This window comes from Amborella trichopoda, chromosome 8, assembly GCF_054954075.1.
Source record: "Amborella trichopoda isolate Santa Cruz 75 chromosome 8, AtrichopodaSantaCruz75HAP2 v2.0, whole genome shotgun sequence".
In the NCBI taxonomy this organism is placed as follows: domain Eukaryota; kingdom Viridiplantae; phylum Streptophyta; class Magnoliopsida; order Amborellales; family Amborellaceae; genus Amborella; species Amborella trichopoda.
The window spans coordinates 4,138,688-4,282,866 of record NC_142343.1 but is presented as its reverse complement, the minus strand read 5'-3'; the positions used below and the strand labels follow the sequence as shown (position 1 = coordinate 4,282,866).

General features: G+C 34.7%; 1 pseudogene; it reads right to left on the bottom strand.

The window, feature by feature from the left end:
- Positions 1-28,602: 28,602 nt before the first annotated feature.
- Positions 28,603-29,082, bottom strand: LOC148780720 (mannose-specific lectin pseudogene; annotated as a pseudogene).
- Between the last annotated feature and the right edge of the window lie 115,097 nt (positions 29,083-144,179).

Genomic DNA, 144,179 nt, shown 5'->3' with positions numbered 1-144,179 from the left:
TACGATTCTATTTCAACAAATTGAACATCTCTAGAAATATGTATTTTTCTAGTTGTTGGATTACAACATTTGTATCCCTTTTGAGTAAAGGAGAATCCAAGAAAGATACATCCACTAAGATGTTTATCCTGGTTGTGCCTAGCCGAGATATTAGTATTTTAATATAAAAAATTACAAAAATCACTTTTCCCCTCGTTTCTTCACTTAAAAGCCACAAGATGGGTATAATGTTTTTTTATAAAAGTATTACATCAAATTTAGTCTCAATAGACACTCAAACAAGAAACATCATCTCAATTTTCAAGAATGTTGGCAAATTAATAAAAGTACATAATGCATTGGCCCAACTTTTTTTGGAAACTCAATTTTTTTTTTTCAAAGATTCTTTCTTATTGATTGTTATAAATTTTATAAGGCCAGATCCCACCGATCCAGCCGATTCCCTGATCCAAACTGCTGATCCACCGATCCAACTTGGTTTTTTGGATAGATGATCCGGGTCACCAATCTATTTTTTAAAACTTCTACAATAAAAGCAAGGCACACCTCAAAAATCCACTGAGTAAAAACTCACTGGAAAGGGAAAGATTTGTTTGAAGTTGGAAAACTTCTTATTGATCATTTAGCCCTAGAAACATATTGATTTTAAAAAAAAAGAAGGAATTTTGAGTCTCAAAAACAGTACATCATATAACATATTATCTAAACAATCTAATTTCAAGATTTTCGATTTTTAGTCTATTATATTGGTACTTGAATGTCAAAAAAACAAAGTAATTGTTGTTGTTCTTTTAAGAACTCATTTAATAAGAAGAGAAATCTCATTATAAGATCCATATTAAAAAGAAACAAAATTCATCATTTAACATTTACACAGAGGTTGAATATATTTTTTTGCCATTTTCTTTTTTTTTTCCCCACATTTTGCTGGATCAAACATCAAGTGTTCATACCAAAGTTTTTTTCTTGTTTTTTATTTTTTTTTTGGGTACTGGGACATATGTTTAGATATTGGGTGTGTGAACCCACTTGTTTTTCATCCTTTTTGTAGGTGGAGATGAGTTTAGATATTGAGTTGCTGGAACTCTTTTTTCTTTTCTTTTCTTTTTTTGTTTTTGTTTTTTTTTTTGTTTTTGTTTTTTTTTTTTTTTTGTTTAAATTCATTTGGAAGTGGGAAGAGAGATATTGGCACGGACATTGGGTTTCCAAGCTTGCTTCCCTTTTTCTATTTGGAACGTGGGCTCTAAATACGATGTTGGGTGTCCAAATCCATTCTTGTTTTTTCTTTGTATTAGTAAGAGAGAGGCATGTGTGGCATAATAAACATCGTCCGCATCTATCCATTACTCTCTTTCTCTCTATCTCTTTCTCTCTCACCCATGCAGACACATACGAATACGCTCACACACACACACACATGCACTGGGCTCTTTTTATTATGGGTAGAATCAATGTTTTAAAATGCGGTTGCATCAGGCGGTATGCGGTGGGCATACCGCATCGAAAAAGACCGCATATGCGGTTTGGAGGTATGCGGGCGCATATGCGCCGCATCAGAGCGCATCTGGTTCCACGATGTTATTTTCTATTGTGCCTCTCGAGGATGGGCAAAATGGCCTTTTGACCATAAAAAATTGGGGAAAATAGTTTGGGGGATATTAAACCCCCTAAATGAGCATTTACAGCCACTTTAGTGGCTTTTTAGGGGGTCAAATCGAGCAAAAAAGAAAGGCGAAAATTGTTTTCATTGAGATTTTGGATTTGGGGATTGTTTGATTATTGGATCTTGATTTGAACGTTTTGGTTGTTGATTTGGGGAAAGTTAGGTGAATTTGTGACAAGAAAATCAAGAGTTTCAAAGGCCGTGAAGCTATCGAGCACTGCTTCAAGAACTGGTAACTTTTTATTCCTTGTACAGTAATACTTATTTTTGGGGCAATGTCTTCTTCCCAATCTTCTAGTAATAAGGATCCGACTTGGAAATATACCAAACTAAATCCGAAAGATAGAAATTGTGTGATTTGCATGCTCAGTGGAAATACTTATATGGGTGGTATTTTTCGACAAAAAAAAACACTTCGCCGGAATTTCTGAGAATGTAAGAGCGTGCCCACAAGCTATCGATGAAATAAATAAGGAGATTAGAGAATACATGGATAGATTGAAAAAAAATAAAGAGAAGAAAAAAATGAAAAGAAAACAATTACTTGATGATATGGAGTTATTTGATGATGATGATGATGATTATGATGATGATGATGATGATATATTTGAAGTTGCAATGAGGCAAAGGGGTACTCGAACTCCAATATCAAGAGAGAGGGTTATAAATATTGGTGGTAGTGTTAAAAATAGAACACCTCTGTCTAGGGGGCCAATGGATGTTTGTTTCGCCCCTAGCCCCGAAATTGTGGTTTAGGAGACGAAAAAAAAAAAAACAAACTACAATTGAAAATAGATACAAGAAAGAACGGAGGAAGTCGGTGTGTAAGTGGATTGCAAAGTGGATTTACATGACCGATATTCCTTTTAATACTATAACTCTCGATAGCTTTGCATGTATGGTCCAGACAATTAGGCAATATGGCCCAGGACTTGTTCCTCCTTCACTACATGAGGTTAGGGAGCCCTTGTTGAAAGATGTTGTATTTGATGTCAAGAAAATTTTGATTTCTCAAAGAGATGGGTGGGAGAAATATGGGGCCACTATTTTGTGTGATGGTTGGTCTGATGGGAAGTCGAGGGCATTCATTAATTTTTTGGTTAATTATCCAAAAAGTACTTTTTTTGTTAAGTCTGTTGATGCATTAGACAAGTCACATAATGCTACATACTTGTGTGGCTTGATGGATGAGATTGTAGAGTTTGTTGCAGAGAAAAATGTGGTACAAATTGTTACTGACAATGGTACCAATTATGTTGCAGTTGGGCATTTCTTGACTTTGAAAAGGACGCATATGTTTTGGACTCCTTATGCAGCTCATTGTGTTAATATTATGCTTAAAGAAATGGGTACTTCTTTATTTAGTGGGGTGATTTCAAGAGCTTTGTTTGTTGTTGGATTTATTTACAATCACACCATAGTCCTAAGCATGATGAGATTTTTTACAAAAAAGAGAGAATTAGTGAGACCGGGTATTACTGGATTTGTCACGTCATTTCTCACTCTTCGAAGCCTAGCCAAGCAAAAAAGTGCCTTGAGGACCATGTTTACTTCATAATGATGGAGTCAAAGTAAATGGTCAAAGCAGGGAGAAACGCTGAAAAAATTATTTTGAATACGTTTTTTTGGAGTCAAATAATTCTTGCATTGGAGGTGGCTCGCCTTTTAGTGAGAGTGCTTCGACTGGTTGATGGTGATGCGAAGCCCGCCATGGGTTACATACTTGACGCAATGACTAAGGCAAGAGCAGAGATAAAAAATGTTTTAAAGGATGAAGAAAATATGCACAAGGCTATACTTGAAATTATTGATAGGAGTTGGGATACCCAGCTTCATAGGCACCTCCATTCTCCTGGTTACTTTGTAAACCCATCTCTTCACTACAAGCACCCATCCATTGAGTCAAATCTTGTAATAAATGTTGGGTTCTTAGATATGCTTGAGAGGATGGTGCCTGACAAAGATATCCAGGATGAGATCCAAAGCCATGAATTGATTAAAGTTCAAGTTAGCTTTGGGAAACTTTGGGAGAGATATTGCTTATGGTTGTTGATTGTTGAATTTTTTGTGAAGCTAGTTTCAAGTTTCTAGTTTCTATCAGGGGATAGTGGATATAGAATTTCCAACAACTAATATTTTTTGAGTTAATCATAAAACTAAAATACATACTATCACATATATCATCTCCATATTTTTTTCTATGCATTAACCTATATTTTTAGATATTTTAGAATTTTTTTATATTTATTGACCGCATCGTCGCGATGCACCCACATTCGGACCACATGGAGCCACATCACCCCCCCCCCCCCATCGCTTTTGGCCGCATCCTGCATTTTAAAATATTGGATAGAATGGGAATCATGGATGCTAGTGTCAAACGAAGACCAGGAAAGGAGTGCCTTTGAACTCTCTCAGCACAGCTCACTGGAGGTTTTGCCGTGATGGAGGGTGCCTTTGAACTCTTTCAGCACAGCTCACTGGAGGTTTTGCCATGATGGAGGGTGCCTTTGTGTCCCATAAGCCTGTTATTGAGAGTGTCTTCCTTTGAATGGAGCAGGGGAAGCATGCTATGTGTATATGTCCTTTTATTGTGATAGTTGTGATGCTTGTTTGTGAAAATGAAGCTTTGTTAGTATGGGTAATTAGATTTTTTTTCCATGATGGGAAGCACTTAGCCTTGTTAATATGGGTAAGTAAAATCTGTTTCACGAGAGAACACTTAGCGTCACCGTTGAGTGTTGTACTTCGAAGTTTGAAAGAAACGTTGAGCTTGAGTTGTGGTTCCAAGGATCAGTTGGATTTTTTGGAGAATTCAGTTAATTGCAAATACGCCTGGGACTTTGCCAAGAGAAGTGCCCTATTGAGTTTTTTGCTACATCAATATAAGTACTGCATAATGCCATGTCAGAGTTGCAAAGTTGGATTTGAACTTGAAAAATAAAATTGCAGATGTGAACACCTTAACTGGGAATCCTATGAGTGACAAACGTCCATGCAGTCCAAGAAAACCTAGTCAGTCCTAAGTGTTTCCTGTTTCCCTTTTTTGTTTTTGATCGAGTCAAGCTTTCCAAATATTCAATAATAACTACAATGTTGCTTTCTTTGTGCCTCGATTTGAGGCTTGTGGGCTTGTGGGCCACGATTACATCATTTAGACCATAGTTGCCGGGATCCTCCTGCGAAGATGTCGATTCTGCTCTGATATCCTGATCCTGAGCTCCTGAGAAGGGAACCTCACACCTCTGCAATTCTTAAATTTTTGAATCTCGACCCTTCTTAGTAGGGATTGACATCCTGCATTACATAGGATTCAGATTCCCTAGCATAGCTGTACAACATGGTATAGCAATGTGGCATGATAATGTAGTCTAGCAGTGTGATAAAGTATAGTAGTATGTGTTATGTAGAATGATATATATTATATAGTTGTATGCAGTAGATTTAAATATCATCATCATCATCGGAGTTTTTTTCCAACTATTTGGCATCGGTTACATGAATCCTGGTTTGTCATTCTGCCCTATCAAGAGCCATATCTGTATTTAGGCCATAAGTCCCCATATCTTTTCTCACTAGTAGATTTAAATATAATAGGACATAATATACTATTGTTGAATATAATATATAACATAATATAACAGTGTAGTATTGTATAACAGTGCGGGATATTTTATGATATCTCAACGATTTTTTGACATTTCCTGTATTCTGGCTAGGGCTTCTTGCTCTAAATATTGAAATCTTGAATCTGTTGGGTACCAAAATATTTCTTCCAATTTCTTGTTATCTTTACTTGTGTTTGTGTGTTTGCATAATCTGATGCCTTTCTTCACTGCTCTCTTATCATGCTGTTGGTATAGATAACCATAGTTGAATATCATTTGTTCTCTCTCTCTCATGCTACTTTCATTCTATGCTGCATGTAGTTGACCATTGAAGGATGAAGATGAAACCTTGCAGGTGAAGTCCATACGAAATTTTTAGAGAGCTAAGCATGCTTATGTGCATGTTACACCAGGCAGGGTCTCAAAGCTCCAATAAGGTCGCTCCGAGAGGTAGCGGAGCATGTACGTGTGATAATTTTTGGGATTAATCTTAAAGAAAGTTGGTTTCCTTGGGTTCCCAAACTCCTGTAAGCTTCTTTTATCGGAGCGTTTGAATGGTTGTTTGCTGGGGAATTCCTTGTGCCTCCCTTTTAAAGGATTGATTACTTTTTTCAACGAATTGATTGTTTTCTCACCATTCATTATCTCTTGCGTCACGAGAGAGGAATGCTTTTTTGTTTTGTTGGTGGGGAAGACGAGAGCGGGTGGGGGGGGGGGGGGGGGGGGGGCATTAATGAGAGGAAGTCAAATCAAAAGTCGCCTAATTTGTTGATTATGATTTGTTTTGAATATAAAGAACATTGCATTAGTGAGAATTATTTTTCTCTTCTTTCTAGTTTCCAAAAAGAAATTCACAACAAAACAAGTTTCTTGGTTATTAAGATTTTATTAGACTAGAAGTCAGGCTTGGGTTGTGGTTGCTATATCTCAAGTTCGATTCCCACCATTGAATTAACAGAAAAAAAAAAAAGAAAAAGAGAAAAGTGACTGCCCCCAAAGAATAAGGATAACACTTGGGAATGGTGGATCAGGGAAACCCTAATTTCCTAGCCCGTGCTTTGAGCCGCATTGTTTTGTTTGAGGGTATTCTAGAGGTGCTTCCCAGTTCAATGAATTATGTAAAATCCAAGTGCGTCATCGGTTCGGTGATCGGTTGTACGGTATGTCAAGACTTAAAGGGGTAACCCTAGGCAAAGGTTCAGTAAGTCATTCTGGGCTTTTGTTTATCAATTTATCTTAGTTCTTGATTCATATTTGATTTAGAAAGCCTAATTATATTAGAACTTCTATTTGGATTAAGATTTCTACTTGGAAAATGACTCATATTTTCATATTGTAAGTTTGAATTCAATTTTCAATAAAGTTTTATTTTGGCAGTAAGAATTAAAGATGCTATATTAAGAATTAAGGATGCTATATTGTAATAGGTTTATTTTCTATGTCTACATTGTATTGTGGCAATTGTAAGTCGAAATTCCAACTCTTAATAAGAAAAGAGAAAAAAATTTGAATTTATGCTTTGGAATTCTACATAGCCCCACCTTTCCTATTACCCCCTCCTTACTTTTTTTTATTGTCCAAATGACAATATTTCTTCTTTTTTGTAATGACCTCATCATCCAAACCAAGGAAAAGCTCTACCCCCTCTCTCCATTACCTGTGAACCCTGTGAACCCTTTCTTCTCTACTTCCCTTGAATATATCTCTCTCTCTCTCTCTCATCTCACAAGTAGGTTAAGTGCAGCATCCCAAAGTCCATTTGAATGATGGGGTCATTACAAAAAAGAAAAGAATAAATATTGTAATTTGGAAAACTAAGAAGGAATTAAACATCTTTTTTCTTTTAATTTGGAACAAGAGTTTATTTAGAATTATAATTATTGAGAGGGAGTATTAATCCTTCTCCCTAAAACGTTTGACAATCTTGCAGATCAGATCTTATAAAATCATCAAAAATTGCCACACAAGAAAACAAATGCGGAAGTTGTTTATGAAGCTCTACCAACTAATATGCGTCTCCCTTTGAACTTTTTGTGCATTTAGTGTGCTTATCGCATGTGAAGGAGAATGTTCGATGGATCATTGGGGATGGATGGATTGTGGGTGTTTGGGTGGATATTTGGTTGTCAGGAAAAAAAAAACGCATGCCTTGGACCTCCACCTCTCACTCTCTCTTTATTCACTCTAACATCGTGCGTTGCAGACAACAGGTTCGGTTCTTCTTTGTGCCATGAGTTTGTGTAAGGGTTATGGAAACTGTTCCCTAATTCGTCGATCGAGCAATTCATTTATGCAGCAAATTTATTAAACTGGTGTACTGATCAACAAAAAATGAAATAAAAAATATATTAAAGTGGTGTGATTCGGATGATTTCGTGTTGCTCTAGAAACCATCGCTAACTCTCCCTTATCCAAATGGTTCCATGTCGAACTAGATATTATGGTTCAATAAACCGATTCATAACTGTGTTTTGCATGGTCCAGCAGGTGCTCTCGCACCTAGTAAACTCTGGTTAGGGATGGCAACGGACTTGGGATCCGACCGGACACAAATTGGGTCCAGGTATAGGTTCAAAAATTTGACTAGGCTAGTAGGGCCCGGGTCTGGTTTTATGTGGACTCAACCCTGACCCAGTGTGACTCGATCCAAATAGTGTTATTATTAAATTTATACTCAATATATAATATTTTAATAAATGGCCAGTGATTTCATGCAACGGTTGTATAGTAATAAAATGCAACAATCTTCAAAAACTATGTTAGTTCCATTTGTTTGATCCATATCTTAAAATATACACCTTTTCATTCTAATGAACAATCACAAAAAAAGAAAATTTGAAAATACAACTTTAAAAGTAGTTTTTTAGCCCAATTAATATAGGTCATCCATTTTGATAAGATGCTTAGATCTAGGTCTTAGAAGGGTTTTTTCTTTTCCATTTTTTTTAGATGGCTTTATTATCATTAGATGAACAATGTTCAAAACGGAAAAAATGGTTTTGAGTTTGTAAAGTCTAAAATGTTGAAATTCACCAAATGAATAGTCTACCTTCATTGTTGGAGGGGATTCATTTTAACTATAGGGTTCAAAACAAAGTTTATTTTTTTTTTTTTTTGAGGAATTGATTATTGAGATGAAGAGTATGTGTGTGCAATATTTTGGGTCATATAAATACAAAGAAAAGGGTTTCTTAGAAGTGTGGTTGCATTATACTATAATACATCCGCTGCATTAGATCACTGCCCTATTTAAATAAGGGTGCGGTTTCTATAACGTTGCAGCCTTAAACTATCGAATTAAGGCGCGCCTTAAAATTTTATCATAACATGTAATTTTGTAATAAAAAATTATTAATATTATCTTAAAATCTATTTTTATACCTAATTAGAAAATTTTAAAATCCAAAAATGGTTAAAATCAAGTAGATCTATAAATATATGAAAATCTTAAAATATGTTGCAAGATGCACTATTCTCGGGACTCAAACTTTTTTTTTTTTCATATTCATACTTCACAATGTTGAGACGATCGATTAGAGCGTATGTGATTCTACATATTTTAGATAGATTTTTTAGGTGCATTTGTAATTCTACTAAGGTTTTAAAAATCGTCGAGTCGAATGGATTCGCTCGAGTCGACACGGGAATCAGTCACCCTGTGTTGATTCTTCTGTAAAATTGAAGAATCAGTGCAATCTTAGAAGAGAATCAACAATTTTGAATCACGAATAGTTTCGATTACATCATAAAACGTGATTCCAGATGCTGATTCTAGAAGAGAAATGGCAGATCTGTGTTGCAGCCCTGCTCTGGAACTCTGGAGGGAACGCACCTCATAACCTTCGAAAGCCGCACCCGTGATTTTCCCTCTTTCTTATTGAGGATTCAGCTATTCATTATGAATTGGCCTACAGACCCTCAAAGCTATTCCTAAGGAAATTTTCTTTTCTCACTTCACACAAATCTATTGATGTTCCCAGACGATCTTCCTTATGCTCCGTGTGGAAGCCTCCTCGAACGATTGGATCAAAGTCAATTTTGATGGGAGTGTCAAGGGATAGGTGGCTGGGTATGGGGGAATTCTCCATGATCACCATGGGGCAACGATCTGGACTGTCTCAGGCAGAATACATCCTTGCGAGATTAATGAGGCGGAGTTATGGGCCCTGATGAAAGGAGTTCTAAACCTAGATCTCTTCTACGTGAGAGTCCAAATTGAAGGAGACTCGGCTAACGTCATCGGTTGGTATTTGTTCTCGGATTCTGCCCTTTGGTACCTTCATAACCTCATGGACGAAATTTTAATTCATTTGAGAGATTTTCGAGTCTCATTTTCACTTGCTGCTCGAGGGTACAATTCGGAAGCTGACGGATTGGATAACTTGGCTACTTCCTAAGCCATGCCTTCCGTGCATCCTCCATCCTTTACCCTTTTCTCCTTCTCCCCCCCTCTCGGCCCTTTTTAGGGCTGCTCTTGCTCTTTTTCTTTATTTTATTTATTTATTTTTAATTTAAATTTAAATTTAAATTTTATTATAAATTATAAATTTTATTTTTTATTCCTTTCTTTCTTTGTATCTTGTACCTTTCATTATCTTAATGAAACTCACACTTACTTAAAAAAAAAAATGTAAGGTCCTTCTGACTTTTAAAACCCTCTAGTTGAGGCATGGCCGAGCCTCGCACGAATCCCGTTAAGGGCCTGTCAAGGCTCTATTGCTATGGGTGCGGTCTGGCCCATTAAGAAATGTATTTTTTTTAAAATGTACCTTTTTTGTTTGTTTATCTCACTCTTTAAACTTTTCTTGGTAGTAAGCCAAGAAAAAAAAACGTATGCTAATATTTTTTAGAGAGAAAATGAGAGATTGGGTTTCTAGAGAGAGAATGGGTTTTAGGGAGAAAGAGATTCAATTTTTAGAGAGAGAAAAAGTGGTTGGGGCTCTTTGATAAAGAATGGGTTTTTAGGGAGAGAGATATTAGAGTTTTTTTTGAGAGAATGACATATTGGGTTTCTAGAGAGAGAATAAGTTTGAGAGAGAAAGAATTTCTAGAGAGAGAATGGGTTTTAGAGATAGTAAAAGAGATTGACTTTTTAGAAAGAGATGTTGAAATTTTTGAAATTCCGAAGGATAAGGTTATGATATCATTGTTAGTTTTTATGGATGTTATGATAATTGAAAGCACGCAAGGTTCCGCACTACCTATTGATAATTGAAAGAACGCACTTATAAAGAGAAAACAAGTACACTAGGAGAGAGAAACAGTTGCATTACACTAGTTTCCTCCACAGGTTGCACATATCTCATTCATAGAGCCAATATATATAATTTATAAAGCCAATATATATAGGCTTGTACAATGAAACTGCAAAACTACCCATTACCTAAAAAACATTTTCATTTTTTCTATGCCGGCATAACCATGAATTTCCCACGAGGACTACTTATGCCCCTTTTCGAAATTTTTGGTTTTTTTTTTTTTTTTTAAATCTCATTTTTTGAAAACTTTTTACAAAAATACGACAGCAAGAATTCTCTAATTTTGTTTCCCATTTTAAAATCTACATCTTCTACTTCTAAGAAGATCTCATCTAAGAGTTTTTTTTCTTTTTCCAAAATCATTTTTCCTATGCCTACGCCAGGCATGGATTTCCCTTCATGCCTTTCCATGGCGACATACCAAGACTACGGAGTCCTGTTTTTCTTTTCTTTTCCAAAAATCATTTTCATTTTTCCTATGCCTACGCCAGGCATAGATTTCCCATCTTGCCTATCCATGGCACAAAACTCCAGGACTGCGATGTGGTGTTTTTCTTTTCTTTTTTGAAAAACATTTTCATTTTTCCTATGCCTACATAAGCATGGATTTTTCATGAGGACTACTCATGTCCCCCATTCAGAAATTTTTTCTTTTTAAAATCTTATTTTTTGATATCCCATGAGGACTACTAATGCCCCCTTTTCAGAATTTATTTATTTTTCTAAATCTCATTTTCTAAAAACTTTTTGCAAAAATACGACATCAAGAGCTCTCTAATTTTGTTTCCCGTTTTAAAATCTCAATCTTCTACTTCTAAGAAAATCTCATTTAAGAAGATCTTCAATAAGAGATTGGATTTTTAAATAGAGAAGAAGAGAATGAGTTTTTAGATAGAGAAAGAGAGATTGGATTTCTAGAGAGAAAGTGAGTTTTTAATGAGAGAAAGAGAGAACGGATTTCTAGAAAAAGTTAAGAGGTTTGAAGAATGAAGGTTGCAGGTTGCAGATTCAGGGTTGCAGAGGTTGAAGGTTGAAGGTTGAAGGTTGCAGGTTGAAGGTTGCAGAGGTTGAAGGTTGAAGGTTGAAGGTTGCAGGTTGAAGGTTGAAGAGGTTGAAGGTTGAAGAGGTTGAAGGTTGAAGGTTGAAGGTCTAAGGTTGAAGGAGAGCTAGAAGAGAATGAGAGAGGAGCGGGAGACCCTGCCTTGAATGAAGCGAGTTAGCTCCTTTTATAGAGGGAGCTTACTTCGGAGGTAAGAAAAGAATAAAGGAGCTCGAGGGAGACGACAAAGGAGCTCGAGGGAGAAGACAAAGATGAGAAGACATAAAGAAGATTCGCCACAGGGGTAAAATAATAAAACAAAATAAAAAAGAAAGAAAAGGACACTTTTGGCATCTTTGTATAGTGTTGCTTTTGTCCTTATTGCAATATTGCTACAGTAGGGCATCTGGAACAGTGTTTTTTGTCGGTGATGTGGGTACTGTTCTTTGTCGTTGTCGGTGACGTGGCCACTATTGTTTGTCGTATGTGTCGGTGCTTGGAATCTGGGAACAGTATTTTGGCGTTTATTGATAATTTCTTCTGTCGTTTATGTGCCAGCTTAGATGGGGACTTTATGGTCTTTGGCTAAATTCTTCTGGATCGTCTTCCTCTGGATCTGTTTCCTCTAGATCAGTCTCTTCTGGATCGGCCTGACTTAATTGGAGATACCTATTGGTGTGGAGTGGAGACGACTGTACGGTTTCCTCTGAAGATGTTGGTTTTCTTCCGGCTTCAGCAAAGATCTCTTTCATTCTCTTCTCTAATTCTTCTTTTGAGCCATTAGGATTGGTTTGCAACATATTTCGGAGGTAGGTTGGAAAGTCAAAAGAGGTGTTTGCAGTATTTGGGTTTTCCTGGTATTTAGGTGTTTTTGGAGGTATTCTTTTTGGTGTGGTCTTGGTGAGATCCATTTGAAAGATATCCCACCATTTAACAGAAATGGTTTTTCCCAAGCGAGGGATGTAGGTATAGTCATTTGTGGTATTGGATGAGATGGTGTAATCCCATTTCATAATCCATGGGATTTGATATAGGGCCATGAAATAAAGGTGAGTGTCAATCATATTATCACTATTATTGTATTGCACAAATTGTTCCTGCAGGTTTTTGAAAGCAGGAGGTAGAACCAAAGAAGTTGAGCCCCACACAAAGAACTAGTTTTGAAACCATGTGGGGAATCTTTCGAAAATAGGCAGCCGGAACTGAAGATACCAGCTGTGTGTATTGTTTGGATTTTGGTAGTAAAAAAATTTGTGTTAGGCTTCTATATACTCGGCATTTCTAAACAAATATTTGCTCGATGGCAGGCTATCTTATCTGCCTTTGATTTTTCCATCGAACACCTTCCCGGGTCTTCTAATTCCTTGCCTGATTTTTTAACCAGTGAATTTTTGCAAGGGGGCTACACTGACGCCAACGACGAATCTCCATTATCCCTTGCTCTCCAATTATTCCAAGAAAACCAAATCAATACTGATATTTTATCCTTATCTGAACACATGGGATCCCGTGGCACTTCTCGCAGGGATACTTAATCTTTTCAGAATCCATAGATCAACATATCAAACATATTCACACATTTATACATGCAGTAAAGAATGCTGGATTAGTTGTTTTAGCTAAAAAGATTACCATTATTCCCATAGACAGATCAATAGAATTTGCTAATAAATTCCCTGATCAAATCCTTGATAAAAAAGAACTTCAAAGATTTTTAGGTTGTTTGAATTATGTTAGTGATTTTTATCCTAACCTTGCATTAGATTCTAAGCCTTTATATGATAAACTCAAAAAGAATCCGCCACCATGGACAAATACCCATACTCGAGCAGTACAGGTAATAAAACGAAAGGTAAAAACCCTAGAATGTCTTTCCCTTCCACATCCAACTGCTTTCAAAATTAACTATTTGTTCCTTGTTTTTTAGTATCTTGGGATATTTGATGTAGGAGCAGATTTTGATTGAGCTGGTGAATAAGTAGGAGTAGAAGCATGTGCTTCTGGATAAGTAATTTGATGTATGGGGGACTGTGAGGGTGAACGGATATTTAGAGGGGAAGGTTCCCCTTCATAAGGTACTATGTTTCTCATGGGTTGTTTAATCAATGTAAGTTAAAAAAGAAAATAGAATCATTAAATCTAGATGAATCAATAAAATGTAAATTTTATATATATATATATAGGTGCAGTTTGCATACGAATGCATTCGTAGTTGTAGACCTAAGGTGCACCTTCAAATTTTATCCTGGTATATACTTTGGATGTAAAATGTTCTTAGGATTATCTCAAAATCTATTTTTATATCTAAACTTTTAAATTTCAAAAATGGTTAAAATGAAATAGATCTATAGATATATAAAAATCTTGAAAATGGACGGTGTGGATAATTTGTTGTAAAATGCACTATTTCTAAGACTTAAAATCTGTTTATTTTTTATAGTCATACATTCTTATATAAACTTTTTCATATATATATATATATAGAGAGGGGGTGAATAGAAGCATGTCACTTAATCCCACATTGATATTGTTGCAAGGAGATGGAATACAAGACAAATTAAAAAAAAGGGCCTCCTTGAGACAGTGAGGTACGCGTCCAGCACGGCAACAGTCGGACCAGTGGTACGAGTACAAGTGAAAAAGTTTGTTAAAAAAATTTGCCAGTTAAAAATATAATAATTAAATTAATTATGTAGAACCAGGTGATGTATCATGTCTCTCTGAAAGAACTGACCGGTTCTGTCATAGATCCGGTCAGAACGAGCAATTCTATCATAGAACCGGTCAGAACGAGGAAAGAAAAAAATTTCAAAAAGGTTTTTAGCGTGGGGTTTCATTTTCAATATCCTTTACTTGCACTCCAAATTTCTAAGAGGAAGAGAGGTCTCAGGTACTACGAAAGGTGCACATACAGATAAATGTAAACAAATAACTCTAAGAGAGAGATACATGCAAGCAAATAACACTTACATAGAGAGACCTTCATGAGTTTTTGTCAGATAAAAAAGAAAGAAAAAAAAGGGAGACCTTCATGAGTCATGGCTACCCCTCAATACACTGCCTTCCACACACTCCAGATCGTGGTTTAGTAGCGGAACGCACAGTAGTCGAAGGAGAGTTAGCCTGCCACTATTCCTGATAATGGATTATTGGCAATAGTGGAACACAGATCAGTACCATCACCAGTACCAGTGGACCATATAGACCTTCCATAAAGAACCAATGCATAGGTACCATTAGAACCAATGCATAGGCACCATTAGGACCCGTATTTGGTTGTACCTATACAGCACCATAGCGATTTAAAACCACCAATGTACCATCACAGACCAAACTGCAATGGCAATTTTCGGCCGCTGGGGAAGATTTTGGGGACTCCCATATAGGGTGTGAGAGGTTGTAGAGGACGAGCTTGCAGTCCTTTCGCATTATCAACGTGTAGTCTTCGCACTCGAGCGATTCATCACAGGGCGATACTCTTCGGAATAGAGGACATTCTTATTGCAACCTGAGTTTAGGACATTTTCACCAGCAAGAGAAGGAAGGAGGGAGGGAGGGAGAGAGAAAGGGTTGAGAGGAGGAGGAGAAAGGGTAGGGTGAGGCAGGATGGTTGGCATGGTTTGTAGGGTAGAAGGTGGGATAGAGTGCCCTTCAATCTCTGGTGTGTTGTGTATTACGGTTAGAGAACTAAAACCTATTTATAGAAGAAACTCTGAAGACAGATAATTGATAAAGTTTGTATGTACCCTCATATCTAAGCCAGTATTTCGGGCGGGAAATAGGTCGATGGGGAGAACCCTAGGGATATTGGTTGTCACGTAAAGTACCATATGGATTTATAATATTGTGAGATTCTTTTTGTCGGCTTCTTATTTTGTCCCAAACATTTCGGGTACTAAAATTATAGGAAATTATCATAAATATATTTTATTTTGGCCTAATTGGAACAAACGGTCAATTTTCATAAATCTCATCCACACCCTTGTTTTGATATTTTTTGGACTAAAATGGCCTTCGCAGTAATCGTAATATTATGAAGCCCTAGTATTATGGTACTTTCAGTACCGTAATGACTACCCTATTTTATACTACATTTTAAATGCCATGATAACTCAAAGTATTTTAAATTCCAAAACAGAGGAAAAAAGGTGTGGATGAGATTTAAGAAAGTTGAGATTTTTTTTCTAATTTGTCAAAAATTAAAGTAAATTCATGGTAGTTTATCTAAAATTAAGGACCTGGTTTCTATGCGCCAAGCCCATATATGTAGAAATGTGGGCCTCTTAATAAATCTATTTTTGAGATAGATTTTTATGACTTAATTTTTAAGGACATGTAGTCTCTAACATGAAGATCATGAATATGAAAAAATAAATAAATTTTAATAACTAGAAATAACAATTTTATTCAGAAAACATTTGGATCGTTAGTTTCCATCATTTTTAGATGAGACACCTACTTGCATCCATCTTTAAGATGGATGCTTTACACTTTTCTAGACCGCATATGTAGAAATGTTGTCTAGCCCGCATGAAACATTTTTTCTAAAGTTAATACTAGGTGGGGTTTTACCTAAGGGAGTAAATATAGATTATACTTCTACGGGAATAGAATATCTTTGACCGGAAAATTCAATGTACTTTTTATTAGATTTTTTTTTTTTTTTTGGAAAATTTTCTACAAACGGAATAATTGTTTCACTTATTTAATGCTCATTACATTCTAAGCTATCTTGAGTAAAACATGGAGCGGCCATTGAGGTCCTCTTTGTCTCCATGGATGCTTGTGGGTGTACATCTGTTTATGTATGCACGTTTGAGAAAAGGATAGATATGTCAAGAAGAAATCGACTATCTATTAAAGAAAATTAAAATATATATACAGATCGAAAAATACCTACGGTATTACAATGTGGTCCATCTTTTTCTATTAGATCTTACCCTAGGGGCCGTTTGGATACGTGGAAATATATTGTCTGTAAAATATATTATGGGTGTAATACATTACTGCGTAATACATTGTCTGCAAATGGATTGTCACTGTTTGGGTAGTATTTAGATGCAACTTGGGAAATACATTGCTAGCTATATCTAGAAGAACTATGAGAAATGCATTTCCATCCAAATATGAAAAATATAGCTATGTTTGGCTAACTTGATTAAACTTTGGTTTCAACATGATAAGTCATTGAAATAATATGATTGGAATAACATGATTTTATTGTGATAAGCCTCATTTTTATTTATTTTTTATAAAAGTCGTTCAAATATCTCTCTATAAATAATTTCAAATAAGCAATAAATTTATGATACCAAAATTAAAATATTTATGGTACAAGTTAAAAAATAGGAAGAAGTTTGATTAGTACACTAGAATGCTTGGTAATTGTAGTAGAAAATTTTGAAGCATTGGACGAGATTAAAGAGGTATCTTATTTCAATTGAGCTTTTACTAATCTTTTATGAGGATTATATTGTGTGAAATTTTTTATTATGAATGTGTTGTGTAATTTCTCATTGATTACCAATTATTATTTTTAGTATTTTTGTTTTTATACGAGAGCTGATGACGGGCTACAACCCAAATTGGGGATAGAGGGATGTGGAAATTTTTTATTATGATTGCAGTAGAAAATTGTCCTCGTAAATCTGTTCAAATCAATTTAGATTTCCTTTTCATATCCCCTAGGTTCAGGGTATACTTGAGAGAGAGAAATGCTTTTTTAGGCGGACTTGAGAAAGGAAAATGTTTTGTTAAACGGGAATAGGGCAGAGATACACGAGAAAAATTTACAAAGATGACCCATCAACCTCATAATAGATTTTTTACCTCTCACCACGAGTAATGAATTTCATGATTTTTGGGGAAATCTAGGGTAATATGGGTAATGTCTTTCCATTTTCTTATTATTGAAATGTACCCAGTGTAAAAGTCATATTTCCTTGTAATCTATTGTCACGTAATAGATTTCCACGTACCCAAACGGCTCCTTAGGGTCTTTTTTGTTCGTAGTCTTTTTATTATGGTTTGCCCCATATTTTTATTTTGCAACATCAAATAGATCATATTTTTCATATTTCCGAATTGTAGTTCTCTAGGGGTATGAGAATCCTAAAATTGAACCTCCGCATGTCTAGGGTGTTCTACATTTTTTTGGGTGAATCAGTGGGGATATTGGCCCCTACCCGTTTTATTAAAAAAAACAAAAGAGGTTTTACATAAACACGTCTTATACAATCCTTTGCAAGGGAATACTAGCAAAATCACATGAAATGTAAGACATTACAAAATCAGGGGGGGTGAGCACGCTACACAATTGCTTCATTCTTAGAGACCGCTGCCTTGGTTAAAGAATCTGCAGCCATATTTCCTGCCCTGCCCTATAGACATGTTGGGCCTTCCATTATTGATCAGTAAAAAATGCAAGCTTGGACATACTATTAGCCTAAATTATTAGCCAAAATTACATGCAATCTCCAAAGAGGCCTGCAACATCAAACCACTCCCTAATTAGAAATTTTTCTGAAGCACCAAGAAGTTTGATGTTGATAATAAACAAGATTTATTTATGAACAATTATTTCATGGGGATGGACCGTGTTTGTGTAATATGCCGTTCAAAATCATTTGTAACTAATTGTCTAAATGTTTTTTTAATATAATTATTACTTCTAGTTTTTAAGTTTTTTTTTTTTTTTTTGTATTCATGATCTCTATATTAAAAAATATATATTTTCCAAAATTTAGGATCAAATTATATTTATTCCTAAGCCCGCATTTCTACAATATGCGGGCTAACGGCATCCTTTCTTTTTCTGCATCTTCAATGTGGATAAGTAACCCAACAACTTCCCTCTCAAAAAAAAAAAAAAAAACAATCCTCAATGTTTACCCTCAACACATATAAAGACGAAGAACACGATCTCCAAACTCTAATGTGTACGCTTTGGGTATATAAAGACAAAAAGACCCAATCTCCAAGGTTTAACCTTATCAAAACACGGTGACGGGCCACCAAAAATTACATGAGATCAGTGTTTTAAAAAACGGCCAGTCCAATCGGATCCGGTTTCAGCACAAAATTGGGAACCGCCCGGTTTTAGAGTAGAACCGTCGGGGTTCCCATCCGGTTCATTCCGGTTCAGCCCGATTCAACCCGGTTCACACACGTAACGCATGATACGCACGTGTGAGCGTACCCCACGCACACTCACACATGCACACGTGTGTTGCGAGCGTGCCCCACGCACATTCACACGTGCACACGTGTGTCCAAGCGGACGTGCGAGCGTGCCCCACGTACACTCGCACGTGCACACGTGTGTCCAAGCGCACGTGCGAGCGTGCCCCATGCACACTCACGCGTGCACACGTGTATCCAAGCACACGTGTAAAGTTGCCCTAATATTTTTATACATATATTATAATTCATATTACATAAGTATTTATCTACCAAAGTTGAATGCCCATCTTTCGATGTGGGATAATTCTCAAACATCATTGAATGAAAATGAAATGTAAATATATTTTATTAATCAGCAATTTATAATTACATGTAGTTAGATGGCTTGGTGGTTATGAGTATAAATATAAATATTTTTGTTGAGTATATAGTGGTTGGTATAAATAGAAATATTTTTATAAATAATATAAAAGGCATAAAAAATGAAAAAAAATAATAATTTTTTATATAACAGTTAATTTTTGTTGTATATAGTGGTATAATTATTTTTGTAAATAATATGAAAGGTATAAAAAAATAAAAATAAAAATTTTATTCTATTTGAAATCTCTATCTTTCTACTAACAATCTATTTTACTAAATTTATTATAGAAACCTAAAAAAATAAATTTTTGAAAAATTGAAGTGTTACTTCCAAAATTTGTACGTATTTTATTAATTTTTACATTGATAACCAAATATTTTATTTTATTTATGAATTTTTACATTATAAATCATGTAATGTACTATTTTTCTTACAGTTGTCAATAATACATTTTAAATTAGATAATATTATAAAATATTTTTAATTTGTTATTATTTGTCTAATAAAATAATTATAAAATGTAAACTAATAATTATAATTTCAGTATATAATATTATAATTAGTGAGGTTGTAATAATTTTGGATTATAGTTAGTTAGGCTATAATAGTTTGGGTTTTTTTAGCGGATTAGGGTTTTTCGTCAAAACGAGATTTTAATTGCCATTCTTTCATTGATTAGTCTACTCTTTATAATAGTCCATATATAATTATATATTTTATCCATGATAATTCTATGATTTTTTTTTATGTGATGCAAATTTAATAGTTAAAATAAGTTTATACAGGGAAAGAGCATCTCAATATTCACAAATTGATAAAAAAAAATGAAAGTTAATAATGTAGTACCCTCATTTTTTATTGGATTCCTAAAAAACAACATTTATAATGAATTTTAATAATTTTTTCGGATTTTTTTGAAGCTTTAATCTGATCGATGCAGTCGATTCCCCGATTCAAATCGATTTTTGAGGTGTCCGATCCGAGTCGTCGAATCACTTTTTGATATAAACAAAAACAACTTTAGGGCGCCGACTTGCCTAAGTACGAGTGCACTCATCCACTCACGCGAGTCATCGCACACTTGGCATATTATGAAGCAACTTCAACGAATAAAACAATAATTACTGAGTGCAATATGCAATTTTTCAAACATTTTCCACTTTGTAGTTGAAATTGATTGAAAAACATATTCTCGGTGAAAGAAGCGTGAAAAACCGAAGTTCGTAGCAGTCCGAGGGCTCCAATCTGAATTCCTGAGCACCCGTTACGAAGTGAGGGACTAAATGGGACTTTGAGGAGACCATACCACACTGAAAAAGAGAGAGAGAGAGAGATTATAATTTTTATGAAGAAACATTGTTTGACAAGAAAATGGGGGAGAAATGGAAAGAATTTAAAAGAAACTTATAAAAAAAATACATAACATTAGAGAAACTTTGACAATGACAGAGGAATAGTTCAAGATACTCAATATTTTCTTTTTAAAATAAAAAGAATTACATCTCAACATGTTATACACTTTGGGTATTAGAGAGAGAGGGAGAGAGATAAAGTTTTGATAGACAGAGAGATGAGAGAGAGATGATGGGGAGGGTGGGCTCCTTAGAGATAGTTGAAGATAGTTTTTAATTAATTTTAATTTATCTTGTATTTGATGTAGATATCTCTCTTGCTAAAGACTAGATTAGTTAGATATCTATCTTGATAAAGGTTAGATTAGTTAGTCATTATCAATAACTGATTAGCCGTATATTTATACGGGACTTTGTATGTTCTTTACAATTAATCGATACATAGAGATTTCCCTAGAGGGTTCAAAAGTTTGTCATGGTATCAGAGCAAGGTTGCATGCCTCCCCTCAATCGGACCCTCAATCGGAGGACAAGGTGAACGGTCGACTCCTTTTGGATCGGCCAAGGTGCAACCATCCTCAAGCTGCTTGCCAGCAAATGTCAAGCGTTGTTGGTCAGAGGGGATTCCCTCCTTATCTTGGATCTCAGCTGAGGGTCTTTACGAATATCTACATCTTGATGTAGAGAGAGAAACCACATCCAGGTCAATCCATATTCTTTCGAACCTATAAATTTCTTCTTCTTACTGGTCAGTCCATATTCCCTCAAACCTAGAAATTTCTTCTTCAAACCTTTCTTCCTTCCTTCCTCGTCTCCCTTGCCTGATTCACAGCAAGCATACAAACTATTCTCCAAGAACCTATTTTGAGAAGGTATAACCTCTATTTTCAATGGGTCAAGTCCCCACAAAACCGTCAAAATCCCCGATTTCTCAAAACCGCAAACCGCTCACTATTTCTCTCTCATCCCATCTTAAAAAGTTAAAAACCTCTCTCTAAACTCCTAACTGGTTCTCTCAGCCCACCATATGTCCTCTCTCTCTCTAAACCATCTACTGATTCTATGAGCCCACCATTAAACGTTTATCTCTTGTCTTTCTCTCTCTCCTATTTATACCACCAATATAATAGGTCATGCCCCTTACCTCGTGCTTCTACTCCACCTAATCACGGGTACCTCACAAGTATCAATTTTTGGATTTGTTAGTCGGTACTTATCAGTCGATATGTATCAAGTCCAAGTTTTGATATTGAACTGGATTTTTTTTTTAAATCCAAGATATGAACATGGTTTCTGAAAAAGGAAATATATTGGCTATAAAACTTGAAGGAAAAACTATCCCGAATGGCAGTTCCATTTTCAATTTTTTGTTAAGGGAAAAGTTTGTGGAGGTATGTTGATGGCACTAAACCTGAACCGGCTACACCCAATACTAAAGATACCCAACAATGGAAGATCAACAATGCAAAAATTGTTTCATGGATTCTCAGCTCTGTCGACTTGGATATTGGAAGGCCAATGAGATGCTTCCGTATTGCGAACGAAAGATGGGAATATTTAGAAAAAATTTATCAGCCATCAAATCTTGCAAGGCGCTTCTAAATCGTGCATGATATGTTTTCTTATAGTCAATGGGAAAAAACTATTAAGGAATATTATGCTGGTTTCATGAACTTGTGGACAAAATATGAATCTGTAAACTTGAAGGCTATCACTAATGCTTGTTGCATTCAGAGCCTCATGGAGATAAATTGTGACATGAAGGTGATGCAGTTTTTTATGAAGTTGCGACCCGACTATGAGATTGTTCGAGCTAATATTTTAAATCGTGAAATATTAGCAAATATGGATGTCATTCTCGTGAATTACTTCGTGAGAAAACACGAATCACAACCCAAGCCACCATTGAGGGAAAGAAGGATATAGAGTCTGTACCTGTAGCCCAACGGGCTAGAGGACCGCATCACAGAATGGCTCATATTTGCTACAATGTTATGAGTGTAAAGAATATGGTCATATAGCATCTCAGTGTAAGAAGAAAAAATTTTGTACTTATTGTAAACGTACTGAGCATATTATCACAAAATATCGACATCCTTCTTGGCGAGGCAACCGAGCATTTGATACACGAAAACCTTTTTACAGGGCATACTAAGCCGCTAATGATGCTTTCAAAGGAATAAAGGTAGAGACCCCTCCATCCAACACTATTCATGACCCAAATACAACAATGTCCCAGACATCAGATGATATTCAACAGTTAGTACAAAACTCTATATCTACGGCTATCTCTTTTGCTTTCTTTGCTATGGGTTTATCTGATATGAACTCTTACCTATCCCCTAGTATAAATCCCCTTTGGTTTATTGACATAGGTGCCTTTAATCAAATGACTGGAGTGCACACAAGTCCAGCATCTACTGACCCATATCAAGGTAATAGTCAGATTCTTATCGTTAATGGGGAAAACTGAATATTATTGGTACTGATAATCTTTAACTTTCTATATCCCGTGGTACACCTTTTCATTTATGTAATATCCTCTTCGTTTCTAAATTAACTGTTAATCTAATCTTTGTGGGCCAACTAGTTGATGATGGTTACAATGTTCAATTTTCTCATGATGGTTGTCTAATATAGGACCCCGCACTGGGAGAGTGACAGTGAAGGGGCGTAGAAATGATCGTTTGTTTGCCTTGGAGTTTGAAAAACCAAACCATGATTCTTCTTTCTTTTCTCCATTGAATTCTAATTTTTCTGTTTCCAACAACCAATGGCATATGTAGTATCGCAGACTTGGCCATCCGAATGCAAATAAATTAAATACTTTATTTCGTTCTGGTTCATTGCCCAATAAAGCACTTGATTGAATTCTATCAATAAATCTTGTATTGGTTGTTCTTTTAATAAAAGCACCAATTTTCCTTTTTCGACTCTAGTAGACAAAGCAACTGTACCTTTTCATCTCATTCATAGTGATGTGTGAGGTCCTGCTCCAACTTTATCCACAAGGGGATATAAGTATTTTTCTTTGTTCATTGATGATTGTACACGATATACTTAGATATACTTTATGTGCCATAAATCAGAAGTATTCTCCTATTTTAAAGCGTTTTTATTCATGATTGCAACTGAGTTTAATACCAAAGTAAAAATCTTACGATCAGATTCCGGCGGGAAATACTTATCAAATGATTTTCAAGACTTTTTGAAAACACAGGGTATTCAATCACAGAAAACTTGTCCATATACTCCACAACATAATGGTATTGATGAAAGGAAAAACCGTTGTATCTTAGAAGTTGTGAGGACCCATATGCATGACTCTCGTATTCCTCATAGTTTTTGGGTTGAAACTGCATCAACAACGATTTATCTCATAAATAGCCTCCCATCCTTGGTTTTGCATAAACAATCCCCATATTATTCATTATTTCATGTTCGTCCCGATTATTCTCTCTTGCATGTGTTTGGGTGTGTATGTTTTGTTCATCTTCCTCAGCATGAACGGACAAAATTTTCTATTCAAGCAGTCACTCGTGTTTTTGTGGGTTATTGTCCCGACCAAAAGGGGTTTCTATGCTATGATTCAAGAGCTCATCATGTACGCATTTCTGGCAATGTCGTCTTTTTTTAAAGCATATTTTATTACTCTTCAATTACAAAATCATCTGGGTCCTCTGTTTCTTTCTTTTAAGATTTCTCCACTGATAAATCATCACACCTTTTAGCGCCTCAGCAGCAAGGCCAACAACACAAATCCACGCACACTCCATTTCACCAAACAGAGCAAGGTCAAACCTTCGTCCTACCTGTAAGTGCTTCTTTTCTTACTCCTATTAATAGCTCTACTCTCTTATGACGTTATTCACGTGTAACTCACCCACCTGATAGATGTGGCTTCTCCCTTGAGGATTTTGACTTTTCACTATAGCCTAGAGCTTTGTTTACTTCTCTTGATACTATTTTGGTTCTTTCTAAAAACCTAAATCTATGTTAACTCCTTATATCATTATTTGCCTATCTAGATTCAGTGGATATTCCTTCCTCCTACCAGCAAGTCTTGACTATGCTATGTTGGAAAGAGGCAATGGATGCAAAGATCAGTGCCTTGTTGGAAAATGACACTTGGGATCTTGTTCCGTGTCCTCCTAACACATCTATTATTGGCAGTAAATGGATCTTTTCTGTAAAGATTAAATCTGATGGAAGGATTGAGCGATATAAAGTACGATTAATTGTTCAAGGTTACAAATAGGAGTATGGCATAGATTATGATGAAACATTTGTTCATGTTGCTAAAATGACTACTGTACGAACCATAATTGCCCTCTTAACTATTCGTCAGTGGACTATATCTCAAATAGATGTGAAAAATACATTTCTCCATGGACATTTGAAAGAGACAGTATATATGGGATCTCCTCCTGGTTATTGCAATGATAAATCTATGGTATATCATTTGAAGAAATCCTTGTATGGTTTAAAACAAGCTCCAAGAGCTTGGTTTAAACGATTTCGACAGGTCGTTCTGAATGCTGGGTTGAAACAAAATGCTCATAACTATTCGCTCTTTACTCATCATTGTTCTCCAGGAATAACAATTCTTCTCCTCTATATGGATGATATTTTCATCACTGGAGACAACCTTGATAATATCATACACTTGAAAGAGCTTCTCAGTCAATCATTCAAAATGAAAGATTTGGGTCCGTTAACTTATTTTGTTGCGCTGGAGATTTATTATTCCCCTAATGGATACATAGTTAACCAGAAGAAGTACCCCAAAGAATTGATAAAACTGACCCACTTATCTGATGATAAACTAGTGGATACACCAATGGAGGTGAATATAAAATATAGAAAGGATGATGGAGACAAACTTCTGGATCCTACTCTTTATAGACAACTGGTTGGGAATCTACTTTATCTCACTATGACTCATCCAGATACATCTCATGCGGTACAAGTTGTTAGCCAATTTGTGGTTGAACCTCGTCGCATCCACCTCTCGACTGTCCATCTTATCATTCGTTACCTACAGGGTACATATCATAGAGGACTATTATTCTCTTCTAACTCTTCTCTCCAGTCACGAGCCTATATTGATGCGAATTGGGCAGGAAGCCCGATACTAGAGGCTCAACCATAGGTGATGTATTTTTTTTAGAGATTCTCTCATATCATGGAAATGTAAGAAACAACAGAAGCCGAATACCGAGCAATATCCTCAACTTGTAGTAAAATTACTTAGTTAAGAGGCCTTTTACAGGACCTCAATATTCTTCATCGAAATCCTACATCATTGTATGCAGATAATATGAGCGTCATCCGTATTGCATCCAATCCAGTATTACCTGACCGCACCAAGTATATAGAAGTTGATTATCATTTCATTCTTGAAAAATTTCTGGCAGAGAAGTTACACTCCCACATATTACTTCCCAACAAACAACTTGTAGATATCTTTACCAAAGCAATGACTCTTACTCGTCATGACTACCTCGTTGACAAACTGATGATGTTCACCCAACCTCAGTTTGAGGGAGAGTGTAGAGATAGTTGAGGATAGTTTTTAATTAATTTTAATTTATCTTTTATTTGATGTAGATATCTCTCTTGATAAAGACTAGATTAGTTAGATATCTCTCCTGATAAAGACTATATTAGTTAGATATCTCTCTTGATAAAGACTAGATTAGTTAGTCATTATCAATAACTAATTAGCAATCTATTTATATGGGACTTTGTATATTTTTTACAATTAATCAATACAAAGAGATTTCCCAAGAGGGTTCAGAAGTTTGACAGGCTATGCGATTTGGGTATTTGAGAGAGAGAGAGAGAGAGAGCGAGAGAGAGAGAGTTCTGATAGAGAGAGAAATGATGGGGAGGGTGGGCTCTGTGGTTGGGGTATTAGAAAGACAGCATAGGTAAGCAAAACTAGGGGATGTGGAGATATTTACCCTATATAAAATAGCTGAAAGGGGTCGGTTTGCACTTCAAATGGTTGAACCCACCTCTTACTTGCGAAAGCGCTAAAAAATCAATGGGTTCATATGCCAAATTCTTGGAACTATTTCCCACTTAAAAAAACTAAATAAAAGCAAGCCCAATGCCTAAACCTATTTCCCACAACAAGAAAATTCTAAAAAAGAACAAAAACAAAACCACAAAAAAAAACAACACAAAAAAAAATACAAAACAAACAAACCAAAGAAGAGAGAGTGGGTTGGGAACTCAATTTCTTAACAAATCTCCCTAAAAAAAAAACATTTAAAAGTGTCTAATGTCAAAACCCATCTCCCATCTATTAAAAAAAAGAGTGAATTTAGATAGCCAATATCCGAACCTATTTCTCACTTTTCACTTATAAAAAAGAAGTTGAGCGGCTTTGGAACCTTCTATCACTTACAAAAAAAATTATAAAAAATAGTGACTTCGAACACTCAATAACCAAATCCATCTCCACTTACAAGACAAATAAAAGAAAAGTGGGTTGAGACATCCCATGTCAGAACATGGCTCACATTCAAAAGAAAAATGCTTGTTCGTTGACTGAAACCAAAAAAATTGGGGAATATAAAAAAAGGCAAAAAAAAATTTCAACGTTTGTGTAAAATGTTAAATGATGAATTTTTTTTTTAATATGGATCATCTAATGAGATTTCTTGGTAAGTTTCCCTGCTTATTAGAGGGGCTCTTAAAGAACGATACAATGGTAACGTCGATAGTCATGTATTTTCCAAAGGGAGTGAATTATTGATGTAGATCAAAATGGTTGATACAAATTTTTATTTTTATTTTTTTGAAGCCAAAGATATTCGAGTTCCGAAGGACCCTTATCTATGAATCGAATGGCTATGATTGTTCATGCCCCAGCTCGATTTGAATCTAAGAAGGAACCACTTCTTGACCATTCGATTTGAATCGAACGGCTATGATTGTTCATGCCCCAATGTCATGCCAAAGACTATTTAATTTTTTATTTTTGTCTACAAAATATTTTTAGATGAAATTTTGGGTGTCCCATCACAAAACTAGGTTGAACTTGGGAAAAATAAAAAACAAATATTTTCTATAAAAATAAATTACCAAAATGCCCTTACAATTTTTAGGGGTATTCTGGTAATTATTTATCACCGAAAAGTTGTTATTTTTATTTTATCATGTGCGCCCCTGTCATATTTATGCATGTCCTAAATTTTTTTTTATAATGATCTGTAGAATAAAAATTAAAAACAAAAAACTATGAACCATCCGATCAAGATCTGACGGTTAAAAGCTAATTTGTGACAGTGTGTCTCAAGCAATCTACTTAGATTTGATGGCTGAGAATAGGGGTCACATATACTATATTTGTGGGTGGGGTCACATAGAAAGCCTTTCCAAACTAAAAACCTAAAAAAAAAAACCTATCAGTAACTATTAACCTTAAATAAAAAAATGCATATTGACATCTCTAAAAAAATTGAAAAAATAAAATTAAAATTTTGTAGCAATCATACTTTGATATGCACCAACTATATACATCAACTATAAATGCTTAAAGTAAGGTACACCAGTATGCTATACCGAAAGATGGAATTACCGTGCAGGCTAACTATATAATCACCTAATAATCTATGCCCACTACTAATTATAAAATTTAAAGCTTCAATGAAAATTTAAAGCTTCAATGATGCTACAGGTCTGTAGCGTATCTAAGAAACTGAAAATCTTGAAAATAAATATTCTAGATAACATTTTATAAGATGCACTATGTTTAAAATTGGAACTCTTTTTTGTTTTATATCAGGGCATAACGACCAATCCGAACAGGCGTTAAAAAAACATTAGCTATTTCAGTAGATTTTTTTTTTTTTCTTATACCTGATGTAAACAGATTCCTTTTCTAGATCACGCCATGCTTGATTAGAAAGACGAGGAGAGAGAAAAGTTTCATGACGATGCTTTTACTTCACATCAAAATTCAAAAGGAGAGGTCTCAATTTTATTTACTGGCACTACCAAAGGTGCACATAGAGCTACAGTGAGTAGATGAGTTCTCAATTTTATTTACCTGCAGAAGGTGCACATACAGGTACAGTGAGAGAGAGAACTCCATGACTACATTGCCTTCTGCACCAAAAGTTATCACTCCTCATCGTTGGGTAGAACTAAAGTTGAAGGCAAATGAGTCAATACGTGATTAGTACCCATGTACCATATAGCAGAATAAATAGCCCCTTCCCCATCAGGTCGAAGAACAAATACATAGTCACCTTCTCCACGCGATGAACCGCTACGCCATACACGGACACCATTCTCGTTAAAAACCGCCATTTCACCATCGGTTTGCAGTATGCAATAGCAATGCCTGCCTCTGTTGTAAGTCTGCGAAGCCCATATAGGTCGTGACGCGCGGTAGCGGACGAGGTTGCAGTCCCCTTGCATTACAAGGCCGTAGTCTCCTTCATTAAGGGACTCTCCTGTATTGAGACGACATCCAGAGAACAGGGTATTCTTCCCGATAGGATTGGCAAGGCATCCGGCATTGTCACTGTCGGCAAGCGAAGGAAGGAGAAGAGAGAGAAAGAGGGTTAAGAGGAGGAGGAAGCATGGGGTGGTTGCCATTGCTGTTAGGATTGAGAGAGAGAGAGCTGAGATAGAGGGGCCTTCAATTCCAGCGTGTTGTGTGATTGTATGAGGCCTCAAATCAATTTATAGAAAAAACCCGGAAGAGAGAGAATTGAAGGTTTACACACATACCCTTATTATCCATGTAACGTCCATCTCTAAGATGGATGTCAAAAAAATGTTACATCCGGTGGGGGGAAAAAGTTTATGAAGAGCCGAGGCTTCAAACAATTAAATTAAAACCCACTTCAAAAATTTCACTACAAAATGTTGTTTTGATGCTCAAATATTATCAAATTGATCATCTTGACATCAATATGTATGGATATGAGAAAAAGTAGATTTCAAGTTTTAGAAATAGTGCAACTCGTAATGCATTTTTGGACCGTCAATTTTCAAGATTTTTAAGTTTTCATAGATCTGTTTGATCTACATTATTTTTTAAGCTTTAACTTTTGTAATTAAAGATGAAAATATAATTTAAGTCTACTACAAAGATTTACAGTATTGAAACCACATTTCTTGCCACTATTTGAAGGTGTGCTTTACTTTGATTGTTTAGAGCCTCAGCTATGTACAAACTACACTCAAGTTAAAATAGGTAGTGAAAAAAGGAATTCAAAAAGTAATATTTATATTTTAAAAATAAAAATCAAAATTTAAATCATTGTCATGGTTGAGATTATAAAAACCTATAACTTTGGATTAAAAATACATCTCTTGAGATATATATTATGTAGGGAGGTAGCACAACAGTAGTGTGAGTCGGCGAACTCACAAAACGCTTTTTTTTATTATTATTATCATTATTATTTTTATTTTCGACTTTCGATGTATGCAGCTTTGATGACCTGAATGCAAAAAAGCTACGATATGCAGAGCCACCGAATAGTCTTTTGGGATTCGATCCAATGATCATCAATTGGGATGATTATTTTATGACCATCCACATCCTGGCTTGGTTAAATGTGCCTCGAAATGATCACCTTATTTATGGATTCTTATGGAAGAAGATAGAGATGGCAGACACATTGTAATTTATTCAACTTTCGAGCATTGAAAGTTTCTTATCACAAGAAATATGACGAAAAAATTGGACCCTGTAATTGATTTGTGAAGTTTGTATTATATCAAAGGGGGAGAGAGAGAAATTGGGTGGAAAGATGTGTTTGGTATTGCTAATAGAATGATATGCACATGGATCTTTAAATTTTAAGTAAAATACAAACTGTTTTGTTTATAGGCAAAAATTGTTGAAAAAACTTGAAGGAAGAGATGAACTTACTTTTAGGATTAGGGGCAGTGTCTTTAGACTATCGATTACAAAGATCAGGTTTTTATCAGAACTGTAAGAACTCCATAAATTTATATGTCCCTCTTCATGACCATGAAACCCTTCTTAAAGAGGGATAGAGGAGGTCGTTCTTCAACGTTCAGCTTTTTCCTAAAATCTCTGAGAAAACATAGCCCTGTAATCTAAGGAAGTGGGTGGTTACTTTCTAGCAGTTAGATAACTGCACTTTCTCTCTCTAAAAAGCCTCCATTTTTAGTGATAAGCATTAAATTATAAGAGAGAGAAATATTGTACGTTTAAAGGCCACATGGCCATACACACATACCAACATCTCCCACTGGACCATGAGGGCCCGATATATTGAAATATCATAAAGTCTTTACCACTTAATGAATTTAACTTTTATGTGTATATTTTTGTCATGAAGAATCACAACCGGTAGTTCTTACCGTCAAGACGGACAGAGATAATTGTGGTCTCCATGATGTTCATTTACACTACAATCATATGATATATGACTCATAAGAAATAGTATAAGGTTGCAACTGCAACAGATTCACTAGAACTCAAAAGACATACTGGATTTAGTTGAGTATGACATGGGAAACAATGGCATTAATCATGAAACCAGCAAGTATGGGTCGATGGACCACAAAGATTATTTTTAAAGATCAATGATTCTCCATGGACTACCAAATAACCTTTTGAGATTGGATTTCTATGAGGTAAAGATTAGCTAGTGGTTGAACTTTTGAAGATAATAAATAAATAATAAAATCAATTTGTTGAGAAGAACGGCTTAACCAATGGTTCAAAATCTCAACAAAGAGTGGGTCAACACGTGCAAGTGAATAATATGAGAAAAAAGGGAAACTCTTTCAACTCTATTTCACTTAAATTTCTGAGCGCATTGGAAACCCCAGATCCGCCCGAACAACAAGGGCTGTTAATAGACATGGCCGGGCTTCGGCATCCCGGCCGGGCCTCGGCATCCCAGCAGGGCCTGTTAATAGCCTGCTAACAGGCTTTTGGTTGGGCCCTTATGGACAATGCTATTTTGGCTACGTTGGACTTTTAATGGGCCTCCCAATAAAAGCCCGTAATTTCGCCCACAGTAAGGCCAAAAATGCCCTAGCTCGGCCTAATAAATTCCATCCCAGCCCATTTTTATTGAAATCTTTTTTCTTAAAAATTTTCTTATTTTGCAATTCAAGGGACAAAAATAATACATAAACAAGAAAAACAAATTAAAAAAATGGCTGCTCTGGATGGGTAGAGGTAATGCCTTTTTTTTTTTTTTTTCAAGGAAACTCTATATTTCCTCCACCGCCACCCCCATTTTGCAACCCAAATCTCTCTCTTCCTCTCTCTCTCTCCAAAATATACCTTCAGAATAAAAAATATGTAATATGTTTTATAAAAAAGATGCAATATGTTTTAATGAGTTTTTCATAGAGTGGTTAACAAAATTTCCCATTTATTGCATCCAAATTCAATTTTTTTGAAAAGTTGTATATCTTTACTCTATGTATTCCAAACATTGTATCCAAAATACAAATTCAATTTTTTTTAGAAACTTATACATTTTTACTCTGTTTATTTCAAAGAAAATCGTTTAAAAAACTTTTCTGTTTTTGTGCATCCAATTTCAAAATTTAGGACTTCTTGTGTTTCTCCCTTCCATTTTAAATTTCCTTCTATTTTGAATTTTTTTGGATAAAAAACTTTCTAAGAAAATTTCAAATCCAATTTAAATTTTTTCCACTTTCTATCTTTATCATTTGTGCATTCAACTCCAAAATTTTGAAATGTGTCATCTTTTTGCATTCCATTTTGAATTATTTTGGAATAAAATTTTCTAAACCACTTTCAAATCCAGGTCATTTTTTCATTAACTCTCTATTTCATCCCTTCTAAAAAACATATTCTCTAAAAAACATATTCTCAAATCTAAGTGCGTTCTTTCAATTATCAATAGGTAGTGCGGAACCTTGCCTGCTTTCAATTATCATAACATCCATAAAAACTAACTATGGTATCAGAACCTTATCCCTCGGAATTTCAAATATTTCAACATCTCTTTCTAAAAAGTCAACCTCTTTTACTATCTCTAAAACCCATTCTCTCTCTAGAAATTCTTTCTTTCTCAAACTTATTCTCTCTCTCTAAAAACCCAATATGTCATTCTCTCAAAAAAAATCTAATATCTCTCTCTCTAAAAACCCATTCTTTATCAAAGAGCCCCAACCAATTTTTCTCTCTCTAAATATTGAATCTCTCTCTCCCTAAAACCCATTTTCTTTTTGAAAACCCAATCTCTCATTTTCTCTCTAAAAAATATTAGCATACTTTTTTTTTTCTTGGCTTACTACCAAGAAAAGTTTGAAGAGTGAGATAAACAAACAAAAAAGGTACATTTAAAAAAAATACATTTCTTAATGGGCCGGACCGCACCCATAGCAATAGAGCCTTGACAGGCCCTTAACGGGATTCGTGCGAGGCTCGGCCATGCCTCAACTAGAGGGTTTTAAAAGTCACAAGGACCTTACATTTTTTTTTTTAAGTAAGTGTGAGCTTCATTAAGATAATGAAAGGTACAAGATACAAAGAAAGAAAGGAATAAAAAATAAAATTTATAATTTATAATAAAATTTAAATTTAAATTTAAATTAAAAATAAATAAAAAAAATAAAAAAAAAGAGCAAGAGCAGCCCTAAAAAGGGCCAAGAGGGGGGGAGAAGGAGAAAAGGGTAAAGGATGGAGGATGCACGGAAAGCATGGCTTAGGAAGTAGCCAAGTTATCCAATCCGTCAGCTTCTGAATTGTACCCTCCAGCAGCAAGTGAAAATGAGATTCGAAAATCTCTCAAATGAATTAAAATTTCGTCCATAAGGTTATGAAGGTACCAAAGGGCAGGATCCGAGAACAAATACCAACCGATGACGTTAGCCGAGTCTCCTTCAATTTGGACTCTCACCTAGAAGAGATCTAGGTTTAGAACTCCTTTCATCAGGGCCCATAACTCCGCCTCATTAATCTCGCAAGGATGTATTCTGCCTGAGACAGTCCAGATCGTTGCCCCATGGTGATCATGGAGAATTCCCCCATACCCAGCCACCTATCCCTTGACACTCACATCAAAATTGACTTTGATCCAATCGTTCGAGGAGGCTTCCACACAGAGCATAAGGAAGATCGTCTGGGAACATCAATAGATTTGTGTGAAGTGAGAAAAGAAAATTTCCTTAGGAATAGCTTTGAGGGTCTGTAGGCCAATTCATAATGAATAGCTGAATCCTCAATAAGAAAGAGGGAAAATCACGGGTGCGGCTTTCGAAGGTTATGAGGTGCGTTCCCTCCAGAGTTCCAGAGCAGGGCTGCAACACAGATCTGCCATTTCTCTTCTAGAATCAGCATCTGGAATCACGTTTTCTGATGTAATCGAAACTATTCATGATTCAAAATTGTCGATTCTCTTTTAAGATTACGCGATTCTTCAATTTTACAGAAGAATCAACACAGGGTGACTGATTCCCGTGTCGACTCGAGCGAATCCATTTCGACTCGACGATTTTTAAAACCTTAGTAGAATTACAAATGCACCTAAAAAATCTATCTAAAATATGTAGAATCACAGACGCTTTAATTGATTGTCTCAACATTGTGAAGTATGAATATGAAAAAAAAAAAAGTTTGAGTCCCGAGAATAGTGCATCTTGCAACATATTTTAAGATTTTCATATATTTATAGATCTACTTGATTTTAACCATTTTTGGATTTTAAAATTTTCTAATTAGATATAAAAATAGATTTTAAGATAATATTAATAATTTTTTATTACAAAATTACATGTTATGATAAAATTTTAAGGCACGCCTTAATTTGATAGTTTAAGGCTGCAACCTTATAGAAACCGCACCCTTATTTAAATAGGGCAGTGATCTAATGCAACGGGTGTATTATAGTATAATGCAACCACACTTCTAAGAAACCCTATTCTTTGTATTTATATGACCCAAAATATTGCACACACATACTCTTCATCTCAATAATCAATTCCTCGAAAAAAAAAATAAAAAAAACTTTGTTTTGAACCCTATAGTCCAACAATGAAGGTAGACTATTCATTTGGTGAATTTCAACATTTTAGCCTTTACAAACTCAACCATTTTTTTCGTTTTGAACATTGTTCATCTAATGATAATAAAGCCATATAAAAAAAATGGAAAAGAAAAAATCCTTCTAAGACCTAGATCTAAGCATCTTATCAAAATGGACGGCCTATATTAATTGGGCTAAAAAACTACTTTTAAAGTTGTATTTTCAAATTTTCTTTTTTTGTGATTGTTCATTAGAATGAAAAGGTGTATATTTTAAAATATGGATCAAACAAATGGAACTAACATAGTTTTTGAAGATTGTTGCATTTTATTACTATACAAACGTTGCATGAAATCCCTGGCCATTTATTAAAATATTATATATTGAGTATAAATTTAATAATAACACTATTTGGATCGGGTCACACTGGGTCAGGGTTGAGTCCACAAAAAACCAGACCCGGGCCCTACTCGCCTAGTCCAATTTTTGAACCTATACCTGGACCCAATTTGTGTCCGGTCGTCGGATCCCAAGTCCATTGCCATCCCTAACCAGAGTTTACTAGGTGCGAGAGCACCGGCTGGAGCATGCAAAACACAGTTATGAATCGGTTTATCGAACCATAATATCTAGTTCGACATGGAACCATTTGGATAAGGGAGAGTTAGGGATGGTTTCTAGAGCAACACGAAATCATCCGAATCACACCACTTTAATATATTTTTTATTTTATTTTTTGTTGATCAGTACACCAGTTTAATAAATTTGTTGCATAAATGAATTGCTCGATCGACGAATTAGGGAACGGTTTCCAGAACCCTTACACAAACTCATGGCACAAAGAAGAACCGAACCTATTGTCTGCAACGCACGATGTTAGAGTGAATAAAGAGAGAGTGAGAGGTGGAGGTCCAGGGCACATGCGTTTTTTTTTCCTGACAATTAAATATCCACCAAAAAACCCACAATCCATCCATCCCCAATGATCCATCGAACATTCTCCTTCAGATGCGATAAGCACACTAAACGCACGAAAAGTTCAAAGGGAGACGCATATTAGTTGGTAGAGCTTCATAAACAACTTCCGCATTTGTTTTCTTGTGTGGCAATTTTTGATGATTTTATAAGATCTGATCTGCAAGATTGTCAAACGTTTTAGGGAGAAGGATTAATACTCCCTCTCAATAATTATAATTCTAAATAAACCCTTGGGTCCATGGATCCCTTCCAAATTAAAAGAAAAAAGATGTTTAATGCCTTCTTAGTTTTCCAAATTACAATATTTATCATTTTCTTTTTTGTAATGACCCCATCATTCAAATGGACTTTGGGATGCTACACTTAACCTACTTGTGAGATGTGAGAGAGAGAGAGAGATATATTCAAGGGAAGTAGAGAAGAAAGGGTTCACAGGTAATGGAAAGAGGGGGAGGAGCTTTTCCATGGTTTGGATGATGAGGTCATTACAAAAAAGAAGAAGAAATATTGTCATTTGGACAATGAAAAAAAGTAAGGAGGGGGTAATAGGAAAGGTGGGGCTATGTAGAATTCCAAAGCATAAATTCAAATTTTTTTCTCTTTCCTTATTAAGAGTTGGAATTTTGACTTACAATTGCCACAATACAATGTAGAAATAGAAAATAAACCTATTACAATATAGCATCTTTAATTCTTAATATAGCATCTTTAATTCTTACTGCCAAAATAAAACTTTATTGAAAATTGAATTCAAACTTACAATATGAAAATATGAGTCATTTTCCAAGTAGAAATCTTAATCCAAATAGAAGTTCTAATATAATTAGGCTTTCTAAATCAAATATGAATCAAGAACTAAGATAAATTGATAAACAAAAGCCCAGAATGACTTACTGAACCTTTGCCTAGGGTTACCCCTTTAGGTCTTGACATACCCTACAACCGATCACCGAACCGATGACGCACTTGGATCTTATAGAATTCGTTGAACTGGGAAGCACCTCTAGAATACCCTCAAACAAAACAATGCGGCTCAGAGCACAGGCTAGGAAATTAGGGTTTCCCTGATCCTAATACCATTCCCAAGTGTTATCCTTATTCTTTGGGGGCAGTCTCTTTTTTCTTTTTCTTTTTTTTTTCTGTTAAAACTTGAGATATGGCAACCACAACCCAAGCCCGACTTCTAGTCTAATAAAATCTTAATAACCAAGAAACTTGTTTTGTTGGGAATTTCTTTTTGGAAACTAGAAAGAAGAGAAAAATAATTCTCACTAATGCAATGTTCTTTATATTCAAAACAAATCATAATCAACAAATTAGGCGACTTTTGACTTCCTCTCATTAATGGAACCACAAACCCAACCCCCCCCCGCTCTCGTCTTCCCCATCAACAAAACAAAAAAACATTCCTCTCTCGTGACGCAAGAGATAATGAATGGTGAGAAAACACAATCACCTGTCCATGACATCACTGAAAAACAATTCGTTGAAAAAAGTAATCAATCCTTTAAAAGGGAGGCACAAGGAATTCCCCAGCAAACAACCATTCAAACGCTCCGATAAAAGAAGCTTACAGGAGTTTGGGAACCCAAGGAAACCAACTTTCTTTAAGATTAATCCCAAAAATTATCACACGTACATGCTCCGCTACCTCTCGGAGCGACCTTATTGGAGCTTTGAGACCCTGCCTGGTGTAACATGCACATAAGCATGCTTAGCTCTCTAAAAATTTCGTATGGACTTCACCTGCAAGGTTTCATCTTCATCCTTCAATGGTCAACTACATGCAGCATAGAATGAAAATAGCATGAGAGAGAGAGAGAACAAATGATATTCAACTATGGTTATCTATACCAACAGCATGATAAGAGAGCAGTGAAGAAAGGCATCAGATTATGCAAACACACAAACACAAGTAAAGATAACAAGAAATTGGAAGAAATATTTTGGTACCCAAAAGATTCAAGATTTCAATATTTAGAGCAAGAAGCCCTAGCCAGAATACAGGAAATGTCAAAAAATCGTTGAGATATCATAAAATATCCCGCACTGTTATACAATACTACACTGTTATATTATGTTATATATTATATTCAACAATAGTATATTATGTCCTATTATATTTAAATCTACTAGTGAGAAAAGATATGGGGACTTATGGCCTCACTACAGATATGGCCCTTGATAGGGCAGAATGACAAACCAGGATTCATGTAACCGATGCCAAATAGTTGGGAAAAAACTCCGATGATGGTGATGATATTTAAATCTATTGCATACAACTATATAATATATATCATTCTACATAACACATACTACTATACTTTATCACACTGCTAGACTACATTATCATGCCACATTGCTATACCATGTTGTACAGCTATGCTAGGGAATCTGAATCCTATGTAATGCAGGATGTCAATCCCTACTAAGAAGGGTCGAGATTCAAAAATTTAAGAATTGCAGAGGTGTGAGGTTCCCTTCTCAGGAGCTCAGGATCAGGATTTCAGAGCAGAATCGACATCTTCGCAGGAGGATCCCGGCAACTATGGTCTAAATGATGTAATTGTGGCCCACAAGCCCACAAGCCTCAAATCGAGGCACAAAGAAAGCAACATTGTAGTTATTATTGAATATTTGGAAAGTTTGACTCGATCAAAAATAAAAAAGGGAAACAGGAAACACTTAGGACTGACTAGGTTTTCTTGGACTGCATGGAAGTTTGTCACTCATAGGATTCCCAGTTAAGGTGATCACATCTGCAATTTTATTTTTCGAGTTCAAATCCAACTTTGCAACTCTGACATGGCATTATGCAGTACATATATTGATGTAGCAAAAAACTCAATAGGGCACTACTCTTGGCAAAGTCCCAGGCGTATTTGCAATTAACTGAATTCTCCAAAAAATCCGACTGATCCTTGGAACCACAACTCAAGCTCAACGTTTCTTTCAAACTTCGAAGTACAACACTCAACAGTGACGCTAAGTGTTCTCTCGTGAAACAGATTTTACTTACCCATATTAACAAGGCTAAGTGCTTCCCATCATGGAAAAAAAATCTAATTACCCATACTAACAAAGCTTCATTTTCACAAACAAGCATCACAACTATCACAATAAAAGGACATATAAACATAGCATGCTTCCCCTGCTCCATTCAAAGGAAGACACACTCAATAACAGGCTTATGGGACACAAAGGCACCCTCCATCACGGCAAAACCTCCAGTGAGCTGTGCTGAAAGAGTTCAAAGGCACCCTCCATCACGGCAAAACCTCCAGTGAGCTGTGCTGAGAGAGTTCAAAGGCACTCCTTTACTGGTCTTCGTTTGACACTAACATCCATGATTCCCATTCTATCCAGTTTTTTAAAATGCAGGATGCGGCCAAAAGCGGTGGGGGGGGTGATGCGGCTCAATGCGGTCCGAATGTGGGTGCATCGCGACGATGCGGTCAATAAATATAAAAAAATTCTAAAATATCTAAAAATATAGGTTAATGCATAGAAAAAAATATAGAGATGATATATGTGATAGTAGGTATTTTAGTTTAATGATTAACTCCAAAAATATTAGTTGTTGGAAATTCTATATCCACTATCCCCTGATAGAAACTAGAAACTTGAAACTAGCTTCATAAAAAATTCAACAATCAACAACCATAAGCAATATCTCTCCCAAAGTTTCCCAATGCTAACTTGAACTTTAATCAATTCATGGCTCTGGATCTCATCCTGGATATCTTTGTCAGGCACCATCCTCTCAAGCATATCTAGGAACCCAACATTTATTACAAGATCTGACTCAATGGATGGGTGCTTGTAGTGAAGAGATGGGTTTACAAAGTAACCAGGAGAATGGAGGTGCCTATGAAGCTGGGTATCCCAACTCCTATCAATAATTTCAAGTATAGCCTTGTGCATATTTTCTTCATCCTTTAAAACATTTTTTATCTCTGCTCTTCCCCTAGTCATTGCGTCAAGTATGTAACCCATGGCGGGCTTCGCATCACCATCAACCAGTCGAAGCACTCTCACTAAAAGGCGAGCCACCTCCAATGCAAGAATTATTTCGCTTCAAAAAGACGTATTCAAAATAATTTTTTCAGCGTTTCTCCCTGCTTTGACCATTTACTTTGACTCCATCATTATGAAGCAAACATGGTCCTCAAGGCACTTTTTTGCTTGGCTAGGCTTCGAAGAGTGAGAAATGACGTGACAAATCTAGTAATACCCGGTCTCACTAATTCTCTCTTCTTTGTAAAAAATCTCATCATGCTTAGGACTATGGTGTGATTGTAAATAAATCCAAGAACAAACATAGCTCTTGAAATCACCCCACTAAATAAAGAAGTACCCATTTCCTTTAGCATAATATTAACACAATGAGCTGCATAAGGAGTCCAAAACATATGCGTCCTTTTCAAAGTCAAGAAATGCCCAACTGCAACATAATTGGTACCATTGTCAGTGACAATTTGTACCACATTTTTCTCTGCAACAAACTCTACAATCTCATCTATCAAGCCACACAAGTATGTAGCATTATGTGACTTGTCTAATGCATCAACAGACTTAACAAAAAAAGTACTTTTTGGATAATTAACAAAAAAATTAATGAATGCCCTCGACTTCCCATCAGACCAACCATCACACAAAATAGTGGCCCCATATTGCTCCCACCCATCTCTTTGAGAAATCAAAATTTTCTTGACATCAAATACAACATCTTTCAACAAGGGCTCCCTAACCTCATGTAATGAAGGAGGAACAAGTCCTGGGCCATATTGCCTAATTGTCTGCACCATACATGCAAAACTATCGAGAGTTATAGTATTAAAAGGAATGTCGGCCATGTAAATCCACTTTGCAATCCACTTACACACCGACTTCCTCCGTTCTTTCTTGTATCTATTTTCAATTGTAGTTTGTTTTTTTTTTTTGCGTCTCCTAAACCACAATTTCGGCGTTAGGGGCGAAAAAAACATCCATTGGCCCCCTAGAGAGAGGTGTTCTATTTTTAACACTACCACCAATATTTATAACCCTCTCTCTTGATATTGGAGTTCGAGTACCCCTTTGCCTCATTGCAACTTCAGATATATCATCATCATCATCATAATCATCATCATCATCATCATCAAATAACTCCATATCATCAAGTAATTCTTTTCTTTTCATTTTTTTCTTCTCTTTATTGTTTTTCGATCTATCCATGTATTCTCTAATCTCCTTATTTATTTCATCGATAGCTTGCGGGCACGCTCTTACACTCTCAGAAATTCCGGCGAAGTGTTTTTTTTTGTCGAAAAATACCACCCATATAAGTATTTCCACTGAGCATGCAAATCACATAATTTCTATCTTTCGGATTTAGTTTGGCATATTTCCAAGCCGGATTCTTATTACTAGAAGATTGGGAAGAAGACATTGCCCCAAAAATAAGTATTACTGTACAAGGAATAAAAAGTTACCAGTTCTTGAAGCAGTGCTCGATAGCTTCATGGCCTTTGAAACTCTTGATTTTCTTGTCACAAATTCACCTAAACTTTCCCCAAATCAACAACCAAAACGTTCAAATCAAGATCCAAGAATCAAACAATCCCCAAATCCAAGATCTCAATGAAAAACAATTTTCGCCTTTCTTGTTTGCTCGATTTGACCCCCTAAAAAGCCACTAAAGTGGCTGTAAATGCTCATTTAGGGGGTTTAATATCCCCCAATTTTTTATGGTCCAAAAGGCCATTTTGCCCATCCTCGAGAGGCACAATAGAAAATAACATCGTGGAACCAGATGCGCTCTGATGCGGCGCATATGCGCCCGCATACCTCCAAACCGCATATGCGGTCTTTTTCGATGCGGTATGCCCACCGCATATCGCCTGATGCGACCGCATTTTAAAACATTGATTCTACCCATAATAAAAAGAACCCGGTGCATGTGTGTGTATGTGTCTGCATGTGTGAGAGAGAAAGAGATAGAGAGAAAGAGAGTAATGGATAGATGCGGACGATGTTTATTATGCCACACATGCCTCTATACCAATATAAATATTTTTCCCTTTTTTCCCTTTTTGGACACATTGACATGAATATATAATAGGTAGGCGTGGAACCTCGGATGTGACATTGCGACTTCGCCGTCCTAACCACCGAGACCTCGGACCTATTCCTATAAATCAAAGGTTAGAAACTGATGGGTGGATTCCCTTGCAGACCTTGAGAGAGGGTATATTCTCTCAACTATTTTATTTTTAAATTTTATTATTTCAACTACGTTTTCTCCTTACATCAGTTGGTATCAGATTCCTAAAATCTGCACTAATATGGAGAGCCTTGAAATCTTATAAGATGTTCGAAGCAAAGTTTGTGACATGAATCAGCAGTTGCAGCAATTGGATTAAAGATTTAAGAGACTCAAATACGACCTAGTACTGCGCATTAGCAAAGTAGTAGAACAAGTAGTAAAGCGCATTAGCAAAGACTTTAGGACTATTACAACCTCATACCTCTATCCTATGGCAATAAGGCGCAGCACTACTGCTCTGAGGTCCTAAACCTTGTACCGCCTAAACCTTGTCGGTCCTATGTTTTAAACATCGGACTTGCACAAACCCACGAAATATTAAACATAAAATAACTTAAAACCAGTCTGATCTTAGAAACATTAGATAGGAGGCAATATTGCAAAAAAATAAAAATAAAATAAGGATGCGAGTTGACTGACCTTGTGCATAATTTTTTAAAGAAATAACTCTTAATAGTTTTATTGAATCGTAGTATGACACGGTTTCTATGAGTCCATGAAGAAATAAGTCACCTCTTAAAAATCTATTTTTGAGATGGACTTTTGGACCTAATTTTTACGGACATGTAATCTCTAACAACGAGATCATGAATATGAAGAAATCAATAAATTTTGAAAATTAAAAATAATAATTCTATTAAGAAAACATTTGGACTGTTAATTTTAATTATTTTTAGATGGACAATCTATTTACATCAATCTTTAAGATGGATGCTTTATTACCTCGAGGACCGCAAATGTAGAAATACGATCCCAGCCGAATGAAACAATTTTCCATCATAGTAAATGGCAAATTTTAAAGCTGTTTCATACTAAATGTCGCCCAACATCCAAATTCATCTCTCTCTTACTAATGCAAAGAAAAAACAAGAATGGATTTGGACACCCAACATCGTATTTAGAGCCCACGTTCCAAATAGAAAAAGGGAAGCAAGCTTGGAAACCCAATGTCCGTGCCAATATCTCTCTTCCCACTTCCAAATGAATTTAAACAAAAAAAAAAAAAAACAAAAACAAAAAAAAAAACAAAAACAAAAAAAAAAACAAAAACAAAAAAAAGAAAAGAAAAGAAAAAAGAGTTCCAGCAACTCAATATCTAAACTCATCTCCACTTACAAAAAGGATGAAAAACAAGTAGGTTCACACACCCAATATCTAAACATATGTCCCAGTACCCAAAAAAAAAATAAAAAACAAGAAAAAACTTTGGTATGAACACTTGATGTTTGATCCAGCAAAATGTGGGGAAAAAAAGAAAGAAAATGGCAAAAAAAAATATTCAACCTCTGTGTAAATGTTAAATGATGAATTTTGTTTCTTTTTAATATGGATCTTATAATGAGATTTCTCTTCTTATTAAATGAGTTCTTAAAAGAACAACAACAATTACTTTGTTTTTTTGACATTCAAGTACCAATATAATAGACTAAAAATCGAAAATCTTGAAATTAGATTGTCTAGATAATATGTTATATGATGTACTGTTTTTGAGACTCAAAATTCCTTTTTTTTTTTTTAAATCAATATGTTTCTAGGGCTAAATGATCAATAAGAAGTTTTCCAACTTCAAACAAATCTTTCCCTTTCCAGTGAGTTTTTACTTAGTGGGTTTTTGAGGTGTGCCTTGCTTTTATTGTAGAAGTTTTAAAAAATAGACTGGTGACCCGGATCATCTATCCAAAAAACCAAGTTGGATCGGTGGATCAGCAGTTTGGATCAGGGAATCGGCTGGATCGGTGGGATCTGGCCTTATAAAATTTATAACAATCAATAAGAAAGAATCTTTGAAAAAAAAAAATTGAGTTTCCAAAAAAAGTTGGGCCAATGCATTATGTACTTTTATTAATTTGCCAAAATTCTTGAAAATTGAGATGATGTTTCTTGTTTGAGTGTCTATTGATACTAAATTTGATATAATACTTTTATAAAAAACATTATACCCATCTTGTGGCTTTTAAGTGAAGAAACGAGGGGAAAAGTGATTTTTGTAATTTTTTATATTAAGATACTAATATCTCGGCTAGGCACAACCAGGATAAACTGGATAAACATCTTAGTGGATGTATCTTTCTTGGATTCTCCTTTACTCAAAAGGGATACAAATGTTATAATCCAACAACTAGAAAAATACATATTTCTAGAGATGTTCAATTTGTTGAAATAGAATCGTATTTCTATGACACATTGGAGACTAGTTTGAAAAATAATACTCGGGGGAGTGTTCAAGAGGTCGTTTTCCCTTACCTAATATTAGAACCAGTGATGTATCCAACACACTTGGAACAAGTCATGATGATCAAGGCGACGTTGAAAAAAGTCATGATGCAAGCTAAAGTTTAAGATACCTCTAAAACTCATCAAGTTGTTTAGAAGAAAAAAACTCCGTTGTTGCCCCATCTTATCCTCTGTTGTGCAGGTTTTCTCGTATCTCTCAACTTTCCTCTAGACTTCAAGAAATTTATATACTTACCATACAATTTCTTATCCTATTCAAAATCATATTATTTTCTACGAAAATCTCTCTCTTGGCTATTTTGCTTTTTTGAATTCGATCTCTAAACCAACTAATTTTCAAGATGTCATTTCTTAACCTATGTGGAAGAAGGCCATGAAAGAGAACTTTTGGCACTTGACAATAACCATACTTGGGATATTGTCAAGTTAAAGCAATTGGATGTAGATGGGTTTTTCAAATCAAATATAATAGTGATAGATCTGTTGAGAGGCATAAGGTTAGGTTGGTGGCCAAAGGAATTGGCCAAACTTATGGAGTCAAGAGACTTTTGCACGAGTTGCCACGATAATTACGGTTCATGTTCTTTTGTTTATCGCAATTAATTGTGGATGGTCTCTGCATAAGATGGATGTCAAAAATTCCTTCTTACATAGTGACCTTGAAGAAGAAATCTATATGAGTATTCCTCTAGACCATTTTAAAGAAAAGGAGAAATGTCTTGTATGCAAATTAAAGAAAACCCTATATAGACTTAAACAATTACCTTTGGCAAGGTATGTCAAACTCAGCTCAGTTTTGATAAGTGTCGAGTTTCTTAGAAGATTAGCTAATTCTTTGATGTTCATAAAAAAGGGAATAGCAGATACAACAATACACTCATTTATGTTGATGTTATTATCGTTACAGATAATGATAAAGAAAATTATGAATCTTAAAATTTAGCTCCACAAAAACTTCAACATCAAGGACCTTGGTCAACTAAAGTATTTTCTTGGCATTAAAGTGACACATTAAAAAAAGAGGACTCTTCATTTCTCAAAAGAGATATGTCTTAGACCTGTTAAAAGAAACTGAAAAACTGGGAGTCAAAACCATTGACACCCCTATTAATACTAATGCAAACTTAATTTAAGAAATGGAAAACCTCTTAAAGATGTGGGTTGTTTCCATAGACTTGTGGGAAGATTAATTTATTGACTGTGGCACAACCATATATAATGTATGCGGTTAGCCTTGTGAGTCAATTTATGTATACTCCGAGATCATGTCATATGGAGGCCCTCAATATGATTCTCAGATATCTTAAGCCATCACCTGGTAGAGGTGTTTGGAAGAAATAGAATGGTCACACTAATATTATTGGTTATTCTGATGTTGATTGGGCAAGTAGTCCAATTAACAAGAGGTCTACTATTGGTCATTGTACATTGGTCAGAAGAAACTTAGTTATTTGGCAAAGAAAAAAACAAAATGTAATTGCTCGATCCAACGCAGAAGCCGAATACAGAGCTATGGCCTCAACTACAAGTGAATTGATATGGCTAAAATATCTACTTCGAGATACGGGGTTCTCAACGGTCAATCCAATAAAGATATTATGTGATAATCAAACAATTATGCATATAGCCTCAAGTCCAATTTTTCATGAAAGAACATAGCATATAGAAGTTAATTGTCACTTTGTGAGAGAAAAGGTTCAGTAAAAAGTTATTAGTACTCCTTATGTTCGAAGTGAATACCAACTTATAAACATATTTACCAAAGCTATTGTAAAGACAAAGTTCTATCAATTACTGTCCAAATTCGGCTCCTTAAATATCTACGCACCAACTTGAGGGGGAGTGTTGACAGTTATAGCAACCAGATATTGAGTTCTCTATTTTGTCGAATTATAAGTTTATGAGATTTGTTTCCTAAAAGACAATAATTGTAATTCTATAAATCTCTAATAATATAATTTAGAGTAATTCCTATAAATTAAATATTGGTTTACCATTTGTGAACGTAGGCAAATTGCCAAACCACATATATCTTGTGCTGATCTTTCTCTCTTTCTCTCATCACTGTTCCTCTTATGGCAAATTCTACAATAAGGGGCCGCATAATGCATTACCTGCAAATGGATTGTCACTGTTTTGGTATTATTTAGATGCAACTTGGGAAATACATTGCTATTGTTTGGCTATGTATGAAAGAAATATGAGAAATGCGTTACCATCCAAATATGAAAAATATGGCTATGTTTGGTTAACATGATTAGACTTTAGTTTCAACATGATAAGTCATTAGAATAATATGATTGGAATAACATGATTTTATTATGATAGTTTTGAAGCATTGGAGGAGACTAAAGAGGTATCTTATTTCAATTGAGTTTTTACTAATATCTTATGAGGAATATGTTGTGTGAAATTTTTTATTATGATTGTGTTGTGTAATTTCTCATTGATTACCGATTATTATTTTTATTATTTTTGTTTTTATACGAGAGCTGATGGCGGGCTATAACCCAAATTGGGCTAGAGGGATGGAGATTTTTTTTTTTTATGATTGTAATAGAAAATTGTCCCTCATCATGTTCTACAACTGTTCAAATCAATTTAGATATCCCCTTACTTTCACCTACCAATTATTAAAAAATTTTGTTTTTATATGAAAGTTAGATGAGAGCTACAACCAAATTGGGTAGAGAGGAATATAGAAATTTTTTATTAAGATTGTAGTAGAAAATTATCCCCTTTACACTCGTTCAAATCAATTTTGATCCCCTTTTCATATCCCCTACTTTCACTTTCTACTAACCTTAAGAATTATATAATACAACGTATACTTGAGAGAGGGAAATGTTTTCTTATACGGGAATAAGGCAGAGAGACACACGCGAAAGATTTTCAAAGATTACCCGTTAACCTCCTAATAAATTTTTCATCCATCACGGCGAGTATTGGATTTCATGATTTTTGGGGAAATCTCACGTAATATCGCGAAATGTCTTTCCATTTCCTTACTATTAAAGTATACCCAAATATTCCTTACTATTAAAGTGTACCCAAACAATGTAAATGTCATATTTCATTGTACTCTATTGTCACGTAATAGATTTCTACGTACCCAAACGACCCCTAAGTATTTTGGATATATTCTTAACCTCATATAACTTTTAGGGTTTAGGTCTAGGTCCAAACCTTGTGAGAGGAGAGAGATCCAAACCCATAACGAAAATTACGAGGGACACAAGATGTGGCCTCGCTTTATTTGACGTATTAAATGCTCATGACTCGGGGAAAATACTAAGACAAGCGACTACAAGAAGGATATAGCGTGTTTTGTATTATACTTCTTGACTTACTGGGTAATAACTACTATATGATAATTTGAATTTTTGATAAACATGTGTACCAAAGAGAATAATTTCTTATAGAAAACATATATTATTTTCTACCATTAACGCACCCCAAGCTTTAAAATCCCTATCTTGTGATGTAGTATCCTGGCATATCAGTTGGTTTTTAATAACTATTTATTCTACACTTTTTTTAGTATACAAAAACACATTTTCATGCCTATTTTCAGAAAATATGTGAGCCAAGAAAATCAGAGAGTCGTCAACCATCTTCAAATTTGAAGAGAGACAAGGAGGACTCGAAAATCCTTGTACAACCAAGCCAAAATTTGATGAGAGACACAAATGACTCACGATGTAAACACAACCGCAGTCTTGATATAGGCAAGGGCTCGAAGCCTCAGGTGTTTCGGGCCAACTGGCTCGGCCGAGTAACCTTTCCTATCCATTTTCAGTTGTTTTATTTATTTTAAAAAATATTTAAATAGTTTTTCATTGTTTTTCTTTCGTATTTCATGCATAAGATCGATGCTTGCTCTGCCACTAATCTAATAACAGATCTATTCATTTATGGATAGATCTGCCCTTCGATCGAAATTCGATTGACATCACTCTCTATCACTCTTTGAAAACAAGTTTGTAGTGTTCAGATCTAAGGGATCTGCGGTCCAAGATCTCCCTAATTTAAACTTATCTAAGTTGTAAATAATTTTAAATTTATTTAAATTGTATACAATTTCGTCAGAAAGGCATTGAATACCTATTTTAGGATCGGTTTCCAACAAATCTGAAAATTATAATTTTTGTATTTAAAAAAAAATTGAAGCTCCAATAGAATTGCTTTCTCGTTTGTAGATTTTTCTTTTTCTTTTTGGGTCCCAATCTTATCTCCAAGTTTTGCTTCCAGATACTCTGTTTCACGGATTTCTTAAAGTTTCTCTCCCTTAACGTCATATGGATTTTTTTTTTAGTTTTTTTTATTTGTTGTAGAGTTTATTCGTTGTTGCAAAAAAAAAAAAAAAAAATTGCTTTTTTTCAAAGCCATTCTTTCTCCCAAAAAAAAAAAAGAAAAAAGGTATTTAAGGTCATCTTTTTTATTTTAAAAAAATAAAATAAAATAAAATAAATGCATATTTAGCCATTTTCATTTTAAAAAAATCACTTTCCATTTCTTTGCTTGTAATTCAGCATTTGCCACTTCTCTCTCCATTCATTTAAAAAAAAAAAAGGTAAAAAGAAACAAAAAAAATTTCGAAGGTCACCTACACCCTCTCTATAAATGTGCCCTGATCGAGTCACACTCGACTTGGGGCACACTCAACTAGGCATGGATTGTGCTATGTTGCTACTCTTTTGACTACATACATTCTTAGGAGTTACCTATCCCTACACCGCAACTGTGCTATCGATCATTCTTGACCGATTTTTAAAGTTTAATTTTTTGACTTTCTATGTTTTGAGGATGGTCTTCGGTTCATTTCTAACTACCGAATTTTACATTTAGTAGCTAAAATTGATTGTGATCTTCTTATATAAAAAATAAACAACTATAAATTTATACATTTCCTATCATTATTAAGTATGAGGGTAAAAATGCTGTTGAGCAAATCTCGCTCATCATTTTTACTGCAAGTGGTAAGATATGATACTTTTTTCTTGTTGTCTTTTAAATTTTTTTTTTTGTTTTTTTTTTTGAGTGTTGGCAAGAGAGGATACTTCTGTCGATGGGCATTCAAGACCGAGAGACAATGTAGAAAAAAAATAAAAATAAAAACTGTAGGGACTAACCCTATGTGTAATTTTTATCTAAATTAAACTTATTTTATATTTATATAATTTTTATGCATACATAAATGAAGTCTAAAGCTGCAGATAATTTAAGCTGTCCTTATTTCTCCAAAAAAAAAAAATAGCTGCCCTTAGATCCACAAATTTTTTTGTATGGACCGTGTAAAATTATAAAATTTGTCCTTAAATCCATAAGTTTGTTGCAATGATAAGATAATTGGGCAAATCCACTCAAACTCACCCCAGTAACTCACACTCACTCCCCAAATTGGGTATTTAATTTGGGGATCTTCAAAAAGTTAAAAAAAATTATAAAATTTTTTTGACATATTTTTTTGTGTATTCTATCAATTTCACAAAGATTAGAAAGTATTTTGGCTATAAATACTTATGGTCACAATTTTTCATCTTTTTTGGATTATTTAAAAAATACCCCCAGTTACATATTCATTTTTCAAAATCTATTTTTTTATTAATTTTTTTACTTCACTTAGATGTGTTTTTTTTAATCTTACCTTAATATTTTTTTTTTTTTTTTAATTTTGTTAACATATTTTTGCCCCAACTTCATTGTTTCAACCATGAAACCACTTAACTTTTATTTTATTTTTTTGGCATATGTAGGGTGGTTTAATGTCTAAAATACTAAATAACCCCATTAGTAAAGAGGCCATTGGACTACCCTACATTTTTCGCCCATTCTTTATAATCTGGTCCAATGTCACAAACATCACATTATATTTTTCATAGTTATCTAAATTTTAGTGGTCCAAACTATAAGGACCCTCTTCTTAAATAGGACGAGAACGTGAGAAACATGTCAAATATGAAAAAGATAACAATAAATTGCACTATTTAAGGTATGTCCTCAAGCACTCATAGCTACAAATATTGGGGTGGGAAATAGGTAACGGACCACCCCATGGCTAAGGGTTGCGACATGAAGTACCTTGTGGATATGTATCACCAGCAGATTCTTTTTGTCAGCTTTTTATTAGTTTTATATTTCAAAATAAGTTGAGCAAGTAAACTATGCTCTTTGGGAGTATAGATTTAGTTTTGTATTTCAAAATAAGTTGAGCAAGTTTACTATGCGCTTTGGGAGTATAACTTATTTCTATTAAGTTTAAAAGATCTATTTGGAGGAGTTTTTCAATTTGAAATTTTAGGAATTACTGAAAAATCGCTAGATGATTATTCTCAAATGAAATAATTTGAAATTTGAGATTTTTAACATTTACATCTCACCCTTGAAGAATTGAAGGGTTTCTATTCAATTTTGAGACATTACTTTTTGTCCAACTGATGCAATTAGAAACTTTTTTCTATTGAGGTTAATCTATGGGCTGAAGAAATTACGTTCCCAAAATTTGGGGTACTAAGGTTAATGCTAGGTGGGATTTTACCCGAGGGAGTAAATATACATTTCACTCTCATGGAAGTAGAATATCCATGGTAGGAAAATTTTAGAGTTGTTTCATACTAGATGTAATTATTGTTTTTTTGAAAAATTTCAAAAAAAGAAATAATTTTTTTTACATTTCTCCTCATACAAGATCCTATTGTTTATGAAGGTCAGTCATTCCATAGGTATTATTCGGTTTCTTAAAATTTAGAGAGTTTTAGTCAAAAGTGAAAAGAGAAAAAGCGGATTTGGGGTTTTCAACGCGCTAAGAAATTTTAGAGAGAGAGTTGAAAATCTTTCCCTTTTTTGTGATATCTATTCACTTGCGCGTGTTGGCACTCTTTGTTGAGATTTTGAACCCTTGGTTAAGCTGTTCTTCTCAACAAATTGTTTATATTTATTTATTTGTTTGTTTTCTTCAAAAGTTCACCTACTAGCTTATTTTTACCTACTAATCTTTAGATCATAGAAATCCAACCTCAAAAGGTTATTTAGTGGTCCATGGAGAATCATTGATCTCTAAAAATAATTTTTGTGGTCTATGGACCCACACTTGCTGGCTTCAAGATTGATGCCATTGTTTCCCACGTGGTATTCAAGTAAGTCCAGTCTTTCTACTGACATTAACTATTCCCCTCTGACTTACCCAAAAAAATGTATTTCTCTTGAGTTCCATTGATTCTGGTACACCCTTAATACTATATCTTATGAGTCATATATATATCTAATCATTGTGTCGTAGAACATTACGGAGACCGAAAATAATGGAAGGCAGTGTAATATCTGTTTTGATCTATCACAAGTTAAGGGATGCTCTGTATTAGCTATCTTGAACTGCTTCATCCTTTCATGTTTTTTAATAGGATTAAGTATTAGCAATGTTAAACCGCTCCAAACCATGAAAAATCTTTCAAGTATGGGGCGGTTGTATATTAGTAGTGTTGAACTACTCCATACTATGGAATTTCTTTCAATTATGGAGTGGTTATATACCAGAAATATCAAACCGCTCGATACTTTTAAAATTTGTTTTAAGCATGTAGCTTTTCTATTTTAACAACGTCGAACTAGTCGGTCCTTCAAAAAAATGTCTAACAATGGAGTGGTTTGATGTTGCCAATATAGAACACCATAGACATGTAGAGTTTCAATTTTATTATTCTTATACAACCCCAGAGATAACCAAAAGAGGAAATAATGAAAAATTATGACTTGTTCGATGTTGCTAGCATCAAATCTGGGCCAAACCATAATTAAAAGACCACGAAAAAAAAACCCCTAACGTAAGATTAGAAAAAAAAGATGGACCAAGCGATAATACAGCCGATATTTTTCGATCTGTATGCAAATTTTACTTTTCTTTAATGGACTGTCGATTTCTTCTTAACATATCTATCCATTTCGTTTATTGAAAATAGGTTTTGGACTTTGTGCTCAGTGAAAAAAAAAAAAAAGGTTATTGGACCTTTTTACAAATGGCATAGTTTAGTATTTTAGACATTAGATCACCCCACATATGCCCAAAAAAAAAAAAAACCAAAAAGTTTATATATGGTTACAACCTTAAAATGTAAAATTACATATGCACCTCAAAATTCAATTGGAAAACGTTGTTTTAAAGTTGAAAAACACTTTAATTGATCATCTCGACAACGGGATTTTGTCTATAAGTTTCAAAAGACTTAACAATACATTTCCAATGACTGACATGTATGGTAATGTGAGGAAAAATGGAGGGAGAGATGCACCGATCTAGTTATAAAACAATCATTGAGTCACCTCAAAATCGTTGTCTCAGAACTTGATGCAAATAAAAATTAGAGTTTATTTATTTATTTTTATTTTTAATTAGGAATAGGAAAAGAGCTACGATAAGGAAAAACTTAAGTGGCAGGGGGGAGGACTTTTTGATACGCATTGTTAAGTGGGAGTGTTTGATGGAATAGATTAAGAATAATTTTTTAGGAAGGACTTGGGGAAATTAGCAAGTGATAAAGATCACGTGAGAATGAGGGAGTTATTTTGGGTAATTGGTAAGATGAAGAGATAAAATAGGGAAACAACTTGTGTGAGGGAGATAGGAAAGACGTATTGGCACGTGAGTTACAGAGAGACAACGTGAGTTAGAGAGATAAGAGGGTTTATTTTTGTGGGTTGTTTTATTTATTTTTCTTTCCAATGTATTTAAATGGAAGAGTACCTCATGGTAAAACAAAAAAAGATAATTGAGTAAATTGATCTTGTGAAAATATCATTTTTTGGGTAGATTCCCTTGCAAACCTTAAGAGGATGTATATTCTCTCGACTTTTTCTTTTTTATTTTCTCCCTACATCAGTTGGTATAAGAGCCCTAAGATCCGGATTTGGTACCAGAGCCCTAAGATCTTGATCTAGTTATCGAGAGTCTAGGCTTGTGCCCAGCTTAGTCCAGGTCCGAACCAGGTTCAAACCTAGGTCTAAACCTAGGCCCCCTTTTGGTCCGAGCCAAGACTCGTATCTAACCCAACCTTGAACCAGTCCGGGTCAACGCCCGATCTGATATTCAAAACCCTCTAGGTCTAAGCTCAGGCTTGTACCCAACTTAGTCCAGGTCCGAGCCAAGATCACACCCCGGTCGGAACCTAGACCCCCTCTTGGTCCGAGCCAAGACTCATGCACTGTAAGGGCTCTTAAGTAACCAAAGTAGGAGTCGGGTGAGGGAAGCAGTATATGCAGTGTCAAATACTCATTTCCGTAACTCGAACCAAGATAACCCCGAGGCATTACAGTCTTAGGTCTAGGGGATTTGGCCCACGCTGAAGCCACCATAGCACAGCTCATGATAAACTGTATGTCATGCGAAACAGAGGCATCAATTTGAATAGACTCCTAGGTGATTTAGGTGTCCAAGCTGCCATTCAAAGTTTAGTTGACCGAGGGTACACTGTTCACTGTTCATGCCCATAGTAATCTATCCAGTCCAACAGACCATGCAATTTTCGCAGCTTGTGGTGGCACCTATAGGGCAATATGCCCCTCAGGCCCACGTATACCAAACCCCCCCGGTGACTGCGGCTTATCAACCTCAGGTCCATACGGGCCAATACATACCTCAAGCCTTGACTCATCAGTCTACACTTGGGAACCCATCAACCGGTGAGCCTATCGTCATGCCGAATGCTCAATATGAAGGCACCATGAAAGCAATGCAAGACATGCTTGTAAGAATGGGCATTCGCAAAGTTTTACCCGCGCATGCTTATGTTCATGAGAACCTCGGAGGCATGGAGGACCTTCCCTTCGGATTCATCATCCTAGAATTCCAAAACAAATTCAACGAGATGAGCGATCTAGAAGCCCACATTAACGCATACCTCCTCCCCGAAACATCAAAGAAATCTGTGAGCTTCAAGGTCGAATACAAGCCATAAGGCGTTTTATCTCACAACTAGCAGATAAGTGCGCACCCTTCAATAGGCTGCTTAAGAAAGATTCCCCATTCATATGGGACAATGAATGCTACAAGGCGTTTGACCAAATCAAGGACTACCTAACCAAACCCCCCGTCCTTAGTCTTTCTAATCCAAACAAACCCAGGTTCCTATACATAGCTATGAAAGACAAAACCATGGGGCAATGTTAGAGCAATATAATAACCATGTAAAATAACAAATGTAGTACATCAGCAAAAACATGGTTGACTATGAGACGAGATACATGGATGTGGAGAAGCATTGCTTAACGCTTGTGTGAGCTATGCAGAAATTAAGACACTATGTATTATCTCATACAGTCAAACTCATCTCAAAATTACCCACTCAAGTACCTATTGGAGAGACCAGTCCTTAACGAACGTTTGGAAAAATGGAGAATGCTATTGATCGAATTCGAAATCGATTATGTCACTCAAAAATCGGTTGAAGGACAAGTCATTGCTGACCACTTAGCTGAACATGTACTACGAGATAACTCCCGTTAACACGGATCTCTATGATGAGGACTTCTTCACAATTGAGGAATCAACGTGGGAGCTATACTTCTACAGTGCAAGGAACGAATACGGGTCAGGTGTAGGGGTTATACTATGCTCACCCGAAAATATTTTAATGCCAACAACCATCAGACTGAATTTCTCATGTATCTATAACATTGTTGAATACGAAGCTTTAATAGCCAGGTTCGAGAATGCCATGGAACCGAAGATCAAGCAAATACGAGTCATTGGTGACTCCTTGCCTGTCCTAAACCAAGTTCAGGGGATTTGGAAGGTTAAAAAAGAAAAGCTCAAACCCTATCAAGAAAAGGTGGAAAAGATGATAAAATATTTTAAGAAGATCACCTTTCGGTGTGTAACCAGGGAAAACAATCGGTTCATTGACACCCTTGCAACCCTTGATTTGATGGTCAACATCCCTTTAGAACTCACCACGCTGTCATTTTACATCATGCACAAACATGACCATTCCCCACCAAGGATCAAAAAATAAATGGAATAAGAAAGTGAGAATGATGGGGAAGTGTCTTTCGTGGCCTCAGATGCACTAGTCAAGGAAAAACATGGTTCCATGATGTTTTGTCCCAGTTGAAAGATGTGTTATCCCCTTACGGACGTACTATAAAGGATAAGGAAGCCCTCCAAATGTTTCTATGGGTTTCTTAGCAAGAGATGTCCTTCTGTTCAAGAAATCCTTTGATGGCATCATCTTGTGGTGCTTCCATCAGCTAGAACATGATCAGGTATTCACAAAATTACACAATGAATGAGGTCACTCTGGGGCAACTATCTTAGCTCAGAAAATCAAACACCAAGGCTATCATTGGGCTACAATGGCCGAGGATTGTTGGAAATTTGTTAAGAGGTGTCCCAAATATCAGCTTTAAGGAGACCTCATTTATGCACCGTCTGTACAACTTAACTCAACACCGCATGTATGGCTCTTTGCCATGTGGGGTCTTGATATCATTGGAATGATTTCACCAAAAGCCTCGAACGTCCACCGTTATATACTAATGGCAACAGAATACTTCACAAAATTGGTAGAAGCTGCATCATTTTCCAAAATTGAAGGTCGACATGTTTCTCGTTTCATAAATAACAACATTGTATTCAGATTTGGCACTCTTGAGTCAATCATTACTGACAATGGAACCAACTTAAAAAATGAAAGGGTCACTAAGGTGTGTAAATACCCTCAAGGAATGGACAAGCAGAGGCCACAAACAAAGGACTTCTCAAAATTATATAAAGAATGATAAAAGGTGGCAAAGATTGGCACGAAAAGTTAAATGACGCATTATGGGCCTATCGAACAAATGAGAAGACTCCTACTGGGATGACCCAATACTCATTAGTGTATGACATAGAGGTTGTGCTACCTATTGAAGTTGAGATACCGTCTCTCGGAGTGCTCATTCATGATGATTTAGATGAGGAACAAAGAATCGAAGCACGAGTCGCTGCCCTCGATATTTTGGATGAAGACGATTACAAAAAACACATAACATCGTAGCTTACCATCGTAGAATCGAAAGGGCCTACCAAAGGAAATTTGTTCCCCAACAATTTAGAGGAGACATGGTACTCAAAAATATTTTTCAGGCTTCTACAAATCCACAACTATTAGGCAAATTCAAATCTAACTAGGAGGGGTCATTCGTGGTAACCCGAGTAGTGCATGCAGACAATTCTTACAAAATAAAAATCAATAGGGATATAAACTCAACAACCCTATTAATGCGATGTATCTCAAGAAATATTACCCATAACGAACTCAAAAAAAAAAAAAACCTCCAAAAGGGAGCCTTTGATCCAAAACCTAAAATACAAACACGTACTTGCAAATTACAACAACACTGCATAAGCAAGTTCTGAGGATGGAGACTCCTCATAATCCCTAGAGGTTCCCAACATAACCAACTTGGGAAGATATGGGAAGGTGACATGAATTGGAGACCCAAGAAACTTTGACGAACCCCATGAAGAACATCAAGACCTGTCCAAGAAGGAAGCCTGGCAAGAACTCAAAGAACTCCTCATAGTTTTGCGAAACACAAGATGAGAGTTCCAAAGGCCAAGAGAAACTTCAAGACTCTCAGCCCCTCACAATCTCATAAGGAAATCCATTTCATCTTCTTTAAATAAGTGAATAAAGAAATAAAGAAAATGACCAACAAAAGGGTCACAGGTGGCCAAAATTGTAAGGCCCGTCCGTCCCTATTTGAAAACGTTTTTCAAATTGATTGTTAAAATTATCTATTTTCAAAAAAAAAATCCCTTTCTAGAAAGGACTTCCTCCATCACTACAAGAAGTTAAATTGGTAGTCGACCTAGCCTCATTCTCAAAGCCAACTTCCTATGCCTGTTATGAAGGCTTAAAACTAGACAGGCACTCCATGGTGTTATAAGTATAATTGCCAACTGCCACATATCAGAGATAGGTGAACCTTGCCAATAACTACATTGGCTAGTTCGGAAGTATTCTCTCTCTTAGCTAGATCCCTTGAGGCAAAAGGAGGCAAACTCATCCACGTGTGTGTGTATAACGGTCCATTAACTAGAATTTTGGGACAAAAGCCCTATAACTAAGAAAGCTGAGTTTGTCGAAATTCCGACTAAAAAGTGTGTGCAAATAAAATATCCCTCTCTACCACGGGGAACCAATTGCATACAAAATATTAACAAATAAAACACCCCATAACTGGGGCAGTGAGTCCAAAATAATTTCCCCAATACAGGGGCAAAGGCTACAATAGCCCCAAAAAAAAAAAAGATCGTTTTCAGACATTTAATTAATTTTCAAAATTTTCAGATATTCCCTGGTGGCACGAGTTTAAACTGCCGACCAAAATAACAATTCAGAAAGCGTCACACTCGTGCGACATAAAAGAGCTGAGAGAGGAAAACGTCTTACCCCTGACGTTAAAAGTCGGCTGTATTCAAAAAATGTCTAGCCCTGTATAACAAAAAAGGTTGGGTGTATCCGTCTAGCCTCGTATGACATAAAGGATTGGGTGTATCTGTCTATCGTTGTATGACGTTAAACTGCTTAGAGGGCTCTATGGTTGCAGGAGCTAAAACTGCTAACTAAAAATTTGTTTTTCAAAATATCTTTCTCATTTCAAAATTTTCATTACATGTCTGGTGTTTTCAAAAAAAACTTTGATTTCTTTGTTAAAATCATGACCTGTCCAAAGCTCTTGGTTCTATTTCAAAATTCCCCCCTTGTTTTCAAAATTTCTAAAAATACTTTTAAAAATGAAAGAGCTTGGACACCCATATATGATGATTACCGTGTTGCCGCCTCATCTCTCTATTCAGAATTGACCAAGCAAATATTTTCCTCAAATAGAAAAACCAACATAAGACCTTAGGAAACCCTAAGAGAATCAAAGAAAATGTTAGGTTTAAGAATTTGAAATTGTGAAAACCCCTGAAATTTAGTGGCATGGCCAAAAAATCCAACTTGAGTTTCAAGCTTGTGTAACTATTAGAATTTCAAGCCGAAAGCCTTAGAATGAAAATGCCATAGGTAGGTGAACAGGGAGCGTAATGTCTTGGAGGGATAGTTGGTGTGCCCTCTGACCACGAAGCCTCAGGATAAAATTTAAAATGTCTGCATTATCTTTGCCACTCACCTGCCCCTTGAAGGACAGAGAGTGCTAAAGAGTGTCTACTTCTTTTCCACTCACCTGTCCCTCAAAGGAAAGGGAGTGCCAAAGAGGGACAACTGTAGATACCCCATTTTTAAAACTGGCAAATTCTGTGATGGTCTTGAACCTTAGGACCGCACCATCCCAGTAAATCTTCGAACCATAGACCATCAAAGTCCGTGAACACTATCATGTGATCCATAATCCTGTCAAAACCATTGTTTTAGTAATAAATCAAGTAAAAATATCAAAACAACTTACTTTCATCTGATTTTTTGTAGACAATATCACAAAAACGCAACTGTTAATTTTAGTTAGATTTGGGCCCCCTTTGACACCCAAAATGGAAATTTGGCTGGAAAATCTGCTTGAAATTGATATATATCGATTCTAGTATGATTTGAGCCTTTATATAAACACATTTTGTGATCCATTTAGTGTTAGACTTGGTAAACCTGTAGGCTAAGAAACCAGAGAGAGAACAAGAAAGCAACTCTAGATCTAGAGAAGCAACCTTAAGCCCTAGACCCCCCCCCCCCCCCCCCCCCCCCTTAAATTAACATTTAGTCTAGATCAACAAAACTCTAGTTCAATCAAGTCAAGGTTTGGCCAAATTTGAAAAGAGAACAACAAAAGACATACGTACACAGCCATGGTTCTGATACGGGAGAGGCCTCGAAGCCTCGGGCACCGCAAGCCAACTGGTTCGACCAGGTATTTTCCTCATCATCTCTTTTTCTCTTATTTTTCATTTATTTTGTTAGATTTATGGTTTATTATTATTATTATTATTCAATCTTTCATGCTTGTTGGATCGATGTTGGCTCTACCATTGATCTGAGAGCGGATCTGTTCATTTTTTAATAGATCTGGCCTCATATCGAAATTTGATTGTTCCCACTCTATATCATTTTAAAAATCAACTTGTGGTTCGGATCTGGTCGAATCTCATCCAGATATCGTCCCGATCTGCATCGTGAATAATTAGGAATAATCTTTTAAGAAGAATTTGGGAGATTTGGGTAGTGATAAAGACCACGTGAGAATGAAGGAACTATTTTGGGGAAGTTGGTAAGATAAAGAGATAAAATAGGGAGATAGTGTGTGTGGGGGAGATAGGGAAGAGATTTACCGGCACGTGAGTTAGAGAGATGTAAGGGAGAAAATTGCATGTGAGTTAGAGAGATAAGAGGGTTTATTTTTGTGGGTTGTTTTATTTATTTATTTATTTATTTATTTATTTATTTCCTAGTGTATTTAAAAGGAAGAATCCCTCATTGTAGAATAGAGAATGAGAATTGAGTAAATTGATCTTATGAAAATGTCGTTTTTTGGGCTGATTCTCTTGCAAACCTAGAGAGAAGGTACATTCTCTCAACTTTTTTTTTTATTTTTTATTATTCTGGTTTTATTTTCTCCCTGCATCAGAACTGGCAAGCACCGGGATGGTTTTCCCACTGCCCCATTTTTATGTGAAAAGAAAAGGGAAAAGATATTTTATTTTTTCATATTTTATTTTCTTTTTTTAGTGATTTACGTACGGATCCTAAAATTTTAGGTAAAATATGAAATGCTCCACTTACATGCGAAAATTACAAAGAAAGTCGGTCAACCCACTGTTTTTTAATTTCTTCCAAAATTGCCCTTTGGTTAACCTGGATTTAGAATTTTATTTTATTTTATTTTTTCATTAATAGAGCAGTGCTTTAAATTTGGAGCACTGCCCTACTAACAAAAAAGCTAAAAACAATTAAAAAAATCAAATTCTTGTTGACCGAAGGGCTATTTTGAAAAAATAAAAAAAATGGGTTGACCTTCTTTGTAATTTCCGCATATAAGCGAAGCGTATCGTATTTTAACTAAGAGTGCGTATGTAAATTACTCTTTGTTTTGTCAACCAGTAATCAAAATCTAACGCACATCCTCTTTGAGTTATACAAAAGTCAATACCTTTTAAACCTAAAAAATCGTCATGTTGATTAAAATATGTATTTATTCAATATTTTTAATTAAAATTGACCATTTTTCAGCTCTAAAGCCTAGCACAACTTTCGTGGAATCTCTCTCTCATTTCTCAATTAGACCGTCTGCAGTGCATCTGAGTTACCGCTTTGCCATCTAATATGATCAATCACATTTGTAATCACTAAATTGTTATCATATTGCAGTGTGCTATAGCAAAAGACGCCGGAAGTATGTGGGGACCGTATAGGTTCTGACAGGTTGTAGTGGACGAGGTTGCAGTCATCTTACATTGTAAAGGTGTAGGGTCCGCACTTAAGGGACTCTCTATCATGCCTGTGGTTTGCATAAGTTTAAGCTGTCCTTGGATGGTTTTCAACCACTCAAATGAAGCATGCAGTAGCAGTTCAGGCCACGTTAGGGCCAATACATAGCGGAAAGAAGGATTCGTGTGATCTAACCGGAGTATATAGTAATTTTTTTTTTTTTTAATTCTTTTTTTTTTTTCTTCACGGCCTAGATCACTCATAAGTTGTCTTCTTACAAATAAAATAAAATAAAAGAGTACAATAGGATCTCAAGAAATTGAAGTCATTCAAAAACTTTTTTTTTTAATAAGAAATAAAAGACACAACCCATGCTTGGGAATAAAAGATATAATAAATAAATATGCAAGCAACAAAAGAGGGTACCGGAGATTATCTCAATCAGGTTATTTACACTCCATGCTGAGTCTCCTCCTTCCAATGGTGCTCGGGATCTTTGATCGCTCTCTTGATTTCTCCTTCTTAGAGCCTGTATGATAACTGGAAGCAAGTTCATGAACTATATATTGGAAGTTCCTGAAGAACTGTAAATTAGAAGTTACTTAAGAAGTTCCTAGTTTTTGTGTTTGATAACCTCCTTGGGAAGTTAAGAAGTTCTTGTTTGATATCCTCCTGAGAAGTTAAGAAGTTGCTGGTTGGTTTCTGTGTTTTATAATCTCCTGTGAAATTAAAGAAGTTTTGAGTATTTGTATTGGATTAGCTTTAAATAGGTAAGATATAAAATATTAAAATTGAGACTTAGATATTATTTATTTTTTATTAATTTGTATAATATTATTTGGGATACAATATCAATTGAAAGTAAAGTATGTTGGATTGAGAGAGAGAGTATGTGTGTATTATGAGAGAGAGTTGTATTGATGAGTGAGAGAAGCGTCCTAGAGAGAGATATAGTTGTACATCAATTGAATCAGATGTTGTATGATAAACTTCATTGCACCTCAAAATTAAAGCAGTATGTAGACAATGTCAAGCACAACCTCAATTCAATATTGTGTACCAAATCACTAGTTTCCTAATCGACTGTCTCAAAATAGAAATCAATATATTTTTTGAACTATTGTGGGTATACATTTTGTTGAGTCTTTTTACAAATATGAAGTGGAATAGGTGTTTAAATTTCATAAATAGCTTGGTTTTCTTGAGAGATAACTTGTAGGTTTCAATCGTAGGCATACCTCATATACCAAAAAATACAAATTCCTTCTCATGTCAACTTGGCTCTACTAAGCTATACTCGAATATAAAAGTAACAATGTAGACTCTACAAAGTTAACAAAAATACTGACACAAGCCCACATAATCGAAGCTCGTTGTCTCCCCTTCAATGAAACTTCACAATCTCATTAAAGAAAAAGAAAAAGAAATACAAAAGCCAACATGGTAAAGCATTATGTATGTATTAATTTTCTCTGTTGCATTTCCTGATATTTCATACTCGCATCAAGAAAAATAGCTGATACTTCATACACTCATCAAGGAAAATAGAGCAAACCCAGAGAGCTTTACTGGTAAACTTCAGTTTTGAGATCCAAGCAAATATTCATATGTAATATAGAAAATATATCCCAAATCAAAAGGACTTCTAGTTGATCCTTTTTTAGATCCAAGCAAATAGATCTACCTCTTTCTAAAGACCAAACTTTCTAAAGACCAAAATTCAATCATCTCACGGAATACTTGTGAAGAAATGAGATCTTAGCAACTGCACTTCTTTGCAGCTCTCTTCTCTAAAATTATCTCACATAAAAATCTAAAAGGATGTTTCTTTAAAAAACAACTAGATTCAAAAAGGGAGAGATGACTCCCCTTGTTAAATACTCACTGTCCAAAATACTGGATAATGAGAAGGGCTGAAGCTCTAGTTATTTTGACACACCATTTTCTGTTTTTTAAAATACCCATCTTTGCTCTAGTTATTTTGACACTCCATATTCTGTTTTTTAAAATACCCATCTTTGCTCTAGTTCTTTTGACACACCATTTTCTGTTTTTTAAAATACCCATATTTGCCCTAGTTATTTTGACACACCATTTTCTATTTTTTAAAATATCCATCTCAAAGATGGACCTTTGGAATGAAGGCAACGAAATTCTATGAACATTGCAGTAAAAAGAGGCCGAGATGGACCCTTGGAATGAAGGCAACGAAATTCTATAAAAATTGCAGTAAAAAGAAGCCAATAGAAATTATCATGACCTTGCTTAATGGCACCCCAAGGCCTCTCTCAAAAGTCAAGCGAAGTATCCCAAATTTTGGAGTAAATAGCTCCCAATTAGGATATGAATATCCAAATGACTTCTATTTGATCTTATCTCATATCCAAGTAAATATTCATCTACCTCTATCTCACTCTATCTCAGATCCAAGTAAATATTCATCTGCCTCTTTTTAAAGACCAATAAATAGGATCTTTAACAATCAATTGTTACTTGTGATAAATGGGATCTTTAACAATCAACTGCTAAAGTAGGATCTTTAACAATCAACGTCTACTTGTGACAGTGACATCTTTCTAAATAATGTTCTAAATAATGAGAGAGAGGCAAAACACCTTTATAAAATTTGTAACTCACACTAATCCAACCATACTTAGACACCCACCCTGATACCAATTACCAAAATAATATGGTTCTAAAACAATACCAATTACCAAAATCCAAATCAATTAGTTGTATTGAAATGTAGTTCTAAAACAAAAAAATTGGGATTCATGGGGACTCATTCAAAAGCCCACTCATTGTCCTTCCTCACAACATCCTCTTCTTCAAGAGAAAAATCATTTTCAATTCCAAATATCTTCCGAATGTCCTCCATGATCTAATCCTTTATGCGATCTGAGACCACCAATCAAGTTATATCAAGTGAATTCTTCATGTTCCAGTAATTTGCCACTTGCAAAAACAATACATAGTAAGTTAATCAATATGGAAGAAATAGACACCCCCAAGATGCCGAGAGCGGTATCGTTTGTGCTGTGAAATCAAGAGAATTCACAAAAACTTGGAACATTCTGCTTCAAAAGAGACAGACAATAAGAAAACAACGTGGAAAAAGGAAAAGAACATGGACAACATGGAAAAAATAAAAGAAGCTCATGAACGCACAAATAAGAATTCAAGAAATCCTCTTGAATTAAACTAAGAAAAAACAAAACTAAGTCAGAAAAAAAATATTGTAACATATCAACTGCAAGCTGAGAATAGCATAGACTTTAGATTCACATTTATATAATTGATAGCACTTGAGACTTGAGAGAACAACTTATGCATCTTTGTAATAAACTCCATTACCAACAAAATTCAGAAAGGGAATAAATCCATTGGTCACCTTGTAGAACAAGGATAGATACAAGTAGTTTGCAAGGGAGAACGACATATATGTATGACAAATTCAACTCAATGACAGACTCACCACAAACACCATGACAATCTCAAGCTAGCTTGACCCAAAATTTACAACATGAAGAGACAAGAATTACGACATGGATACTTTCAAATCTGATAAATTCAACTCAATGTATATAGCTTTCTTACCATGTCAAGCACTCCAGCTAGGACGACAAAAGACTCACAACCATAGTTAGCAAATCGCTGTTTAATCAGTGATTTTTTCAAAAAATGGGTGTTTTTATGGAAACAATTTTAAACAGTGACTTCTTGAAAAGGTTGGGAAAAAGTCTCGTAGTTTTCTTGAAAACGTCTAAAACATGCTTTTTCATAATACGATTTAAATCTGGCCAAAAAATCTCAGCTTTTTTAACCTTTTTTTTTGAGATTTTTTTTTTTTTTCTTGTTTTATGTATTGCAGTCATTGCTACTTTCATACTTTTGAAAAAAAAAATATTATTTCAAAAAACAATATCAATCTCAATCTCAATCTCATTTGAAAAAACAATATTATTTCACTAGATCAATCTCAATCTCATGGAAAGCTAAAACATATGAAACGATTACAAGTTCACTTGACAATGATAGAGAAATAATGAAAATTCTTCTGCCACATACAAAACATAAAATAGGAGTTCAACATATGGGCATTTTACCAAGAAGCATCGACAAAAGCTTGAATTTATATAAAGAATGACTAGCCCCATAAAAACTTGAGTTTATATAAAGAATGACTAGCCCCATAAAATGTTCACAATGTTGGACAAGAAACAAGCAAATATCAAACGAAGATGTCAAAAGAGTGAATATCTAAATCATACAAATAAAAAACAATTAAAAATAGTTTGCAAAGAACTTGCTATAATAATCATCTAGCAGTGAAAACATTAGTCACAAGAAGTTCAACCAAAGTTACCCTCAAATCAGTGCATAACCCTCCAAATTAATCAACATTTGACTCAAGCCCTAATATATCTTATAATTCAATAAAAATACTAGAGCATGAAAAAATCAAACCACCAAATACAAATTGATGCACAAAGTAACTAACTAAGGAAGTTAATCACCAAAGCATCACAAGCTTATTTTCTTCTCCAGAATAATTTACTAAGAGGTATATATTCAAAGACTCCTCTCAACTCCCTTAAATAACTTAAAGCACTAAAAACCATAAAAGCTCCAATGAAATCACAATTATTGATCCATTATTCCCTTTGATCTCCACCATATCTCCCATCAAAATCCCACTACATAAAAACAACTTGCAACCACTAAAACAAACACAAAATAAACCCTACATATCAAATTATTTTTTCCCTACAGATCATAATTTACCACAAAACAAGAAGAATAACATGAAATACCTAACTTGAGCAAGATGCAATCTATTAACAAATATCACAAGACCAAATCACTTTGCTTGACCTACTAATGCTTGAAAATGGCGCTCCGGAGAAGGAACTCACACCCTTGCAACTCAGAAAAATCTTAATCAACTCATCGAAGTCTATGCTAAGTAATCCAATGAACCAAATAAACACACAAAAAAAAAAGACTCATATTTTTGTACAAACTATTTGAATAATCAGTTTATAATTGAGCTCTATTTTTTTTGTAACTGAGCTCTAATCTATCGGGCTGTTGCAAAAAATCTGTAAAATCAACAAATAAACACAAAAAAAAAACAGACTCAGATTTTATTACAAACTGTTTGAATAGTCAGTTTGTAACTGAGCTCTATTTCTTTTTGTAAATGAGCTCTGGTCTATTGGGCTGTTACGGAAAATCTGTAAAATCGCCAAATAAACACAAAAAAAAAAAAAACGAATCAGTTTTTGTAGAAACAGTTTTTGAAGAATCCGTTTGTAACTAAGCTCTATTTTTTGTGTAGCTGAGCTCTAATCAATTGGGCTTGTGAGAAATAACTGTAAAATCATCAAATAAACATAAGAAAAAAAAATACTCATATTTTATTACAAACTGTATGAATAATCAGTTTGTAACTGAGCTCTATTCTTTTGCAAATGAGCTCTGATCTATTGGGTTGTTACAAAAAATCTGTAAAATCAGAAATAAAAAGGTATGTTATTCACTCTGATTTTATCAAATAAAACACATCAATACTATTTGTTGTGGTTAGGGAAGTCGGGGGCAAATACCTCGAGAAAGATGAAGAACACATATCAGAGCTCAATAGGAAGGAACAGAGCTCAAAGAAGAGATGGAGATAGAAAGATTACGAAGAAAGATTACGAAAAACAGAGTCAATAGCATACCTCAAGATCAATAACACAGAAAATAAGAGCTCTTTGATTCAAGTGCTCAAGAACAAACACAAAGATCAATACCACAGAGAGAATAAAGTCAATAGCATACCTCAAGATCAATGGCAAGGATCAGAGCTCAAGGACAACTAAGTAAACCCTAGCCAGGGCTATGTGCAAAGAGAGGGGTTTGCCTGAGATAGTGGCGTGCTATGAATAGAGGGCTGGCTCAACGGCTGAACTTGAAGAACAGAAGAGAGGGGTCGTGCTACGAAGAGAGGGGTGCTTAGCAGCGAAGATGGGAAACTACGAAGAGAGGGATGCTCAGCGGCGAAGAGAGGGGTGCTCAGCGGCAAAGAAGAGAAAAGAGGCCAGGCTTATTGAAGGGGAGGAAGTTATGAACTTCCAATTTTAAGTTCCGACCTTTGGGTCGATCTTTTTTACAAAGGGACATAAGAAGATGAACAGTAAATTGAAGTTCTTCTTTGAAGTTCTCATTTTTTATCTAACACGAAAGTTGAACAGTACTAAGAAGTTCTCAACTTCCAAAAAGACACTTCCTGTTATCAAACACGCCCTTAAGTTAAAATCCAATCAATGCACATGGATCTCAATCTAGAACCACCCACCTAAAGCCTCAATGCCTAGACTAATTCAAGCCCTTTGGCTTGATGCCCATGAGAGATAGAAATAAAAGACATAATGGAGACAACTATTAGATAAAAGATGATCCCTTTGCTACCCAAATAATCACAAGTCAATTTAGAACCCCACAAGAGAGGGAGAGAGAGAGAGAGAGAGAGAGAGATTAACTTAGTCTACGCATGCCACCCAATATATATAGAGAGAGAGGGTTAGGTTGGGGCATGGCCCCTTAGGCAAGCTAGGGTTCGAGATAGAGAGGGGTAGGCTAGGTGGGGTGTGCCCCTTAGGTTAGCTTGAGAGAGAGAGATCTTATCTTACAAAGAGAAGAGAGATAAGTGGTGTGGAGATTATGGGAGAGGAATGATCTTTTTTATAGATTTTTCATGCATTAGGGTTTGTTATAAATCGTAAGAGTAAATATTGATAATCGATCTAAGGAGACTTGTGGGGTTGGAGTTGTTAGTCATACATTCTTTATATATACCATCAAGATACAAATGAAAGTGATGGAACCTTCTCGTTCCCTTCCTAAACTTTTTCCCCTCAAATAAGTTAAATAAGAAAAATATTTATGTATTTCTCTAATAGTAAATATTCATTCTTTATTTCTCAATCAATCATTCTTGATTCTCAAGATTTTCTAAAACCACTTATTTCATTCCTTTTATGCAGGGAGGCATATCTCCACAAAAGGAAAGCCAAATAGCATGACATGCCTCTGACAATATTTTAGCAAGTGGGCAACTCAACATGGGTGGGGGCGTGCCACCCATTGTGGCCTCCCATGGGCCCCACTCAATCCAACAAAGTTATTAAATGGATCCCATGTGTAATGGTAGGTCCCACATATTTTTGAAAATAATAAAATTTGAATTTTTAGGATTTAAATATTATTAAATTATTTAAGATTTTATAAAATGAATTTCTTTTGATTTATAAATCCAAATTACAAAATTAAAATATCAGAAGATTCATAAAAATTCAAAAAAATATTTTAAAAATCAACATAAAATTAATTAAATTAAATTAATTTCAATGGGAATCAGATTCGAATAGGTCTAGGATTTAATCAACTCACAGGAGTACTTCACCTTCAACTGTAGCCATGATCCACATTCGCTTTATCAAACTAACCCAGTTGTTCCCATGACCCACAATCCATTGCAAGGGCTCATGATTGGACTACCAAAGTCAATCAATTGGCTAGGGGGCGTCATCTCAGTTTGTGGATTTCAAATTCTCTCCTACAGATAAACCATAATTCGCTAGACCATGTTGCAACCATGACTCTATGGTGCATAGGGGTAATCTCATGCAGATGTACATGCTTCACCCTTAATGGTGGATTACTATTTCAATGCGGCTATCGATGTACATAATGTGTGATGATACAACGATGAGGTTTTAATCCTGTCTCTGTAAACTATTCATCACACACAAGGGCTTCACGTGGTGAGTTAAATGGAAATGTGGTGGCTTTCTTTCCTAACCCTCCGAGTGCATAGAGAAAGATAAAGGATAGAGAATAAAATAAAGGGACATGTTAGATATCCAGCAAGTAGAGATGGAAAGAGAAAGGGTGGATAGAGAGAGAAAGAAAGGGTATTTTAGTTCAAATTTTTTTTTACTTCTTAACTGGAAAAAATACAAGAAAAAATAGTGTTGGGGTTTAAGGTATGATACTAAACGTATTGTGGATAAGATGTCTACAATGTTGATTTTGGAGGTATCTATAATTTTCCCTAATAAAAATCTATATGTGCATTACCTCTCATTTAAATATTTCTTAATGTTTTTTCCCTTAGGAGAACTTATGGGTAAATTCCTTTGCTCAAAATATCACTAAAATATAGAATAGTTTTTTGTGTCCACGGACTCATGGATCTCCCCTATCTTTCAAGGAGTTGAATACCTGAAGCACATTTCAAATCAATGGAAATTCATTTCCGCCTTAAATACATGAATTTCTAGTTCCAAAAAGAGTGTACATCTGCTAATTATTGAAGAATTGAAATAAAAGTTTAAAAAAGAGTACAATATGTACCATTTTTAATGCACAAAATCAATTTCCTTTTTATTTTTTAGATTCATGATCTTAGCAATTGAGACGAGAAGACTGAGAAGATTTGGATGCTCAAACAATCTCCTAGATAGATTTTGGAGTTCCTGACCCACTAAAATAGGTGCTTTTTAGGATATACTTAAACTCTACCCCTAAACAATTTACCAAGTGATAAATTTTGAGTTGAGGAATCACAGACGAGAGCTGTTCGCCTGCAACCACTGGCTTGATATGATGTCAATTTTCCATCCAGATTTTAGTTGTGCTCATTGAATACATTTCTATAGATTTTATAATTTATTGGTTGATTACTAAGATAATTTTACTAGAAAACCACTATGTGCTTGCCTTTTATTTTTCTAGATTGAACTCAAAAACTGCAACATCTCAAGCTCGATTCCTAAAACTACCCAAAGATAATAAGTCACATGGTAATAATTAGAACCTTATTCCAGCAAATTTTAGTTTGTGGAAAGAGTCCTGACAGTTAAAGAATACATGCATGTGTGAAAAGGCTTTTGGTGGGTATGCCGATTCATATGTTTGTTCTGGTTTTCAAGGGATATCGCACTTAAAATCACATTTCAGATAAATTTCATGCTTTTGGAGGTCTAAAAACAACATAGATTCGATGAGTTTTAGAAGAATTGAAATGAATAGTCCAAAAAATATTAGTATTTGAATTCTTTTATTTTATTCAGATTCATGATATCTGATAACTAATTTGCTTAGTAAAATTACAAGTTTTTTATGCTAATATTACTCATTACAAAAAAAAATTGTGATTCTTGATACTAATTTAGATATTGACAGTAATACTTAGTTTGGGTTTAGGCATAGCATTTTTCTAAATATTCGGTTTCGTAAAACTAAAGGTTTCATAAAAGGGTGTGGTTTGCATAAGGTTGCAACCTTAACCTCCAAATATTATTCTATCATGAAATTTTGATGTCAAAAGTTCTTAGGGTCTAGGGATCCATTTTCATATCTAATTATAAAATTTTAAACTCAACAAATGGTTCAAATCAAATAGATCAATAAATACAAGAAAATCTTGAAAATGGATGGTCCAGATAATGTATTGCAAGATGCACTATTTTTGAGACTCAAAATCTTCTTTGCCATATTCATACCTATGTTGAGATTATTAATTTGAGAGTTTCCCAACATCAAAACAGCCTTTTCCAATAGATTATTGAGGTACACCTTAATTCTACATTTTAACGTTGCAACACTTATATAAATATTTTCCTTCACAAAAACATATGGGCCTAACTACCAATAAAAAATTAAAACATGCGGGTCTTTTATGTGCCAACCTCTTACGGTTAAAGTAAATGTGCACAAGCATTTACAGTGGTTATACCTTTTAAATCAACAAACAAGAATCAATCCTTATAATCTTATTTTTCAACATTCATACAAAATCTTCTTTTTTCGTCTTATATATCTATATGGCATTCGAAAGTATTTGAAAATTAATTAGTTATGGCGTATGAAGCATTCTCATTATTTTGTAATGTCCTTGCCCTCCTAGTTTTGATTATTAAAAATGAAATGCATTCCCGGATTCTTACCCAAGGTTGCTCATTCATTGTAAAATATAGATTCATACGCGCTATGATATATATATATATATATATATATATATATATATATAAGGGTGCTTACACTATCGAGTAATTTATTATTATACTCAACAAATTTTTGATATTTTTATGCCCTTACACATCTCCTAATTATAAAAAATACCCTTATTAAAAACATGCTCTACGTAAAAAATGAGGATATACAAGTGCCCAAATTTGTTGAGTACAATGATAAATTACTCTATAGTGTGAGCACCCTAACATAATATATATATATATATATATATATATAAGCATCTTTGCAACGCCTATGGGTGAAATGCTACAATGATTTCGCCCATAGGCCAATCGCTACCCAAAAAAATCATACGGGTACCGTCACGGACATATTAGATCCGTAACGGTCCAAAAATTCACGTGTAACCACAACGGACGGCGCCATCAGTTGCGGGTCGGTTAAATAAACCACCACGGACATAACAAGTCCATGACAGAGGCCAAACACTGTAGCATTTCGCCTGTAGCTGTTTTTTAGGTTTTTCATATAGCTATATATATATATATTGGAAAAAGATGGGATTAGCCCACTAGCTCATATGAACATATGAGCCCAACGTCCCAGATTGAATCTGGGTCGATCTGATGATCACAGATGTCCGGTAGTGTTTGAATTTTAGTTGTTTTTTTTCTACAAATCTAAATCAATTGAAATTTTAGGAATACGTTCACCAAAAATCGATGAATCTTTGAAAAATATCAAAAAAATATTTTACATGACATAAATTGACCAAAATACCCTCAAAATATTTCAGAGGGTATTTTGGCCATTTTTTTTATCGTGAATAATTTTTTATATATATTTTTATTAGGTGCGCCTTGATGTGAAGAACATACACCTAAAATTTCAAGTGATTTGGATTTATAGAAAAATAAATACAATTCAAACATTATAAGACATTCATGATCATCAAATCGGCCTAGATTCAATCTGGGCCGTTGGACTCATACGTTTATATGAGCTAGTGGGCTAATCCCATCTTTTCCCATATATATATATATATATATATATATATATATATATATATATATATATATATATATATATATATAGAGAGAGAGAGAGAGAGGAAGATGCTAGGGTGAGCCGACTAGCTCATTTGAAAAAATGAGCCAAGCGGCCCAGATTGAATCGGGGCCGATGTAACGATCACAGATGCCCGATAGTATTTGAATTTTAATTGTTTTTTTACAAATCTAAATCACTTGAAATTTTAGACGTGTGTTGATATAAAAAATAGGTGAATATTTGAAAAATATTAAAAAAAATTTACATGGAAACAAATGACCAAAATACCCCAATAAAGTTTTGAGGGTATTTTGGTCATTTTTAATTTTTTTGATTTTATATATATATATATATATATATATATATATATATATATATATATATATATATATATATATATATATATATATATATATATATATATATATATATATATATATATATATATATATATATATATATATATATATATATATATATATATATTATTAGTTGCGGCTTAATGAGAATAAGAATCATGTAAAATTTCAAGTGATTTGGATTTGTAGAAAGAAAATTAAAATTCAAACACTCTCGGCCGTCAGATCGGCCCAGATTCAATCTGAACCATTGGGCTTATACTATTCTGTAAGCTAGTGGGCTCACCCAAACTTTTTTCATATATATATATATATATATATATATATATATATATATATATATATATATATATATATATATATATGGGTGCAGTTTGCATACGAATGCATTCGTAGTTGTAGACCTAAGGTGCACCTTCAAATTTTATACTGGTATATACTTTGGATGTAAAATGTTCTTAGGATTATCTCAAAATCTATTTTTATATCTAATTATAAACTTTTAAATTTCAAAAATGGTTAAAATGAAATAGATCTATAGATATATAAAAATCTTGAAAATGGACGGTGTGGATAATTTGTTGTAAAATGCACTATTTCTAAGACTTAAAATCTGTTTCTTTTTTATAGTCATACATTCTTATATAAACTTTTTCATATATATATATATATATATATATAGAGAGAGAGAGGGGGGGTGAACAGAAGCATGTCACTTAATCCCACATCGATATTGTTGGAAGGAGATGGAATACAAGACAAATTAAAAAAAAGGGCCTCCTTGAGACAGTGAGGTACGTGTCCAGCACGGCAACAGTCGGACCAGTGGTACGAGTACAAGTGAAAAAAATTGTTAAAAAAATTTGCAAATTAAAAATATAATAATTAAATTAATTATGTAGAACCAGGTGATGTATCATGTCTCTCTGAAAGAACTGACCGGTTCTGTCATAGATCCGGTCAAAACGAGCAATTCTATCATAGATCCTGTCAGAACGAGGAAAGAAAAAAATTTCAAAAAGGTTTTGAGCGTGGGGTTTCATTTTCAATATGCTTTACTTGCACTCCAAATTTCTAAGAGGAAGAGAGGTCTCAGGTACTACGAAAGGTGCACATACAGATAAATGTAAACAAATAACACTCAGAGAGAGATACATGCAAGCAAATAACACTTACATAGAGAGACCTTCATGAGTTTTTGTCAGATAAAAAAGAAAGAAAAAAAAGGGAGACCTTCATGAGTCATGGCTACCCCTCAATACACTGCCTTCCACACACTCCAGATCGTGGTTTAGTAGCGGAACGCACAGTAGTCGAAGGAGAGTTAGCCTGCCACTATTCCTGATAATGGATTATTGGCAATAGTGGAAAACAGATCAGTACCATCACCAGTACCAGTGGACCATATAGACCTTCCATAAAGAACCAATGCATAGGCACCATTAGGACCCGTATTTGGTTGTACCTATACAGCACCATAGCGATTTAAAACCACCAATGTACCATCACAGACCAAACTGCAATGGCAATTTTCTGCCGCTGGGGAAGATTTTGGGGACTCCCATATAGGGTGTGAGAGGTTGTAGAGGACGAGCTTTCAGTCCTTTCGCATTATCAACGTGTAGTCTTCGCACTCGAGCGATTCATCACAGGGCAGATACTCTTCGGAATAGAGGACGTTCTTATTCCAACCTGAGTTTAGGACATTTTCACCAGCAAGAGAAGGAAGGAGGGAGGGAGGGAGAGAGAAAGGGTTGAGAGGAGGAGAAGAAAGGGTAGGGTGAGGCAGGATGGTTGGCATGGTTTGTAGGGTAGAAGGTGGGATAGAGTGCCCTTCAATCTCTGGTGTGTTGTGTATTACGGTTAGAGAACTAAAACCTATTTATAGAAGAAACTCTGAAGACAGATAATTGATAACGTTTGTATGTACCCTCATATCTAAGCCAGTATTTCGGGCGGGAAATAGGTCGATGGGGAGCACCCTAGGGATATTGGTTGTCACGTAAAGTACCATATGGATATATAATATTGTGAGATTCTTTTTGTCGGCTTCTTATTTTGTCCCAAACATTTCGGGTAATAAAATTAAAGGAAATTATAATAAATATATTTTATTTTGACCTAATTGAAACAAACCGTCAATTTTCATAAATCTCATCCACACCCTTGTTTTGATATTTTTTGGACTAAAATGGCCTTCACAGTAATCGTATTATTATGAAGCCCTAGTATTACAGTACTTTCAGTACCGTAATGACTACCCTATTTTATACTATATTTTAAATACCATGATAACTCGAAGTACTTTAAATTCCAAAATAGAGGAAAAAAGGTGTGGATGAGATTTAAGAAAGTTGAGATTTTTTTTCTAATTTGTCAAAAATTAAAGTAAATTCACGGTAATTTCTCTAAAATTAAGGACCTGGTTTCTATGCCCCAAGCCCATATATGTAGAAATGTGGGCCTCTTAATAAATCTATTTTTGAGATAGATTTTTATGACTGAATTTTTAAGGATATGTAGTCTCTAACATGAAGATCATGAATATGAAAAAATAAATAAATTTTAATAACTAGAAATAACAATTTTATTAAGAAAACATTTGGATCGTTAGTTTCCATCATTTTTAGATGAGACACCTACTTGCATCCATCTTTGAGATGGATGCTTTACGCTTTTCTAGACCGCATATGTAGAAATGTTGTCTAGCCCGCATGAAACAATTTTTCTAAAATTAATACTAGGTGGGGTTTTACCTAAGGGAGTAAATATAGATTATACTTCTACGGGAATAGAATATCTTTGACCGGAAAATTTTAAAGTTACTTTTTATTAGATTTTTTTTTTTTTTTTGGAAAATTTTCTACAAACGGAATAATTGTTTCACTTATTTAATGCTCATTACATTCTAAGCTATCTTGAGTAAAACATGGAGCGGCCATTGAGGTCCTCTTTGTCCCCATGGATGCTTGTGGGTGTACATCTGTTTATGTATGCACGTGTGAGAAAAGGATAGATATGTCAAGAAGAAATCGACTATCTATTAAAGAAAATTAAAATATATATGCAGATCGGAAAATACCTACGGTATTACAATGTGGTCCATCTTTTTCTATTAGATCTTACCCTAGGGGCCGTTTGGATACGTGGAAATATATTGTGTGTGAAATATATTATGGGTGTAATACATTACTGCGTAATACATTGTTGATTGTCACTGTTTGGATAGTATTTAGATGCAACTTGGGAAATACATTGCTAGCTATATCTAGAAGAACTATGAGAAATGCATTTCCATCCCAATATGAAAAATATACCTATGTTTGGCTAACTTGATTAAACTTTGGTTTCAACATGAAAAGTCATTGGAATAATATGATTGGAATAACATGATTTTATTGTGATAAGCCTCATTTTTATTTATTTTTTATAAAAGTCGTTCAAATATCTCTCTATAAATAATTTCAAATAAGCAATAAATTTATGATACCAAAATCAAAATCTTTATGGTACAAGTTAAAAAATAAGAAGAAGTTTGATTAGTACACTAGAATGCTTGGTAATTGTAGTAGAAAATTTTGAAGCATTGGACGAGACTAAAGAGGTATCTTATTTCAATTGAGCTTTTACTAATCTTTTATGAGGATTATAATGTGTGAAATTTTTTATTATGATTGTGTTGTGTAATTTCTCATTGATTACCAATTATTATTTTTATTATTTTTGTTTTTATACGAGAGCTGATGGCGGGCTGCAACCCAAATTGGGGATAGAGGGATGTGGAAATTTTTTATTATGATTGCAGTAGAAAATTGTCCTCGTACACCTGTTCAAATCAATTTAGGTTCCCTTTTCATAGCCCCTAGTTTCAGGGTATACTTGAGAGAGAAAAATGCTTTTTTAGGCAGACTTGAGAAAGGAAAATGTTTTGTTAAACAGGAATAGGCACGAGAAAAATTTACAAAGATTACCCATCAACCTCATAATAGATTTTTCACCTCTCACCACGAGTAATGAATTTCATGTTTTTTGGGAAAATCTCGGGTAGTATGGGTAATGTCTTTCCATTTTCTTATTATTGAAATGTACCCAGTGTAAAAGTCATATTTCCTTGTAATCTATTGTCACGTAATAGATTTCCACGTACCCAAACGGCTCCTTAGGGTCTTTTTTGTTCCTGGTCTTTTTATTATGGTTTGCCCCATATTTTTATTTTGCAACATCAAATAGATCATATTTTTCATATTTCCGAATTGTAGTTCTCTAGGGGTATGAGAATCCTAAAATTGAACCTCCGCATGTCTAGGGTGTTCTACATTTTTTTGGGTGAATCAGTGGGGATATTGGCCCCTACCCGTTTTATTAAAAAAAACAAAAGAGGTTTTACATAAACACGTCTTATACAACCCTTTATAAGGGAATACTAGCAAAATCACATGAAATGTAAGACATTACAAAATCAGGGGGGTGAGCACGCAACACAATTGGGTCATTCTTAGAGACCGCTGCCTTGGTTAAAGAATCTGCAGCCATATTTCCTGCCCTATAGACATGTTGGGCCTTCCATTATTGATCAGTAAAAAATGCAAGCTTGGATATATTATTAGCCAAAATTACATGCAATCTCCAAAGAGGCCTGCAACATCAAACCACTCCCTAATTAGAAATTTTTCTGAAGCACCAAGAAGTTTGATGTTGATAATATTCAACAGCGTCTGCTTAAAATTCTTTTTCAAAGTATCGAGCGGTTTGATAATTCCATTATATAACCCATCAATAATTGAAAGAATTTTCGTAGCATGGAGTAGTTCAACGATGCTAATCCAGAAACATTCCTGGAAAGAATTTCAAAGTATGAGCGGTTTGATATTGCTCATATATAATCACTCCATTCTTAAAAAACATTTAAAATATAGAGCAGTTCAATATTGCTAAAATAGAACATCCTTATTTGCCCGCGACCACCATTCTATCAGAGCACAATCTACGGGAAGAGGCAATCCACTATAAACATCGTGGGTAGTGGCAAAAAGTTAGACAAGCCATGAGCTAAGCGTGACCATCAAGCAGCCTTGTACGCACCCATGCACATGCATGATCGTATTCGGTGCCTTGTGTGTTCGGTGCCTTGTGTGTTGCGTATAGAACTTCCTTTCTTTTGGTTCTTAGAAATTAAGTGAAAAAGATATCCATATATTTAAATAAGATTTATTTATGAACAATTATTTCATGGGGATGGACCGTGTTTGTGTAATATGCCGTTCAAAATCATTTGTAACTAATTGTCTAAATGTTTTTTTAATATAATTATTACTTCTAGTTTTTAAGTTTTTTTTTTTTTTTGTATTCATGATCTCTATATTAAAGAATATATATTTTCCAAAATTTAGGATCAAATTATATTTATTCCTAAGCCCGCATTTCTACAATATGCGGGCTAACAGCATCCTTTCTTATTCTGCATCTTCAATGTGGATAAGTAACCCAACAACTTCTCTCTCAAAAAAAAAAAAAAAACACTCCTCAATCTTTACTCTCAACACATATAAAGACGAAGAACACGATCTCCAAACTCTAATGTGAACGCTTTGGGTATATAAAGACAAAAAGACCCAATCTCCAATGTTTAATCTTATAAAAACACGGTGACGGGCCACCAAACACGTAACGCATGATACGTACGTGTGAGCGTGCCCCACGCACACTCACACATGCACACGTGTGTTGCTAGCGTGCCCCACGCACACTCACACGTGCACACGTGTGTCCAATCGGACGTGCGAACGTGCCCCACGCACACTCACGCGTGCACACGTGTATCCAAGCGCACGTGTAAAGTTGCCCTAATATTTTTACACATATATTATAATTCATATTACATAGGTATTTATATCCCAAAGTTGAATGCCTATCTTTCGATGTGGGATAATTCTCAAACATCATTGAATGAAAATGAAATGTAAATATAGTCTATTAATCAGCAATTTATAATCACATGTAGTTAGATGACATGATGGTTATGACTTTGGTTTTTTTACTTGACCTCCCAAGGTCGAATCCCCTTGGGCATGTGTTGCATTTTTTTTGTGTATATAATGGTTGGTATAAATATAAATATTTTTGTTGAGTATATAGTGGTTGGTATAAATATAAATATTTTTATAAAAAATATAAAAGACATAAAAAAATGAAAAAAAATAATAATTTTTTATATAACAGTTAATTTTTGTTGTATATAGTGGTATAATTATTTTTGTAAATAATATGAAAGGTATAAAAAAATAAAAATAAAAATTTTATTCTATTTGAAATCTCTATCTTTCTACTAACAATTCTTTTACTAAATTTATTATAGAAACCTAAAAAAATAAATTTTCAAAAAATTGAAGTGTTACTTCCAAAATTTGTACGTATTTTATTAATTTTTACATTGATAACCAAATCTTTTATTTTATTTATGAATTTTTACATTATAAATCATGTAATGTACTATTTTTCTTACAGTTGTCAATAATACATTTTAAATTAGATAATATTATAAAATATTTTTAATTTGTTATTATTTGTCTAATAAAATAATTATAAAATACAAACTAATAATTATAATTTCATTATATAATAATATAATTAGTGAGGTTGTAATAATTTTGGATTATAGTTAGCAAGGCTGTAATAGTTTGGGTTTTTTTAGCGGATTAGGGTTTTTCGCCAAAACGAGATTTTAATGGCCATTCTTTCATTGATTAGTCTACTCTTTATAATAGTCCATATATAATTATATATTTTATCCATGATAATTCTATGATTTTTCTTTTATGTGATGCAAATTTAATAGTTAAAATAAGTTTATAAAGGAAAAGAGCATCTCAATATTCACAAATTGATAAAAAAAAATGAAAGTTAATAATGTAGTACCCTCATTTTTTATTGGATTCCTAAAAAACAACATTTATAATGAATTTTAATAATTTTTTCGGATTTTTTTGAAACTTTAATCCGATCGATTCAGTCGATTCCCGATTCGGATTGATTTTTGAGGTGCCCGATCCGAATCACCGATTCGCTTTTTGATATAAACAAAAACAACTTTAGGGCGCTGACTTGCCTAAGTACGAGTGCACTCATCCACTCACGCGAGTCATCGCACACTTGGCATATTATGAAGCAACTTCAACGAATAAAACAATAATTATTGAGTGCAATATGCAATTTTTCAAACATTTTCCACCTTGTAGTTGAAATTGATTGAAAAACATATTCTCGGTGAAAGAAGCGTGAAAAACCGAAGTTCGTAGCAGTCCCAGGGCTCCATTCTGAATTCCTGAGCACCCTTTACGAAGTGAGGGACTAAATGGGACTTTGAGGACACCATACCACACTGAAAAAGAGAGAGAGAGAGAGATTATAATTTTTATGAAGAAACATTGTTTGACTAGAAAATGGGGGAGAAATGGAAAGAATTTAAAAGAAACTTATAAAAAAATGCATTACATTAGAGAAACTTTGACAATGACAGAGGAATAGTTCAAGATACTCAATATTTTCTTTTTTAAAAAAAAAGAATTACATCTCAACATGTTATATACTTTGGGTATTAGAGAGAGAGGGAGAGAGAGATAAAGTTTTGATAGACAGAGAGATGAGAGAGAGATGATGGGGAGGGTGGGCTCCGTAGAGATAGTTGAAGATAGTTTTTAATTAATTTTAATTTATCTTGTATTTGATGTAGATATCTCTCTTGCTAAAGACTAGATAAGTTAGATATCTATCTTGATAAAGACTAGATTAGTTAGTCATTATCAATAACTGATTAGCCGTATATTTATACGGGACTTTGTATGTTCTTTACAATTAATCGATACATAGAGATTTCCCTAGAGGGTTCAAAAGTTTGTCATGGTATCAGAGCAAGGTTGCATGCCTCCCCTGAATCGGACCCTCAATCAGAGGACAAGGTGAACGGTCGACTCCTTTTGGATCGGCCAAGGTGCAACCATCCTCGAGCTGCTTGTCAGCAAATGTCAAGCGTTGTTGGTCAGGGGGGATTCCCTCCTTATCTTCGATCTCAGCTGAGGGTCTTTACGAATATCTACATCTTGATGTAGAGAGAGAAACCAAATACAGTTCAATCCATATTCTTTCGAACCTATAAATTTCTTCTTCTTACTGGTCAGTCCATATTCCCTCAAACCTAGAAATTTCTTCTTCAACCCTTTCTTCCTTCCTTGTCTCGCTTGCCTGATTCAGAGCAAGCATACAAACTATTCTCCAAAAACCTATTTTGAGAAGGTATAACATCTATTTTCAATGGGTCAAGTCCCCACAAAACCGTCAAAATCCCCGATTTCTCAAAACCGCAAACCGCTCACTATTTCTCTCTCATCCCATCTTAAAAAGTTAAAAACCTCTCTCTAAACTCCTAACTGGTTCTCTCAGCCCACCATATATCCTCTCTCTCTCTAAACCATCTACTGATTCTATGAGCCCACCATTAAACGTTTATCTCTTGTCTTTCTCTCTCTCCTATTTATACCACCAATATAATAGGTCATGCCCCTTACCTCGTGCTTCTACTCCACCTAATCACGGGCACCTCACACGTATCAATTTTTGGATTTGTTTGTGGTTCTTTAATTGGGTCAAGTATTGGGATTAGGTGATTGGTGTAGTTGGTGTATCTTAGTCGGTACTTATCAGTCGATATGTATCAAGTCCAAGTTTTGATATTGAACTGGATTTTTTTTTTAAATCCACGATTTGAACATGGTTTCTGGAAAAGGAAATGTATTGGTTATAAAACTTGAAGGGAAAAACTATCCCGAATGGCAATTCCATTTTCAATTTTTTGTTAAGGGAAAGGTTTGTGGAGGTATGTTGATGGAACTGAACCTGAACCGGCTACACCCAATACTAAAGATACCCAACAATGGAAGATCAACAATGCAAAAATTATTTCATGGATTCTCAGCTCTGTCGACCTGGATATTGGAAGGCCAATGAGATGCTTCCGTATTGCGAACGAAATATGGGAATATTTAGAAAAAATTTATCAGCCATCAAATCTTGCAAGGCGCTTCTAAATCGTGTATGATATGTTTTCTTATAGTCGATGGGAAAAAACTATTTAGGAATATTATGCTGGTTTCATGAACTTGTGTACAAAATATGAATCTGTAAACTTGAAGGCTATCACTACTGCTTGTTGCATTAAGAGCCTCATAGAGATAAATTGTGACATGAAGGTGATGCAGTTTTTTATGAAGTTGCGACCCTACTATGAGATTGTTCGAGCTAATATTTTAAATCGTGAAATATTAACAAATATGGATGTCATTCTCGTGAATTACTTCATGAGGAAACACGAATCACAACCCAAGCCACCATTGAGGGATAGAAGAATATAGAGTATGTACTTGTAGCCCAACGGGCTAGAGGACCGCATCACAGAATGACTCATATTTGCTGTAATGTTATGAGTGTAAAGAATATGGTCATATAGCATCCCAGTGTAAGAAAAAAAAAATTTGTACTTATTGTAAACGTGCTGAGCATATTATCACAAAATGTCGACATCCTTCTTGGCGAGGCAACCGAGCATTTGATACACGAAAACCTTTTTACAGGGCATACTAAGTCGCTAATGATGCTCTCAAAGGATTAAAGGTAGAGATCCCTCCATCCAACACTATTCATGACCCAAATACAACAATGTCCCAGACATCAGATGATATTCGACAGTTAGTACAAAACTCTGTATCTACGGCTATCTCTTTTGCTTTCTTTTCTATGGGTTTATCTGATATGAACTCTTACCTATCCTCTAGTGTAAATCCCCTTTGGTTTATTGACATAGGTGCCTCTAATCAAATGACTGGAGTGCACAGAAGTCCAGCATCTACTGACCCATACCAAGGTAATAGTCAGATTCTTATCGTTAATGGGGAAAACTGAATATTATTGGTACTGATAATCTCTAACTTTCTATATCCTGTGGTACACCTTTTCATTTACGTAATATCCTCTTCGTTTCTAAATTAACTGTTAATCTAATCTTTGTGGGCCAACTAGTTGATGATGGTTACAATGTTCAATTTTCTCATGATGGTTGTCTAATATAAGACCTCGCACTGTGAGAGTGATAGTGAAGGGGCGTAGAAATAATCGTTTGTTTGCCTTGGAGTTTGAAAAACCAAACCATGATGCTTATTTCTTTTCTCCATTGAATTCTAATTTTTCTATTTCCAACAGACAATGGCATATGTAGTATCGGAGACTTGGCCATCCGACTGCAAATAAATTAAATACTTTATTTCGTTCTGGTTCATTGCCCAATAAAGCACTTGATTGAATTCTATCAATAAATCTTGTATTGGTTGTTCTTTTAAGAAAAACACCAATTTTCCTTTTTCGACTCTAGTAGACAAAGCAACTGTACCTTTTCATCTCATTCATAGTGATGTGTGAGGTCCTGCTCCAACTTTATCCACAATGGGATATAAGTATTTTTTTTTTGTTCATTGATGATTGTACACGATATACTTAGATATACTTTATGTGCCATAAATCAGAAGTATTCTCCTATTTTAAAGCGTTTTTATTCATGATTGCAACTGAGTTTAATACCAAAGTAAAAATCTTACGATCAGACTCCGACGGAAAATACTTATCAAATGATTTTCAAGACTTTTTGAAAACACAGGGTATTCAATCACAGAAAACTTGTCCATATACTGCACGCATAATGGTATTGATGAAAGGAAAAATTGTTGTATCTTGGAAGTTGTGAGGACCCATATGCATGACTCTCGTATTCCTCATAGTTTTTGGGTTGAAACTGCATCAACAGCGATTTATCTCATAAATCGCCTCCCATCCTTGGTTTTGCATAAAAAATCCCCATATTATTCATTATTTCATGTTCGTCCCGATTATTCTCTCTTGCATGTGTTTGGGTGTGTATGTTTTGTTCATCTTCCTCAGCATGAACGGACAAAATTTTCTGTTCAAGCAATCACTCGTGTTTTTGTGGGTTATTGTCCCGACCAAAAAGGGTTTCTATGTTATGATCCAAGAGCTCGTCATGTACGCATTTCTGGCAATGTCGTCTTTTTTTAAAGCATATTTTATTACTCTTCAATTACAAAATCATCAGGGTCCTCTGTTTCTTTCTTTTCAGATTTCTCCACTGATAAATCATCACACCTTTTAGAGCCTCAGCAGCAAGGCCAACAACACAAATCCACGCACACTCCATCTCACCAAACAGAGCAAGGTCAAACCTTCGTCCTACCTGTAAGTGCTTCTTTTCTTACTCTTATTAATAGCTCTACTCTCTTATGACGTTATTCACGTGTAACTCACCCACCTGATCGATATGGCTTCTCCCTTGAGGATTTTGACTTTTCACTATAGCCTAGAGTTTTGTCTACTTCTCTTGATACTATTTTGGTTCCTTCTAAAAACCTAGATCTATGTTTACTCCTTAGATCATTATTTGCCCATCTAGATCAGTGGATGTTCCTTCCTCCTACCAGCAAGTCTTGACTATGCTATGTTGGAAAGAGGCAATGGATGCAAAGATCAGTGCCTTGTTGGAAAATGACACTTGGGATCTTGTTCCGTGTCCTCCTAACACATCTATTATTGGCAGTAAATGGGTCTTTTCTATGAAGCTTAAATCTGATGGAAGGATCAAGCGATATAAAGCACGATTAATTTTTCAAGTTTACAAACAGGAGTATGGCATAGATTATGATGAAACATTTGTTCATGTTGCTAAAATGACTACTGTACGAACCATAATTGCCCTCTCAATTATTCGTCAGTGGACTATATCTCAAATAGATGTGAAAAATACATTTCTCCATGGACATTTGAAAGAGACAGTATATATGGGATCTCCTCCTGGATATTGCAATGATAAATCTATGGTATATCATTTGAAGAAATCTTTGTATGGTTTAAAACAAGCTCCAAGAGCTGGATTGAACGATTTCGACAGGTCATTCTGAATGTTGGGTTGAAACAAAATGCTCATAACTATTCGCTCTTTACTCATCATTGTTCTTCAGGAATAACAATTCTTCTCCTCTATATTGATGATATTTTCATCACCGGAGACAACCTTGATAATATCATACACTTGAAAGAGCTTCTCAGTGAATCATTCAAAATGAAAGATTTGGGTCCGTTAACTTATTTTGTTGCGCTGGAGATTTATTATTCCTCTAATGGATACATAGTTAACCAGAAGAAGTACCCCAAAGAATTGATAAAACTGGCCCACTTATCTGATGATAAACTAGTGGATACACCAATGGAGGTGAATGTAAAATATAGAAAGGATGATGGAGACAAACTTTTGGATCCTACTCTTTATAGACAACTGGTTGGAAATCTACTTTATCTCACTATGACTCATCCAGATATATCTCATGCGGTACAAGTTGTTAGCCAATTTGTGGTTGAACCTCGTCGCATCCACTTCTCGACTGTCCATCGTATCATTCGTTACCTACAGGGTACATTCCATAGAGGACTATTATTCTTTTCTAACTCTTCTCTTCAGTCGCGAGCCTATGCTGATGCGAATTGGGCAGGATGGCCAATATTAGAGGCTCAACCATAGGTGATGTATTTTTTTTAGAGATTCTCTCATATCATGGAAATGTAAGAAACAACAGAAGCCGAATACCGAGCAATATCCTCAACTTGTATTAAAATTACTTAGTTAAGAGGCCTTTTACAGGACCTCAATATTCTTCATCGAAATCCTACATCATTGTATGCAGATAATATGAGCGTCATCCGTATTGCATCCAATCCAGTATTACCTGACCGCACCAAGTATATAGAAGTTGATTGTCATTTCATTCTTGAAAAATTTCTGGCGGAGAAGTTACACTCCCACATATTACTTCCCAACAAACAACTTGTAGATATCTTTACCAAGGCAATGACTCGTGCTCGTCATGACTATCTCGTTGACAAACTGATGATGTTCACCCAACCTCAAATTGAGGGGGAGTGTAGAGACAGTTGAGGATAGTTTTTAATTAATTTTAATTTATCTTTTATTTGATGTTGATATCTCTCTTGATGAAGACTAGATTAGTTAGATATCTCTCTTGATAAAGACTAGATTAGTTAGATATCTCTCTTGATAAAGACTAGATTAGTCAGTCATTATCAATAACTAATTAGCAACATATTTATTTGGGACTTTGTACATTTTTTACAATTAATCAATACAAAGAGATTTCCCAAGAGGGTTCAGAAGTTTGACAGGCTATGCGATTTGGGTATTTGAGAGAGAGAGACAGAGTTCTGATAGAGAGAGAAATGATGGGGAGGGTGGGCTCTGCGGTTGGGGTATTAGAAAGACAGCATAGGTAAGCAAAACTAGGGGATGTCGAGATATTTACCCTATATAAAATAGCTGAAAGGGGTCGGTTTGCACTTCAAATGGTTGAACCCACCTCCTACTTGCAAAAGCGCTAAATAATCAATGGGTTCATATGCCAAATTCTTGGAACTATTTCCCACTTAAAAAAACTAAATAAAAGCAAGCCCAATGCCTAAACCCATTTTCCACAACAAGAAAATTCTAAAAAAGAACAAAAACAAAACCACAAAAAAAAACGACACAAAAAAAAATACAAAACAAACAAACCGAAGAAGAGAGAGTGGGTTGGGAACTCAATTTCTTAACAAATCTCCCTAAAAAAAAAACATTTAAAAGTGTCTAATGTCAAAACCCATCTTCCATCTATTAAAAAAAAGAGTGAATTTAGATAGCCAATATCCGAACCTATTTCTCACTTTTAACTTATAAAAAAGAAGTTGAGTGGCTTTGGAACCTTCTATCACTTACAAAAAAAATTATAAAAAATAGTGACTTCGAACACTCAATAACCAAATCCATCTCCACTTACAAGACAAATAAAAGAAAAGTGGGTTGAGACATCCCATGTCAGAACATGGCTCACATTCAAAAGAAAAATGCTTGTTCAAATATCCGTTGACTGAAACCAAAAAAATTGGGGAATATAAAAAAAGGGAAAAAAAAATTTCAACGTTTGTGTAAAATGTTAAATGATGAATTTTTTTTTTAATATGGATCATCTAATGAGATTTCTTGGTAAGTTTCCCTAATTATTAAAGGGGCTCTTAAAAGAACGATACGATGGTAACGTCGATAGTCATGTATTTTCCAAAGGGTGTGAATTATTGATGTAGATCAAAATGGTTGATACAAATTTTTATTTTTATTTTTTTGAAGCCAAAGATATTCGAGTTCCGAAGGACCCTTATCTATGAATCGAATGGCTATGATTGTTCATGCCCCAGCTCGATTTGAATCTAAGAAGGAACCACTTCTTGACCATTCGATTTGAATCGAACGGCTATGATTGTTCATTCCCCAATGTCATGCCAAAGACTATTTAATTTTTTATTTTTGTCTACAAAATATTTTTAGATGAAATTTTGGGTGTCCCATCACAAAACTAGGTTGAACTTGGGAAAAATAAAAAACAAATATTTTCTATAAAAATAAATTACCAAAATGCCCTTACAATTTTTAGGGGTATTCTAGTAATTATTTATCACCGAAAAGTTGTTATTTTTATTTTATCATGTGCGCCCCTGTCATATCTATGCATGTCCTAAATTTTTTTTTATAATGATCTGTAGAATAAAAATTAAAAACAAAAAACTATGAGCCATCCAATCAAGATCGGACGGTTAAAAGCTAATTTGTGACAGTGTGTCTCAAGCAATCTACTTAGATTTGATGGCTGAGAATAGGGGTCACATATACTATATTTGTGGGTGGGGTCTCATATAAAGCCTTTCCAAACTAAAAACCTAACAAAAAAAAACCTATCTGTAACCGTTAACCTTAAATAAAAAAATGCATATTGACATCTCTAAAAAAAATTGAAAAAATAAAATTAAAATTTTGTAGCAATCATACTTTGATATGCACCAACTATATACATCAACTATAAATGCTTAAAGTAATGTACACCAGTATGCTATACCGAAAGATGAAATTACCGTGCAGGCTAACTATTTAATCACCTAATAATCTATGCCCACTACTAATTATAAAATTTAAAGCTTCAATGAAAATTTAAAGCTTCAATGATGCTACAGGTCTGTAGCGTATCTAAAAAAATGAAAATCTTGAAAATAAATATTCTAGATAACATTTTATAAGATGCACCATGTTTAAAATTGGAACTCGTTTTTGTTTTATATCAGGGCATAATGACCAATCCGAGGGTTTTTCGGCGTTAAAAAAAGATTAGCTATTTCAGTAGATTTTTTTTTTTTCTTATACCTGATGTAAACAGATTCCTTTTCTAGATCACGCCATGCTTGATTAGAAAAACGAGGAGAGAGAAAAGTTTCATGATGATGCTTTTACTTCACATCAAAATTCAACAGGAGAGGTCTCAATTTTATTTACTGGCACTACCAAAGGTGCACATAGAGCTACAGTGAGTAGATGAGTTCTCAATTTTATTTACCTGCAGAAGGTGCACATACAGGTACAGTGAGAGAGAGAACTCCATGACTACATTGCCTTCTGCACCAAAAGTTATCACTCCTCATCGTTGGGTAGAACTAAAGTTGAAGGCAAATGAGTCAATACGTGATTAGTACCCATGTACCATATAGCAGAATAAATAGCCCCTTCCCCATCAGATCGAAGAACGAATGCATAGTCACCTTCTTCACGCGATGTACCGCTGCGCCATACGCAGACACCATTCCCATTGAAAACCGCCATTTCACCATCTGTTTGTAGTATGCAATAGCAATGCCTGCCTCTGCCGTAAGTCTGTGAAGCCCATATAGGTTGTGACCCACGGTAACGGACGAGGTTGCAGTCCCCTTGCATTACAAGGCTGTAGTCTCCTTCCTTAAGGGATTCTCCTGTATTAAGACGACATCCGGAGTACAGGATATTGTTCCCATGAGGATTGGCAATGCATTGCGCATTGTCATTGTCTGCAATAGAAGGAAGGAGAAGAGAGAGAGAGAAAGTTAAGAGGAGGAGGAAGCATGGGGTGGTTGCCATTGCTGTTAGGATTGAGAGAGAGATAGCTGAGATAGAGGGGCCTTCAATTCCAGTGTGTTGTGTGATTGTATGAGGCCTCAAATCAATTTATAGAAAAAACCCGGAAGAGAGAGAATTGAAGGTGTACACACATACCCTTATTATCCATGTAACGTCCATCTCTAAGATGGATGTCAAAAAAATGTTATATCCACTCGGCGGGGGGAGGGGGAAGTTTATGAAGAGCCGAGGCTTCAAACAATTAAATTAGAACCCACTTCAAAAATTTCATTACAAGATGTTGTTTTGATGCTCAAATATTATCAAATTGATAATCTCGACATCAATATGTATGGATATGAGAAAAAATGGATTTCAAGTTTTAAAAATAGTGCAACTCGTAATGCATTTTTGGACCGTCAATTTTCAAGATTTTCAAGTTTTCATAGATCTGCTTGATCTACATTATTTTTTAAGCTTTAACTTTTGTAATTAAAGATGAAAATATATTTTAAGTCTACCCTAAAGATTTACAGTATTGAAACCACATTTCTCGCCACTATTTGAAGGTGTGCTTTACTTTGATTGTTTAGGGCCTCAGCTCTGTACAAACCACACTCAAGTTAAAATAGGTAGTGAAAAAAGGAATTTAAAAAATAATATTTATATTTAAAAAAAAAATTCTAAATTTAGATCATTGTCATGGTTGAGATTATAAAAACCTATAATTTTGGATTAAAAATATATCTCTTGAGATATATTATGTAGGGAAGTAGCACAACAGTAGTGTGAGTCGGCGAACTCACAAAATGCTTTTTCTTATTATTATTATCATTATTATTTTTATTTTCGACTTTCCATGTATGCAGCTTTGATGACCTGAATGCAAAAAAGCTACGATCTGCAGAGCCACCGAATAGTCTTTTGGGATTCGATCCAATGATCATCAATTGGGATGATTATTTTATGACCATCCACTTCCTGGCTTGGTTAAGTATGCCTCGAAATGATCACCTTATTTATGGATTCTTATGGAAGAAGATAGAGATGGCAGACACATTGTAATTTATTCAACTTTCGAGCATTGAAAGTTTCTTATCAGAAGAAATATGACGAAAAAATTGGACCCCGTAACTGATTTGTGAAGTTTGTATTATATCAAAGGGGGAGAGAGAGAAAGTGGGTGGAAAGATGTGTTTGGTATTGCTAATAGAATGATATGCATATGGATCTTAAAATTTTAAGTAAAATACAAAATGTTTTGTTTATAGGCAAAAATTGTTAAAAAAATTTGAAGGAAGAGATGAACTCACTTTTAAGATTAGGGGCAGTGTCTTTAGACTATCGATTACAAAGATCAAGTTTTTATCAGAACTGTAAGAACTCCATAAATTTATGTGTCCCTCTTTATGGTCATGAAGCCCTTCTTAAAGAGGGATAGAAGAGGTCGTTCTTCAACGTTCAGCTTTTTCCTAAAATCTCTGAGAAAACATGTCCCTGTAATCTAAGGAAGTGGGTGGTTACTTTCTAGCAGTTAGATAACTGCACTTTCTCTCTCTAAGAAGCCTCCATTTTTAGTGATAAGCATTAAATTATAAGAGAAAGAAATATTGTACGTTTAAAGGCCACATGGCCATACACACATACCAACATCTCCCACTTGACCATAAGGGCCCGATATATTGAAATATCATAAAATCTTTACCACTTAATGATATTAACATTTATGTGCATATTTTTGTCATGAGGAATCACAACCGGTAGTTCTTACCGTCAAGACAGACAGAGATAATTGTGGTCTCCATGATGTTCATTTACACTACAATCATATGATATATGACTCATAAGAAATAGTATAAGGTTGCAACTGCAACGGATTCACTAGAACTCAAAAGACATACTGGATTTAGTTGAGTATGACATGGGAAACAATGACATTAATCGCAAGTATGGGTCGATGGACCACAAAGATTATTTTTAAAGATCAATGATTCTCCATGGACTACCAAATAACCTTTTGAGATTGGATTTCTATGAGGTAAAGATTAGCTAGTGGTTGAACTTTTGAAGATAATAAATAAATAATAAAATCAATTTGTTGAGAAGAACGGCTTAACCAATGGTTCAAAATCTCAACAAAGAGTGGGTCAACACGTGCAAGTGAATAATATGAGAAAAAAGGGGAACTCTTTCAACTCTCTTTCACTCAAATTTCTGAGCGCGTTGGAAACCCCAGATCCGCCCGAACAACAAGGGCTGTTAATAGACTTGGCCGGGCCTCGGCATCCCGGCCGGGCCTCGGCATCCCAGCCGTGCCTGTTAATGGCCTGCTAACAGGCTTTGGTTGGGGCCCTATGGACAATGCTATGTTGGCTGGGTTGGAATTTTAATGGGCCTCCCAATAAAAGCCCGTAATTTCGCCCACAGTAAGGCCAAAAATGCCCTAGCTCGGCTTAATAAATTCCATCCCAGCCCATTTTTATTGAAATCTTTTTTCTTAAAAATTTTCTTATTTTGCAATTCAAGGGACAAAAATAATACGTAAACAAGAAAAAAAAATTAAAAAAATGGCTGCTCTGGATGGGTAGAGGTAATGCCTTTTTTTTTTTCTTTTCAAGGAAACTCTATATTTCCTCCACCGCCACCCCCATTTTGCAACCCAAATCTCTCTCTTCCTCTCTCTCTCTCTCCAAAATATACCTTCAGAATAAAAAATATGTAATATGTTTTATAAAAAGATGCAATATGTTTTAATGAGTTTTTCATAGAGTGGTTAACAAAATTTCCCATTTATTGCATCCAAATTCAATTTTTTTGAAAAGTTGTATATCTTTACTCTATGTATTCCAAACATTGTATCCAAAATACAAATTCAATTTTTTTTAGAAACTTATACATTTTTACTCTGTTTATTTCAAAGAAAATCGTTTAAAAAACTTTTCTGTTTTTGTGCATCCAATTTCAAAATTTAGGACTTCTTGTGTTTCTCCCTTCCATTTTAAATTTCCTTCTATTTTGAATTTTTTTGGATAAAAAACTTTCTAAGAAAATTTCAAATCCAATTTAAATTTTTTCCACTTTCTATCTTTATCATTTGTGCATTCAACTCCAAAATTTTGAAATGTGTCATCTTTTTGCATTCCATTTTGAATTATTTTGGAATAAAATTTTCTAAACCGCTTTCAAATCCAGGTCATTTTTTCATTAACTCTCTATTTCATCCCTTCTAAAAATCATATTCTCTAAAAAACATTTATATATATACGCCAACATCTTTTTTCCATGTAAATATATTCTTTAAAAAAAATCCGTCTATCCAAAAAAAAAAAATTAAGACCATCACAAATATGTTTACTTTTTTGGATTACTCCCTCCCTCTAAAAACCCAATCTTTTTAAAACCTATTCTCTCTAGAGAAACCCAAACTCCTTTTTAAAAAACCTATTCTCTATCTAGAAACCAAATCCCTCTCTCTAAAAGTCATTTTCTCTAGAAATCCGTTCTTTCTTTCTCTCATTAAAAACTCACTTTCTCTCTAGAAATCCAATCTCTCTTTCTCTATCTAAAAACTCATTCTCTTCTTCTCTATTTAAAAATCCAATCTCTTATTGAAGATCTTCTTAAATGAGATCTTCTTAGAAGTAGAAGATTGAGATTTTAAAACAGGAAACAAAATTAGAGAGCTCTTGATGTCGTATTTTTGCAAAAAGTTTTCGGGAAATGAGATTTAAAAAAAAAAAAAAAATCTGAAAAGGGGGCATTAGTAGTCCTCATGGGAAATCAAAAAATGAGATTTTAAAAAGAAAAAGTTTCTGAATGGGGGACATGAGTAGTCCTCATAAAAAATCCATGCTTATGTAGGCATAGGAAAAATGAAAATGTTTTTTAAAAAAGAAAAGAAAAACACGACACCGCAGTCCTGGTGTTCTGTGCCATGGATAGGCAAGATGGGAAATCTATGCCTGGAGGAGGCATAGACAAAATGAAAATGATTTTTGGAAAAGAAAAGAAAAACAGGACTCCGTAGTCTTGGTATGTCGCCATGGAAAGGCATGAAGGGAAATCCATACCTGGCGTAGGCATAGGAAAAATGATTTTGGAAAAAGAAAAAAAATTCTTAGATGAGATCTTCTTAGAAGTAGAAGATGTAGATTTTAAAATGGGAAACAAAATTAGAGAATTCTTGATGTCGTATTTTTGTAAAAAGTTTTCAAAAAATGAGATTTTTTTTAAAAAAAAAAACCAAAAATTTCGAAAAGGGGGCATAAGTAGTCCTCGTGGAAAATTCATGCTTATGCAGGCATAGAAAAAATGAAAATGTTTTTTAGGTAATGGATAGTTTTGCAGTTTCATTGTACAAGCCTATATATATTGGCTTTATAAATTATATATATTGGCTCTATGAATGAGATATGTGCAACCTGTGGAGGAAACTAGTGTAATGCAACTGTTTCTCTCTCCTAGTGTACTTGTTTTCTCTTCATAAGTGCGTTTTTTCAATTATCAATAGGTAGTGCGGAACCTTGCGTGCTTTCAATTATCATAACATCCATAAAAACTAACTATGGTACCAGAACCTTATCCTTCGGAATTTCAAAAATTTCAACATCTCTTTCTAAAAAGTCAATCTCTTTTACTATCTCTAAAACCCATTCTCTCTCTGAAAATTCTTTCTCTCTCTCAAACTTATTCTCTCTCTCTAGAAACCCACTATGTCATTCTCTCAAAAAAAATCTAATATCTCTCTCTCTAAAAACCCATTCTTTATCAAAAAGCCCCAACCACTTTTTCTCTCTCTAAAAATTGAATCTCTCTCTCCCTAAAACCCATTCTCTCTCTAGAAACCCAATCTCTCATTTTTAGAGAAAAAAATCTAATATCTCTCTCTCTAAAAACCCATTCTTTATCAAAGAGCCCCAACCACTTTTTCTCTCTCTAAAAATTGAATCTCTCTCTCCCTAAAACCCATTCTCTCTCTAGAAACCCAATCTCTCATTTTCTCTCTAAAAAATATTAGCATAAGTTTTTTTTTCTTGGCTTACTACCAAGAAAAGTTTGAAGAGTGAGATAAACAAACAAAAAAGGTACATTTAAAAAAAAATACATTTCTTAATGGGCCGGACCGCACCCATAGCAATAGAGCCTTGACAGGCCCTTAACGGGATTCGTGCGAGGCCCGGCCATGCCTCAACTAGAGGATTTTAAAAGTCAGAAGGACCTTACATTTTTTTTTTAAGTAAGTGTGAGCTTCATTAAGATAATGGAAGGTACAAGATACAAAGAAAGAAAAGAATAAAAAATAAAATTTATAATTTATAATAAATTTTAAATTAAAAATAAATAAAAAAAATAAAGAAAAAGAGCAAGAGCAGCCCTAAAAAGGGCCGGGAGGGGGGGAGAAGGAGAAAAGGGTAAAGGATGGAGGATGCACGGAAAGCATGGCTTAGGAAGTAGCCAAGTTATCCAATCCGTCAGCTTCCGAATTGTACCATCGAGCAGCAAGTGAAAATGAGATTCGAAAATCTCTCAAATGAATTAAAATTTCGTCCATGAGGTTATGAAGGTACCAAAGGGCAGAATCCGAAAACAAATACCAACCGATGACGTTAGCCGAGTCTCCTTCAATTTGGACTCTGACCTAGAAGAGATCTAGGTTTAGAACTCCTTTCATCAGGGCCCATAACTCCGCCTCATTAATCTTGCAAGGATGTATTCTGCCTGAGACAGTCCAGATCGTTGCCCCATGGTGATCATGGAGAATTCCCCCATACCCAGCCACCTATCCCTTGAAACTCCCATCAAAATTGACTTTGATCTAATCGTTCGAGGAGGCTTCCACACAAAGCATAAGGAAGATCGTCCGGGACCATCAATAGATTTGTGTGAAGTGAGAAAAGAAAATTTCCTTAGGAATAGCTTTGAGGGTCTGTAGGCCAATTCATAATGAATAGCTGAATCCTCAATAAGAAAGAGGGAAAATCACGGGTGCGGCTTTCGAAGGTTATGAGGTGCTTCCCTCCAGAGTTCCAAAGCAGGGCTGCAACACAGATCTGCCATTTCTCTTCTAGAATCAGCATCTGGAATCACGTTTTATGATGTAATCGAAACGATTTGTGATTCAAAATTGTCGATTCTCTTCTAAGATTGTACGATTCTTCAATTTTACAGAAGAATCAACACAGGGTAACTGATTCCCGTGTCGACTCCAGCAAATCCATTTCGACTATTTTTAAAACCTTAGTAGAATTACAAATGCACCTAAAAAATCTATCTAAAATATGTAGAATCTCATACGCTCTAATCGATCGTCTCAACATTGTGAAGTATGAATATGAAAAAAAAAAAAGTTTGAGTCTCGAGAATAGTGCATCTTGCAACATATTTTAAGATTTTCATATATTTATAGATCTACTTGATTTTAACCATTTTTGGATTTTAAAATTTTCTAATTAGGTATAAAAATAGATTTTAAGATAATATTAATAATTTTTTATTACAAAATTACATGTTATGATAAAATTTTAAGGGGCGCCTTAATTCGATAGTTTAAGGCTGCGACCTTATAGAAACCGCACCCTTATTTAAATAGGGCAGTGATCTAATGCAACGGGTGTATTATAGTATAATGCAACCACACTTCTAAGAAACCCTATTCTTTGTATTTATATGACCCAAAATATTGCACACATATACTCTTCATCTCAATAATCAATTCCTCAAAAAAAAAAAAAAAAAAAACTTTGTTTTGAACCCTATAGTTAAAATGAGTCCCCTCCAACAATGAAGGTAGACTATTCATTTGGTGAATTTTAACATTTTAGCCTTTACAAACTCAAAACCATTTTTTCCGTTTTGAACATTGTTCATCTAATGATAATAAAGCCATCTAAAAAAAATGGAAAAGAAAAAAACCTTCTAAGACCTAGATCTAAGCATCTTATCAAAATGGATGGCCTATATTAATTGGGCTAAAAAACTACTTTTAAAGTTGTATTTTCAAATTTTCTTTTTTTGTGATTGTTCATTAGAACGAAAAGGTGTATATTTTAAAATATGGATCAAACAAATGGAACTAACATAGTTTTTGAAGATTATTGCATTTTATTACTATACAACCGTTGCTTGAAATCACTGGCCATTTATTAAAATATTATATATTGAGTATAAATTTAATAATAACACTATTTGAATCGGGTCACACTGGGTCAGGGTTGAGTCCACATAAAACCAGACCCGGGCCCTACACGCCTAGTCCAATTTTTTAACCTATTCCTGGACCCAATTTGTGTCCGGTCGTCGGATCCCAAGTCCATTGCCATCCCTAACCAGAGTTTACTAGGTGCAAGAGCACCTGCTGGAGCATGCAAAACACAGTTATGAATCGGTTTATCGAACCATAATATCTAGTTCGACATGGAACCATTTGGATGAGGGAGAGTTAGGGATGGTTTCTAGAGCAACACGAAATCATCCGAATCACACCACTTTAATATATTTTTTATTTCATTTTTTGTTGATCAGTACACCAGTTTAATAAATTTGCTGCATAAATGAATTGCTCGATCGACGAATTAGGGAACAGTTTTCATAACCCTTACACAAACTCATGGCACAAAGAAGAACCGAGCCTGTTGTCTGCAACGCACGATGTTAGAGTGAATAAAGAGAGAGTGAGAGGTGGAGGTCCAGGGCATGCGTTTTTTTTTTTTCCTGACAACCAAATATCCACCCAAAAAGCCACAATCCATCCATCCCCAATGATCCATCGAACATTCTCCTTCAGATACGATAAGCACACTAAACGCACGAAAAGTTCAAAGGGAGACGCATATTAGTTGGTAGAGCTTCATAAACAACTTCCGCATTTGTTTTCTTGTGTGGCAATTTTTGATGATTTTATAAGATCTGATCTGCAAGATTGTCAAACGTTTTAGGGAGAAGGATTAATACTCCCTCTCAATAATTATAATTCTAAATAAACCCTTGGGTCCATGGATCCCTTCCAAATTAAAAGAAAAAAGATGTTTAATGCCTTCTTAGTTTTCCAAATTACAATATTTATTCTTTTCTTTTTTGTAATGACCCCATCATTCAAATGGACTTTGGGACGCTGCACTTAACCTACTTGTGAGATGAGAGAGAGAGAGAGATATATATTCAAGGGAAGTAGAGAAGAAAGGGTTCACAGGTAATGAAGAGAGGGGGTGGAGCTTTTCCATGGTTTGGATGATGAGGTCATAACAAAAAAGAAGAAGAAATATCGTCATTTGGACAATGAAAAAAAGTAAAGAGGGGGTAATAGGAAAGGTGGGGCTATGTAGAATTCCAAAGCATAAATTCAATTTTTTTTCTCTTTTCTTATTAAGAGTTGGAATTTCGACTTACAATTACCACAATACAATGTAGAAATAGAAAATAAACCTATTACAATATAGCATCTTTAATTCTTAATATAGCATCTTTAATTCTTACTGCCAAAATAAAACTTTATTGAAAATTGAATTCAAACTTACAATATGAAAATATGAGTCATTTTCCAAGTAGAAATTTTAATCCAAATAGAAGTTCTAATATAATTAGGCTTTCTAAATCAAATATGAATCAAGAACTAAGATAAATTGATAAACAAAAGCCCAGAATGACTTACTGAACCTTTGCTTAGGGTTACCCCTTTAGGTCTTGACATACCCTACAACCGATCACCGAACCGATGACGCACTTGGATCTTACAGAATTCATTGAAATGGGAAGCACCTCTAGAATACCCTCAAACAAAACAATGCGGCTCAAGCACGGGCTAGGAAATTAGGGTTTCCCTAATCCTAATACCATTCCCAAGTGTTATCCTTATTCTTTGGGGGCAGTCTCTTTTTTCTTTTTCTTTTTTTTTTCTGTTAATTCAATGGTAGAAATCGAACTTGAGATATAGCAACCACAACCCAAGCCCGACTTCTAGTCTAATAAAATCTTAATAACCAAGAAACTTGTTTTGTTGGGAATTTCTTTTTGGAAACTAGAAAGAAGAGAAAAATAATTCTCACTAATGCAATGTTCTTTATATTCAAAACAAATCATAATCAACAAATTAGGCGACTTTTGACTTCCTCTCATTAATGCCCCCCCGCCCCCCCCGCCCCCCCCCCCCCCCCCCCCCCCCCCCCCACCGCTCTCGTCTTCCCCACCAACAAAACAAAAAAACATTCCTCTCTCGTGACGCAAGAGATAATGAATGGTGAGAAAACAATCACCTGTCCATGACATTACTGAAAAACAATTCGTTGAAAAAAGTAATCAATCCTTTAAAAGGGAGGCACAAGGAATTCCCCAGCAAACAACCATTCAAACGCTCCGATAAAAGAAGCTTACAGGAGTTTGGGAACCCAAGGAAACCAACTTTCTTTAAGATTAATCCCAAAAATTATCACACGTACATGCTCCGCTACCTCGCGGAGCGACCTTATTGGAGCTTTGAGACCCTGCCTGGTATAACATGCACATAAGCATGCTTAGCCCTCTAATCATTTCGTATGGACTTCACCTGCAAGGTTTCATCTTCATCCTTCAATGGTCAACTACATGCAGCATAGAATGAAACTAGCATGAGAGAGAGAGAACAAATGATATTCAACTATGGTTATCTATACCAACAGCATGATAAGAGAGCAGTGAAGAAAGGCATCAGATTATGCAAACACACAAACACAAAGTAAAGATAACAATAAATAGGAAGAAATATTTTGGTACCCAAAAGATTCAAGATTTCAATATTTAGAGCAAGAAGCCCTAGCCAGAATACAAGAAATGTCAAAAAATCGTTGAGATATCATAAAATATCCCGCACTGTTATACAATACTACACTGTTATATTATGTTATATATTATATTCAACAATAGTATATTATGTCCTATTATATTTAAATCTACTAGTGATAAAAGATATGGGGACTTATGGCCTCACTACAGATATGGCCCTTGATAGGGCAGAATGACAAACCAGGATTCATGTAACCGATGCCAAATAGTTGGGAAAAAACTCCGATGATGATGATGATATTTAAATCTACTGCATACAACTATATAATATATATCATTCTACATAACACATACTACTATACTTTATCACACTGCTAGACTACATTATCATGCCACATTGCTATACCATGTTGTACAGCTATGCTAGGGAATCTGAATCCTATGTAATGCAGGATGTCAATCCCTACTAAGAAGGGTCGAGATTCAAAAATTTAAGAATTGCAGAGGTGTGAGGTTCCCTTCTCAGGAGCTCAGGATCAGGATTTCAGAGCAGAATCGACATCTTCGCAGGAGGATCCCAGCAACTATGGTCTAAATGATGTAATCGTGGCCCACAAGCCCACAAGCCTCAAATCGAGGCACAAAGAAAGCAACATTGTAGTTATTATTGAATATTTGGAAAGCTTGACTCGATCAAAATAAAAAAGGGAAACAGGAAACACTTAGGACTGACTAGGTTTTCTTGGACTGCATGGAAGTTTGTCACTCATAGGATTCCCAGTTAAGGTGTTCACATCTGCAATTTTATTTTTCACGTTCAAATCCAACTTTGCAACTCTGACATGGCATTATGCAGTACATATATTGATGTAGCAAAAAACTCAATAGGGCACTACTCTTGGCAAAGTCCCAGGCGTATTTGCAATTAACTGAATTCTCCAAAAAATCCAATTGATCCTTGGAACCACAACTCAAGCTCAACGTTTCTTTCAAACTTCGAAGTACAACACTCAACAGTGACGCTAAGTGTTCTCTCGTGAAACAGATTTTACTTACCCATATTAACAAGGCTAAGTGCTTCCCATCATGGAAAAAAAATCTAATTACCCATACTAACAAAGCTTCATTTTCACAAACAAGCATCACAACTATCACAATAAAAGGACATATAAACATAGCAAGCTTCCCCTGCTCCATTCAAAGGAAGACACACTCAATAACAGGCTTATGGGACACAAAGGCACCCTCCATCACGGCAAAACCTCCAGTGAGCTGTGCTGAAAGAGTTCAAAGGCACCCTCCATCACGGCAAAACCTCAAGTGAGCTGTGCTGAAAGAGTTCAAAGGCACTCCTTTCCTGGTCTTCGTTTGACACTAGCATTCATGATTCCCATTCTATCCAATTTTTTAAAATGCAGGATGCGGCCAAAAGCGGTGGGGGGGGGTGATGCGGCTCAATGCGGTCCGAATGTGGGTGCATCGCGACGATACGGTCAATAAATATAAAAAAATTCTAAAATATCTAAAAATATAGGTTAATGCATAGAAAAAAAATATGGAGATGATATATGTGATAGTAGGTATTTTAGTTTAATGATTAACTCCAAAAATATTAGTTGTTGGAAATTCTATATCCACTATCCCCTGATAGAAACTAGAAACTTGAAACTAGCTTCATAAAAAATTCAACAATTAACAACCATAAGCAATATCTCTCCCAAAGTTTCCCAAAGCTAACTTGAACTTTAATCAATTCATGGCTCTGGATCTCATCCTGGATATCTTTGTCAGGCACCATCCTCTCAAGCATATCTAAGAACCCAACATTTATTACAAGATCTAACTCAATGGATGGGTGCTTGTAGTGAAGAGATGGGTTTACAAAGTAACCAGGAGAATGGAGGTGCCTATGAAGCTGGGTATCCCAACTCCTATCAATAATTTCGAGTATAGCCTTGTGCATATTTTCTTCATCCTTTAAAACATTTTTTATCTCTGCTCTTGCCCTAGTCATTGCGTCAAGTATGTAACCCATGGCGGGCTTCGCATCACCATCAACCAGTCGAAGCACTCTCACTAAAAGGCGAGCCACCTCCAATGCAAGAATTATTTGGCTCCAAAAAGACGTATTGAAAATAATTTTTTCAACGTTTCTCCCTGCTTTGACCATTTACTTTGACTCCATCATTCTGAAGCAAACATGGTCCTCAAGGCACTTTTTTGCTTGGCTAGGCTTCGAAGAGTGAGAAATGACGTGACAAATCTAGTAATACCCGGTCTCACTAATTCTCTCTTCTTTGTAAAAAATCTCATCATGCTTAGGACTATGGTGTCATTGTAAATAAATCCAACAACAAACATAGCTCTTGAAAACACCCCACTAAATAAAGAAGTACCCATTTCCTTAAGCATAATATTAACACAATGAGCTGCATAAGGAGTCCAAAACATATACGTCCTTTTCAAAGTCAAGAAATGCCCAACTGCAACATAATTGGTACCATTGTGGGAGACAATTTGTACCACATTTTTCTCTGCAACAAACTCTACAATCTCATCCATCAAGCCACACAAGTATGTAGCATTATGTGACTTGTCTAATGCATCAACAGACTTAACAAAAAAAGTACTTTTTGGATAATTACCCAAAAAATTAATGAATGCCCTCGACTTCCCATCAGACCAACCATCACACAAAATAGTGGCCCCATATTGCTCCCACCCATCTCTTTGAGAAATCAAAATTTTCTTGACATCAAATACAACATCTTTCAACAAGGGCTCCCTAACCTCATGTAGTGAAGGAGGAACAAGTTCTGGGCCATATTGCCTAATTGTCTGGACCATACATGCAAAACTATCGAGAGTTATAGTATTAAAAGGAATGTCGGCCATGTAAATCCACTTTGCAATTCACTTACACACCGACTTCCTCCGTTCTTTCTTGTATCTATTTTCAATTGTAGTTTGTTTTTTTTTTTTTCGTCTCCTAAACCACAATTTCGGGGCTAGGGGCGAAAAAAACATCCATTAGCCCCCTAGAGAGAGGTGTTCTATTTTTAACACTACCACCAATATTTATAACCCTCTCTCTTGATATTGGAGTTCGAGTACCCCTTTGCCTCATTGCAACTTCAGATATATCATCATCATCATCATAATCATCATCATCATCATCAAATAACTCCATATCATAAAGTAATTCTTTTCTTTTCATTTTTTTCTTCTCTTTATTTTTTTTCAATCTATCCATGTATTCTCTAATCTCCTTATTTATTTCATCAATAGCTTGTGGGCACGCTCTTACATTCTCAGAAATTCCGGCGAAGTGTTTTTTTTTGTCGAAAAATACCACCCATATAAGTATTTCCACTGAGCATGCAAATCACACAATTTCTATCTTTCGGATTTAGTTTGACATATTTCCAAGCCGGATCCTTATGACTAGAAGATTGGGAAGAAGACATTGCCCCAAAAATAAGTATTACTGTACAAGGAATAAAAAGTTACCAGTTCTTGAAGCAGTGCTCGATAGCTTCACGGCCTTTGAAACTCTTGATTTTCTTGTCGCAAATTCACCTAAACTTTCCCCAAATCAACAACCAAAATGTTCAAATCAAGATCCAAGAATCAAAAAATCCCCAAATCCAAGATCTCAATGAAAAACAATTTTCGCCTTTCTTTTTTGCTCGATTTGACCCCCTAAAAAGCCACTAAAGTGGCTGTAAATGCTCATTTAGAGGGTTTAATATCCCCCAAACTATTTTCCCCTATTTTTTATGGTCAAAAAGGCCATTTTGCCCATCCTCGAGAGGTACAATAGAAAATAACATCGTAGAACCAGATGCGCTCTGATGCGGCGCATATGCGCCCGCATACCTCCAAACAGCATATGCGGTCTTTTTCGATGCGGTATGCCCACCGCATACCGCCTGATGCGACCGCATTTTAAAACATTGATTCTACCCATAATAAAAAGAGCCCAATGCATGTGTGTGTGTGTGTGAGCGTATTCGTATGTGTCTGCATGTGTGAGAGAGAAAGAGATAGAGAGAAAGAGAGTAATGGATAGATGTGGACGATGTTTATTATGCCACACATGCCTCTATACCAATATAAATATTTTTCCCTTTTTTCCCTTTTTGGACACATTGACATGAATATATAATAGGTAGGCGTGGAACCTCGGATGTGACATTGCGACTTCGCCGTCCTAACCACCGAGACCTCGGACCTATTCCTATAAATCAAAGGTTAGAAACTGATGGGTGGATTCCCTTGCAGACCTTGAGAGAGGGTATATTCTCTCAACTATTTTATTTTAAAATTTTATTATTTCAACTACGTTTTCTCCTTACATCAGTTGGTATCAGATTCCTAAAATCTGCACTAATATGGAGAGCCTTGAAATCTTATAAGATGTTCGAAGCAAAGTTCGTGACATGAATCAGCAGTTGCAGCGATTGGATCAAAGATTTGAGAGACTCAAATACGACCTAGTACTGCGCATTAGCAAAGTAGTAGAACAAGTAGTAAAGCGCATTAGCAAAGATTTTAGGACTATTACAACCTTATACCTCTATCCTATGGCAATAAGGCGCAACACTACTGCTCTGAGGTCCTAAACCTTGTACCGCCTAAACCTTGTCGGTCCTATGTTTTAAACATCGGACTTGCACAAACCCACGAAATATTAAACATAAAATAACTTAAAACCAGTCTGATCTTAGAAACATTAGATAGGAGGCAATATTGCAAAAAAATAAAAATAAAAAAAGGATGCGAGTTGACTGACCTTGAGCATAAGTTTTTAAAGAAATAACTCTTACTAGTTTTATTGAATCGTAGTATGACACGGTTTCTATGAGTCCATGAAGAAATAAGTCACCTCTTAAAAATCTATTTTTGAGATGGACTTTTGGACCTAATTTTTAAGGACATGTAATCTCTAACAACGAGATCATGAATATGAAAAAATCAATAAATTTTGAAAATTAAAAATAATATTTCTATTAAGAAAACATTTGGACCGTTAATTTTAATTATTTTTATATGGACAATCTATTTACATCAATCTTTAAGATGGATGCTTTATTACCTCGAGGACCGCAAATGTAGAAATATGATCCCAGCCGAATGAAACAATTTTCCATCATAGTAAATGGCAAATTTTAAAGCTGTTTCATACTAAATGTCGCCCAACATCCAAATTCATCTCTAACTTACTAATACAAAAAAAAAACAAGAATGGATTTGGACACCCAACAACGTATTTAGAGCCCACGTTCCAAATAGAAAAAGGGAAGCAAGCTTGGAAACCCAATGTCCGAGCCAATATCTCTCTTCCCACTTCCAAATGAATTTAAACAAAAAAAACAAAAAAACAAAAAAAACAAAAACAAAAACAAAAACAAAAAAAAGAAAAGAAAAGAAAAAAGAGTTCCAGCAACTCAATATCTAAACTCATCTCCACTTACAAAAAGGATGAAAAACAAGTGGGTTCACACACCCAATATCTAAACATATGTCCCAGTACCCAAAAAAAAAATAAAAACAAGAAAAAAACTTTGGTATGAACACTTGATGTTTGATCCAGCAAAATGTGGGAAAAAAAAAAAAGAAAATGGCAAAAAAAAATATTCAACCTCTGTGTAAATGTTAAATGATGAATTTTGTTTCTTTTTAATATGGATCTTATACTGAGATTTCTCTTCTTATTAAATGAGTTCTTAAAAGAACAACAACAATTACTTTGTTTTTTTGACATTCAAGTACCAATATAATAGACTAAAAATCGAAAATCTTGAAATTAGATTGTCTAGATAATATGTTATATGATGTACTATTTTTTAGACACAAAATTCCTTCTTTTTTTTAAAAATCAATATGTTTCTAGGGCTAAATGATCAATAAGAAGTTTTCCAACTTCAAACAAATCTTTTCCTTTCCAGTGAGTTTTTACTTAGTGGGTTTTTGAGGTGTGCCTTGCTTTTATTGTAGAAGTTTTAAAAAATAGATTGGTGACGCGGATCATCTATCCAAAAAACCAAGTTGGATCGGTGGATCAGCAGTTTGGATCAGGGAATCGGCTGGATCGGTGGGATCTGGCCTTATAAAATTTATAACAATCAGTAAGAAAGAATCTTTGAAAAAAAAAAATTGAGTTTCCAAAAAAAGTTGGGCCAATGCATTATGTACTTTTATTAATTTGCCAAAATTCTTGAAAATTGAGATGATGTTTCTTGTTTGAGTGTCTATTGATACTAAATTTGATATAATACTTTTATAAAAAACATTATACCCATCTTGTGGCTTTTAAGTGAAGAAACGAGGGGAAAAGTGATTTTTGTAATTTTTTATATTAAGATACTAATATCTCGGCTAGGCACAATTAGGATAAACTGGATAAACATCTTAGTGGATGTATCTTTCTTGGATTCTCCTTTACTCAAAAGGGATACAAATGTTATAATCCAACAACTAGAAAAATACATATTTCTAGAGATGTTCAATTTGTTGAAATAAAATCGTATTTCTATGACACATTGGAGACTAGTTTGAAAAATAATACTCGGGGGAGTGTTCAAGAGGTCGTTTTCCCTTACCTAATAATAGAACCAGTGATGTATCCAACACACTTGGAACAAGTCATGATGATCAAGGCGACGTTGAAAAAAGTCATGATACAAGCTGAAGTTTAAGATACCTCTAAAACTCATCAAGTTGTTTAGAAGAAAAAAACTCCGTTGTTGCCCCATCTTATCCTCTGTTGTGCAGGTTTTCTCGTATCTCTCAACCTTCCTTTAGACTTCAAGATATTTATATACTTACCATACAATTTTTTATCCTATTCAAAATCATATTATTTTCTACGAAAATCTCTCTCTTGGCTATTTTGCTTTTTTGAATTCGATATCTAAACCAACTAATTTTCAAGATGTCATTTCTTAACCTATGTGGAAGAAGGCCATGAAAGAGAACTTTTGGCACTTGACAATAACCATACTTGGGATATTGTCAAGTTAAAGCAATTGGATGTAGATGGGTTTTTCAAATCAAATATAATAGTGATAGATCTTTTGAGAGGCATAAGGTTAGGTTGGTGGCCAAAGGAATTGGCCAAACTTATGGAGTCAAGAGACTTTTGCACTAGTTGCCACGATAATTACGGTTCATGTTCTTTTGTTTATCGCAATTAATTGTGGATGGTCTCTGCATAAGATGGATGTCAAAAATTCCTTCTTACATAGTGACCTTGAAGAAGAAATATACATGAGTATTCCTCTAGACCATTTTAAAGAAAAGGAGAAATGTCTTGTATGCAAATTAAAGAAAACCCTATATAGACTGTAACAATTACCTTTGGCAAGGTATGTCAAACTCAGCTCAGTTTTGATAAGTGTCGAGTTTCTTAGAAGATTAGCTAATTCTTTGATGTTCATAAAAAAGGGAATAGCAGGTACAACAATACACTCATTATGTTGATGTTATTATCGTTACAGATAATGATAAAGAAAATTATGAATCTTAAAATTTAGCTCCACAAAAAATTCGACATCAAGGACCTTGGTCAACTAAAGTATTTTCTTGGCATTAAAGTGACACAATAAAAAAACAGGACTCTTCATTTCTCAAAAAAGATATGTCTTAGACCTGTTAAAAGAAACTGAAAAACTGGGAGTCAAAACCATTGACACCCCTATTAATACTAATGCAATCTTAATTTAAGAAATGGAAAACCTCTTAAAGATGTGGGTTGTTTCCATGGACTTGTGGGAAGATTAATTTATTTGACTGTGGCACGACCATATATAATGTATGCGGTTAGCCTTGTGAGTCAATTTATGTATGCTCCGAGATCATGTCATATGGAGGCCCTCAATATGATTCTCAGATATCTTAAGCCATCACCTGGTAGAGGTGTTTGGAAGAAATAGAATGGTCACACTAATATTATTGGTTATTCTGATGTTGATTGGGCAAGTAGTCCAATTAACAAGAGGTCCACTATTGGTCATTGTACATTGGTCAGAAGAAACTTAGTTATTTGGCAAAGAAAAAAACAAAATGTAGTTGTTCGATCCAACGCAGAAGCAGAATATAGAGCTATGGCCTCAACTACAAGTGAATTGATATGGCTAAAATATCTACTTCGAGATACGGGGTTCTCAACGGTCAATCCAATAAAGATATTATGTGATAATCAAACAATTATGCATATAGCCTCAAGTCCAATTTTTCATGAAAGAACATAACATATAGAAGTTAATTGTCACTTTGTGAGAGAAAAGGTTCAGTAAAAAGTTATTAGTACTCCTTATGTTCGAAGTGAATACCAACTTATAAACATATTTACCAAAGCTATTGTAAAGACAAAGTTCTATCAAATACTGTCCAAATTCGGCTCCTTAAATATCTACGCACCAACTTGAGGGGGAGTGTTGACAGTTATAGCAACCAGATATTGCGTTCTCTATTTTGTCGAATTACAAGTTTATGAGATTTGTTTCCTAAAAGACAATAATTGTAATTCTATAAATCTCTAATAATATAATTTAGAGTAATTCCTATAAATGAAATATTGGTTTACCATTTGTAAATGTAGGTAAATTGCCAAACCATATATATTTTGTGCTGATCTTTCTCTCTTTCTCTCATCACTATTCCTCTTATGGCAAATTCTACAATAAGGGGACGCATAATGCATTACCTGCAAATGGATTGTCACTGTTTTGGTAGTATTTAAATGCAACTTGGGAAATACATTGCTATTGTTTGGGTATGTATGAAAGAAATATGAGAAATGCGTTACCATCCAAATATGAAAAATATGGCTATGTTTGGTTAACATGATTAGACTTTAGTTTCAACATGATAAGTCATTAGAATAATATGATTGGAATAACATGATTTTATTATGATAGTTTTGAAGCATTGGAGGAGACTAAAGAGGTATCTTATTTCAATTGAGTTTTTACTAATATCTTATGAGGAATATGTTGTGTGAAATTTTTTATTATGATTGTGTTGTGTAATTTCTCATTGATTACCGATTATTATTTTTATTATTTTTTTTTTTATACGAGAGCTGATGGCGGGCTATAACCCAAATTGGGCTAGAGGGATGGAGATTTTTTTTTTTTATGATTGTAATAGAAAATTGTCCTTCATCAAGTTCTCCAACTGTTCAAATCAATTTAGATATCCCCTTACTTTCACCTACCAATTATTAAAAAATTTTGTTTTTATATGAAAGTTAGATGAGAGCTACAACCAAATTGGGTAGAGAGGAATATAGAAATTTTTTATTAAGATTGCAGTAGAAAATTATCCCCTTTACACTTGTTCAAATCAATTTAGATCCCCTTTTCATATCCCCTACTTTCACTTTCTACTAACCTTACGAATTATATAATACAACGTATACTTGAGAGAGGGAAATGTTTTCTTATACGGGAATAAGGCAGAGAGACACGCGAAAGATTTTCAAAGATTACCCGTTAACCTCGTAATAAATTTTTCATCCATCACGGCGTGTATTGGATTTCATTATTTTTGGGGAAATCTCACGTAATATCGCGAAATGTCTTTCCATTTTCTTACTATTAAAGTATACCCAAATATTCCTTACTATTAAAGTGTACCCAAACAATGTAAATGTCATATTTCATTGTACTCTATTGTCACGTAATAGATTTCTACGTACCCAAACGACCCCTAAGTATTTTGGATATATTCTTAACCCCATATAACTTTTAGGGTTTAGGTCTAGGTCCAAACCTTGTGAGAGGAGAGAGATCCAAACCCATAACGAAAATTACGAGGGACACAAGATGTGGCCTCGCTTTATTTGACGTATTAAATGCTCATGACTCGGGGAAAATACTAAAACAAGCGACTACAAGAAGGATATAGCGCGTTTTGTATTATACTTCTTGACTTACTGGGTAATAAGTACTATATGATAATTTGAATTTTTGATAAACATGTGTACCAAAGAGAATAATTTCTTATAGAAAACATATATTATTTTCTACCATTAACGCACCCCAAGCTTTAAAATCCCTATCTTGTGATGTAGTATCCTGGCATATCAGTTGGTTTTTAGTAACTATTTATTCTACACCTTTTTTAGTATATAAAAAAACATTTTCAAGCCTATTTTCAGAAAATATGTGAGCCAAGAAAATCAGAGAGTCGTCAACCATCTTCAACTTAGAACCTTGAGATCAGATCTGCATCCTAGTACAACCAAACTAAGGCTTGGTCAAATTTGAAGAGAGACATGGAGGACTCGAAAATCCTTGTACAACCAAGCCAAAATTTGATGAGAGACACAAATAACTCACGATGTAAACACAACCGCAGTCTTGATATAGGCAAGGGCTCGAAGCCTCAGGTGTTTCGGGCCAACTGGCTCGGCCGAGTAACCTTTCCTATCCATTTTCAGTTGTTTTATTTATTTTAAAAAATATTTAAATAGTTTTTCATTGTTTTTCTTTCATATTTCGTGCATAAGATCGATGCTTGCTCTGCCACTAATCTAATAACAGATCTATTCATTTATGGATAGATCTGCCCTTAGATCGAAATTTGATTGACATCACTCTCTATCACTCTTTGAAAACAAGTTTGTAGTGTTCAGATCTAAGGGATATGCGGTCCAAGATCTCCCTAATTTAAACTTATCTAAGTTGTAAATAATTTTGAATTTATTTAAATTGTATACAATTTGGTCAGAAAGGCATTGAATACCTATTTTAGGATCGGTTTCCAACAAATCTGAAAATTATAATTTTTGTATTAAAAAAAAAAATTGAAGCTCCAATAGAATTGCTTTCTCGTTTGTAGATTTTTCTTTTTCTTTTTGGGTCCCATTCTTATCTCCAAGTTTTGCTTCCAGATACTCTGTTTCACGGATTTCTTCAAGTTTCTCTCCCTTAACGTCATATGGATTTTTTTTTTAGTTTTTTTTATTTGTTGTAGAGTTTATTCGTTGTTGCAAAAAAAAAAAAACAAAAAATTGCTTTTTTTTAAAGCCATTTTTTCTCCCAAAAAAAAAAAAAGAAAAAAGGTATTTAAGGTCATCTTTCTTATTTTTAAAAAATAAAATAAAATAAAATAAATGCATATTTAGCCATTTTCATTTTAAAAAAATCACTTTCCATTTCATTGCCTGTAATTCAACATTTGCCACTCCTCTCTCCATTCATTTAAAAAAAAAAAAAAGGTAAAAAGAAACAAAAAAAATTTCGAAGGTCACCTACACCCTCTCTATAAATGTGCCCTGATCGAGTCACACTCGACTTGGGGCTCACTCAATTAGGCATGGATTGTGCTATGTTGCTACTCTTTTGACTACATACTTTCTTAGGAGTTACCTATCCCTACACCTCAACTGTGCTATCGATCATTCTTGACCGATTTTTAAAGTTTAATTTTTTGACTTTCTATGTTTTGAGGATGGTCTTCGGTTCATTTCTAACTACCGAATTTTACATTTAGCAGCTAAAATTGATTGTGATCTTCTTATATAAAAAATAAACAACTATAAATTTATACATTTCCTATCATTATTAAGTATGAGGGTAAAAATGCTGTTGAGCAAATCTCGCTCATTATTTTTACTACAAGTGGTAAGATATGATACTTTTTTCTTGTTGTCTTTTAAATTTTTTTTTTTGTTTTTTTTTTTGAGTGTTGGCAAGGGAGGATACTTCTGTCGATGGGCATTCAAGACCGAGAGACAATGTAGAGAAAAAATAAAAATAAAAACTGTAGGGACTAACCCTATGTGTAATTTTTATCTAAATTAAACTTATTTTATATTTATATAATTTTTTATGCATACATAAATGAAGTCTAAAGCTGCAGATAATTTAAGCTGTCCTTATTTCTCCAAAAAAAAAAAATAGCTGCCCTTAGATCCACAAATTTTTTTGTATGGACCGTGTAAAATTATAAAATTTGTCCTTAAATCCATAAGTTTGTTGCAATGATAAGATAATTGGGCAAATCCACTCAAACTCACCCCAGTAACTCAAACTCACTCCCCAAATTGGGTATTTAATTTGGGGATCTTCAAAAAGTTAAAAAAAATTATAAAATTTTTTTGACATATTTTTTTGTGTATTCTATCAATTTCACAAAAATTAGAAAGTATTTTGGCTATGAATACTTATGGTCACAATTTTTCATCTTTTTTGGATTATTTAAAAAATAACCCCAGTTACATATTCATTTTTCAAAATCTATTTTTTTATTAATTTTTTTACTTCACTTAGATGTGTTTTGTTTAATCTTACCTTAATATTTTTATTTTATTTTTTTAATTTTGTTAACATTTTTTTTCCAAGCCCATTTGTGCTTGACTTGGTCTGGTTACCTGGACCAGTTCCGGGTTAGCTGGAACTAGCTGAAGGCCGGTTTTTGTGGCCGATTCGTGCAATCGAACACTGCTTGGTAATTTTGCTGTGAGTTCATACTATCTTGATGTTTATTAATTTTATTTTATTTTTTTTATTTTTTGCCCCAACTTCATTGTTTCAACCATGAAACCACTTAACTTTTATTTTATTTTTTTGGCATATGTAGGGTGGTTTAATGTCTAAAATACTAAATAACCCCATTTGTAAAGAGGCCATTGGACTACCCTACATTTTTCGCCCATTCTTTATAATCTGGTCCAATGTCACAAACATCACATTATATTTTTCATAGTTATCTAAATTTTAGTGGTCCAAACTATAAGGACCCTCTTGTTAAATAGGACGAGAACGTGAGAAACATTTCAAATATGAAAAAGATAACAATAAATTGAACTATTTAAGGTATGTCCTCAAGCACTCATAGCATCGTAGGCCACATTGAGGCCAAATATTGGGGTGGGAAATAGGTAACGGACCACCCCATGGCTAAGCGTTGCGACATGAAGTACCTTGTGGATATGTATCACCAGCAGATTCTTTTTGTCAGCTTTTTATTAGTTTTATATTTCAAAATAAGTTGAGCAAGTAAACTATGCTCTTTGGGAGTATAGATTTAGTTTTGTATTTCAAAATAAGTTGAGCAAGTTTACTATGCGCTTTGGGAGTATAACTTATTTCTATTAAGTTAAAAAGATCTATTTGGAGGAGTTTTTCAATTTGAAATTTTAGGAATTACTGAGAAATCGCTAGATGATTATTCTCAAATGAAATAATTTGAAATTTGAGATTTTTAACATTTACATCTCACCCTTGAAGAATTGAAGGGTTTCTATTCAATTTTGAGACATTACTTTTTGTCCAACTGATGAAATTAGAAACTTTTTTCTATTGAGGTTAATCTATGGGCTGAAGAAATTACGTCCCCAAAATTTGGGGTACTAAGGTTAATGCTAGGTGGGATTTTACCCGAGGGAGTAAATATACATTTCACTCTCATGGAAGTAGAATATCCATGGTAGGAAAATTTTAGAGTTGTTTCATACTAGATGTAATTATTGTTTTTTTGGAAAATTTCAAAAAACGAAATAATTTTTTTTACATTGCTCCTCATACAAGATCCTATATTGTTTATGAAGGTCAGTCATTGCATAGGTATTATTCGGTTTCTTAAAATTTACAGAGTTTTAGTCAAAAGTGAAAAGAGAAAAAGCGGATTTGGGGTTTTCAATGCGCTAAGAAATTTTAGAGAGAGAGTTGAAAATCTTTCCCTTTTTTGTGATATCTATTCACTTGCGCGTGTTGGCACTCTTTGTTGAGATTTTGAACCCTTGGTTAAGCTGTTCTTCTCAACAAATTGTTTATATTTATTTATTTGTTTGTTTTCTTCAAAAGTTCACCTACTAGCTTATTTTTACCTACTAATCTTTAGATCATAGAAATCCAACCTCAAAAGGTTATTTAGTGGTCCATGGAGAATCATTGATCTCTAAAAATAATTTTTGTGGTCTATGGACCCACACTTGCTGGCTTCAAGATTGATGCCATTGTTTCCCACGTGGTATTCAAGTCAGTCCAGTATTTCTACTGACATTAACTATTCCCCTCTGACTTACCCAAAAAAATGTATTTCTCTTGAGTTCCATTGATTCTGGTACACCCTTAATACTATATCTTATGAGTCATATATATATCTAATCATTGTGTCGTAGAACATTATGGAGACCGAAAATAATGGAAGGCAGTGTAATATATGTTTTGATCTGTCACAAGTTAAGGGATGCTCTGTATTAGCTATCTTGAACTGCTTCATCCTTTCATGTTTTTTAATAGAATTAAGTATTAGCAATGTTAAACCGCTCCAAACCATGAAAAATCTTTCAATTATGGGGCGGTTGTATATTAGTATTGTTGAACTACTCCATACTATGGAATTTCTTTCAATTATGAAGTGGTTATATACCAGGAATATCAAACCGCTCGATACTTTTAAAATTTGTTTTAAGCATGTAGCTTTTCTATTTTAACAACGTCGAACTAGTCGGTCCTTCAAAAAAATGTCTAACAATGGAGTGGTTTGATGTTGCCAATATAGAACACCAGAGACATGTAGAGTTTCAATTTTATTATTCTCATACGACCCCAGAGATAACCAAAAGAGGGAATAATGAAAAATTATGACTTGTTCAATGTTGCTAGCATCAAATCTGGGCCAAACCATAATTAAAAGACCACGAACAAAAAAACCCTAACTTAAGATTAGAAAAAAAAGATGGACCAAGCGATAATACAGCCAATATTTTTCGATCTGTATGCAAATTTTACTTTTCTTTAATGGACTGTCGATTTCTTCTTAACATATCTATCCATTTCGTTTATTGAAAATAGGTTTTGGACTTTGTGCTCAGTGAAAAAAAAAAAAAGGTTATTGGACCTTTTTACAAATGGCACAGTTTAGTATTTTAGACATTAGATCACCCCACATATGCCCCAAAAAAAAAAAAACGAAAAAGTTTATATATGGTTACAACCTTTAAATGTAGAATTACATATGCACCTCAAAATTCAATTGGAAAATGTTGTTTTAAAGTTGAAAAACCCTTTAATTGATCATCTCGACAACGGGATTTTGTCTATAAGTTTCAAAAGACTTAATAATACATTTCCAATGACTGACATGTATGGTAATGTGAGGAAAAATGGAGGGAGAGATGCACCGATCTAGTTATAAAACAATCATTGAGTCACCTCAAAATCGTTGTCTTAGAACTTGATGCAAATAAAAATTAGATTTTATTTATTTATTTTTATTTTTAATTAGGAATAGGAAAAGAGATACGATAAGGAAAAACTTAAGTGGCAGGGGGGAGGATTTTTTGATACGCATTGTTAAGTGGGAGTGTTTGATGGAATAGATTAAGATTAATTTTTTAGGAAGGACTTGGGGAAATTAGCAAGTGATAAAGATCACGTGAGAATGAGGGAGTTATTTTGGGTAATTGGTAAGATGAAGAGATAAAATAGGGAAACAACTTGTGTGAGGGAGATAGGAAAGAGACGTATTGGCACGTGAGTTACAGAGAGACAACGTGAGTTAGAGAGATAAGAGGGTTTATTTTTGTGGGTTGTTTTATTTATTTTTCTTTCCAATGTATTTAAACGAAAGAGTACCTCATGGTAAAACAAAAAAAGATAATTGAGTAAATTGCTCTAGTTAAAATATCGTTTTTTGGGTAGATTCCCTTGCAAACCTTAAGAGGATGTATATTCTCTCGACTTTTTCTTTTTTAATTTCTCCCTACATCAGTTGGTATAAGAGCCCTAAGATCCGGATTTGGTACCAGAGCCCTAAGATCTTGATCTAGTTATCGAGAGTCTAGGCTTGTGCCCAGCTTAGTCCAGGTCCGAACCAGGTTCAAACCTAGGTCTAAACCTAGGCCCCCTTTTGGTCCGAGCCAAGGCTCGTATCTAACCCAACCTTGAACCAGTCCGGGTCAACGCTCGATCTGATATTCAAAACCCTCTTGGTCTAAGCTCAGGCTTGTACCCAACTTAGTCCAGGTCCGAGCCAAGATCACACCCCGGTCGGAACCTAGACCCCCTCTTGGTCCTAGCCAAGACTCATGCACTGTAAGGGCTCTTAAGTAACCAAAGTAGGAGTCGGGTGAGGAAAGCAGTATATGCAGTGTCAAATACTCATTCCCGTAACTCGAACTAAGATAACCCCGAAGCATTACGGTCTTAGGTCTAGGGGATTTGGCCCACGCTGAAGCCACCATAGCACAGCTCATGATAAACTATATGTCATGCGAAACAGAGGCATCAATTTGAATAGACTCCTAGGTGATTTAGGTGTCCAAGCTGCCATTCAAAGTTTAGTTGACCGAGGGTACACTGTTCATGCCCATAGTAATCTATCCAGTCCAACAGACCATGCAATTTCCACAGCTGGTGGCACCTATAGGGCAATATGCCCCTCAGGCCCACGTATACCAAACCCTCCCGGTGACTGCGGCTTATCAACCTCAGGTCCATACGGGCCAATACATACCTCAAGCCTTGACTCATCAGTCTACACTTGGGAACCCATCAACCGGTGAGCCTATCGTCATGCCGAATGCTCAATATGAAGGCACCATGAAAGCAATGCAAGACATGCTTGTAAGAATGGGCATTCGCAAAGTTTTACCCGTGCATGCTTATGTTCATGAGAACCTCGGAGGCATGGAGGACCTTCCCTTCGGATTCATCATCCTAGAATTCCAAAACAAATTCAACGAGATGAGCGATCTAGATGCCCACATTAACGCATACCTCCTCCCCGAAACATCAAAGAAATCTGTGAGCTTCAAGGTCGAATACAAGCCATAAGGCGTTTTATCTCACAACTAGCAGATAAGTGCGCACCCTTCAATAGGCTGCTTAAGAAAGATTCCCCATTCATATGGGACAATGAATGCTACAAGGCGTTTGACCAAATCAAGGACTACCTAACCAAACCCCCCGTCCTTAGTCTTTCTAATCCAAACAAACCCAGGTTCCTATACATAGCTGTGAAAGACAAAACCATGGGGCAATGTTAGAGCAATATGATAACCATGGAAAATAACAAATGTAGTACATCAGCAAAAACATGGTTGACTATGAGACGAGATACATGGATGTGGAGAAGCACTGCTTAACGCTTGTGTGAGCTATGCAGAAATTAAGACACTATGTCTTATCCCATACAGTCAAACTCATCTCAAAATTAGACCCACTCAAGTACCTATTGGAGAGACCAGTCCTTAACGAACGTTTGGAAAAATGGAGAATGCTATTGATCGAATTCGAAATCGATTATATCACTCAAAAATCGGTTGAAGGACAAGTCATTGCTGACCACTTAGCTGAACATGTACTACGAGATAACTCCCGTTAACACGGATCTCTATGATGAGGACTCCTTCACAATTGAGGAATCAACGTGGGAGCTATACTTCTACAGTGCAAGGAACGAATACGGGTCAGGTGTAGGGGTTATACTATGCTCACCCGAAAATATTTTAATGCCAACAGCCATCAGACTGAATTTCTCATGTATCTATAACATTGTTGAATACGAAGCCTTAATAGCCAGGCTCGAGAATGCCATGGAACCGAAGATCAGGCAAATACGAGTCATTGGTGACTCCTTGCCTGTCCTAAACCAAGTTCAGGGGATTTGGAAGGTTAAAAAAGAAAAGCTCAAACCCTATCAAGAAAAGGTGGAAAAGATGATAAAATATTTTAAGAAGATCACCTTTCGGTGTGTAACTAGGGAAAACAATCGGTTCATTGACACTCTTGCAACCCTTGATTTGATGGTCAACATCCCTTTAGAACTCACCACGCTGTCATTTTACATCATGCACAAACATGACCTTTCCCCACCAAGGATCAAAAAATAAATGGAATAAGAAAGTGAGAATGATGGGGAAGTGTCTTTCGTGGCCTCAGATGCACTAGTCAAGGAAAAACGTGGGTCCATGATGTTTTGTCCCAGTTAAAAGATGTGTTATCCCCTTACGGAGGTACCATAAAGGATAAGGAAGCCCTCCAAATGTTTCTACGGGTTTCTTAGTAAGAGATGTCCTTCTGTTCAAGAAATCCTTTGATGGCATCATCTTGTGGTGCTTCGATCAGCTAGATATTGATCAGGTATTAACAAAATTACACAATGAATGAGGTCACTCTGGGGCAGCTATCTTAGCTCAGAAAATCAGACACCAAGGCTATTATTGGGCTACAATGGCCGAGGATTGTTGGAAATTTGTTAAGAGGTGTCCCAAATATCAGCTTTAGGGAGACCTCATCTATGCACCGTCTGTACAACTTAACTCAACACCGCATGTATGGCTCTTTGCCATGTGGGGTCTTGATATCATTGGAATGATTTCACCAAAAGCCTCGAACGTCCACCGTTATATACTAATGGCAACAGAATACTTCACAAAATGGGTAGAAGCCGCATCATTTTCCAAAATTGAAGGTCGACATGTTTCTCGTTTCATAAATAACAACATTGTATTCAGATTTGTCACTCTTGAGTCAATCATTACTGACAATGGAACCAACTTAAAAAATGAAAGGGTCACTAAGGTGTGCAAAAGATTTGGGATAACGCAGAAATTCTCCACACCCTACTACCCTCAAGGAATGGACAAGCAGAGGCCACAAATAAAGGACTTCTCAAAATTATATAAAGAATGATAAAAGGTGGTAAAGATTGGCACGAAAAGTTAAATGACGCACTATGGGCCTATCGAACAAATGAGAAGACTCCTACTGGGATGACCCAATACTCATTAATGTATGACATAGAGGTTGTGCTACTTATTGAAGTTGAGATACCGTCTCTCCGAGTGCTCATTCATGATGATTTAGATGAGGAACAAAGAATCGAAGCACGAGTCGCTGCAATCGATATTTTGGATGAAGACGATTACAAAAAACACATAACATCGTAGCTTACCATTGTAGAATCGAAAGGGCCTACCAAAGGAAATTTGTTCCCCAACAATTTAGAGGAGACATGGTACTCAAAAATATTTTTCAGGCTTCTACAAATCCACAACTATTAGGCAAATTCAAATCTAACTAGGAGGGGTCATTCGTGGTAACCCGAGTAGTGCATGTAGACAATTCTTACAAAATAAAAATCAATAGGGATATAAACTCAACAACCCTATTAATGCGATGTATCTCTAGAAATATTACCCATAACGAACTCAAAAAAAAAAAAAACCTCCAAAAGGGAGCCTATGATCCAAAACCTAAAATACAAACACGTACTTGTAAGTTACAACAATACTGCATAAGCAAGTCCTGAGGATGGAGACTCCTCATAATCCCTAGAGGTTCCCAACATAACCAACTTGGGAAGATATGGGAAGGTGACATGAATTGGAGACCCAAGAAACTTTGACGAACCCCATGAAGAACATCAAGACCTGTCTAAGAAGGAAGCCTGGCAAGAACTCAAAGAACTCCTCATAGTTTTGCAAAACACAAGATGAGAGCTCCAAAGGCCAAGAGAAACTTCAAGACTCTCAGGCCCTCACAATCTCATAAGGAAATCCATTTCATCTTCTTTAAATAAGTGAATAAAAAAATAAAGAAATTGACCAACAAAAGGGTCACAGGTGGCCAAAATTGTAAGGCCCGTCCGTCCCTATTTGAAAACGTTTTTTCAAATTGATTGTTAAAATTATCTATTTTCAAAAAAAAAATCCCTTTCTAGAATTGACTTCCTCCATCACTACAAGAAGTTAAATTGGTAGTCGACCTAGCCTCATTCTCAAAGCCAACTTCCTATGCCTGTTATGAAGGCTTAAAACTAGACAGGCACTCCATGGTTGTATAAGTATAATTGCCAACTATCACATATCAGAGATAGGTGAACCTTGCCAATAACTACATTGGCTAGTTCGGAAGTGTTCTCTCTCTTAGCTAGATCCCCTGAGGCAAAAGGAAGCAAACTAATCCACGTGTGTGTGTATAACGGTCCATTAACTAGAATTTTGGGACAAAAGCCCTATAACTAAGAAAGCTGAGTTTGTCAAAATTCCGACTAAAAAGTGTGTGCAAATAAAATATCCCTCTCTACCACGGGGAACCAATTGCATACAAAAGATTAACAAATAAAACACCCCATAACTGGGGCAGTGAGTCCAAAATAATTTCCCCAATACAGGGGCAATGGCTACAATAGCCCCCAAAAAAAAAAGATTGTTTTCAGACATTTAATTAATTTTCAAAATTTTCAGATATTCCCCGGTGGCACGAGTTTAAACTGCCGACCAAAATAACAATTCAGAAAGCGTCAAACTCGTGCGACATAAAAGAGCTGAGAGAGGAAAACGTCTTACCCCTGACGTTAAAAGTCGGCAGTATTCAAAAAATGTCTAGCCCTGTATAACATAAAAGGTTGGGTGTATCCGTCTAGCCTTGTATGATATAAAGGATTGGGTGTATCTGTCTATCGTTGTATGACGTTAAACTGCTTAGAGGGCTCTATGGTTGCATGAGCTAAAACTGCTAACTAAAAATTTGTTTTTCAAAATATCTTTCTCATTTCAAAATTTTCATTACATGTCTGGTGTTTTCAAAAAAAATTTTGATTTCTTTGTTAAAATCATGACTTGTCCAAAGCTCCTGGTTCTATTTCAAAATTCCCCCCTTGTTTTCAAAATTTCTAAAAATACTTTTAAAAATGAAAGAGCTGGGACACCCATATATGATGATTACCGTGTTGCCGCCTCATCTCTCTATTCAGAATTGACCAAGCAAATATTTTCCTAAAATAGAAAAACCAACATAAGACCTTAGGAAACCCTAAGAGAATCAAAGAAAATGTCAGGTTTAAGAATTTGAAATTGTGAAAGCCCCTGAAATTTAGTGGCATGGCCAAAAAATCCAACTTGAGTTTCAAGCTTGTGTAACTCTTAGAATCTCAAGCCGAAAGCCTTAGAATGAAAATGCCCTAGGTAGGTGAGCAGGGAGCGTAATGTCTTGGAGGGATAGTTGGTGTGCCCTCTGACCACGAAGCGTCAAGATAAAATTTAAAATGTCTGCATTATCTTTGCCACTCACCTGCCTCTTGAAAGACAGAGAGTGCTAAAGAGAGTCTACTTCTTTTCCACTCACCTGTCCCTCAAAGGAAAGGGAGTGCCAAAGAGGGACAACTGTAGATACCCCATTTTTAAAACTGGCAAATTCTGTGATGGTCTTGAACCTTAGGACCGCACTATCCCAGTAAATCTTCGAACCATAGACCATCAAAGTCCGTGAACCCTATCATGTGATCCATAATCCTGCAAAACTATTGTTTTAGTAATAAATCAAGTAAAAATATCAAAAAAACTTATTTTCATCTGATTTTTTGAAGACAATATCGCAAAAATGCAACTGTTAATTTTAGTTAGATTTGGGCCCTCTTTGACACCCAAAATGGAAATTTGGCTGGAAAATCTGCTTGAAATTGTTATATATCGATTCTAGTATGATTTGAGCCTTTATATAAACACATTTTGTGACCCATTAAGTGTTAGACTTGGTAAACCTATAGGCTAAGAAACCAGAGTGAACAAGAAAGCAACTCTAGATCTAGAGAAGCAACCTTAAGCCCTAGACCCCCCCACCCCCCCCCCCCCCCTTAAATTAACATTTAGCCTAGATCAACAAAACTCTAGTTCAATCAAGTCAAGGTTTGGCCAAATTTGAAAAGAGAACAACAAAAGACATACGTACACAGCCATGGTTCTGATACGGGAGAGGCCTCGAAGCCTCGGGCACCGCAAGCCAACTGGTTCGACCAGGTATTTTCCTCATCATCTCTTTTTCTCTTATTTTTCATTTATTTTGTTAGATTCATGGTTTTTTATTATTATTATTATTCAATCTTTCATGCTTGTTGGATCGATGTTGGCTCTACCATTGATCTGATAGCGGATTTGTGCATTTTTTAATAGATCTGGCCTCATATCGAAATTTGATTGTTCCCACTCTATATCATTTTTAAAATCAACTTGTGGTTCGGATCTGGTCGAATCTCATCCAGATATCGTCCCGATATGCATCGTGAATAATTAGGAATAATCTTTTAGGAAGAATTTGGGAGATTTGGGTAGTGATAAAGACCACGTGAGGATGAAGGAACTATTTTGGGGAAGTTGGTAAGATAAAGAGATAGAATAGGGAGATAGTGTGTGCGGGGGAGATAGGGAAGAGATTTACCGGCACGTGAGTTAGAGAGATGTAAGGGAGAAAATTGCATGTGAGTTAGAGAGATAAGAGGGTTTATTTTTGTGGGTTGTTTTATTTATTTATTTATTTATTTATTTATTTAATTATTTATTTATTTATTTATTTATTTATTTATTTATTTATTTATTTATTTATTTATTTATTTATTTATTTATTTATTTATTTATTTATTTATTTATTTATTTATTTATTTATTTATTTATTTATTTATTCATTTATTTATTTCCTAGTGTATTTAAAAAGAAGAATCCCTCATTGTAGAATAGAGAATGAGAATTGAGTAAATTGATCTTATGAAAATGTCGTTTTTTGGGCTGATTCTCTTGCAAACCTAGAGAGAAGATATATTCTTTCAACTTTTTTTTTATTATTATTATTTTTTTTTTATTTACTCCCTGCATCAGAACTGGCAAGCACCGGGATGGTTTTCCCACTGCCTCATTTTTATGTGAAAAGAAAAGGTAAAAGATATTTTATTTTTTCATATTTTATTTTCTTTTTTTAGTGATTTACGTACGGATCCTAAAATTTTAGGTAAAATATGAAATGCTCCACTTATATGCGGAAATTACAAAGAAAGTCGGTCAACCCACTTTTTTTTAATTTCTTCCAAAATTGTCCTTTGGTTAACCTTGATTTAGAATTTTATTTTATTTTACTTTATTTTTTCATTAATAGAGCAGTGCTTTAAAGTTTGGAGCACTGCCCTACTAACAAAAAAGCTAAAAACAATTAAAAAAATCAAATTCTTGTTGACCGAGGGGCGATTTTGAAAAAATCAAAAAAAATGGGTTGACCTTCTTTGTAATTTCCGCATATAAGCGAAGCGTATCGTATTTTAACTAAGAGTGCGTATGTAAATTACTCTTTGTTTTGTCAACCAGTAATCAAAATCTAACGCACATCCTCTTTGAGTTAGACAAAAGTCAATCCCTTTTAAACCTAAAAAATCGTCATGTTGATTAAAATATGTATTTATTCAATATTTTTAATTAAAATTGACCATTTTTCAGCTCTAAAGCCTAGCACAACTTTCGTGGAATCTCTCTCTCATTTCTCAATTAGATCGTCTGCAGTGCATCTGAGGTACCGCTTTGCCATCTAATATCATCAATCACATTTGTAATCACTAAATTGTTATCATATTGCAGTGTGCTATAGCAAAAGACGCCGGAAGTATGTGGGGACCATATAGGTTCTGACAGGTTGTAGTGGACGAGGTTGCAGTCATCTTGCATTGTAAAGGTGTAGGGTCCGCACTTAAGGGACTCTCTATCATGTTTGCATAAGTTTAAGCTGTCCTTGGATGGTTTTCAACCACTCAAATGAAGCATGCAGTAGCAGTTCAGGCCACGTTAGGGCCAATACATAGTGGAAAGAAAGATTCGTGTGATCTAGCCGGAGTATATAGTATTTTTTTTTTTTTTTAATTTTTTTTTTTTTTTTTTCACGGCCTAGATCACTCATAAGTTGTCTTTTTACAATATAATAACTTCAAATAAAATAAAATAAAAGAGTACAATAGGATCTCAAGAAATTGAAGTCATTCAAAAACTTTTTTTTTTAATAAGAAATAAAAGACACAACCTATGCTTGGGAATAAAAGATATAATAAATAAATATGCAAGAAACAAAAGAGGGTACCGGAGATTATCTCAATCAGGTTATTTACACTCCATGCTGAGTCTCCTCCTTCCAATGGTGCTCGGGATCTTTGATCGCTCTCTTGATTTCTCCTTCTTAGAGCCTGTGTGATAACTGGAAGCAAGTTCATGAACCATAAATTGGAAGTTCCTGAAGAACTGTAAATTAGAAGGTACTTAAGAAGTTCCTAGTTTTTGTGTTTGATAACCTCCTTGGGAAGTTAAGAAGTTCTTGTTTGATATCCTCCTGAGAAGTTAAGAAGTTGCTGGTTGGTTTCTGTGTTTTATAATCTCCTATGAAATTAAAGAAGTTTTGGGTATTTGTATTGGATTAGCTTTAAATAGGTAAGATATAAAATATTAAAATTGAGACTTAGATATTATTTATTTTTTATTAATTTGTATAATATTATTTTTTGGGATACAATATCAATTGAAAGTAAAGTATGTTGGATTGAGAGAGAGAGTATGTGTGTATTATGAGAGAGAGTTGTATTGATGAGTGAGAGAAGCGTCCTAGAGAGAGATATAGTTGTACATCAATTGAATCAGATGTTGTATGATAAACTTCATTGCACCTCAAAATTGAAGCAATATGTAGACAATGTCAAGCACAACCTCAATTCAATATTGTGTACCAAATCACTAGTTTCCTAATCGACTGTCTCAAAATAGAAATCAATATATTTTTTGAACTATTGTGGGTATATATTTTGTTGAGTCTTTTTACAAATATGAAGTGGAATAAGTGTTTAAATTTCATAAATAGCTTGGTTTTCTTGAGAGATAACTTGTAGGTTTCAATCGTAGGCATACCTCATATACCAAAAAATACAAATTCCTTCTCATGTCAACTTGGTTCTACTAAGCTATACTCGAATATAAAAGTAACAATGTAGACTCTACAAAGGTAACAAAAATACTGACACGAGCCCACATAATCGAAGCTCGTTGTCTCCCCTTCAATGAAACTTCACAATCTCATTAAAGAAAAAGAAAAAGAAACACAAAAGCCCACATGGTAAAGCATTATGTATGTATTAATTTTCTCTGTTACATTTCCTGATATTTCATACTCGCATCAAGGAAAATAGCTGATACTTCATACACTCATCAAGGAAAATAGAGCAAACCCAGAGAGCTTTACTGGTAAACTTCAGTTTTGAGATCCAAGCAAATATTCATCTGTAATATAGAAAATATATCCCAAATCAAAAGGACTTCTAGTTGATCCTTTTTTAGATCCAAGCAAATAGATCTACCTCTTTCTAAAGACCAAACTTTCTAAAGACCAAAATTCAATCATCTCACGGAATACTTGTGAAGAAATGAGATCTTAGCAACTGCACTTCTTTGCAGCTTACTTCTCTAAAATTATCTCACATAAAAATCTAAAAGGATGTTTCTTAAAAAAGCAACTAGATTCAAAAAGGGAGAGATGACTCCCCTTGTTAAATACTCACTGTCCAAAATACTGGATAATGAGAAGGGCTGAAGCTCTAGTTATTTTGACACACCATTTTCTGTTTTTTAAAATACCCATCTTTGCTCTAGTTATTTTGACACTCCATATGCTGTTTTTTAAAATACCCATCTTTGCTCTAGTTATTTTGACACACCATTTTCTGTTTTTTAAAATACCCATCTTTGCTCTAGTTATTTTGACACACCATTTTCTATTTTTTAAAATATCCATCTCAAAGATGGACCTTTGGAATGAAGGCAACGAAATTCTACGAACATTGCAGTAAAAAGAGGCCGAGATGGACCCTTGGAATGAAGGCAACGAAATTCTATAAAAATTGCAGTAAAAAGAAGCCAATAGAAATTATCATGACCTTGCTTAATGGCACCCCAAGGCCTCTCTCAAAAGTCAAGCGAAGTATCCCAAATTTTGGAGTAAATAGCTCACAATTAGGATATGAATATCCAAATGACTTCTATTTGATCTTATCTCATATCCAAGTAAATATTCATCTACCTCTATCTCAGATCCAAGTAAATATTCATCTGCCTCTTTCTAAAGACCAATAAATAGGATCTTTAAGAATCAATTGTTACTTGTGATAAATGGGATCTTTAACAATCAACTGCTAAAGTAGGATCTTTAACAATCAACTTCTACTTGTGACAGTGACATCTTTCTAAATAATGTTCTAAATAATGAGAGAGAGGCAAAACACCTTTATAAAATTTGTAACTCACACTAATCCAACCATACTTAGACACCCACCCTGATACCAATTACCAAAATAATATGGTCCTAAAACAATACCAATTACCAAAATCCAAATCAATTAGTTGTATTGAAATGTAGTTCAAAAACAAAAAAATTGGGATTCATGGGGACTCATTCAAAAGCCCACTCATTGTCCTTCCTCACAACATCCTCTTCTTCAAGAGAAAAATCATTTTCAATTCCAAATATCTTCCGAATGTCCTCCACGCTCTAATCCTTTATGCGATCTGCGACCACCAATCAAGTTATATCACGTGAATTCTTCATGTTCAAGTAATTTGCCACTTGCAAAAACAATACATAGTAAGTTAATCAATATGGAAGAAATAGACACCCCCAGGATGCCGAGAGCGGTATCGTTTGTGCTGTGAAATCAAGAGAATTCACAAAAACTTGGAACATTCTGCTTCAAAAGAGACAGACAATAAGAAAACAACGTGGAAAAAGGAAAAGAACATGGACAACATGGAAAAAATAAAAGAAGCTCATGAACGCACAAATAAGAATTCAAGAAATCCTCTTGAATTAAACTAAGAAAAAACAAAACTAAGTCAGAAAAAAAATATTGTAACATATCAACTGCAAGCTGAGAATAGCATGGACTTTAGATTCACATTTATATAATTGATAGCACTTGAGACTTGAGAGAACAACTTATGCATCTTTGTAATAAACTCCAGTACCAACAAAATTCAGAAAGGGAATAAATCCATTGGTCACCTTGTAGAACAAGGATAGATACAAGTAGTTTGCAAGGGAGAAAGACATATATGTATGACAAATTCAACTCAATGACAGACTCACCACAAACACCATGACAATCTCAAGCTAGCTTGACCCAAGATTTACAACATGAAGAGACAAGAATTACGACATGGATACTTTCAAATCTGATAAATTCAACTCAATGTATATAGCATTCTTACCATGTCAAGCACTCCAGCTAGGACGACAAAAGACTCACAACCATAGTTAGCAAATCGTTGTTTAATCGGTGATTTTTTCAAAAAAATGGGTGTTTTTATGGAAACAATTTTAAACAGTGACTTCTTGAAAAGGTTGGGAAAAAGTCTCGTAGTTTTCTTGAAAACGTCTAAAACGTGCTTTTTCATAATACGATTTAAATCTGGCCAAAAAATCTCATCTTTTTTAACCTTTTTTTTTTAGATTTTTTTTTTTTTTCTTGTTTTGTGTATTGCAGTCATTGCTACTTTCATACTTTTGAAAAAAAATATATTATTTCAAAAAACAATATCAATCTCAATCTCAAACTCAATCTCATTTGAAAAAACAATATTATTTCACTAGATCAATCTCAATCTCATGGAAAGCTAAAACATATGAAACGATTACAAGTTCACTTGACAATGATAGAGAAATAATGAAAATTCTTCTGCCACATACAAAACATAAAATAGGAGTTCAACATATGGGCATTTTACCAAGAAGCATCGACAAAAGCTTGAATTTATATAAAGAATGACTAGCCCCATAAAAACTTGAGTTTATATAAAGAATGACTAGCCCCATAAAATGTTCACAATGTTGGACAAGAAACAAGCAAATATCAAACGAAGATGTCAAAAGAGTGAATATCTAAATCATACAAATAAAAAACAATTAAAAATAGTTTGCAAAGAACTTGCTATAATAATCATCTAGCAGTGAAAACATTAGTCACAAGAAGTTCAACCAAAGTTACCCTCAAATCAGTGCATAGCCCTCCAAATTAATCAACATTTGACTCAAGCCCTAATATATCTTATAATTCAATAGAAATACTAGAGCATGAAAAAATCAAACCACCAAATACAAATTGATGCACAAAGTAACTAACAAAGGAAGTTAATCACCAAAGCATCACAAGCTTATTTTCTTCTCCAGAATAAATTACTAAGAGGTATATATTCAAAGACTCGTCTCAACTCCCTTAAATAACTTAAAGCACTAAAAACCATAAAAGCTCCAATGAAATCACAACTATTGATCCATTATTCCCTTTGATCTCCACCATATCTCCCATCAAAATCCCACTACATAAAAACAACTTGCAAACACTAAAACAAACACAAAATAAACCCTACATATCAAATTATTTTTTCCCTACAGATCATAATTTACCACAAAACAAGAAGAAAAACATGAAATACCTAACTTGAGCAAGATGCAATCTATTAACAAATATCACAAGACCAAATCACTTTGCTTGACCTACTAATGCTTGAAAATGGCGCTCGGGAGAAGGAACTCACACCCTTGCAACTCAGAAAAATCTTAATCAACTCATCGAAGTCTATGCTAAGTAATCCAATGAACCAAATAAACACAAAAAAAAAAAAAGACTCATATTTTTGTACAAACTATTTGAATAATCAGTTTATAATTGAGCTCCAATTTTTTTGTAACTGAGCTCTGATCTATCGGGCTGTTGCAAAAAATCTGTAAAATCAACAAATAAACACAAAAAAAAAAACAGACTCAGATTTTATTACAAACTGTTTGAATAGTCAGTTTGTAACTGAGCTCTATTTCTTTTTGTAAATGAGCTCTGATCTATTGGGCTGTTACGGAAAATCTGTAAAATCGCCAATTAAACACAAAAAAAAAAAAAAAAAATCAGTTTTTGTAGAAACTGTTTTTGAATAATCCGTTTGTAACTAAGCTCTATTGTTTGTGAAGCTGAGCTCTGATCAATTGGGCTTGTGAGAAATAACTGTAAAATCATCAAATAAACATAAGAAAAAAAAATACTCATATTTTATTACAAACTGTATGAATAATCAGTTTGTAACTGAGTTCTATTTTTTTGCAACTGAGCTCTGATCTATTGAGTTGTTACAAAAAATATGTAAAATCAGAAATAAAAAGGTATGTTATTCACTCTGATTTTATCAAATAAAACACATCAATACTATTTGTTGTGGTTAGGGAAGTCGGGGGCAAATACCTCGAGAAAGATGAAGAACACATATCAGAGCTCAATAAGAAGGAATAGAGCTCAAAGAGGAGATGGAGAGAGAAAGATTACGAAGAAAGATTACGAAAAACAGAGTCAATAGCATACCTCAAGATCAATAACACAGAGAATAAGAGCTCTTTGATTCAAGTGCTCAAGAACAAACACAGAGATCAATACCACAGAGAGAATAAAGTCAATAGCATACCTCAAGATCAATGGCAAGGATCAGAGCTCAAGGACAACTAAGTAAACCCTAGCCAGGGCTATGTTCAAAGAGAGGGGTTTGCCTGAGATAGTGGCGTGCTACGAACAGAGGGCTGGCTCAACGCCTGAACTTGCAGAACAAAAGAGAGGGGTCGTGCTGCGAAGAGAGGGGTGCTCAGCAGCGAAGATGGGAAACTACGAAGAGAGGGATGCTCAGCGGCGAAGAGAGGGGTGCTCAGCGGCAAAGAAGAGAAAGGAGGCCAGGCTTATTGAAGGGGAGGAAGTTATGAACTTCCAATTTTAAGTTCCGACCTTTTGGTCGGATCTTTTTTACAAAGGGACGTAAGAAGATGAACAGTAAATTGAAGTTCTTCTTTGAAGTTCTCATTTTTTATCTAACACGAAAGTTGAACAGTACTAAGAAGTTCTCAACTTCCAAAAAGACACTTCCTGTTATCAAACACGCCCTTAAGTTAAAATCCAATCAATGCACATGGATCTCAATCTAGAACCACCCACCTAAAGCCTCAATGCCTAGACTAATTCAAGCCCTTTGGCTTGATGCCTATGAGAGATAGAAATAAAAGACATAATGGAGACAACTATTAGATAAAAGATGATCCCTTTGCTACCCAAATAATCACAAGTCAATCTAGCTTCTTTAGAACCCCACAAGAGAGAGAGAGAGAGAGAGAGATTAACTTAGTCTACGCATGCCACCCAATATATATAGAGAGAGAGGGTTAGGTTGGGGCATGGCCCCTTAGGCTAGCTAGGGTTCGAGATAGAGAGGGGTAGGCTAGGTGGGGTGTGCCCCTTAGGTTAGCTTGAGAGAGAGAGATCTTATCTTACAAAGAGAAGAGAGATAAGTGGTGTGGAGATTATGGGAGAGGAATGATCCTTTTTATAAATTTTTCATGCATTAGGGTTTGTTATAAATCGTAAGAGTAAATATTGATAATCGATCTAAAGAGACTTGTGGGGTTAGAGTTGTTAGTCATCCATTCTTTATATATACCATCAAGATACAAATGAAAGTGATGGAACCTTCTCCTTCCCTTCCTAAACTTTTTCCCCTCAAATAAGTTAAATAAGAAAAATATTTATGTATTTCTCTAATAGTAAATATTCATTCTTTATTTCTCAATCAATCATTCTTGATTCTCAAGATTTTCTAAAACTACTTATTTCATTCCTTTTATGCAGGGAGGCATATCTCCACAAAAGGAAAGCCAAATAGCATGAGATGCCTCTCACAATATTTTAGCAAGTGGGCAACTCAACATAGGTGGGGGCGTGCCACCCATTGTGGCCTCCCATGGGCCCCACTCAATCCAACAAAGTTATTAAATGGATCCCATGTGTAATGGTAGGTCCCACATATTTTTGAAAATAATAAAATTTGAATTTTTAGGATTTAAATATTATTAAATTATTTAAGATTTTATAAAATGAATTTCTCTTGATTTATAAATCCAAATGACAAAATTAAAATATCGGAAGATTCATAAAAATTCAAAAAAATATTTTAAAAATCAACATCAATTAATTAAATTAAATTAATTTCAATGGGAATCAGATTCGAATAGGTCTAGGATTTAATCAACTCACAGGAGTACTTCACCTTCAACTGTAGCCATGATCCACATTCACTTTATCAAACTAACCCAGCTGTTCTCATGACTCACAATCCATTACAAGGGCTCATGATTGGACTACCAAAATAAATCAATTGGCTAGGGGACGTCATCTCAGTCTTTGGATTTCAAGTTCTCTCCTACAGATAAACCATAATCCGCTAGACCATGTTGCAACCATGACTCTATAGTGCATAGGGGTAATCTCATGCAGATGTACATGCTTCACCCTTAATGGTGGATTACTATTTCAATACGGCTATCGATGTGCATAACGTGTGATGATACAACGATGAGGTTTTAATCCTGTCTCTGTAAACTATTCATCACACACAAGGGCTTCACCTGGTGAGTTAAATGGAAATGTGGTGGCTTCCTTTCCTAACCCCCCGAGTGCATAGAGAAAGATAAAGGATAGAGAATAAAATAAAGGGACATGTTAGATATCCAGCAAGTAGAGATGGAAAGAGAGAGGGTGGATAGAGAAAGAAAGAAAGGATATTTTAGTTCAAACTTTTTTTTACTTTTTAACTGGAAAAAATACAAGAAAAAATAGTGTTGGGGTTTAAGGTGTGATACTAAACGTATTGTGGATAAGATGTCTACAATGTTGATTTTGGAGGTATCTATAATTTTCCCTAATAAAAATCTATATGTGCATTATCTCTCATTTAAATATTTCTTAATGTTTTTTCCCTTAGGAGAACTTATGGGTAAATTCCTTCGCTCAAAATATCACTAAAATATAGAATAATTTTTTGTGTCCACGGACTCATGGATCTCCCCTATCTTTCAAGGAGTTGAATACCTGAAGCACATTTCAAATCAATGGAAATTCATTTCCGCCTTAAATACATGAATTTCTAGTTCCAAAAAGAGTGTACATCTGCTAATTATTGAAGAATTGAAATAAAAGTTTAAAAAAGAGTACAATATGTACCATTTTTAATGCACAAAATCAATTTCCTTTTTATTTTTTAGATTTATGATCGTAGCAATTGAGACGAGAAGACTGAGAAGATTTGGATGCTCAAACAATCTCCTAGATAGATTTTGGAGTTCCTGACCCACTAAAATAGGTGCTTTTTAGGATATACTTAAACTCTACCCCTAAACAATTTACCAAGTGATAAATTTTGAGTTGAGGAATCACAGACGAGAGCTGTTCGCCTGCAACCACTGGCTTGATGTGATGTCAATTTTCCATCCAGATTTTAGTTGTGCTCATTGAATACATTTCTATAGATTTTATAATTTATTGGTTGATTACTAAGATAATTTTACTAGAAAACCACTATGTGCTTGCCTTTTATTTTTCTAGATTGAACTCAAATACTGCAACATCTCAAGCTCGATTCCTAAAACTACCCAAAGATAATAAGTCACATGGTAATAATTAGAACCTTATTCCAGCAAATTTTAGTTTGTGGAAAGAGTCTTGACAGTTAAAGAATACATGCATGTGTGAAAAGGCTTTTGGTGGGTATGCCGATTCATATGTTTGTTCTGGTTTTCAAGGGTTATCGCACTTAAAATCACATTTCAGATAAATTCCATGATTTTGGAGGTCTAAAAACAACATAGATTCGATGAGTTTTAGAAGAATTGAAATGAATAGTCCAAAAAATATTAGTATTTGAATTCTTTTATTTTATTCAGATTCATGATATCTGATAACTAATTTGCTTAGTAAAATTACAAGTTTTTTATGCTAATATTACTCATTACAAAAAAAAATTGTGATTCTTGATACTAATTTAGATATTGACAGTAATACTTAGTTTGGGTTTAGGCATAGCATTTTTCTAAATATTCGGTTTCGTAAAACTAAAGGTTTCATAAAAGGGTGTGGTTTGCATAAGGTTGCAACCTTAACCTCCAAATATTATTCTATCATGAAATTTTGATGTCAAAAGTTCTTAAGGTCTAGGGATCCATTTTCATATCTAATTATAAAATTTTAAACTCAACAAATGGTTCAAATCAAATAGATCAATAAATACAAGAAAATATTGAAAATGGATGGTCCAGATAATGTATTGCAAGATGCACTATTTTTGAGACTCAAAATCTTCTTTGCCATATTCATACCTATGTTGAGATTATTAATTTGAGAGTTTCCCAACATCAAAACATCCTTTTCCAATAGATTATTGAGGTACACCTTAATTCTACATTTTAACGTTGCAACACTTATATAAATATTTTCCTTCACAAAAACATATGGGCCTAACTACCAATAAAAAATTAAAACATGCGGGTCTTTTATGTGCCAACCTCTTACGGTTAAAGTAAATGTGCACAAGCATTTACAGTGGTTATACCTTTTAAATCAACAAACAAGAATCAATCCTTATAATCTTATTTTTCAACATTCATACAAAATCTTCTGTTTTCGTCTTATATATCTATATGGCATTCGAAAGTATTTGAAAATTAATTAGTTATGGCGTATGAAGCATTCTCATTATTTTGTAATGTCCTTGCCCTCCTAGTTTTGATTATTAAAAATGAAATGCATTCCCGGATTCTTACCCAAGGTTGCTCATTCATTGTAAAATATAGATTCATACACGTTATGATATATATATATATATATATATATATAAAAGGGTGCTTACACTATCGAGTAATTTATTATTATACTCAACAAATTTTGGATATTTTTATGCCCTTATTTTGTACATGGAGCATTTTTTTAATATGAGTATTTATTGTCATTAAGAGGAGTATGATGTCATCCAAATGGGGTGTGACATAACACACATGGGCATTTAATGTTCTATGTGGGTGATGTCACACCCTATGTAAGTCACGACACACATCTCCTAATTATAAAAAATACCCTTATTAAAAACAAGCTCCATGTACAAAATGAGGATATACAAGTGTCCAAATTTGTTGAGTACAATGATAAATTACTCCATAGTGTGAGCACCCTAACATAATATATATATATATATATATATATATATATATATATATATATATATATATATATATATATATATATATATATATATATATATATATATATATATATATATATATATATATATATAAGCATCTTTGCAACGCCTATGGGTGAAATGCTACAATGATTTCGCCCATAGGCTAATCGCTACCCAAAAAAATCAGACGGGTACCGTCACGGACATATTAGATCCGTAACGGTCCAAAAATTCACGTGTAACCACAACGGACGGCGCCATCAGTTGCGGGCCGGTTAAATAAACCACCACGGACATAACAAGTCAATGACAGAGGCCAAACACTGTAGCATTTCGCCTGTAGCTGTTTTTTAGGTTTTTCATATAGCTATATATATATATATTGGAAAAAGATGGGATTAGCCCACTAGCTCATATGAACATATGAGCCCAACGTCCCAGATTGAATTTGGGTCGATCTGATGATCACAGATGTCCGGTAGTGTTTGAATTTTAGTTGTTTTTTTTCTACAAATCTAAATCAATTGAAATTTTAGGAATACATTCACCAAAAATCGATGAATCTTTGAAAAATATCAAAAAAAATATTTTACATGACATAAATTGACCAAAATACCCTCAAAATATTTCGGGGGGTATTTTGGCCATTTTGTTTATCGTGAACAATTTTTTATATATTTTTATTAGGTGCGCCTTGATGTGAAGAACGTACACCTAAAATTTCAAGTGATTTGGATTTGTAGAAAAATAAATATAATTCGAATATTACAAGACATTCATGATCATCAAATCGGCTTAGATTCAATCTGGGCCGTTGGACTCATACGTTTATATGAGCTAGTGGGCTAATCCCATCTTTTCCCATATATATATATATATATATATAGAGAGAGAGAGAGAGAGAGGAAGATGCTAGGGTGAGCCGACTAGCTCATTTGAAAAAATGAGCCAAGCGGATTGAATCAGGGCCGATGTAACGATCACAGATGCCCGATAGTATTTGAATTTTAATTGTTTTTTTACAAATCTAAATCACTTGAAATTTTAGACGTGTGTTGATATAAAAAATAGGTGAATATTTGAAAAATATTAAAAAAAATTTATATGGAAACAAATGACCAAAATACCCCAAAAAGTTTTGGGGGTATTTTGGTCATTTTTAATTTTTTTGATTATATATATATATATATATATATATATATATATATATATATATATTAGTTGCGGCTTGATGAGAATAAGAATCACGTAAAATTTCAAGTGATTTGGATTTGTAGAAAAAAAAATTAAAATTCAAACACTCTCGGCCGTCAGATCGGCCCAGATTCAATCTGAACCATTGGGCTTATACTATTCTGTAAGCTAGTGGGCTCGCCCAAACTTTTTCTATATATATATATATATATATATATATATATATATATGGGTGCAGTTTGCATACGAATGCATTCGTAGTTGTAGACCTAAGGTGCACCTTCAAAGTTTATCCTGGTATATACTTTGGATGTAAAATGTTCTTAGGATTATCTCAAAATCTATTTTTATATCTAAACTTTTAAATTTCAAAAATGGTTAAAATGAAATAGATCTATAGATATATAAAAATCTTGAAAATGGACGGTGTGGATAATTTGTTGTAAAATGCACTATTTCTAAGACTTAATATCTGTTTATTTTTTATAGTCATACATTCTTATATAAACTTTTTCATATATATATATATATAGAGAGAGAGAGAGGGGGTGAACAGAAGCATGTCACTTAATCCCACATCGATATTGTTGGAAGGAGATGGAATACAAGACAAATTAAAAAAAAGGGCCTCCTTGAGACAGTGAGGTACGCGTCCAGCACGGCAACAGTCGGACCAGTGGTACGAGTACAAGTGAAAAAAATTGTTAAAAAAATTTGCAAATTAAAAATATAATAATTAAATTAATTATGTAGAACCAGGTGATGTATCATGTCTCTCTGAAAGAACTGACCGGTTCTGTCATAGATCCGGTCAGAACGAGCAATTCTATCATAGAACCGGTCAGAACGAGGATAGAAAAAAATTTCAAAAAGGTTTTGAGCGTGGGGTTTCATTTTCAATATGCTTTACTTGCACTCCAAATTTCTAAGAGGAAGAGAGGTCTCAGGTACTACGAAAGGTGCACATTCAGATAAATGTAAACAAATAACTCTAAGAGAGAGATACATGCAAGCAAATAACACCTACATAGAGAGACCTTCATGAGTTTTTGTCAGATAAAAAAGAAAGAAAAAAAAGGGAGACTTTCATGAGTCATGGCTACCCCTCAATACACTGCCTTCCACACACTCCAGATCGTGGTTTAGTAGCGGAACGCACAGTAGTCGAAGGAGAGTTAGCCTGCCACTATTCCTGAAAATGGATTATTGGCAATAGTGGAACACAGATCAGTACCATCACCAGTACCAGTGGACCATATAGACCTTCCATAAAGAACCAATGCATAGGCACCATTAGGACCCGTATTTGGTTGTACCTATACAGCACCATAGCGATTTAAAACCACCAATGTACCATCACAGACCAAACTGCAATGGCAATTTTCGGCCGCTGGGGAAGATTTTGGGGACTCCCATATAGGGTGTGAGAGGTTGTAGAGGACGAGCTTGCAGTCCTTTCGCATTATCAACGTGTAGTCTTCGCACTCGAGCTATTCATCACAGGGCAGATACTCTTCGGAATAGAGGACATTCTTATTGCAACCTGAGTTTAGGACATTTTCACCAGCAAGAGAAGGAAGGAGGGAGGGAGGGAGAGAGAAAGGGTTGAGAGGAGGAGGAGAAAGGGTAGGGTGAGGCAGGATGGTTGGCATGGTTTGTAGGGTAGAAGGTGGGATAGAGTGCCCTTCAATCTCTGGTGTGTTGTGTATTACGGTTAGAGAACTAAAACCTATTTATAGAAGAAACTCTGAAGACAGATAATTGATAAAGTTTGTATGTACCCTCGTATCTAAGCCAGTATTTCGGGCGGGAAATAGGTCGATGGGGAGCACCCTAGGGATATTGGTTGTCACGTAAAGTACCATATGGATTTATAATATTGTGAGATTCTTTTTGTCAGCTTCTTATTTTGTCCCAAACATTTCGGGTACTAAAATTAAAGGAAATTATCATAAATATATTTTATTTTGGCCTAATTGGAACAAACAGTCAATTTTCATAAATCTCATCCACACCCTTGTTTTGATATTTTTTGGACTAAAATGGCCTTCACAGTAATCGTATTATTATGAAGCCCTAGTATTACGGTACTTTCAGCACTGTAATGACTACCCTATTTTATACTACATTTTAAATGCCATGATAACTCGAAGTATTTTAAATTCCAAAACAGAGGAAAAAAGGTGTGGATGAGATTTAAGAAAGTTGAGATTTTTTTTCTAATTTGTCAAAAATTAAAGTAAATTCACGGTAATTTCTCTAAAATTAAGGACCTGGTTTCTATGCGCCAAGCCCATATATGTAGAAATGTGGGCCTCTTAATAAATCTATTTTTGAGATAGATTTTTATGACTTAATTGTTAAGGACATGTAGTCTCTAACATGAAGATCATGAATATGAAAAAATAAATAAATTTTAATAACTAGAAATAACAATTTTATTAAGAAAATATTTGAATCGTTAGTTTCCATCATTTTTAGATGAGACACCTACTTGCATCCATCTTTAAGATGGATGCTTTACACTTTTCTAGACCGCATATGTAGAAATGTTGTCTAGCCCGCATGAAACAATTTTTCTAAAATTAATACTAGGTGGGGTTTTACCTAAGGGAGTAAATATAGATTATACTTCTACGGGAATAGAATATCTTTGACCGGAAAATTTTAAAGTTACTTTTTATTAGATTTTTTTTTTTTTTTGGAAAATTTTCTACAAACGGAATAATTGTTTCACTTATTTAATGCTCATTACATTCTAAGCTATCTTGAGTAAAACATGGAGCGGCCATTGAGGTCCTCTTTGTCTACATGGATGCTTGTGGGTGTACATCTGTTTATGTATGCACGTGTGAAAAAAGGATAGATATGTCAAGAAGAAATCGACTATCTATTAAAGAAAATTAAAATATATATACAGATCGAAAAATACCTACGGTATTACAATGTGGTCCATCTTTTTCTATTAGATCTTACCCTAGGGGCCGTTTGGATACGTGGAAATATATTGTCTGTGAAATATATTATGGGTGTAATACATTACTGCGTAATACATTGTCTGCAAATGGATTGTCACTGTTTGGGTAGTATTTAGATGCAACTTGGGAAATACACTGCTAGCTATATCTAGAAGAACTATGAGAAATGCATTTCCATCCAAATATGAAAAATATAGCTATGTTTGGCTAACTTGATTAAACTTTGGTTTCAACATGATAAGTCATTGGAATAATATGATTGGAATAACATGATTTTATTGTGATAAGCCTCATTTTTATTTATTTTTTATAAAAGTCGTTCAAATATCTCTCTATAAATAATTTCAAATAAGCAATAAATTTATGATACCAAAATTAAAATCTTTATGGTACAAGTTAAAAAATAGGAAGAAGTTTGATTAGTACACTAGAATGCTTGGTAATTGTAGTAGAAAATTTTGAAGCATTGGACGAGACTAAAGAGGTATCTTATTTCAATTGAGCTTTTACTAATCTTTTATGAGGATTATATTGTGTGAAATTTTTTATTATGATTGTGTTGTGTAATTTCTCATTGATTACCAATTATTATTTTTATTATTTTTGTTTTTATACTAGAGCTGATGGCGGGCTACAACCCAAATTGGGGATAGAGGGATGTGGAAATTTTTTATTATGATTGCAGTAGAAAATTGTCCTCGTACACCTGTTCAAATCAATTTAGATTTCCTTTTCATATCCCCTAGTTTCAGGGTATACTTGAGAGAGAGAAATGGTTTTTTAGGCGGACTTGAGAAAGGAAAATGTTTAGTTAAACAGGAATAGGGCAGAGACACACGAGAAAAATTTACAAAGATTACCCATCAACCTCATAATAGATTTTTCACCTCTCACCACGAGTAATGAATTTCATGATTTTTGGGGAAATCTCGGGTAATATGGGTAATGTCTTTCCATTTTCTTATTATTGAAATGTACCCAGTGTAAAAGTCATATTTCCTTGTAATCTATTGTCACGTAATAGATTTCCACGTACCCAAACGGCTCCTTAGGGTCTTTTTTGTTCGTGGTCTTTTTATTATGGTTTGCCCCATATTTTTATTTTGCAACATCAAATAGATCATATTTTTCATATTTCCGAATTGTAGTTCTCTAGGGGTATGAGAATCCTAAAATTGAACCTCCGCATGTCTAGGGTGTTCTACATTTCTTTGGGTGAATCAGTGGGGATATTGGCCCCTACCCGTTTTATTAAAAAAAACAAAAGAGGTTTTACATAAACACGTCTTATACAACCCTTTGCAAGGGAATACTAGCAAAATCACATGAAATGTAAGACATTACAAAATCAGGGGGGTGAGCACGCTACACAATTGCTTCATTCTTAGAGACCGCTGCCTTGGTTAAAGAATCTGCAGCCATATTTCCTGCCCTATAGACATGTTGGGCCTTCCATTATTGATCAATAAAAAATGCAAGCTTGGATATACTATTAGCCAAAATTACATGCAATCTCCAAAGAGGCCTGCAACATCAAACCACTCCCTAATTAGAAATTTTTCTGAAGCACCAAGAAGTTCGATGTTGATAATATTCAACAGCGTCCGCTTAAAATTCTTTTTCAAAGTATCGAGCGGTTTGATATTGCCATTATATAACCCATCAATAATTGAAAGAATTTTCGTAGCATGGAGTAGTTCAACGATGCTAATCCAGAAACACTCCAGGAAAGAATTTCAAAGTATGAGCGGTTTGATATTGCTCATATATAATCACTCCATTCTTAAAAAAAATTTAAAATATAGAGCAGTTCAATATTGCTAAAATAGAACATCCTTATTTGCCCGCGACCACCATTCTAGCAGAGCACAATCTACGGGAAGAGGCAATCCACTATAAACATCATGGGTAGTGGCAAAAAGTTAGACAAGCCATGAGCTAAGCGTGACCATCAAGCAGCCTTGTACGCACCCATGCACATGCATGATCGTGTTCGGTGCCTTGTATGTTCGGTGCCTTGTGTGTTGCGTATGGAACTCCCCTTCTTTTGGTTCTTAGAAATTAAGTGAAAAAGATATCCATATATTTAAACAAGATTTATTTATGAACAATTATTTCATGGGGATGGACCTTGTTTGTGTAATATGCCGTTCAAAATCATTTGTAACTAATTGTCTAAATGTTTTTTTAATATAATTATTACTTCTAGTTTTTAAGTTTTTTTTTTTTTTTTTGTATTCATGATCTCTATATTAAAGAATATATATTTTCCAAAATTTAGGATCGAATTATATTTATTCCTAAGCCCGCATTTCTACAATATGCGGGCTAACGGTATCCTTCCTTTTTCTGCATCTTCAATGTGGATAAGTAACCCAACAACTTCTCTCTCAAAAAAAAAAAAAAAACAATCCTCAATGTTTACCCTCAACACATATAAAGACGAAGAACACGATCTCCAAACTCTAATGTGTACGCTTTGGGTATATAAAGACAAAAAGACCCAATCTCCAATGTTTAACCTTATCAAAACACGGTGACGGGCCACCAAAAATGACATGAGATGAGTGTTTTAAAAAACGGCCAGTCCAATCGGGCCCGGTTCCAACACAAAACTGGGAACCGCCCGGTTTTAGAGTAGAACCGCTGGGGTTCCCATCCGATTCGTTCCGGTTCAGCCCGATTCAACCCGATTCACACACGTAACGTATGATACGCACGTGTGAGCGTGCCCCACGCACACTCACACATGCACACGTGTGTTGCGAGCGTGCCCCACGCACACTCACACGTGCACACGTGTGTTGCGAGCGTGCCCCACGCACACTCACACGTGCACACGTGTGTCTAAGTGGACGTGCGAGCGTGTACACACGTGTGTCCAAGCGCACGTGCGAGCGTGCCCCATGCACACTCACGCGTGCACACGTATATCCAAGCACACGTGTAAAGTTGCCCTAATATTTTTACACATATATTATAATTCATATTACATAGGTATTTATCTACCAAAGTTGAATGCCCATCTTTCGATGTGGGATAATTCTCAAACATCATTGAATGAAAATGAAATGTAAATATAGTCTATTAATCAGCAATTTATAATTACATGTAGTTAGATGGCTTGGTGGTTATGACTTTGGTTTTTTTACTTGACCTCCCAAGGTCGAATCCCCTTGGGCATGTGTTGCATTCGAATCCCCTTGGGCATGTGTTGCATTTTTGTTGTGTATATAATGGTTGGTATAAATATAAATATTTTTATAAATAATATAAAAGGCATAAAAATATGAAAAAAAATAATAATTTTTTATATAACAGTTAATTTTTATTGTATATAGTGGTATAATTATTTTTGTAAATAATATGAAAGGTATAAAAAAATAAAAATAAAAGTTTTATTCTATTTGAAATCTCTATCTTTCTACTAACAATCTATTTTACTAAATTTATTATAGAAACCTAAAAAAATAAATTTTTGAAAAATTGAAGCGTTACTTCCAAAATTTGTACGTATTTTATTAATTTTTACATTGATAACCAAATATTTTATTTTATTTATGAATTTTTACATTATAAATCATGTAATGTACTATTTTTCTTACAGTTGTCAATAATACATTTTAAATTAGATAATATTATAAAATATTTTTAATTTGTTATTATTTGTCTAATAAAAATATTATAAAATGTAAACTAATAATTATAATTTCAGTATATAATATTATAATTAGTGAGGTTGTAATAATTTTGGATTATAGTTAGTTAGGCTATAATAGTTTGGGTTTTTTTAGCGGATTAGGGTTTTTTTTCAAAACGAGATTTTAATGGCCATTCTTTCATTGATTAGTCTACTCTTTATAATAGTCCATATATAATTATATATTTTATCCATGATAATTCTATGATTTTTTTTTATGTGATGCAAATTTAATAGTTAAAATAAATTTATACAGGGAAAGAGCATCTCAATATTCACAAATTGATAAAAAAAAATGTAAGTTAATAATGTAGTACCCTCATTTTTTATTGAATTCCTAAAAAACAATATTTATAATGAATTTTAATAATTTTTTCGGATTTTTTTGAAGCTTTAATCCTATCGATTCAGTCGATTCCCGATCCGAATCGATTTTTGAGGTGCCCGATCCGAGTCGCCGAATCGCTTTTTGATATAAATAAAAACAACTTTAGGGCGCCGACTTGCCTAAGTACGAGTGCACTCATCCACTCACGCGAGTCATCGCACACTTGGCATATTATGAAGCAACTTCAACGAATAAAACAATAATTACTGAGTGCAATATGCAATTTTTCAAACATTTTCCACTTTGTAGTTGAAATTGATTGAAAAACATATTCTCGGTGAAAGAAGCATGAAAAACAGTAGTGTGAGTCGGCGAACTCACAAAACGCTTTTTCTTGAATCCAATGACCATCAATTGGGATGATTATTTTATGACCATCCACATCCTGGCTTGGTTAAATATGCCTCGAAATGATCACCTTATTTATGGATTCTTCTGGAAGAAAATAGAGATGGCAGACACATTGTAATTTATTCAACTTTCGAGCATTGAAAGTTTCTTATCACAAGAAATATGACGAAAAAATTGGACCCTGTAATTGATTTGTGAAGTTTGTATTATATCAAAGGGGGAGAGAGAGAAAGTGGGTGGAAAGATTGTTTGGTATTGCTAATAGAATGATATGCACATGGATCTTAAAATTTTAAGTAAAATACAAAATGTTTTGTTTATAGGCAAAAATTATTGAAAAAACTTGAAGGAAGAGATGAACTCACTTTTAGGATTAGGGGCAGTGTCTTTAGACTATCGATTACAAAGATCAGGTTTTTATCAGAACTGTAAGAACTCCATAAATTTATGTGTTCCTCTCCATGGCCATGAAGCCCTTCTTAAAGAGGGATAGAAGAGGTCGTTCTTCAACGTTCAGCTTTTTTCTAAAATCTCTGAGAAAACATGGCCCTGTAATCTAAGGAAGTGGGTGGTTACTTTCTAGCAGTTAGATAACTGCACTTTCTCTCTCTAAGAAGCCTCCATTTTTAGTGATAAGCATTAAATTATAAGAGAATGAAATATTGTACGTTTAAAGGCCACATGGCCATACACACATACCAACATCTCCCACTTGACTATAAAGGCCCGATATATTGAAATATCATAAAGTCTTTACCACTTAATAAATTTAACATTTATGTGCATATTTTTGTCATGAGGAATCACAACCGGTAGTTCTTACCGTCAAGACAGACAGAGATAATTGTGGTCTCCATGATGTTCATTTACACTACAATCATATGATATATGACTCATAAGAAATAGTATAAGGTTGCAACTGCAACGGATTCACTAGAACTCAAAAGACATACTGGATTTAGTTGAGTATGACATGGGAAACAATGGCATTAATCATGAAACCAGCAAGTATGGGTCGATGGACCACAAAGATTATTTTTAAAGATCAATGATTCTCCATGGACTACCAAATAACCTTTTGAGATTGGATTTCTATGAGGTAAAGATTAGCCAGTGGTTGAACTTTTGAAGATAATAAATAAATAATAAAATCAATTTGTTGAGAAGAACGGCTTAACCAATGGTTCAAAATCTCAACAAAGAGTGGGTCAACACGTGCAAGTGAATAATATGAGAAAAAAGGGAAACTCTTTCAACTCTCTTTCACTCAAATTTCTGAGCGCGTTGGAAACCCCAGATCCGCCCGAACAACAAGGGCTGTTAATAGACTTGGCCGGGCCTCGGCATCCCCGCCGGGCCTGTTAATGGCCTGCTAACAGGCTTTGGGTTGGGGCCTTATGGACAATGCTATTTTGGCTGGGTTGGAGTTTTAATGGGCCTCCCAATAAAAGCCCGTAATTTCGCCCACAGTTAGGCCAAAAATGCCCTAGCTCGGCCTAATAAATTCCATCCCAGCCCATTTTTATTGAAATCTTCTTTCTTAAAAATTTTCTTATTTTGCAATTCAAGGGACAAAAATAATACATAAACAAGAAAAAAAATTAAAAAAATGGCTGCTCTGGATGGGTAGAGGTAAAGCCTTTTTTTTTTTTTTTCAAGGAAACTCTATATTTCCTCCACCGCCACCCCCATTTTGCAACCCAAATCTCTCTCTTCCTCTCTCTCTCTCTCCAAAATATACCTTCAGAATAAAAAATATGTAATATGTTTTATAAAAAAGATGCAATATGTTTTAATGAGTTTTTCATAGAGTGGTTAACAAAATTTCCCATTTATTGCATCCAAATTCAATTTTTTTGAAAAGTTGTATTTCTTTACTCTATATATTCCAAACATTGTATCCAAAATACAAATTAAATTTTTTTTAGAAACTTATACATTTTTACTCTATTTATTTCAAAGAAAATCGTTTAAAAAACCTTTTTATTTTTGTGCATCCAATTTCAAAATTTAGGACTTCTTGTGTTTCTCCCTTCCATTTTAAATTTCCTTCTACTTTGAATTTTTTTGGATAAAAAACTTTCTAAGAAAATTTCAAATCCAATTTAAATTTTTTCCACTTTCTATCTTTATCATTTGTGCATTCAACTCCAAAATTTTGAAATGTGTCATCTTTTTGCGTTCCATTTTGAATTATTTTGGAATAAAATTTTCTAAACCGCTTTCAAATCCAGGTCAATTTTTATTTAACTCTCTATTTCATCCCTTCTAAACACGACACCGCAGTCCTGGTGTTTTGTGCCATGGATAGGCAAGATGGGAAATCTATGCCTGGCGTAGGCATAGGAAAAATGAAAATGATTTTTGGAAAAGAAAAAAAAAACAGGACTCCGTAATCTTGGTGTGTCGCCATGGAAAAGCATGAAGGGAAATCCATGCCTGGCGTAGGCATAGAAAAAATGATTTTGGAAAAAGAAAAACAATTCTTAGATGAGATCTTCTTAGAAGTAAAAGATGTAGGTTTTAAAATGGGAAACAAAATTGGAGAATTCTTGATGTCGTATTTTTGTAAAAAGTTTTCGAAAAATGAGATTTTTTTTTAAAAAAAAAAACCAAAAATTTCGAAAAGGGGGCATAAGTAGTCTTCGTGGGAAATTCATGCTTATGCAGGCAAAGAAAAAATGAAAATGTTTTTTAGGTAATGGGTAGTTTTGCAGTTTCATTGTACAAGCCTATATATATTGGCTTTATAAATTATATATAGTGGCTCTATGAATGAGATATGCGCAACCTGTGGAGGAAACTAGTGTAATGCAACTGTTTCTCTCTCCTAGTGTACTTGTTTTCTCTTCATAAGTGCGTTCTTTCAATTATCAATAGGTAGTGCGGAACCTTGCGTGCTTTCAATTATCATAACATCCATAAAAATTAACAATGGTATCATAACCTTATCCCACGGAATTTCAAAAATTTCAACAACTCCTTCTAAAAAGTCATTCTCTTTTACTATCTCTAAAACCCATTCTCTCTCTAGAAATTCTTTTTCTCTCTCAAACTTATTCTCTCTCTAAAAACCCAATATGTCATTCTCTCAAAAAAAATCTAATATCTCTTTCTAAAAACCCATTTTTTATCAAAGAGCCCCAACCACTTTTTCTCTCTCTAAAAATTGATTCTCTCTCTCCCTAAAACCCATTCTCTCTCTAAAAACCCAATCTTTCATTTTCTCTCTAAAAAATATTAGCATACTTTTTTTTTTCTTGGCTTACTACCAAGAAAAGTTTGAAGAGTGAGATAAACAAACAAAAAAGGTACATTTAAAAAAAAATACATTTCTTAATGGGCCGGACCGCACCCATAGCAATAGAGCCTGACAAGCCCTTAACGGGATTCGTGCGAGGCTCGGCCATGCCTCAACTAGAGGGTTTTAAAAGTCAAAAGGACCTTACATTTTTTTTTTTAAAGTAAGTGTGAGCTTCATTAAGATAATGAAAGGTACAAGATACAAAGAAAGAAAAGAATAAAAAATAAAATTTATAATTTATAATAAATTTAAATTTAAATTTAAATTAAAAATAAATAAATAAATAAATAAAAAAAAGCAAAAGCATAAAAAGGGCCGAGAGGGGGGGAGAAGGAGAAAAGGGTAAAGGATAGAGGATGCACGGAAGGCATAGCTTAGGAAGTAGCCAAGTTATCCAATCCGTCAGCATCCGAATTGTACCCTCGAGCAGCAAGTGAAAATGAGACTCCAGAATCTCTCAAATGAATTAAAATTTCGTCCATGAGGTTATGAAGGTACCAAAGGGCAGAATCCGAGAACAAATACCAACCGATGACGTTAGCCGAGTCTCCTTCAATTTGGACTCTCACCTAGAAGAGATCTAGGTTTAGAACTCCTTTCATCAGGGCCCATAACTCCGCCTCATTAATCTCGCAAGGATGTATTCTGCCTGAGACAGTCCAGATCGTTGCCCCATGGTGATCATGGAGAATTCCCCCATACCCAGCCACCTATCCCTTGACACTCCCATCAAAATTGACTTTGATCCAATCGTTCGAGGAGGCTTCC